Here is a 137,095-nt window from a genome sequence, read left to right on the forward strand (position 1 = left end):
CCTTAAGCGATATCATATTAAGGAGTCAATATGAAAAGGTTTGTCGTTATATAAAGAAGTCGATGTCAGGAAGGGTCCTCATCCCTGAAAGGCCGTGATAGTGGGCGTAAACCCTGTTAAGTAAATAGATAAAAGTGAAGATTGTTGTTATAATATGATACACACCGTACATACGTTCATGACACGATATAAAAAGGTGTGTCGTTATAAAGGGGGTGTCGATTGATGTTAAACACGTGAGTTGCGTTTAAGGCTAGAAAATTACAAATACAAAAAGTGTCGTTATACAGAGCATCTTTGTGTAAGGGGATAATATATCGAGATGTCAAAATAGGGGACGATAATTTTGTATAATAATTTGTTTGTGATGTTACTGTAATCTAAGAACGGGAAAGTATATAGCAGTGAAAGAACATGTAAAAACCATTGCTGACCAGTGTCCTGACAGGACTCGAACTCAGATCTCCGACACAATACTGATGCCTGTTCCATCAGCAGTGAGATACAATACTTCGCACGCAGAAACTTACAAATGAAGATCATCTGCTACATTGGGTTCGTTCTGGACAGGGCGCTTTGTAAGTAGCTTGGTCTTTTTTATATGTACATAAACGAATCACGTTTCTAAACGTGTTTTATCTTACGTGTATAATATTGCCTCGAGTTACAATCGGTCGCCATCGTTACAAACACGTTAGGTAAATAAACATGTCAAACATCCGAAAGCAACAAGATTAAATGAAACGAGCAAAAACATACATAACGTTCATAACATATATAAAGCTTTATGAACACCACAATGATTACATTCGCCCTCTGTGTAGCATCTGCAGCGTACGTCTGAGTCCTCTGTGCGTTTTAGGTTTAGTTCGCGTACGCGCTTCGGTGCTTCGTTTTCTTTGGTCAGTTCCCGTGTATATATTATAGGTAGGTAATGCACGCAAGTTCAGCGATTTGTACCAGTAACCTATCACTGTGTACATGATAATGCACCTAGTACAACACGGACATCATTAACGGACCCGTAATTCAAGATATCAAATCGTCTTGTTTATTACTGTGTACCGAGTACAGGAATACGCCATATATCGACCCGAAAAGAGTTGCGCGTGTGGCGTAGTGACGTCATTAGAACTGAAATGGGACTTGTTAGGGCGGACAAAGGTGTCGTGAATATTGGAACATCTGTTGTTTATCCAAGATCTGAGAACCTTGTTATCCGACTGACTTTAAACTCGATAGTGTTTCCATACCAAACCTACGATGATATTTAATCACGAGCTGGCAACTGCTTATAGATACAACAAATCGTCTTCGCTTTCGTTAGATATACAAATGCGCCACGTTGGACTTCAATTTTTTGAATGGTGAAGAAAAATGAACGTGAAGCAACAGAAACCAGACCTGCTGAAAAATGTATACGTCGGTTGATATTTGTTCTAGTAATGAATGAATGCAAGAACGAACGGACGAATGAATTCAAGAATGAATGAATTCAAGAGTGGATGCACGAACGAATGAATGAATGTATGGTATTTAAAGAATAACTCTAAAGAGACAATCCTACCTATTGAAAATTATGTTATGACATCTCACGTGAAAGGTTTATGAAATATACATAGACATAGTTATGACATTGCAGATGATGCAACACCACGTGACCTATAAACAATTTCACGCTCTGTTGATATTCTATATAACACGTGTCGGCATCACTGAAAAATCTGTAAGCATCTGACTTTTTTTCGTAATGGATGTTAAAAACATTTCAATCCTCACATTTACATAAAAAAAACAAAAGTCAATGGTTTTTGCTGCACTAACTCGTTCTTCGCTGGGAACATACCGTATATCGGGAATTTTTTGCGCGTATCGTTTTTCGCAAATCTAACGACCCTTTATGTATGTTTTACTCTTTTTATTGTAAACACGTGAGTTATACATCTAAAGAGCTGACGTACCCACGTGTCCCTAGACACCTTCTAGCCGGGAATACTCCTACAATACAGGATAGTCGGTGTGGAAATATCTTGTCTAGTAGGACTGGATAATTCGATCTCAAGTTGTAGTTAGAATATTTACAGGTAAATAAGTAAGTTTTGTCATTCTAAAGGTTTTCAAAAGAGGCCTTTCAAAATTCTGAAACGATGAAATCGAAAAAAAGGGAATATGTAAAAGTTGTAAAAAGGATTATTATTGGGTTTTTCTCAAAACAATTCAAAGTGAAAAAATATCCTGATATACGGTAACATTAGAATGTTCCGGAAATGCGTTCTCGTGCAAGGATCAAACATCTCAAACAGACATTCAGGAGTGAAAACATGCCGCGGAAGGATATGGGACACTTTCTCGTCATTCGCGATAAATGATATACGTATGACAACCTTTCTTGTCTTTCGCATAGAAGAGAATCGGTGTGTGAATATCAATATTACTCCGCGCTCGAACACAGCCATCTTAGGAAATTTTGTGGTAATTTCCGCTAGACTTCGAATTTAAACGATTTGATTGGTCTCCGATTTCTTTCTAGCATTGTGTGACGGAAAGACCCGAGCAATTTCGTTCGTTTTTTTATGTTTCTATAACAACCGTGTACTTAAGTTGATATTTTTATTAAGAGATCGGAGACGGAAACACATATAAGATGACGAGTATGGGTTAATTTTCTTGAAACAAAATATATTGTCAATGCCAACATATCTCACTCGAAAACCGGCGACCCATAAATACGTCATGTTGATACAGTTGTACATAATTCAAACTGTGTGTTTATCTGTGGATTAAAAAAAGAATGGGCATGACTCCAAAAACTTGATATTTTATTTATCTTTTGTTACGTCATTCCCAAAAACATCCATCAGAAAAATCTCCAGAACTGGCCTGTTTGTAATAAGATTAGGATATAAATAGACGTTTGGGTTACTTTAACAAAAGAACATATCATAAACACATCTGGAAACGTTCAAGTGGACAAATATACTTTGCAATACAAACGGAAGTCTCTTTAGATACCGCGTGGCTTGTTCGACGAAGGTTAGCTATCCTATGTAACTAATGATAAACGTGTCAACGGATCAAATTTATGATGATTTAAATGAGCCACGCGTGGAGCAGGAAATTACATTGCGTAACGATCAGGAAGTGACGGCATTAGACAGAAAAGGATTAAATCTACCCATCATGTGACACGTCTCCCACTAATAAAATAATTACTATTACTGGTGATTATCAAACCTGGTCTGACAAACCTTAGTCGATGAAGGTTTGTCCTCTCAATAACAGATAATAATCAAATTTAGTGTACCGGCCCAAACGTGTCATACAAAGCACGGGATGTGATAAACATGGACAAGTTGTGAGTTTAGGCATGTGGACAGTGTATCACCTGTTTCGCTTACATGGAGAAGGAGCAGATGCATGATCTACATATATACAAAGTGTTCCAAACATATAACGTTCGTGTTATTCACGCCCCCCACCCCACTCTCTCTCTCTCTCTGTCTGTCTGTCTGTCTCTCCCTCACCCTCCCCCACCTCTCTCTCTCCCCGCTTGTTATTATATCATACTGCCACCTTGTAAATATAATGTGTTTGTATTAATATGTTTGGAAAGGACTTTATATAAGCTCGTGCCCTGTGCTATTGCTACTTATGTGCAATAACATATGTTTAAATCAAACTTCTTTCGTTCTTTTCTCTTGTCTACAAGCCTGTAAACTTCCGCTTTCGCTCACCACATACAGAAAATCTATCACTGGTTCTAATTTCAACTTAAACCAAGGAATGAATGGATTTCCACTTAAGATGAAAAAAATGAATTGTACCGTTTCTGTATTTACGAGTATTACTCCGAAATCACGTATAAATTGAAACAAATATAAAACAGCGGAGCAGTTTGAAGTTTATCCGTAATTGCTATCGACTTCTGTACTATTGCGTGTTTTCCTATACAATATCCCCAACCCTAGTGGCAGTGTAGTACAATGTATAGCCTTGGTGTGTGTGTTTTTGGGTTTTTTCCGTTTTTCTAACGTAGAGTTAAAATTAGCGTTAACATTCTCTTTGATGTTTTTATCGTAAAATATTTCCTACTGGTATCAGTTATAACGCCAACAGGAAATTTTCGGTCTTAAAGTTGATATAAGTTAAGGGGTAAAGTGACAGGAAATGATGGCATGACTGTTTTACACATTAACACCTCGTAAACGGCTTTGTATTCAATGCATGATAAAGCTTTGAAGAAATGAAAGAAGCTTACAAATTATGAAAAATAAGGAAAACTTATTGAAACAAGTGATATCAAAAATGATTTTCATCTCAATACAAAAATAACTTAATTAACAGTATTCAAATTTAAATTGAAACTCACGAAATCAATTGATGGCAAAAACTTTGAGGGAAAATATCGTCATTTTATTGTTTACTGAAAAGTTAACAATGCGTTAATGTTTTAAGCCTGGATGTAATCGCCAATTATAGCTAGTTTATGACTTTGATATTGATCAGTTTCATAAATATTGAAAACGAAAACAAAAACTGGACAAGTGAGGATACAAAATGGCTGACAAGACACACTCCCGTGGTTATTAAAACGTCGTATTTGACAGTCAATTAATCTTATTTTGAACTTCGTTGATTTTACTATAATAAAGGTTTGTTAAACTAACATCAAAGTTCATTGGAAGTTTTAATGCCAAAAACAGGAGCGCGGATATATTAGCTTAAAATTTGTTTCATATTCCCAGTAGTTACAAGTATCGCCTCCTGTTTCGAGCTATGTATATATATATAATATCAATTATTATAAGTAATATCGACGGTATGGTCCAATATTGGTGCTGGATCCCAACAAACAAATGTCCGTTGGATGCGTATTACTGGGATAGATATATGATCAATGAAATAATAGCAATAGTCAATTTTTCGAGGCAACCTGCCCCTTTATCTAGACACAGATTTTACATAAATGACATAAAACATAAAACAAATACAAAGTTATAAATCTAATTCGAGAGCGGTGGTGTAAATTTAGGTGTCTCGATAATCCCTTCGAAGATGGCGATTAAAATATTTTATATAAATCTAAGAATGTAATGCACTCTCATATTCACCAAAAGCGACAAAAAGGTGATGAAGTGTTAGCACTTGACATTCTTTTTCCGTATTACTGCACAGAGTACCTTTATTATATTTGCATTTAGCACATAGCTCACTTTTTTCGTAATATATATCACTAAAGTCAAACTTCATTATCTCGAAATCGGTGCGACCACAGGGAAAACTCGAGATATCCGAGAATTCGATTTAAGTGAATTAAAATGTTTAGTGTGAAATTTGAGCGGAACCGACGGAATACTTCGAATAAAACAGGGTCTTCGAGTTATACGACTTCGAGATAACGTGGCTTGACTGTATAAAAATATATATGACGTCATTATTAAGTGACGTCATGCGAGTAGTTTTGTGATCAATAGAACCATATTGTCGAGGCCATATTGAACTATTAAAGTATGGTGTCTCAGATATATATCACTTTGGTAGTTTTATAAATCATCCTCTTCACCTGCAAACAGTTCTATAGATCTATATATATGTAAAATGATTGAACTTCAGTATATATATATAATAATGGATACTCATGTAAGATTCTCGTTCACTGAAAGACTGAAAGGTCGTAATAGCGGACGTAAAACCTGTTAATTAGAAAGCAACCATGTAAAATCTATCAATCCTGTTGACACTCCGATTGACCTTTGCCTTCTATTAACAATTTCAGAGATCCGGAAATATTTGGACATACAACAGTGAATACGATTTGTGTTCAGCTTTACAGCATACATGGCTTTTGAACTTGAACTTTGATCAATATCTCGACGCTTTCAAAAACTATGGCATATTTGTAGATTTAATATAATACAAACATTATTACGCATGCGCGGACACGCGCATATGATATCAACGGGAGACGACGACTCGGGTCGAGGAATAAACACGGGTTTTCATGTGACCGAATTGTCTTTGTGGTGTCAAAACCCCTATAAAAATCTTTAAAAAACTTATATTCTTAATGAACAAAAGTATTTTTGGGAATATTTTAATTGATACACTTTTCAGTTCACAAGCTATAAATTACCCGTCAACGGCCTTGAAGCTTCCACGAAACAAAATAATTGATGATAAATTATAGCAAAACGGAAGTCAGATTGATAGTTCGGGGAAAATCAATTTCGAGAATTCTTCGCAAGTGATAAAAAATACTCCATCATCACTTCTTTATTATTGATGTTATAATGAGAGGACGCGCATTACTAACATTTCAAAAACAGAAAGTTTCCCCATAATTATTAATTCCAAAACGAGAAACTTGTCAATAAAGTTTGCCATTTTTTCTGTTTTTTCCCCAAATGTTGATTGAATAATGTTATTTAGAAAATCGTACGGAATCGTATCAGAAGTAGTTAAAATGTCTCCCGAACATCATAAGATAGGCATCACACAAGGTGCCGTCTTTCTCCCCTCACTGTCAGGTGAATCGCTCCGCGATCATAGTACAGAGAAATACGCGAAAATTCGGTGTGAAATTATGTTTATCTTATCATTTTCCTCAGATAGTAAGAAAGCAGCAGTTTGGTGAGTAAGAGTTGCACTTATTACATATGTCATAATTTAACTTTTTGTGCTTATTTACAAATGTATCGTTCATATCATACATTAACTACGCGATTTGCATAATAATTTTCGAACTTAAACCAACAAGTTTTCTCTCTAAGATGTGTACCCTCTGCACAGACTTAGATTCTAAGTCCACGGTGGTATTCACTCGACCAACAAAATGCTATATTGTGTAGACTTAACATTTATCTTCTAATGAAATTATCTCGGGTTTTGAATTCTGAATGCAGAAAGAACCAAGAAAGAAACAGAATGAACCGATACGAATATGCATAAGGACAAGGACGAACCAGGAAGCAAACAAACAAATAAAACACAGCGACGAAATTTCATGGTGTCGATAAACATTAATAGGGTTTATGTGGATCGTTATTAAAATTTTGGATATATCAGTTGATTTGGATTGAACTTTTCTATTTATTTTTAATAATGTTTTCAATTATTAAGAATGGTTAACCAACTGTATTGATAAGTGATCAATTTATTGATTAATCTACCATATTGAAAACAGATAATTTTATTAGTTACCCAACTACACAGAAAGTGATAGACTAATTGGTTAACCAACCACATTAGAATGTGATCATTTTATTAGTTAACCAACTTTATACTACAATGTGATTAAAATGCTTAACCATTACATTTAATTGCAGTGACTGTCAAATAATATATAGATTTGTTATTTGTGTAATTGTGAACTTACAGATTTCTCTGCTAATGATAACCCAACCGCTGCTTCGGTTAGGCACTGATGACATGGAGCTCTGGAGCCTTCTCTTGTCAGCATCGTCAGGTGGACTCCAACCATCAACGGCCGTTTCGACCCCTATTCCACTACGTCCTCTGGTTGGCGGGTCAGCAGTGGTGATCAATCACTGCTTGCTGTTGTCTGGGCTCCAGTTTGGCTCATCTCGTCTACACCATAGCCAGCATGATGCTCTCTCAGCCCTTTCAGCCAAGGTCTTAATAGCTGCTTTCCTCTTTGCTCCTGTCAGTCCCAATTTCTGGAACATCTTCCATACTGACTGTGCAGGGAAATCTCTGGCACCGACCTCTACTGGAAACAGTCATGTGTTCCATCCCTTATGTCTGCACAGCTCTGCAAGCTCTTGGTATTTGCCAGCTTTCTTCTCATGTGCCTCATCACACCCTTCTTCCCATGGAACCGTCAGCTCCACCAAGATGACCTTCTGGCGCTGTTGTGACCATATCACAATGTCTGGTCTCAGAGTGGTTTGCACTACATCAGGAAAGACGAGACGCTTGTTGAGGTCTACTCTCATTTCCCAGGATGGTGCTTGGCTGAGTACATTTACATGATATGCAGTAATAGTTGGTGGTTCCTTCTCTCCAGCTCTCACAAACTGTATGTGAGGTTTATGAGGTTCTATCAGTGACATCTTCTGACGCCGCTCCTTTTCCTGAATATCTGCTAGGGCAGCTAGAACCTGGTAATGACGCCATCTGTACCGTCCCTGCTGGAGGGCTACTCTACAGCCTGATAGGATATGTGCAAGTGTGCCTCTTCCACCGCACAAGGAACAAGCTGGAACTTCCAGAAGACCCCACCTACACAAGTTGCTTGGAGTTGGCAGTGTGTCATACACAGACCTGAGCATGAAGGATATCCTGAGAGGTTCCATTTTCCACAAGTCTGTCCATGTAATCTTGCGTTCCGGAAGATTCCACCGCGTCCATGATCCTTGCTGTCCTGACTCAACTGCTCTACTTTTGCGCTGCTGTTCCTCCTCTGATTTCACTACAGATACAATTCTGTCTCTCTTTTCCTTTCCTTCTGCTTTGCTCCACTGCTGGAAGTGATCGACTCCCAATCCTCGTCTACCAACACAGATGTTTCCCACGATGTCTTGTAACTTCAGCGTATTTTCAGCTTTGCTAACTGTAGCACCAGCTGACCATTTCCGGCCTGTCCTTGTGACCACTCCAGCTTTCTGTACCTTGATGTCTTTGGAGTCCTTCAGGGTCATAACCAATCTACACTTGGCCGCCTTGAATTCTTCCACCATGGAGGACAATGGTAACTGCAGCTGAGATGTCTTGCTGTACAGGCCAACTGCCGTGAAACTAGGTGGTACTCCCAGCCATGATCGTAACTTCCTGCTGGTACATCTCACCAAGGTTTCAACTGCTCAGTGGTAGCTCATACAGCATCAGGTTCCAGGACAGTCTAGGAAGAACACCATGTTGATATAACCAAGCCTTGAATTTCCCTGGTAGTCCTGACTCTTCAGCCATTCAGTTACTCGCTCCTCCACCTTTCTCACATCCTTCTTGTCAGACAGGGTGTCGTCGTACCATCTCCCTAGACATTTCACTGGGTTGTCAATGATTGATGGTATCTCCTCCCCCTGGACCCGAAGGATGAACTGCTTTGTCAACCGGCCATCCTTGATGATCATACACTGGGATTTCTTCGGTTTAAATCTCATACGGGCCCAGTTGACCACTTCGTCTAGTGCCGACAGTGTCCAACGTGCCTGAACATGGGTTGTTGTTGTGATCGTCAGGTCATCCATAAACCCTCTGTTTGATGGTTGATAAATTCCTGAGTTCATTTTCGACCCTCTAGTCTCTCTCTCAGCAGCTTTCATGATGATGTTCATTCCCATCACAAACAGGATGGGTGATATTGTGCACCCGGTCACTATTCCCTTCTCCAAGTCCTGCCGGGTTGTGGTGAAGTTGTTTGTGGTAAACCTAAGCTGCACACCATCAAAATACTTCTTCAGGATACTGATGACATGTTCTGGTATGTGATAGCGATGCAAAGCTACCTCAATCAGCTTGTGGGGGATACCTCCATAGGCATTTGCCAAGTCAAGCCAAACCACTGTCAAGTCGCTCTTGTCAGCCTTTGCCTCGCGAATCATCTGACTCAGAACGCTGGTGTGTTCTACGCATCCCGAGAAACCAGGTATCGCTCCCTTCTGGGATGACGTTAAATTTGATATGAATCTCGAACCCTAGTCAGATACACAAAATAGAGCGAAACCGAAAAAGAAAATGAGATTTTATTTAGTAGTTTATTTGTTATGAGAGTCGTGATAGATTCGTCTCAAATGAAGATCTATGACCTATGTGGTTCAAAAGTTTGTGTTACTGTCACAGTAGCCCGGATGTCTCTAGGCAAGACGATGTACTCCATACTGTCCCTGGGAAGTATGTGTCGGACCTTCCGCGTGTTTTTCAGTTAGGTAGTCATCAGCCACTTCATTGACACCTCGCATCATACTTACAAACTGTTGTAGTTTAAGGTGAATGAAGCTATAGCTAGACATTGACATCCGATATAACAGAAGATTTAAGTTTTCCAGATAACTAATATGAATGTTTCCGTAAATATATATTATTTGCAGGACAACCTATAGATGAGCTGTTCATTTCATATACATCATGCGGCTGTTAAAATGCTAGCTTCAAATTTCTTGCCAGCTCGCGATCATAAACTGCAATTGAAATCATGAAACAAAATTAGAAATCTATGTGCAGATGGGAAATAAGTGTAGGATAGACTTGGATCTAGTTGGTCGATTATTAGGATTTTCGTCTCCGCGACTCATCCTATGTCCGGTAACGTCGGTGTTCTGGCGACATGACCTGTGCACATCGAAATGTTGTACACATATACATGTGGATATGCAGTAAAAATATATTTATATACAAACGTGTAATAGTAAAAATAAGACATGTTCATGGCCATCTTCATATTTCTCAAATTACTCAAGATTATATCGTGACGTCATTTCTAAAATATTCTGGTGGCAGCTATTGAATCACACGAGTTGACAGGAACAGAAACAACATCCTGGTTATGTTATTAATTCACGAAGGAAAACGCATTAATATAACGATCTGGATGTGGATGACAACACCGAGCATTAAATACAAATGTGCTAATAAATTTGAACAGAATTGAAATTTTATATTCACTAACCTGAGCGAAAACCCATTAACACATGTACACAATACAGCACCATTAACTTCTACATGTTGATAATAACCTTTACAATATATGTAATATATATCATGGTCTGCAGATTAAACATTCTCTTCTTAAAAGTGATCAAAATGTTTAGTGTTTGCCAATTGTGTTCCTAGAACAATGAGACATAAACCGTGATTTAGTGGCAAAAACAGCTTGGAAAATTGCCTAGCATTATTTATTGTTTTTCACATTGTAATAATCACAAATATTAGACATATTTTCAAAGAAAGTTAAGGATATTTTCTAGATGCAACCAATGTTGTAAAATGTACATTTATTATTTAGTTAACGGTTTCTAGTGTTTCTAAGAATATATATATATACCTATTCTTTTGTCCTTTCATTATATTCTCATATACATAATAGTCCCACTAGGGTTTATATGATAATACTACACCTTCCTTTCTCACAGCCTGTTTATCTTGTGTGAAAATATACAGGTAAATAACATGGACATGGGACACGAGAAATACACATGTGTCGAGGTGTTCGTTCAAGTAAGACATGACAGGGATATCATCACGCACTTCAATTAGCGTCTCTTTCATTGAACGGTAAGGCAGATAAGGAAGAATCGTCTCATTGACGTGTTTCTCGTTGTCATCTCGGATCTGATCGGTTCCGCAAACTTTCCACGTCATTTTGTACTTAAGTCTCATGAGACTTCTCTACTTTAATAAACCCCCTGGACAACATAATGTACTGCCACTGTTGAAATAGTATCAATTGTAAAAATGACATATCATAAAAGACTTTCATTGTGATGACACCAGCCGGCAGTAGCAGATATGACGTCACAGCTTTTGGATACCGGAGATTCTCGAACTTGACCGGGGAATATCGAAGCATCGAGAGGAAATCAAATCCACCTGTAGCCGAATACACTTGTCTACAACCACATGCAGAGATGAATATCGATTCGTGGTACTATCAGGTGGTATCTATGTCAAAATATACAGACCTGCAAAATGTTGTTGTCGGTGATAACTAAATATCACCGGCAATGAAAGTAAACAGTTTTTTTTTCTTGGAAAATTATTAGATAATGTCTTAAAAAGTGATCGGTGTATTGGACAATGTACAGGTCGCACTATTTCTGCCTATAAAAAAACCGAGGCAGTTGAAATATATAGAGTTATTTCCCTTCTGAAAATCAAGGATTCTCATTGGCTGATAATTTTGGACATCAATTCCCACCAGATCCTTATTCATTAGTAGTGTTTATGAAGACTGTAGAAATTAAATCGACTTTGTTTGATTAAATAAGCATATCCAGCACCTTAAAACGACCGAGAAGTAAGTTTGTTATGAGACCATAACAGCTGAGCTTTAAGTAGCTAAAATACAAAGACAATATCATTCTATATTTTGTACGTTTTGCCAGGGATGTACAATAATGTATTATACGTCCCTGGTTTTGCTATTTTCGTCTTGTAATCACTTCAGTGATTGGAACAGTTTTTTTTCATATGTTTTAAAAAGAAAAATCTTTGTAATCTACACAAAAAGTGTTTATTAAATGAAATATTCAAGACATTATTCCTCGCAGGTAATTATCATGTGCCCTGGGTTATCTAAGTTCACATCTACCCGTCCTCGGAATCCTGTCAGTTGGAGGGGATTAGCGGTCTCGACAGGAGACTTATTCTGTGAATTCACCTTAACAAGAAAGCAGGACGGTCAGTTTTACCTGTATTACATCAGAAATGAACTCTCGGTTCACTTTTGATAAGACATATAAAAATAAAAGTGTTTCTTTTTCTCCAAAATTCTCCAAACTCACTATTTTATCGCCGGTTATATTTTATCCAAAACATGTGCGATATATTGTGTTATTTTGCAACATGTTTTACTTTTTCTTTTGTTTACTGGCGAATATTGTGGTTACATAAGTTTATTGCTATTTCAGCTTACGGTTTGCTTTCATCATTCCACTGTATATATAACTACTTTTGTGTGTCAGTAAATACATAGTGAATAGCTGTTTTGATTTGCTTTTGTATTCTTAACCATGCTTGGTTGTTCCATTTGTGTTATACAGGTTTGCTGGTAAATTAGCTCTACAGAGCCAATGTTTTTTTATCTGCACATAAAATATTTTCAAAAAGTAAATATGATATTTTGTACTCATCGTGCCTGCTGCTGCCCCTTTCCGAACAGGAAATACAGAACGAATTTCACAGTCATATAGTCAGGCATGCTATACGAATACAATCTTCTCCTATCCTAATGGTGTGACAGAGAAATCTCCAACCTGAGGAGTGATTTTTTGTCAGAGTGTTGTCTCATCCGAGGATCTGCCGAGATTTGGACTACAAAAAAAATCAACCCGAGGGTTGAAGATTTTTCTGTCACACCCTCTGAGGGTAGGGGGAGATTATTTTCGCCACGACGTAAAAAAAGAGGTAAAAGTGTCGGAATAGCGCATATCACCATTCACGTTTCATGACGTCACGGTTTACATGTAAATCATAACGCAACATAATATAGATCTAAAAAAATCAATTATATCTATTAATTAATCATTTACGATATAGTATTTCATATATATCAATGAAATGGATCAACATTACGATACATACTACATTCATAATTATCTAAACAGTCGTTTTTCTCTCGCTGTCACTTCAAAGCATACAATTGCCGACATGACATGAAATATGTTCCTATGGGGCGAAAAGCGTCAACTATTTTCCCCATCTTACCAATTGCACTTACTCTCACCACATTTCCTACTTTGAAGTCCATGATTAATACCAATTCTGTTATGTAAAGTTTGGATTTGCTTCAGGATGCCGATAGCTAGCAGACGATGTTTGTTTACAGCCAGAAGTAGTTCCGGTCGAACTTCCAGTTTAGCACGTGCTAATCAGGACGAGGCTATCTCCCCCAAGAGGTTGACAAGCTGATCTTTCCCGGCTGAAATGGGACACACGGCTGTGAATAGTGGGAGAAGACATCATCCACTTCAAGTCTTCCACACGTGGGACAATAAACGTTCAAATATTTACGTATCATATAATTAACATTCGGTGTTTGCCAATTGTTATCCTAGAACATGGCGACTTAGATCAACGGCAAAAAAAAACGTATTTTTTGTACATTTATATTTTTGTATATAACTTAGGAAACTTCGTAAATGTAACCAATGAGAAGAGATTGACGTATACGTATTATCCGTCCCTGCAATAAGTAAACTTTTGATAATATACTACAACAATGAAATAGGTAAGTGTGTATTGGCAAGAATATTTGCATAAAAGCTAGCATTATGATGTATATTAGTTTTACAACAATATCCACTCTTTGAGTCTGCTAAGCCTGTATGAAAATATACAGGTAAATAAAACGTATTGGGACAGGTAGTGATCATGTGTAAAGGTGTATCAAGGTGTTCACCCAGGTATATTTTTAACATGATAGTGGTGTCAGGTGAATTTGAATTGTGTCTTCCAATTAACATGTTGGGCAGATATTGAAGAGTTCGCCCGATTGATTCGTTACTTATTGTTCATCTCAACTGTGTTAGGTTTCTCATTTTTCACATATCATTTTGTATTAGAAAGTTTGCATAAAAATTATGATTTGTCACTGGTTTTATAATACCTCTTCACAACACCGTGTACCATCACTGATGAAATAAAACCACTTATAAAACTGCCATATTATATGATACTCCCACTGTCACTACCATCTTGCGGAATGGACAGATTTTGGGTGCTGAAGATTTCCGAAAGTTACCGGAGAAAGCCGAACCGCTGACAGACAATCAAACTCGCATGTAGCCGAACGCTACAACTGTATCGAGAAGTGAAAATCGATTCAGTATACTACCTAGGTAAGACCTATGTCAAAATTTAGATATCTACAAAATATGTTTGCCGATGATCGTTAAAACCGTTCAAAATGTCACTTTTCTGAATTACCAGTTTTCTTTCATGGAATGCGAGACAATCTGTTAAAATGTAATTTTTTATTTATGTATTTATTTATTTTCTATTCTTTTTTTTTTTTTTCTAGCCTTTGCGATCAATAATTAAAACTTCGGGACGAGACAGATGCCCACTCATTTAAGATCCTATATCTACATGTATCATATGACCAGCGTCATTCAGCGAATAAACCAACTGTATTATAAATTATGAAATGACGTCACAAACTGTAGCAGACTATTTCATGACGTCACAATAGATACCAGCGATATAAAACCAATACAAATCAATATTTGCCACAGAAAGGAATAATGATACAATTGTTTTGTCTAAAATAATGTCAGTGATAAAGCGGATCTGTTTCATTTGTGATTTATGAAACTTGTCATATTCTTAATCCGATAAGCCACGCATAGCCCTTCATCCGCCTCGACTTTTGTCACGTCACGTGGCTGCGCCCCTAATCTCCAACGTATACGTGGACATACTTCCTGCTAGAATGTAAATGGAGATATTTTCCTATCTATTCTTAAAAAAATATAACTAAAAGTTATCTATTCATATGGAATATCTCTGTCAAAAAATTACCAAACAGAGCTCGTGATTATTTTTTTAAACTTTAATCTAATAGTCATAACTTACATGTATTTTTGTCTGCTGATATTTACTGTATCTAAAAATAGCCACGAAATGACGAAATATTGACCAGAATTACATTATACATTAAACAATCTTAACTGTATGACACGTAAACAGTTCAATTTCAAAACGGAAAATAAAATGGAAACAAAAGGAACCTATTATCATCACATACTATACACATTATTAATCTTTTGTCTTTAGTTTCGTATTCAAATAAGGCTTTGGTGTTTAACGAGCCATATTGACAAGCCGATAGAGATCGATACCCGGATTTCACTTTTAAGGTGTGTTAACCTATATACGTACACGTGTAAGTTCACATACTGAATGTACATGTGTGCGATACCGGATTCATCATTGACGTTCACGGTCATTAGCATATCTCGGTAACATTTGACGTCAATATCACTGAATAACTTAATCCTAAATTAAAGGATTTCTACATTCAGGGTTAACAGAACTTGACATTTTAATTCTTCTTGTTGAATAATATCTATGAATCTAACATTCATCATTTTATTTTTTGTAAACAATGCTTCCACGTCGTTATTTAATGTTTTAAATTACACCTGTACCTTCCTTTTTCAATATTTTAACAATAAGTATTAATGAACAAACATAAATTATTTATAAAGAAAAATATAGCGAATAAAAATCACTCATGTAGACATACCTCTGAAACAAATATATATAGTTCTTTGTTTTTTTCCTTAAAAATCACAGCAAAATGCTGATACGGAATCAGATTACAAACTGAACCCTTAAATGTCTGGCTAGACCCTAAGATTTATTTACAAACAGTAACTGTGTGCGGAGACCCACTGAAGACGTATCGAGAGTGACCTTCATACGTTACTTTTCCACCGCAGAAATTGTTTTATCTACAACGTGTAAACCATAAGAAGAACCAAATAAATTATAAGATATCGTAAATTTTGCATATAGGAATAGGTCTATCGGGTCTTCACGTAGATAAATGTCATAAAACATACATTGTGTTGTCATGCACAATCTCGTTTGAGATATATTTTTCTTTTGGTGAATTTTTATTTGTAGTGTCGGCCATCATCGTTTCAGGTCCCTTCTATCGTTTTAGGACGTACTTAAACTTATAACTTGATTCCAAAATACATAGCCCGACAACAGTAAAAAAACTTAAACTCAAGCATATTCTATTGCCATATCGCAATGTCTAAAGCATTGGTCAGTAAGATTTACCAACTTATAAGTGAACTTCTCCCTCCATACAGAATTATGATTACAATTATGAAATAAAAATAGTCACATGATTAAACATTAGAATGTGAAGTACGACGAGATTAGAAACTAATCTATCATGTTTAGTACTACATATAGCTTAATTAACCACAGAATACAAAATTTTGAAGAGGATGAATTTCGTCACAAGAATTTTATTTCAACTCATTACTAATCTAAATTGTAATATCCCAACGGACCAATTTATAATTATCAATTTAAACACCAAAATAAATATGAAAGTAAATAAATAAATAAAAATAAATAAGACTAGATATACTCAGCGGATACTCGAATTTAATATTGGTTAACCATTTCAAACAATGATGTAATAGCAACAACACGGTAACGATGACATATATTAACATGCGTGTTTGATGACATACTTATTGACAACAAAAGTTGGAGACGAATAAAGAAATCTATGTTAGTTTTATCGTATTATACAATACACACATCATCTACCGTAAACTGCCGGAACATGTAGATGAATGACACTGGTAGATCTCATACGATAGAAAAGTTCTCTGTCATCCGATTTGATATTGACGGAAAATTGTAAATCTTTATATAAAATTTCTGAACACCCCACATGTTAAAACTGATAGTTAGATTTGGTTTCAAGTTTAATTTTTATTTTCATCATCATTTTCATTTCCCCCCCCCCCCCCGAGATTGAGTAGTTTACAATAGAATATCCTCTATATGCTTTGATTGTTCACACCCGAAAAGAATGACAACATTCTACATCAGTGGTTAACCATCAAAATATCATGTAAAATGTCAACTGGATGATGACGTATTCGAATATCAGTCATGGCTATATTTTCAAAATTCGCGTGTTAGATAAGGGTAGTACACACGTGTATCAGATACGTGTAATAAAATCATTGAATGAATAAAAATATCGATGATGAATTCAGCCATCGCACGGTGTAGTGATTTTCGCTAACAATATTTAGACAACCCGTTCCCACTTGGAAGTCCAACGATAAAACCATATGCTTTCACTGCGGTACCCAGGTACACATCTGTTTGCTGTGTGTACCGTTATAAAATTTGTTATAAGGCCATGTGCTGGTCTTAAAATAGTAACATAACGGTGCTACCCTATGACGTAGGCAAAGCACAGGGAGTAACATTATCCAACCGAGGAATACTAGCCAATCAAAACACTACACATTTAGTTTAGCCGTGAATAAAGCATATGGGCCAACCTATTCCGGATTACCGGTCATTGTCTTAAAAAATTAAAGTAAGGAATAAAATTCGTCGCAGGGATAATTTTAATCTGTTTCTGTAGAAAAGGGATATAGTTGTGTAAGAAATATATTGAAATAATCAGACTTTCTACATCTCAAACACATGCTATTTTTAGCAGTCCGTATCTGACCTCCCCTGCAAAGTCGATTCGTCCACTGTACCTTACACGGTGATCTGCTTGGAGCGCTTGTCGAGGTGAAGTGGTTTACCCGAACACCTAAGAAAATCAAGCTAGAAATTGTATGTTTCTGGCTTGAATTTTCGTTTCTTTCACCAACCTTTCATTTTGGGATATATTTGGGGTCAAGGGTCCATTCACAGGAATATTATTTTATGAAGTGAAGGTGATTTTCGTTAAATTTAACCATAAACATTCGGTGCAATGGAATATGCACATACAAAATCGACGGAGGAAGTGCTTGAATACTTCAATGTCGATGTGAGCGGTTTATCGGAGGAACAAGTTAGGGTAAATACAGAGAAATACGGGCCGAATGGTGAGTACAAATTTGAAATAAGGAGTCTCAAATCGATTTTAAAGGGAGAGAAACTGCAACATGCTTTCGCGTGTCGATCACGTTGACTGCGTGTAAGAATCGCCATATTTGATATGTTCAGATAAAAGCAGTCGATAAATAAAGATGAGTTAGTATGAATTCCTTATATGATTATAATAAATCATTAGCAGCACGAACATATAAAATGTTTATGTTGATTTATAATATATTAATGTAAGTTTTCTGTTTTCTTTACAGAATTACCGACGGAAGAGGGTAAGTAAAGAATGGAATTTTTATCGGTGGATTTACTCTTGTGAAATGTCACTCGTGCTAAAGTCAAAGGAGATTTCGTTATCCGTTGTTTATTCAGAGGGCCTTCATTGTTTTCTCCAGGTAAACCACTATGGGAATTGATCCTAGAACAGTTCGACGATCTTTTAGTGAAGATTCTCTTGCTAGCAGCTATAATCTCATTTGTAAGTATGCCTTACGTATGTTAAAATTTTGTACGACAACACGACACGTGGACCGGTTCTTGAGTGTATCAAAATATTCACCATGTGATGTTATGCAAATATGTATGTATAGAGAGAGGCGTCACTAATCAAGCTATAGGGAAATTGAAACAACTATCCATTTCGAAGGCGGTTACATTACCAATTCTGTACCAGGAAATTAATTAAAGTGTTAATAACTCATCAGCACAACTTAATATATAACATTTTAATTATAAGTTTGCAGTCAGAATCCCTGCTCCACACCTTAATTTGGATAAATGCATTTCATGGCAAACCGAGAATCCCTGCTCCACACCTTAACTTGGATAAATGCATTTCCTGGCAAACTGAGACAGAGGATTACTAAATTGTGATTATTGATATATTGACCAAAGTTTGTCTGGGGTGGTTTGGCAACAAGACTAGGTCTAGTGGGCTGGAATCAATGAGTTTGGATAAATTTGTATTCATGAAAGTGATTATGGATAAATGCGGTGTTCATGACAACTTGACTATTTATATAATTGCATGGAATATCAGAATCAGGAATTGCTTTGTGTAGACAAATATTTGCCCTGATCCTGTTGGAAATGATCATCTTGCTTGAGAAGATGCACCAGCACTCAATACATCCTCTCAAGATAGAGGACAAAAAGTCCCTCGTGATAGAATGTCATTGTTGGTCATTCTTCTTTCAAGAATTTACATTCTCAGTTCCATAATTGACAGAAGCCTTTACTTCCATTTCATTGAATCAAGATAAATTCTCAATAAATGTAAATAAGACCAATGGATATTATAATAAGAGTGCAAATTAAAGGCTTTGACCCAAAGTAAACACATTTTTGAATCTGTTTTGGTTTTTACAATCGACATGACTAAATTACATCTTTGGTAGCTACATGTACATTTGTTTGGCCATTTTAAAGAAAATGTCATTCAAATCCAATTGCTTTGAATTTGCCTCTAAGGTACAGATCTGTAATCCAAGTTAAAATATTAGACAAATTCTTTTCCCAACTGGCCATTTTCCAAACTGGACCATCTCCTTTCCTCTGGCATATTCTTAACTAATAGAGAATGTTTTCAGTGTTAGGTTGTGTATTCATAATTCTTTCCTTACATCAATACAGTATTTTCTTGGTTATAGAAAGAAAGTATCCCGTGTTGAAAATTTTCCTACATGTGCAAGTATATTTATATAACTACACATGGACTCTGAACATAAGGATACTGTTGTATTGTCCATTACAGACTATCTGTAGCTCTATACACATACTTACATTCTACCATGCTATTTGTAAGCTTCATGACTCATCATATAAAGACTGATTGATCTTCATCAATTACAGACAGGATACACTTGTGTACTTTATGTTGGTGTCGTTCACCTTTTCCAGACTTCATGATTTTGTAGTAAGAGGTCATGAAATGAACAACAATATATTCATAATTGGGTCAGATGTCTTATATGTATGTCATTCAATATGTAGTATAAAACACTGATTCTGTGATGGTGTCTGGTGTGAACATGTAAGTTTGTATTTCAATTCTTTATGTAGAGTGTTTGTGATACATGGTTTTATTTTTCTTAAATTTTCTTGATACATATTTTTTTCAGTTTTAATAGTTTTTAATATCTTAAAATATATTGTTTTACTCAAACTTGTAAACATCTTTTTTATCAAATTTATATGCAGGAGTCTGTTGTGCACTATTGAAGTATTCAGGATGTATCAAGAAATTAAAGTGTGTCATCAAATCATTTGACTCTATCATGGGATAGATTATTACCGGTATTAAAATTGATAAAATCTGAGTTTTTAAGTCATGGATAGGTAGATATTTTAGGTGAAATGTATTTCTCTGTTTCTGTCAGATTTATTCTGTTTTGAAGAACATGGTTTTCGTTGATCCAAGAAGGAAGAAATTGAATTTATTATCACTTCCATTAAAAAGATGGTAGATCTCAATAGAATATGTGCTGTCCCCAAAACACTAGCCAGATTTTTTGGTAGTGAATATAATTGGGCTACACTAGATAAGTGTGTTGAGTTAAAAAGGGGAGGTAACTTTTCAAAGTGTAACTTTAGTGATAGGATCGTCAGGACTCTGCAGTCATTGTAAGTATTTCTTTCATGGCAATAGCATAGATATTTTTGCATACATGGTGCAAATAATTTTTATCATTTATTGTGTTTTTTCGCATACAATGTAAAAAGGAAAAAAAAGTGTGAAGTCGATAAATGGTAGAAAATATATCAGCATGGTTTGATGTATGAAACAGTTGTGTGCCATTTTCATTTTAGATTAAATGTTGTTATGTATATTCATTGTCTAGTATAAAAACTTGATTGTAAAAGACACAAAGGATGAACAGTATGTTTTAGTAAGTAATTTTGCAGAGTTGGAAAATTGATGAGTGAAAAAGTTTTCTAAAATGGTTGATATTGACTTTAAACAGGTTGGACATGAAAAATATCCTGACAAAGGCCCATGCAAACTTGTAGTTTAGGTAGTTGTAATTGTTGAGAATTATTTGTAATTTTAGTAGGTTGCACCCGGATGCAGGTCACAACAATAATGAAAAAGTTAAACAAATTACACCCACTTACATACTTCCTTCAAGTATTACGTAATGTTCTACCATTTTTGCTAGTATAGGGGGTAAAATGAATTGTATTCCGTGGAAATAGCTTAAGAAACGCATTGAGAATGATTTATGAAATGAGAAAGATATAAAAGAAATAAGGCCATTAATAAATGAGAAATAATTAAAGTCACATATACAGTACAACTACAAGTATATAAAATACATTTTCGGTCATATCGGACATGATTTAATACATCAAAAGGGAAAAAGAGTCCTTGTCATTACAATGTTTTGTGTAGGTGACTATCGCAAGCATTGGGCCCATATATATCCTCATCTACTTTATCGAATGATAATAATTGTATAATATACAACAACCTTTTAGATTCCTTTTGCTTGCAATCTTGATAATACTTCAGTGGAATGTGCAAGATGTGTATGTTTAAGTAAACGTGTATATATATATATATATATATATATATGTATATATACATACTATACATGTGTACCATTCCTATCAACCTTGTGTTATGTTATATAAGCAAGTTCCACTTCTACCAAAAATACAACACACCTCAAGGCGTTGACCTTTCCATTCTTTTACCAAGCCTACACATCTATGATAACTAGATGCAGCTGAATTTGTCTCCTGACTGACAGAACTGCTGGTTGGGATCTGAAGAAGCAAGCTAACAGATTTTGTTTGATGGAAAACAGCCAGTATAAAGGGGAGCATTAATTAGCTGGCAGATGAAGATGTCAGATTGTGTCTTACATAGAAAAGTAACCTAGCAAGTGTATAAAATAAAAGGTCTGGGTAGAGTGAACCCTTCAGTTTCCCTGTGGAGTAAGACCTTGGTTAGGATCAGAGAATGTTTTCTTGAAAAACAGGAAATTAATGTACCTATTTTCTGTATTTGATGATATATTTATGATGTTCATGCCGTTTCTTCATGTTGGCAATATGGAATAATTTAAATATGATTGCAGAAAAATTGATACAAAATGGGCAATGATCACAGCATGTCATGTATATATATATATATAGATATACATGAACATTTGTACAGCCCTACTTAATTACATGTACTTGTGTTAGGGGGCCCTAAGATTTAGAAATTGAATGAAGAATGTCTTGGGAAATGCTTTGTTGGCAGTCACACAGCCAGGCTGTTGTTAAAAAGGTTTACATGTATATTACATGGAACCTGTAGTGTGGACTTTTAAAAAAATAATGTAAAACTATGTCACTGTCTTTCAAGTAGCAAGGGTAGCAATGGTAGCTTAGAATATTATTTTAACACATTGTTCAGGTTTGTCACAGTATTTCATTCTGAAGAAAAAAAATATGGTAGACAGGGGAAACATCTTTTGCTGCAATAGGACCAACAAAATACTGCTATTTCAGCAATATCAATACTTCGATTTTGAAATTATAGTCAGTATTACATATGTAGATGTAAATTTATTGTTGCCGAGAAGTAATTAATCACCAGGATTGTTGATAGGTTTAGTTATTGTTTCTGAACCATATATAAAACTATACCTGTCCAACTACCAAACCAACAAATGCCCTAGCCACCCACCAACCTCAAACGTTCTACCCCTCCCAGTTCTCAGGTTTAGTTACCGTTTCTGAACCATATACGAAACTATACCTGTCCAACTACCTACACAACAAATGCCCTAGCCATCCACCAACCTCATTCTACCCCTCCCAGTTCTCAACCCCACTACCACCTCCTCATGCATCCTTTCATGATCATGATCACTGCCCTGTAAAATGCTTTATGTCATTTTCCTTCTACTATCTTAAAACAAACCACTATTATGCCACCACCATCGCCTCCACCACCACCATCACAACCAACACCTCAGTCCCCAGCAGACATCATTTAAAACCTTAAAACCTCCATTGAAGGTACTTGTAGTTTGAGAAATCCATATATTTTATAGTGTCAAACTTGCATGTACATGTGCTTCCAGGAGTTCTAGCTTTTGTGCCTATAAGAACTGGTTTTGATAGCAAATATATATGTTAAAAGGAACAATCATTGAATGTGGATAGGCAATACTCAAGTGTGTCTTCTGATGGTCTGATTTAAGAAAATTTACGAGAACAACTGTTCTGTTAGTCTGAGTCAAGAGATTTATTAGAACAACTTACTGCAAGCCTTGCTTATGATGGAAGGTATAGCCTCCAAGTTTGAACAAAAATTCCAAAAGTATTGATCAAGTCTGGGCAGCTGATCCTGGCACAATATAATGTAACTGTTACGTAATGCTGTGGAAATATGGAAAGATTTGTTGTAATTAAGGCCATTGATATTTGTACCTTGAGAAAAATCTTCCCATCTGGAACATGCTGAAGAACAAATGGATTCATTTGAAGAGTAATTTGTAGAAGAATCTGTACATTTGTGTTTTAGAAAGTTCCTGTGCTTTCCATGAATGTTTACATTTTGCTGCAGTAAAAATTTATGTTTATTGATAAAGTTTTCATGTACATAATACTGACACCCTCTGAATCATTTGGGAGAGGAAACAATTTCAGACGCTTTGAAAGACCATGAAAAATTTATAGTGCAGTGTGTTCTAAAATTCACCTTTATTAGGGATGGGGAAAAGCTAGGAAAATACCTTGAAATTGAAATTGATAAAGAGAGACATAATATTTTATTGCTTTCTTTGAAAAATATATCATTTTAACCAAAGTTTTAGAGCAGCAGTGAAAGTTTTAATGTTAAGAGATAAGAAAAGTATTTATACTTAATAGTTTTTAGTGCATGCTCTCAAAGTACTGATTGGAAATTGAAAGAAAAACTTTTGGCCTAAATTGTACATCATATATATGATAAAGAATGAATGTTATACATATACACTGTAACACTACCTTAGTTATTTACATCACAGTAGTCCAGATGAAAGTGATATGCTTACATATTTGAAAAAAGAAAGATTGTTATGTATGCAATGTATGCCAACTTTTGCGTCACACATTTGATATTATCAGGGTCATGACGTTGAAAATAAAATTTCTAATTAGATAATAAAAATTCATGATTCCTACCATTGGGCTCCGCCTGTGTGTACGTCATACATGAGAAGTATATTCAAAATATCGCATAAATATAGGTATACATTTCATCAAAATCATGTTTGTGTACAAAGCCATCTCATTGTGCAGCCAGGCTTCCATGTCACTAGGATATTAAGATTCACACTATACTGGTGTTAAAACGATGCGTGTGTGAATATAGCTGATAGGTCGTTGAAAGGTCAATGTTTAAGAATTAGGACTTGAAACATATATGAATGTTGTAGGTGGGTTTATTTGTTGTTGTGTGTATATATATATGTATATATGTATACTTGTATATATGTACAGGTCAGTAGATTTAAAGTTCTTTGTATAATGTAGATGTTAGATCTAGTTGACCTTTTGAGATATTTTTCATAACACTACTTACAAAAAAATCTATTAACAGTTCATTGTGTATTTATTTGTTCTACGTGATGTTCTTTGATATTTTTCATTAAGTAACTGAAAAAGCTATGCTAATATATCATTATGTATTAAGTAATGCCACTAAGGTTTTGTAAAAATTACTGTGTTGTACATGTATTTACATGTATATAATAAAAATGGTGTACAAGCATGTATTTCGATAATATAGGAGGTCTCCTGCAGGGTGAAGTTATGCAACCTTGCAATGTTGGTAGAGACTATTACATAATACTTTTTTCTGGTATTGCAAATTTCTTGTAGATATCTGCCAAAAAAAAATCAATATTGCTATTAGTAATTCTATATAAGATATTATATAAAATGAAATGAACTACCTGTGCTTTCTCTGTCAAACTTTCTCTACTTAATTGCCACATCAGCCTGATTATTGCCATTTGACAAGTAAATACCAACATTCTTAGTCAATATATAATCGTCTTTACATATAAATCTATCACTTAATCAACTTAAACACAAAGGAGACAGAAGGACGATGTTGTGATTGATCACTCGTGGCTACACCTGTTACATTTGGATCTGATATAATTATCTCGGCTTAACAAATGATGATCTCTTACTTACTGTGTGATATAGATACGTAAAGTACAGGTAGATTATTTCAAAATAGTTGCCACTGAGTACATCTACACACAGGCTCCTGTCAAATCAATCACATTGTATGAATCATGACAATTTGAGTAACATACACATATATACTAACACAGGAGTTCAAATTTTTCCTGCAACACTACAGAAATTACCTCACAAGTGACTAGTGTTTTTAAAGGAGCAATTTATGTTACATGTTTATGACATACATACACCTAAAATATTTGTACTTCTATTTGTATTATAACTTGGTTGGAATCAGTGAAAGCAATGCAAAGAAACCGAGTCCCTACATACCAAGATAAAAGAAAAAATCACATGTAAACAATATAGAGTAGATCAAAATATCAACTTATAAATAATTTCTCCTGATAGTGTACATGTATTGAAGACTGATAACAGAATTGTATAGACTATCTTAAGCCTGTACTGTCGCTGTTGACGATAGATCTAGACATGTGGATTAGAAAAGAACCCTGACTGACATTTACCAGTTGCAAAAGACAACATGTCAAATGTAACTTAGAGCTGCTAGAATAAATGTATCACGAAGACTATCCATTTTATTTCAAACTGTAGAATGTTGTGGAAAGGAAATATCAATAAAAACGCAATCAATAATAAGAGAGTGGCAAGCTCTATCTATCATATGCAGAACAATGCTAGCTACAATGTCCCTTAGCTGATGGAAAAGCTCCAGGCTTGTTCAATCAAATATTCTTGGATTGCAATTTATTTAATGAATTCTGCTTTTGTTGCATTCATATGACGATGAAGGCAATTTGTTGATTCTACAGTGGATGCAGATTTCAATTTATGCCATTGCCATAGCTGTTTGTTAAAGTTGAGTCCACATATTTAAGTAATTGAGAAAGAAAATTTGTTAATTTGTCATGCCAAGAATGTGTACAATTCAAACATGGAGATAATTATTCATAACACTTCATAAAATTGCCATCTCCATATAGTTTGTGTAATGAAGACAAATTGCTGATATCATTGTTGAAAGAATCAATATAAGGCATGCTTCTTGACTGAAATCAATTATCTTCATTATGAACTGAAATGAGCTGAATCCTTCATTTGCATATTGTTGATCAGTCCTTGTTCTTGGGAAAATCATTAAGTGGAATGCTTATACTGTCATACTGTAGATAAATTTCAAATTATACAATACTCACTACTTGTCTTTTTATTTTGTTTTTCCATGCTGAATTTTGTGACCTCACATGCTTAACACCATTTTTCCAAACTTGAAAGCAATACAGACTAATTTTCGTGCACCAACTGACGCAGAGAACAATTTGCTTTTCACTTGGTTCATACATGCATATCTTAAATTATTCATGCTTAGTATGTATATACCTAGAATAGTCGACAGCTTCATTGATTGAATTCATGATAGATTCAAACTGGGTATTTTTAATCAAGAGACTGAGATACCCTGTTCTGTCTCATCATCTTTTCTGCTTCATTATTTGATACATTTTCTTTTTGTTATTGAAGATAGTTTAGAGGGCTGGCATTTTAATTCTTTGGTCACAATGTTGTATAATTTATTAAGTGGTGAAGCTTCTGGCATTGGATATTTTTAGCTCACTTGGCTCGAAAACTTATCTTTTGAACAGTGCATTAGTCTCCCTTGTGGCAGAATCAAGATTATGGCTGAATGAGGAAAGAGAAACTAAATCTTGAAAATACTATTCCTTGGTTGTTTGATCATCCAGTTAAATGGGGGAATGATACAAGTCCTATATGCCTCTTGTTTGAATCTCCTGTTGGCAAAATCTGCAAGAAAATACCCACAGTCATTGAATTCTTTATTTCAACTCAAAAGCAGTTGATAAAAGGCAAAATATGAGTTAAAAAAGATTTACACACAGATCTTTAAAAAATTACAAAGATAATAAAACCAGGAGTTCAGGAAGGATAAGCATTGTTTGTATAAATTTCTTCAATCCATACAAGTAATGTTTCATTCCCTAAATGAGAACACAGTCAACTTAACAGAACCACCAGACTTACATTCTGTGATTATATTATATTTGAAAGGTGAAAATGATTTCTGATTTTCTCTTTAACATTGTAAATCTGTGTATATTTCTATTTGACGTTTACACATTGTAAATAAAACAGCAAAAAATGGGCTTGATCACCACTAGTATAGTGGTATTTTATATCATTTAGACGTTTTAGAGTTTTAACTCTCTCTAGGGGTCAGGTGTTATCTGAGGGAATTACTATCTAATTTATTGGCTTGCGAAGAAATGGTGTTCTAACATTGAAGTATCTCTCGACAAATGTCTGCATGCTTCATGCAGGCAGAAGCTTTCAAATGAATGCAATTATCGCATAATACTTACCATCAAGGAGTGAACACTGCAAATTTTTTCAAAATGTGTTATCACAAATTGATCTTGAGGTATGATTTGGTAGATAATTAGTGAAGAATTGTTCTCCCAGTTTGTTTACCAGAAGTCTACAGTAAGTCTCAGATGTTGATTTTTGTAATATCTTGAAACAAAGGGAGATCGTAACAATCTAATTATGTAGTGTTTTTTTACATTAGAGAATATTGCATAGAGTTCCTTATTAACTTGTTTGATGTTTTTTCTGTATTATTTCTTTAGTACTCAGCTTATGCAAGATTGCCACAGATCCTATAACCTTACAAACAACTACATATCTATAGAAAGTGCATTTGTATAGAATAAATGTTACGCTTATTTCTGTGAAACATTTTAATGAAAACTTGACAACAATTTGGGTTGAAAAATGTTCAGAATTTGACAGTGGTTGTATTAATGATAGTTTTGCAGAAAGATTGGTGTAACACATTGTGCTGGAAATATATTAATGAGCATATCAATTTATATGAAGCTTGTGCAGCACCATCAAAGAGTAAATGACATGCACTTTCTGACTGGTTAACCAGCAGTTGACTAGAGGCCATTCTACATCATACATCTACTGACTGTTGTGGGGGGTAACTTAATAGAGTTGTACACTTTGTTCTGAAATTGATTTTATGTATAATTTTGACATATGTTACATTCACGTTCTTGCATATATACAATATTTACGCCTGCAGCGATACGCCTGATATTTATATATATATGATACAGAACTGGTCGTTGCCAACAAAATGGTGACAAGATATATTATTTGATCAATACAAGCATCATTTCATGGGACTATATTAACAGAGACTCAATACATTGTCTGTTTAAAAGAATGTGAAAGGAGTGGTGACACCCTGGAACATCACAGGTTTGCTATGTGAGTTCATATGAAATTGAAAAAAAAAACTTGTGTCAATTGATTAATTGATTAGACACTGCTTTTGTGCAGTACAGCTCATAAAACAAAACCAGAAGTGTTGTTATAAAGTCATTGTTTCTTAACCATATTTAACACACACTATAACTGTGCAATCACCCATCTAACACATGCCCTAGCCTCCCCCACCACCCAAAATCTCACATCTTTAGTCCCCCACCCACTACTCCCCAAGTCTCACATCCCCAGTCTCCCCTCATCCCCCCCACCCTACCTTAGTCCACATGATCATTTTCCATGACTTCATAGACTTAATCTTTCAACGTTACAAAAGCTTTCCCATTCAGTTGTTTTCTATAAAAACGTGACATTTGCACACATTATAGTATAACCCTAGACCAGTCTTCCTTGTGGTGGTAGATTTTACAATCTGACGTGTCAACTCGTGGGTGTACAAAGGTACACTATCTATATATGTGCAAACAAACAGTCGCTGTCACTATCTTAAATTGACAGCCATGTCTTTGTAGATCCACCCACGTTATCTCCTTTGTGGAAAGTTTTAATGTGTAAATCAAACTCTGAGGTTATATTTCTTAGATAACAGATCCAAGGGAACAAGTTTTCATGTGAAATATTGATTTCATTTTGATAATCTTTGCTAAGATTTGATTTAAGTTTTTTGAATATGAATGAACAAATATTTATAGTTTGCATATGATATTTGGAATGCATTTTAAACTTGATTTTGATCCGAATCAACAGAAGTTGAGAGAATTTTTTTGCTGAATATAATATATCCTCTTTAATCAGATGTATCTGGCATTGCTGGGGAGATATACATAGAAATTATAGTATACATTAATTTTTAGCTTCAGTGATGCCATTTCAATGCTATTCATATCCACTAGAGCAGATACATGTAATTTCTGCTAGCTATAGGGGACTGAAAATTAGAATCCATGCAATGCTTGACATTTAGAATTAAGTTCAATTAACGGTCCTTGCGGTTTATATCCTACGGTATAATACTCACAGTTTCTGTAGTACATTAATTCTATACATTGTTTGGTGACTGACATCGTTATTAGGTCTGCTTACATGTGAAGGATATTGCATGTCAATGGAGATCACAGTAAACAGACAAACCTGGCTGAAAGGCCATATGTATGTGATAAAAACCTGTCTATAAAGGTCACCAGTATGTTACAAAAACGTGTTTGTAAAGGTCACTAGTTTGAGGTCCCAATGTAATTCAGTTCACAGTAAATGAACCTCCATATAAAGGCCACCTGTATATAAAGGATGCTTTTCTTAGCTCCCATGAGTGGTCTTTATAGACAGGTTTGAATGTATTCCAATCCTTTTGTCTGCTGGTGAAAACAAGAAAATCATCAACAAGTCAAGATAATTAAAGGCATTGAATGAAATGAAGTTATTTCCAGAAATCTGCATTTATTCTGGTGAAAAAAACTTAATACCAAGTAAGAATGGATATTATGTAGATGAATAATTACCTGAACATCTTTCATATTTAGATTTGAGTGTTAAATGGGTGCGAGGCAAAATCTTCTGACAGAATCGTCTGACAGAATCTTTAGTCACTGCTCAGTACTGTGTGTATTAGTGACACTGTATAGAGGCGAGATCTCGCTGTAACTCCTATTATCATCTCCTGTGGGAAATAGTACCATGTTAATATAGTAAGGGAAAGAGGATTAATGACACTAATTACCATAGATAGAGAAAAGAGAATGGTTTAGACTTGTTTTTTTCTAGTCTGTTGAAAAAAGACGAGAAGAAAATAGGACCACTATTTGAAGTTCCTATAGTGTTTTTACGACAGTCGGCTGATGATATATTCTGTCTGCTCAAAATTGAGTCGTTTGTAATATTAGAAATTAGAAATATAAGTATCTGACTCCAAATGAGATGGCAACGATTGTAATCTTGGAGTATTTTTCCATTATTGAATTAGTAATGATATAGTTGATTCTTTTTAAATTGATTTGTTTGTAATGATAAGGATTACTTCTTGTGCAAAAGGTTGTTTTAATGGGGTATAATTGAGTCAATTGTCTAGTGTCTGCTAGCATGCAAAAATTCATCTAGATATACTCTTAGCTAGGTTTGTACTGTTTATGTACTTGTTTTTGAGTAAGGGTAATTGACAATGAATTCTTTTCAGTGTATTTTCTCGCCTTCTTATTGTATGTATTGAAGGTGATATTTAGGCACCTAACCATGTTGATTATTTTCTAAATATGGTAATGAAATTCCCAAAATTAGTAAATCAGACAAGAACTTGAAATCACGGAATGGATATCCTCTCCTTCCCCATTACCCCCTCCACTCACCCCCACCCCATTCAATGGCAATTTCCAATTTCCTAAAAATGGCCAGGACTGGGAGGAGGGGAGAATGACATCAAATTAGGTATTTGGAAAGCAGTCAGAAAGCAAGAAAAAAAATAACTCTGAAAAAACGGTTTGCTAAAATGAGCTAGGCCATTAGAAAGATTGACTAACATGAGACCTCTATACCCAATTTCTGTTGGGAGAGTTTTATACAGGTCAGGCCAATCAATCAGATTCAATAGCGTATAATCTAGTTGTCCCCTCTAACTCAAGCAAATAGAGACAGATTCACTGTTTTTTTATTCCAAATAAAAGTGACAGTAATTTGACCATCCCAGCAATGTAATCCCTTTTTTTCCTTGAGACTAAAATTGTGTCTGAATTACCAAAGCTCTGCTGTATACATGCATAAGAGTTGATCTGGTCATAGATCGGAATGAAATGTTGGTCTACGGCTCCACATGAAACCCGATGAGCTTCCTGCTAAAGTTCAACTAAAGAAGTATGATTAAAGCAAAACCAACATAGATGAATGGATTGTTTGATTAACCGAACAATGATTATTTCTTTTCTTACAGGTATTAGCTTGGTTTGAGGAGAGTGAGGAACAAGTGACAGCCTTTGTAGAGCCTTTTGTAATTCTGACGATTTTAATATGTAACGCCGTTGTAGGAGTATGGCAGGTAAGTGAAAGAGTTATCTCCCTTGAATGAAAAAAAAAGGTGAAAATTTGAAAAAGTGGTTCTAAAATAAGAATCAATGAACACTCTTTGATTTGGCTGTTCAAGTATTGGAGCAAAGCTTGCTTTGGCATAATTTAACTATTTTGTGACTTTATGTGATCGCCAATAGATATGTAGGGGAAAATTCTTAATTAAAATTCTAATTCTAAAATCATATTGGGTAAATCTATGCAAGTTTCATGCTGTAATAAATATGACATTACTGATTATCATTGAGTCATTTTTCATAAGTCATGGTATGATTGGTTTTGTTATTAAAGATCAATGGAAGTCATGTTATACTTAACACATATATAGTAAAAACATTGCAATAGTGGGTGTTGTCCATGATTACCATGGTTACCAGTGTCAGGCCTGACAAAGCTCTTGTTATAGGTGTAAATCCTCGGATAACAATCAACATGTGTTCTAACCAGAAATATTTGACCTTTGGGCTCTACATCAGGATCATTTGTAGTTGTCACCAAGTCAAGGATAAGTGGACAAGTTCACATCTGTTACACACATTTTCATCAATTATATGCTGAAATTTTGATGGAAACTCGTTAATATTTTTTCCGAGAATCTTTTGCTGCCTTAAAAATTTTCTTGTTAATTTAGATGATTAAGTAAACAACAATTAAGTGAATAGCATCTTTGATATGATTAAGAGTTTGATAAAGTAGATCAAAATATTGATTTAAACTTCATCATATGGCCACTTCGAGCTTATCAGTGATGCAAGGGGCCTTGATTTTGAAACCTAGGCGAATGAAACTTGATTGAATCAAATGTCAAAATCTAGATTAGGGAGATGCACCATAGCCCCATAATTTTATCACAATTTTAATTTATTTAATAATTTCAACTTAAAAATTTTGTTTATGGTGCAACAAATACAACTGACAATAAACAACCAGGATTACAGTTTTTTCAGTAAGCCAAATGTCTTTGTAGACAAAATAACTGATAACATGCAAAAATATTTTCCATTTTTAATGAGTGTCTTTTACTTGTATAATGATATGATCCCTATATCTCTATATATAATATGTGTGCTAAGCTTTAACAGTTTGAGAGCGCAAATAAACCACTGCCAGAATTTGGAAGATTCATTTTGAATATGTGCTCCGAAATCATTAGTTGCTTCTGTTTCATCTTTTTTCGGGCTGTTCCAGGAGCTAGTGAAATAATAATATCTCTTGACTGCTAATATGTGTTTAAGCTTAAACCGTTATACATATTGATATTTTACAGGAAAAGAATGCTGAAGATGCTATTGAGGCTTTGAAAGAGTATGAACCAGAAATCGCAAAAGTAGTGCGTAAAGGTCATAGAGGAATCCAGAAAGTGCGAGCCAGTTTGTTAGTCCCTGGAGATATTGTTGAAGTCTCAGGTAGGTCAGCTGAATCACTAAAACACTACTTGGCTATTCTTGTGGTTAGAAACATTACATAGCTATTCCTGTGGATAGAAACATTATAGAGCTATTCTTGTCACCAGAAACATTGTGGGGCTATTCTTGTCACTAGAAACATTGTGGGGCTATTCTGGTCACTAGAAACATTGTGGGGCTATTCTGGTCACTAGAAACATTATAGAGCTATTCTTGTCACCAGAAACATTGTGGGGCTATTCTTGTCACTAGAAACATTGTGGGGCTATTCTTGTCACTAGAAACATTGTGGGGCTATTCTTGTCACTAGAAACATTGTGGGGCTATTCTTGTCACTAGAAACATTGTGGGGCTATTCTTGTCACTAGAAACATTACTGTACTATTCTTGTCACTATAACCAATACTGTACTATTCTTGTAACAATAAACAGTACTGTACTTATCTGGTCACTATGAACATGGGGCTAATCTAGTCATTTCTCACTAGAAACATTACTGAAGTTACAGGGCCTTTCTGGTTTTCCTGTGATACAGATTAGATAGCTTGCAGTGTAAAATATTATCAATACCTCAATACTTGTAGTCCAGTAACTTGGCTTGTAGTGAAGGTGGCAGGAATATTGAGGCTTCATAGTGTATAATATGGTGCCAATTCATGATCAATTTGTCCAGTGAGGTCCTTGTAATTTCTGGTCTTAATAAGAAATGTACTGTGATCTGTTTTAGATGCTTAGAGATTGTAAGTAGTGTTAACAGTGTTGAACAGAGTGTACAGGTTGTTTCTGCCTTCTACAGATATTTGTGATCTAAGAATACTTATGATCCTTAATTACCATTAAAACTTGCTAACCATTTACTGATGTAAAAAACATATTTTGTAAAACCTGTTTTACAGATCACCTCTATGATAAGACCATTTCTGTAAGGAAACCACCATGATAATGTGTTTTTTCTGTTTAAAAAAATGGAAGTGACCTTTTTTTTTTCTCTTGCAGTCGGAGACAAAATTCCAGCTGATATTCGTATTCTCCAAATTTATTCCACAACTCTTAGGATAGACCAGTCCATTTTGACAGGTATGTAAGGCACCAGATCAGTCCATTGTAATAATCAGGTATGCTTGAATACATTGTAGCACTTTAATTAGTTAAAGTATTAAAGTACAATGCCAAAAAAAAAAAAAAAAAAACAAGTAAAAAGAAAGAAATTATTCAAAGTTTTCTAATTTGGAGAGCAGCCAGCTCTGATACAACAAAAATCATTACATGATAAGGCTTTGAAATACTCAGATGTATTGTTGCTCTTGATTTTGTCAGTAAATTCAGATGGGATCAATCAAGAACATATTTTGAGAATACATCAATGTTTGTACGAGTTGAAACATATGTTTTGAGAAAACCCATGTATTTGTACCAGTTGCAAAAAAAAAAGATATTGAGAACACCCCTATGTTTGTTTCTACAGGAGAAAGTGTCAGTGTCATCAAACACACAGATCCCATCCCCGATCCTCGTGCTGTCAACCAGGACAAGAAAAACATTCTATTCTCTGTAAGTACTGTCGCATAATTTAAAGTTCAATAAATTTACTTTGTGAGGCTTTGATGTGGGTTACAATTTAGCTGCACCTGTGAATTTGTGTTTTGCTTTCAAAACTGGAAATTTCAGACAAAACTCTCTAAAATTCACTTTATTTTGATTCAGGGTACAAACATCTCAGCAGGAAAATGCAAGGGAATCGCTATAGGAACTGGTCTCAACACTGCCATTGGTGAGTAGAATTCAATGTTCATCCTGCGTTTATGGATCGGATGTCTAAATTTTTGCATTCATTGGTGTGTAGCATAATTATAATAGGTTACCTATATATTTAGTTACATCATTGATCATGTGCACGGTAACCAAGATTTCTGAAATTACACCCAAAAATTGCTCTAAATTTTCATGGTTTTGCGCGTGTTCTGAAATTTGCGATCGGGTATGGTGATGAAATTTTCAGTTGTCTGTCTTCACTACCTGTCACCAGTAAATCTCCATTTGCAAGAGTATAACCTCAATGTACCACTGTAAACTTTAAAACAGTAGATATATAGGGTTACCATCTCATTATTTAAGAGATAGAAATAAGAATTTTGAATTACACTTTAGAAGAATGCTTCAAAGAGGAAGGCAAACACTGTCATTTGGTGAGGTATTCTCCTAAAAATTGCTGGTTATTGATTCTTCCTTGGGAATGAAGAATTATGGGAGGTTGATACTTTCTGACACTAGAGGTAATCAGTTTCTATATCCATCTCTGCAGGGAGGTACTTCAATGTTTATTAACTTAAATACACTGATCTAGGTTCATAGTCCAACACATACCAAGGAATCAAAAAGTGTCTTCCTGTAATAAAAAGAAAGAGACCAAGAAAATATGTAGAAACATTTAGTGTGATGTTTTGTTAATGAGAAAACCAGGGGGCCTAGTCATATAAGCTGGAGATGAAACGGGAACTAGGTTTATGATCTAATTAACAGTTCAGGGCTGTCTGGTATGACCAGCATCCTTTGTGCGGTGTTACATTGGAGTTGCTTGGTCATTAGGTTAAGCATTGTTGACAGCTTTTGAACATCATTGTATTATCAAGGATGCTTATTTGACTCCAGGAAGCCGCAGCATATTTTTATCCGAAATGTAAACAGAAGGTTGAAATAAGCAATTGTTCTCTGGGTAATCATGGTATCTGTATATATTATTGATGTCTAATTCACTTGTAATAAGCCAATGTCTGGTAATAAGCCCACCCATAGAGTACAGGATACTAATTGAATCTTGTAGAAAAGCAATATTATTCATTGCCTTTTAATAACTCTAAGACTTTGAGCCTAAGATTATATGTTGGGTGTAGGAGATCAATGTGGGATAAATAAAGTTAATGGAACACTGATGGGGAGATAACTCTAGGTAGACCATGGTGACTTTGAACAGACCTTTACAACCTGTTTGATTAACTAAGAAGGATTTATTAACTATAAAGATAAAACAAGGAACCAGTCACAAAAAGGGAGAATCATAACAATGTTTTGTAGTGCTGGAACGCATTACGAAGGTTATTACTATGACCTGGCTGACCTCACCCAAAGGTCACAGTTTTCGTCACAGTGACCAGACAGCACTGGTGAAATATGACAAGGGGCCAATAAAAACACCATACAGTTATACACTGTTTATTGACAGGGAATTTACTATGAAGTTCCATTGGGACTTTGTTTATTGAAATACACAGACTACCAGCTACATCTGAGATTGGCGTTGTTCTATTTGTAGAAGTTTCAACTTGTGGCACACATAGAGTAGGATTTTGTTTTATCCCTTTTGGACACATTTCACTGTAGAATTAACCATGCCAAGAATAATAAAATCTAAGACTTGGATGAAATGTTTTTTCTAAAGGTTACTGCCACCTAAATTAGGAAAGCCCATTGATGAAACTTAATCTTATGCATAGTTAGCTTGATGGACTGCCAAGATTGATTGGCGGAGCATGTTAAATGATAACAACAGAACTTCAAAACTCTTTTCAAGTAATAGTGATGTTAATTTACACCCTCTGCCTGAATAATTAAATTGCAGTGATGGGATTCAACTCTTTCTTTGTGTTATGGTAGTTTGATGTTCTAAAAAGCTTGCATTTAAAATTAATCATGTGTTGAACATATTCTTGTATGTTTTTCTTGGATATGATCTGAAAGAAAACATCATTGATATTTATTTTGGTCTGGAAGATTAAACTAATCAAAAACACTTAATTTATTAATAGGAAACTACAAAATTATTAATTGACTGTACTGTGTAAAAAATGTTGGTTGATGAATTGATAAAATTCAAGTGGGAAATAATTTATTTTTGAAAAATCAGCCTGTTGGGAGTAACTGGCCTTGAAAATTTGCCCAATTTCTAATTAAATTATAATATTTACCTCCATGTATCAACATTAAAATTCCAGTATGATTAAGTAAAACGAGAAACTAGTCAATTTGTGATACACAACCAGTTTCCTTACATATTGATGTTAATATTATACTATACGTTGTATGGATAAAGCAAATGAATGTAGAAAAATATGTATAAAGAAATGCTGGCAATTTGGCCTGTTTTATCTTCAAATTAACCCTCCACAACCCCATTCCTCTCTCCCAAAGTGTAACATTTTAATCTTCAATTTTTAGGAGAATCTTGTGTTTGGTTACCATTTTAAAATTGATGATGCTGCAAATAACTGGGCTTATCTTTGGGAAGGGCTTACTTTTGGATTAATATGACATTATCTTAAATTCTTATTTTATGAATTATCAGAAGATATTGTTTATTTGTGTAGATTGAATTATAATTTATATCTATTAAAGCAAGTTTATTCTCTAGTGTACATTGTTTTAAAAATAAGATGTGTCTGTTTCCCGTGTTTGATATCTGGATTAAAATGAAAACCCCAAACATTTGAATATTTAAAGCTAATTTTACTTTTGTATCTTGATTTCAACAACATCAAGTACATTAAATGTTATGATGATATGATAGACATTTTCTGAATGGATATGCAATTCTCAAAATGACAAAATGTATTCGTTAATTTTTGGCTCCATTTCATATGAGAAAGTAAATTTTGACTGCGTTGATTTAATATTCAGCATCTGCATCAATAAATCAGTGGAGAACATACAGTAAATGACGTTGGAGTTTTCTTATTAAGTAAACATGCCATTAAGCTGCAACAGGTGAAAATAAGAGAACTCCTGGTTGTCATGGTGATAGGTAAACAGATCCCTGCCACTCTGTCATACCTGCTCAAAGGTTGTCATGGAGATATTCTCAGTACATTATTATCTGCTGGCTGGTTAGAAGATATTGAATAGAACTATGTGTTGTTGATCAGCTGATCTCCAACACAAACTTATGTTTATACTGGAGTATTTATGTATTTTACTTCTGGTTTAAATATATTTCTACCAAAGTTTGGAAAAAAAGTGGGGATGAGGGAATAGGGAGGTTTGTTAATGGTAATAATAATGGAAATGACGAGGGGTTTATACTGAGACAGACAGACAGACAGACACAGACATACAGACAGACAGAAATGGATGAGAAGAAAAAATGAATGAGAAGGAAATCAAAGGGTGTTGAAGCCCATAGCAGTATTGCAGGTCTCACTGTAATTGAATTTAAATGAAAGACACAATGTGTATAGGGTGCAGTTCAAAATGGACAATTTTGTCTTGTAAACTAGGACAACAAATCAGAAAAGTTGAAATAGGCAGTAAGATTTTGAAATTTTTCGAATAAGGAAATTTTTTATATAAAATAAACTTGTGTTTAGGAAGAAATATTGATATGTTTGAGAAAGAATTAAGGGAAAATCCCAGTGATTTGTTTTGGTATAAGATTTAAGGGGTAGAAGAAAGGTAGTGGTCTTAAAGTGAGATGAATGGTAAGATATTATAAAGAGAGATGAATGACTGGTACAGAGGCTGTAGAGATAGACATAGCCTATCTGTTCCATCATTTGGAGGTTTACATGTTTATTTTTAGTGAGACAGCTATCTTAGCCATTTCCACTCCTACACCTGATGGTGAACTAGTCTGGTGCTGAAACTATCACTGTGGCCTGTGAAAAGCTGAAAAGTTATAACCATAAATTACATTGAGCTTAGAAGGAGTTCTATTGTAAATCCATCAGAACCCCCAGTGCATCCTGGTACCAGATTTTATTGCTATTTCCAGTGATATGTATATATATACACCCCATCACAGGAATTTAGTATTGGCAGTAAATAGTGTAAATGTTTGTTTTCAGTGTGTATATACATACACCTAAGTACGTCATCATCCACATCACTCTGTCATTAAACCTAGGCAAGGGGACTAGTTTTTAAATTTTCAAGTATATTAGTTAAAACAACATTATATAACGTGCTGCTCAAGGTATTTTGGTGCAATATATGTAGTTTCTCATTGTTTCTGGAGGTAGTGAAAAGTGACAGACTTTAAGCTTGTGATTTTTCAGTATGGAGTATTTTAAAAAATATAAATCAAAATGAAACTGGGACATGTTTTTAGACAGCAAGAACAAGTTAATGTTTACATCATATTTGATCTGTTGATCTTATTTATTACCCTCTCACTCACCCCTTCATTTATAAACCCCAACCCCCATTCACCCCTTCCTGCCCTTTTGCTCCTTACATACTAGCTACCTATGTACACACTCATGCAGCCCCCTGAGCTCCGTGACTGGCCCCCTTAGGCCCCTCTTCTGACATGCAACACAGAGTAAGACTTTTCTAAATTGGGCGATCAGACACTAGAGTTGTGCCTGGCTTGGCAGTGGCTGCTGTAGCTTCGGGGCTCTCCACGGGGAAACTATCAGTGCATAGACCAATTGAACGATCAAGTTGGATACAGTTTTGCCAAGCCTAGTTACCTTGTTACATCATTTCATAGAAACACAATAAATGAGATGTGTTGAGATTTGACTTCAATGGTTCATATGCCTCCATGCCGGGGTACCCCTCCGCTAAAACATACCTTACCTCCTTCCCTCACTCTAGGGCCCCCTTTGTGTGTATAGATTGGTAGCACTTTGCTACAGGTGATCTGTTCCCTCCATATTTAGCCAAGCTTGCGATTCTCTCTGATACACATGTGTGTTATCATGGTTACGAGCAGTCGATGATAAAACTTTGACTTTTGCCATTTTGTATATACCTTGGTATACGCTGGAAAACAGTGCACCTGTCAATTCTCAATCTGGTCTACATAGAAATTTTTAGTCTTGCTCAAGTCCTCTGTTTCTGTACTTGTTGGAATTTTTCCATTATCATAAAGTGAACCCCTTTTATGTTTCTATCAGCAGACGTCTGCTGTTGGATTGATGGGAATTATGAAAAGTGATTCTTCTATAGTGTTTTTGATATAGAAATCAGGAATCTTCCACCTGTTTTAAAAAAAACTTATGGAAATTTAAATAGAAAACTTGTGAGAAAATAATATTGATACTTTTTTTGAATTATTAGATTATGAACAGATTAAAAATCTCTTTCATAGAATGTGTTGAATCTTTTCTGCTATGTAAGATGTTGGTTTACACAGGATTTTAAATTTACCTTAATTACTTAAATGGAAAGCAAAAAATTAATGTCCTGGTATTGGAAAATAGGGGAATGTACACAAAAATACATGTATAATTAAATAAATGTTTAAAAAAAAGTTTTTAAAAAAAATTTCCCAGCTGTCAGTTACACTAATGAATCTTGTTACAACTGAATAGACCCAGATATTCTAACTTAATTTTGTCTAATTATCCAACTGTTTGATCTCAAACTTTGCTTATATTAGCTCTTAATTAGCAGTATCAGTTTATTAACCACAAACATATTTTTAGCTGTAGGGCTACTTTTTTAAATCAATACCATTCTTGTTTACATTTCAAATGCTTGCTTCAGGTTTTTCACTAAAATTCTGATTCAATTATGCTGAAGTTTATGTTCTCATGATACCAAGCTAATGTCCTTCATCAGTGGTAGAGGTCAGTAGGATAGAGATTCTGCCCTAGGGCTGGTGTAGCTACACAGCTGGTATTAGTATGTGTACTTTACCATGCTAGCGAGGTATACACCACTTCTATAGTGGTAAAGGGGGATGTCTTGGATCTGGAGAGCTTCTCAGTAATATCTTCACAGAAATTCCTGATAATACACCAGGATTACATAACCGAGCGCTGATCTGAGAAAAGTGCCGGTAACAACGACCTTGAGAGCAGGGCTGTGACCCTGACAAAAAATGAAGATGTTTCCAGCAGATTTTTTGGAGAGTATCAAGCTTTACTCTGTGTTAGTGTTGGATTAGTGTTCCTTTTGGTCAAACTCAGTCTCATTAAACAGAGGTTGATTGATAGTGGCCTGCAAAGGCCAAACAAATGGAAATCTTTTGATTCAGTGTCGTTTCCTGAATACTGTTCTAGTAAACCCTGCAAAGGCCAAACAAATGAAAAGATTTTTATTCTATCCCCATCATGAACACAAGGAAAAACTGTGAAGGCCAAGGAAATTAATTTTGTTCTGTTAATTTTCTAAATACAAGTATTTGTAAAGCCTACAAAGGCCAAACAAATAAATCAATGGTATTCAGCATAGTCATTCTCTACAAAAGATTTGTCTTTGTGATATCTCAGATTATCTGTGAATGATAATGTTGAATGTATGATTGGTCACTAGGATACTTACAAGAAGATAACAATGACCTAGGGCTGTGTAGAATAGCTCCCCCTTTCCCCAGCCCTGCAGTCCCACTTATACCCAGACCCTTATTCAGAAAATCAGTACACAGCTATAGTATGAACATGATAATTTTGAATTCTCACCATAACAAAATTCCTAAAAACAGTTTTAGTCTGTCCCATATCAAGTATTTATCTTGAGGATATAAGGTGTGGTAACAAATAATTTGTTTGTAGATCAAAGCAATCATAGTGAGTAAGCCATAAGACCCCATGTTGAAAGCTCATATACTGGAAGAAGAAAAGAAAAAAAAAAAGATTTTTTTTCCCCAGTTTATATATATGATTATATCATAAAGATGTATTTTCTTTTGAAAATTTTATGTACTCCACAGGTTTTTGGCATTTACAATTTTAACCCCAAAACTTGAGAAGTCATTCAGATTCTAAGGACATGTATGACTCCTGTGTAAAGTACATTATGTGATGAGTTAAGGTATAAACAGAGTTTGAACATGAAATGTTTAAAATCTACAGGAAAATTAAAGAATTTGTTGATGATGCTGACCACTGTTTTGTTGTTGTATCTTATAGGCAAGATCAGAGACGAGATGATGGAGACAGAATCAGAAAAGACACCACTTCAACAGAAATTGGATGAATTCGGAACTCAACTTTCTAAGGTAACAATTCTAATTAAATTACAAACTATTTTACATTCAAATTTGTGATTTATGTAATAGCTTTCTCTGAGAATTTGAATTCTCATTTTCCAAAACATTTTTCTGTACAATTTTCTGTTTGTACTTGTTCTTTGTTTTTTCGATAACATTTATGTTCTTGCTGACCATCATTGACCATTACTAGACCCAACTGACAATTACATCATCATTGCTGACCATAACGTATGTGTCATTACTGATTATTTAACCTTGATCGTTACATGCGCCACTTTCCCCCACTCCTAACTTTCTGACCATCACTGGCCGATACTTATAACCGACCATCACTGCCCAATACTGATGATAACTGACCAATACTGACCATTGCTATTATTCTTTTACAGGTTATTACTATTATCTGTATCTGTGTATGGGCCATCAACATTGGACATTTCAACGATCCTGCCCACGGAGGATCATGGATGAAGGTAAATGAGAATTGATTTAAGTAGATAAGATTTCTGAAGTGTTGACTTTCTAAGTTTTCCTTCTTGTTACATTTAGACTGTAGTTGAGACTACCAATTAAAAATAGGAAGTTAATTATGACCTGAAAAAATTTTCACTGAATTTTGTATCAGTGCATTTCGAGAAAATTAAAACAGATAAACATATCTTCTATTGCTAATGTCTGGTAATTCCATGTGCAAAAATGCTACACAGCTTCATTTGAATGAATATAAACAAAAAGAAAATTGTTAATCTGTGAGTTTTGGTGTTTATTGTGTTTTATGAACATAGTTTTGTCTTTGAAACTTTGATATTGTTAGTTTTATGTATAAGAATATTTTTCACTGTTTTTGTACAGGGTGCCATCTACTACTTCAAGATTGCTGTAGCTTTAGCTGTAGCTGCTATTCCTGAGGGTCTGCCCGCTGTCATCACTACCTGTCTGGCTCTTGGTATGTAAACTAGTGATGGATGTATCAACCGCACAAGGGCATGGACTAATTATAATTTGGGGAATACTACCGATTGTGGAATAAGGGTAACTTTTGGTCTATTTTGAGAAATGGGCAGTCCTTTTCATCGGTTAAAATAAAATAAAAAAAATTGTAAAATATACTAATAAGCTTTGTTTTGAGAGAAAATATTCCTTCTTTTGGAAAAATTTTCATGTTATCATTATATTTTCCTGTTGGGAAATTTGTTTATATTCAGAGGAGAAAACATTTGGGGAATACAACCCTATAATGGTAGAAGAAGTTGTCTAGATTAATCCCTGAATGGTTTCCATGTAATGACTGGACCTCCTAAGGCCCTATCAAACACAAATATGCTTACTTAGATCATTGTTGGCTATCACAAGTTAATCCTCTCCTGAAGTCCCATGTTATCATACAGTGTTTCCTTATAATGCCTGTAGTAATTTAGTTTCCATACCTGAAGGAAATTATCAAGGTCACTGTTTCTAGAAATATAAAATCAGTTGCCGTACATCAAACTGATACAGCATAATCAAGTTTCATCTGTGGCTCCTTCTAGAAATGTTTGCTAAGGCCTGAAGGTCAAAGATTACTGTTACTATCAATAGAAGTTGATTTCCTAATCAATATGTTGTGTCCCTTGGAGCCAATCAAATAATAACTTCATACAATGCCACATTGCTGAAAATGTCAGTTTTGGATTACTGTTGGCTACACAAACATCTCATTAAATCTCTTTCATCTGATTCTGTGTTTCTAGCGAAAGTTTTTTGTATGACATCAGCAAGGTTCAAATTTTAATATAATCATGTATTTGATTTCTAGCTATCTTAAACAAGTAAACAGACTTTGTTATGATAAAGAGTGACTAAACAAGTTTGTAGTAGAATGAACTGATCTCTGTTACAGGTACAAGAAGGATGGCTAAGAAGAATGCCATTGTCAGGAGTCTGCCCTCCGTAGAGACCCTTGGCTGTACCTCTGTCATCTGCTCTGATAAAACTGGTACACTGACCACCAACCAGATGTCTGTCTGCAAGGTAATTCAGCCAATCATATCAGAACAACGATCCATCCAATTACAACATGACTTATATTGACTCATCCAATTGGATAAAGCAAAGCTAGTATTGATCAGGCCAATCAAAGCTCCTCCAGTCAGTTAACGAATGCAGGGTTGATAATCAGATCAGGGTTAATTTCAATCATTCAAGTCGGGAACTTAACACAATCAGATAAGAACTGATATCTTATCAGTGGTATCCAGGAAATGTAGGTGAGCAACAAATATTGGTAGTATTTGAGGAAGACCAGAGTTTCCTGCTATTTCTGTAAGTGTTACGTGTAACAATGCTTGTGTTGGTTGTTTCAGATGTTTGTGTTCAGCAAGGTTGAGGGTAATGATATTCAGACCCAGCAGTTCGAGATCACCGGCTCTACCTATGCTCCAGAGGGTGACGTGTAAGTAGCACGATCAGTGTCATAAATTTAGGCGTTGCCAGTTATAGTAACGAAAAAAAGTTAAATATAATTGTGTCAATGTAAAGAAAGTAAGATAGCCTTTGTTAGCAGTGATGAGATTAGAAATTTATACTTACTTGTTTTAGTGTATTGTATACAGTGTTGATTTGTAGCTACATGTATTGTGTTTTCACAGACCAATGAATTGGGAAATATTAATTCTTCATGAACTAGAAAAATAATATCACAGCCAGTTCAATAGATACGCATAAAGATTGTATCTTATACCAACAAAAAGTAACCGTATTTAAATGAGAATATGAATATTGATGATAAAATGCCCTGTTAATTCATTGATGTTGAGACCAAGTATATGAGGATGTAATTCTAATGTTACAGGTACATGGGAGGTAAGAAGGTGAAAGCCTCTGATTACGAGGGTCTTGAGGAGATGGCTACAATCTGCGCAATGTGTAACGACTCCAGCGTAGACTACAATGATGTGAGTAAAGCGTTACAATTTGTATCTAAATCTCTGCTGATTTTTGATGACCACAAAATTTTGTGTTAGTGGTCATCATCTAACTTTTGTTGATGTAATTTTAATGAAAAGCAGCAGAAGAAACACTTTTCTAGTAACTTCTTCTTATCAGTCTTTAAAATGCCATAGTTTACTTTTTGCTACTTCAGATATCATGATAACAAAAAATTTCTTGTAAACTAAAACAGAATCATGGATATATTTATTGAAGAATCAAAAGGTCAACTTATATCACATTAAAAAGATCAGGGAAAGATACGTAAAGGTCTGTCTTAACATTATTCAACTAGTTCCTGTTTTGTACTGCTGCAGAGTTTGTTAAAAGAAATGACCTTGACCTAGTGTATGTTGTATCCTTGCAAATGGATATTCTCCCTTTGTGTGATGTACTCAAGTTTTACTGTCATGGCTATTTGATGATATGCGTTGCCTACCTTACAGACCAAGGGAGTATATGAGAAGGTTGGTGAGGCCACAGAGACTGCCCTGACTGTTCTGTGTGAGAAGATGAATTACTACAATACCAACCGTGCTGGTCTGAGTCTGAGAGAACAGGGTACTGTCTGTAACCATGTCATCCAGCAGATGTGGTCAAAGGAATTCACACTGGAATTCTCTCGTGACAGGAAGTCCATGAGCGTTTTCTGTACACCAAACAAACCAGCAAAAATACCCGGTGGCTCCAGGATGTATGCCAAGGTAAATTACACACAAGTTGATCAGTACAAATAAAGTGATAATACATATAAAGTTGATGACAAAGAATGGTTAAATTTATACGTTAGCAATTATGTCACTATGACAAAGGTACATACAAGCAGATGACATTCGTAGTATCTACACATATTGTATTGATTCTGCAGCTGGAAGTTTATGATTTATGACTAAGTAATGACTACCACACTTGAATCCAATCTACACAGAATCAGATGACAATTATCACACATTTGAATCCTAGGTACACAGAAATTGATGACAACTTCCTCATTGGAATCCTAGATTCATAGAAACTGATAATTGCTTCAAAAATGCCAGATACACAGTAATTGATGAGATTTTCAACACAATTGAATGCCAGATACACAGAAATTGATGAGATTTTCAACACAATTGAATGCCAGATACACAGTAATTGATGAGATTTTCAACACAATTGAATGCCAGATACACAGAAATTGATGACAACTTCTACACATTTTTTCCTAGATACTCAGGATCTAGTAATTGCGTAAACTCTATTCAATTAAAACGAAGGTCTTGTGTCCATAACTTGACAAACTGTGACCTATGTTGTAGGGTGCCCCTGAGGGTCTCCTTGACAGATGCACACACGTACGTGTTGGAAAGGACAAGGTCCCCATGTCACCTGCCATCAAGAATGAAATCATGAAACACACCAAGGCCTATGGAACTGGTAAAGTCCTGTATTGTTATTACACAGTTTAAACAGTTGTAGGTAGAACCAAATAAAACTTTGATGAGGATATGTATTCTTCATTTCACATTGGACTGCCACTGTCCAGGCAGCAATTTGGGTATTTTAAAGAGGTTTGATCAGATGCAAGTGACAAGAGACTTCAAAGGAATTAAAGCAAAGACATCTGAAAATTACTCTAACTATGAGAATGGTATCAGATGTAATGGTTTTATAACAGTTATACTATCTTGGTTTAATTGTGCTATGTAGGTTTAAATTAATTTTGAACGTTATTTTAACAAATTCATGGAATGTGATTTAAAGTAATATTGACGAAAGTTGGACTGAAATGCAGAGTTTTTGACATGATTATAGAAATACACAATAAGTATATTTTTCAGGACGTGATACCCTTCGTTGTCTCGCCTTGGCTACTATTGATGCTCCACCACGCCGTGAGGACATGGACCTTGAAGACTCCCGCAAATTCATTCAGTATGAGGTAGGTCATCACTTTTACTTCAATGTAGAATTTTCTACAGATGAAGTTCTTGTGTTCTGAAGGTAGATAAGTTACAGGTTCTTTCTTACAATAGACTGTCACAAAATCTTGATCAGTAACTTTGGATATTTAAATGTTGACAACTTCAGTATATTGGTATTAAAGAGCATGCACTTTACTAAATATGGTAATTTCATCCAAATATATAAGATATACCTTAGGGTAATGTCAAAAAAAATCTGCCATATCCGAGATATAGAAAACAGATTTTCAGTTGAATAGCATTTAATATACTCTACAATGTATCATAATTGAAAATCACATGAAATTTTCATTTTGTCGTTAACTTTTGTACACAAGGGGAATAAATTTTTTTGGATTAGTGTGTCACTTATTTTTTTCATGAATTCAAAAATGTAAATGCTACATGCATTAAACCTCACACAATTATACTGTACACAACCATTTGTTCCTTCATGTGAATCTCGATTATTTGATTGCAGACCAATATGACATTCGTCGGAGTCGTTGGAATGTTGGACCCCCCACGTATGGAAGTATTCGATTCAGTCAAGAACTGCCGAAAGGCTGGTATCCGTGTCATTGTCATCACCGGCGACAACAAGGTATAATATCCAGTCCTGATTTAAGGAAAAAAACATTTTGGAATCTGAACACTTTATGATTTAGAAACAACATTTGACTGTCATTTAAATTTACACCAAATCTTCACTGCATACTACTATTCTATGATCATTTGATATGGACTTCAAAAATGACACAGTATAGTGAATAAGACTCAAAGTATTGAAATCTGGGCAATGACTCCAGAAAAACTATAACTGGTCCAAATATGTTAGAATATTAATGAGCAGGTGCACTTACTTATAATTACATAAATTTTGTAGTTTTCCATTTTGGATGGTCTCAAAAGAATGCGTTTATTAATGGGTTTTTTGATGCCTATAATAAAGTGTATCTGACAGTTCACATTTATGTTGACATAAGTTTAATACCTTGTATCTTTATATTTTATTTATTAGGCCACTGCTGAAGCCATCTGCCGCAGGATTGGTGTGTTTGGTGAGAATGAATCCACTGAAGGTATGTCCTTCACTGGCCGTGAGTTTGACGACTTGTCCCCCGAAGAGCAGAGATTGGCTGTAACTAAGAGTCGTCTGTTTGCCCGTGTAGAGCCCGCCCATAAGAGTAAGATTGTTGAGTACTTGCAAGGAGAAGGAGAAATCTCTGCCATGGTAAGTTTCCTCTGTAGGATACTCTAGTTTTTTTTTAGCGTAATGGATAACTTAGATGTGTTACATTATCGGTATCAATTGATATGTAGTTAGATGATTAGTGAATTTTTATTTTTATTTGCATGAATAGGTACATCTGTTTATTGATAATAAAAAAGTTTCCAACATTTTGGCTGATTTCTGTCTATTTCCAAATTTCATCAAATTGGAAAAGGTAATGGTTTCCAATAATAAGATCTCAAAAATTGTCAATTTTTGTCTCTGATATATTGATTTCATGAATTGTTTGTTATTGTCAATGTTAAAATACTGACTGTTTTTGATTCTCTAACAGACAGGAGATGGTGTGAATGACGCCCCCGCTCTGAAGAAAGCTGAGATTGGTATTGCTATGGGATCTGGAACTGCTGTAGCCAAGTCTGCCTCCGATATCCTTTCTATTCATACTTCAATACAGAGCAATTTCACCCTTACCCATAAGCTGATTATAAGGGATCTTTAATGAGTGTTCATGCCATAACTGGCAACTGAAATGTTATGAGTTTTGATATGGTGTATAAGATTGAAGATGTGTAAAGTATTTAAGTATGTAAGCCTTAACACAAACTTTTAAATGTTGAAATAAATACAATATGCAGATGATATGCCAACAATTGACTTACAGATAATATGGTGTAAGATTTCATGAAAATCTAATGGTGGTCACCATTGAAAAAAATGTCCATTTTTCGCCAGAATTGAAACAGAGAGCAAATTTCAGTTTAGTTTTATATCCCAAATTGAGTATTGCTATGTTCCACTGACTTACAAATATTCCTTTCTACATAACTAATGAAAGAAATCCATATACGATTGAACTTATCAGACTGACTAGCAAAAATGGAATTTAGGCAATCCCATTGAGGCTTTGATCCCCATATTGGTTTTTACATAGCACATGTAATGATAAAAAAATCGGCTGAAAAAAACACATGCTGAAGAAAACTGCCACATAGAAGAGAGAACTAGACCTGTTTTGCATGATATAAAAAATTTTGTTCCCCCAAATCAACCTAGTAGATTTATACTTTAAAAGAATTGTCTGGCTGTCATTCTCTGTAATAGGTATTTATGTTGAAAATTTAAACAAATTATGTCACTATACAATACTGTTCCATAATTTGTCACACTCTTTTGTTGTGCTGATGTAGCCTCTAAATAAAGCTTGATATTGAGCTATTTTTAGGAAAGTTGCTTCTGGTCAAGATGGACACTTAGCTGTCCAATGCTGTTACGAAAACAGAAACAAACAGCTTAGAGCAGTGCCTATTTATGTGGGAAAATTGAAAGTGCCCTGATATTTTATTGGTAGGGTGATGAACACTTTTAATCGTTGATAAGTTATGCAATGTAATATTATTCTGTCTTCAAAACATTTGCTGTCCTTGACTGCATTGTACAGATGGTATTGGCTGACGACAACTTCGCAACAATTGTGGCCGCTGTGGAAGAAGGTCGTGCCATCTACAACAACATGAAACAGTTCATCAGATATCTGATTTCCTCCAACATTGGAGAGGTTGTATGGTAAGGGCAGACAACTCTGTGTTATATGTTTATAGGACTTCTCATGAGGATGAAGTAGACAGAGGTCTTGAGGTTCAAACATGGGTAGATAACTCTAATAAGACTGTTATAGAGGCATTTTACTGTTAGATTATTTGGTATTTCCATTGTATGTTAGAGGACAGATAACTGATGACTTCTTTCAGCAGTTTGTGCCTTCAAAATTTGGAGAGGTATTATGGTTGAGGTAAAATAGTTGAGAAATCTATTTCCTTTAGCAGATAAAGAGTAGATGAGAACTTTCTGTATGTCTTCTTACAGTATTTTCTTGACCGCTGCTCTTGGTATCCCTGAGGCACTTATCCCCGTACAGCTTCTGTGGGTAAACTTGGTAACTGACGGACTTCCTGCCACTGCTCTTGGCTTCAATCCCCCAGACATGGACATCATGAAGAAACCCCCAAGGAGCGCAAAGGAAGGTCTCATCACTGGCTGGTTGTTCTTTAGATACATGGCTATTGGAGGTAAGGATTTTAAAAATCCAGGTCACTTAACATTTTCATTTTTCTGTCATAATAGTATCTTAGTAAGATTGTGCACTGCATCTATTTTTATTCTTGGTCTTGAAATTTCTGACATTTTTACCAACCATGTCAGACATTTTGACAACTGGCGCACACTGTTTTCAGAATGAAAGTGTCATTCTCTTGTTGAAGTGGAAGAAAAGATTTCCATTTTGCAATGTTTAGAAATCAAGCTGCTTTTGTTAAACTTGACAGGTTATGTTGGATGTGCGACTGTTGGTGCTGCCGCCTGGTGGTTCATGGTCTACGATAAGGGGCCAAAACTCAACTACTACCAGTTGGTAAGTAATTATATAGAGTTGGGTGGCAGAGTATATGGGCTTAAAAATTACAATCCTTTGAAGGTATTAATGTGATTTAAAAATCAAAGAAAGGTAACAGAATATTAGAAATAAGGACATGTAATTTAGAACAGAAAGTAAAAGCAGGTTTCATACTATACGGACATTAGGATTTGATAGTGTACTTTTTGAAACAAGAATTTCCAACAAGTTTTCGGGGAATTGGAGTTAAAATATTGGTTTTGGAGAGCAAGAAGCATGATTTCTTTTGGAAAGGAAGGAGAGAGATTTCTTTTATCATCATAATAGTATATAATTGAGGATCTTACAGAAGGGAAGTGATTTTTTTCAATGGGAAAATTATGATGTACATTTTATGATGGAAAGAGCGATACTTAATGAAATATTTCAGCCTAAGTGTCATAACCATGGCAACATAATCATTAGTTTGGGTGTTAACTGGTGCTTATCTGTCAGCCCAGAGTTTGAAGAACCAAAGCTTTTTGGTCCTATGCCAAAAATAGGTAAGTTACACTGTACACCAGGAACGGAGATAACTTTCAGTTCATAGATACTGAACATGTTTAGAATTCGGTTGCTGACTTCGAATTGCAGACTCATCACATGCAGTGCCCTGCTGAGCCAAAGATGTTCCCCGGAATCGACTGTAAGGTGTTCGGTGCTCCTGAGCCTATGACGATGGCTCTCTCTGTTCTTGTCACCATTGAAATGCTTAATGCCCTAAACAGGTATTACCCCTATTGGTCACTGTTTGACGCCATGTGTTGATCAATGGTCAAGTCCGGTTTGGTAAGAGACCCTAAAGGTCAGATGGTCCATTCCCCCAACTTAATTTAATTATCTGTTCATTTTACTTGAAATGAGACAAGATGAATGAAATATTGTTATTAAAGTAAAACCATTATGTGAAGTACATAAACATTCTAACCATGAATACTCAGTAATGTGTAAATTTTCAGTCAGTTGAAGTTAATTCAGATTTGAAATGGACTGTAGACCATAGACCACTAGTCAGCTCTGGTCTGAACTGATCTTGACCATGATCACAGCATGGTTGGATGGAGCATGAAGAGGGGAGTCATTAGACTCGCATTGGGTTAGCTCTGACACACAAACACAGGAACACTGAATCTTGAATACTTACCAGTACCTGGTTAGTTTTAATTTCAACTTTAAAAACCGCTTTTACCAAAATTCTTGACTGATATCTTGACTCTGGTTTTCCTGTGCTTGTGATGTCTTCCCAGAATTCTCCCTGGCCAGGCATATGCTTCATTGTGGTGCCCCCTGTTGGTGTACAGATGGTATTTCAGACATATGCCCTGTGTCAGTGTAATTCTGGAGCGACGGTGAGGGTATTGTGTGGTAACGGTTGATATTTCTTCAATAGACCCATCACTCACAGTGTCTGGCTCAGGATGAGCGTTTCCTTGGCGTCGACTGCAAGGTTTTCGACCACCCTGCACCCATGACGATGGCACTGTCCGTCCTGGTCGTCATTGAAATGCTTAATGCTCTCAACAGGTAAGGGTCTGACTGGAAAGGGGGCACAACCCAAAGTCTCTCACCTCAGCAGGAAAATCTCACCAATATTTCTTTTCCTTGCCACAAAAATACACTTTGCATTGAAAGACGCAATTAAATAAAATCTGTGAAATGAATTCAGAGCATTAAAAAAGTGTATAGACTTTCATTTTAAGAGTTTCCTTTGGGCAGTTAAATGTGACATCATAGGAATTTGAGGATGAGAGAAGTTTCAGGTGTTTTTGTGCCCTCTACAACAGGTATAGGTATTACTTTGTCCATAGCCTTAGTTGTGGCTTTCTGCCTACATTTCTTTTCGAGTTCTGATTTATCAAATTTTGACAATGGAAACCAATTGTGAAATTGTCCATGACAGATTTCATGATTAGTTTTTGGAATTTTTGTTTCCATTTTTTTTTTCAAAATAATAATTAATGGTTAAAACAGAGAATTTGTTTCAATTTTGAAATATTTTTTTTATCATTAAAAAATAATTCAAGTTAAAACTTCTTCAAAAAGCAAAAGTGATCTGTTCAGACTGTGGACAAAGTTGTACTGCTGGTGTGTTAGCAAATTTGCATCACAAAGGGAAAAAACCAAATCTTCTGAGCCGAGTGTACCTAGTCTGCACTTCTCCGACTCTGGATTTCTCTTTGTCCGTCAAAATTTTAGCGTTGTAGAAAACGATTATAAAATTCTGATAGTTTTGATTTTCCCATTCTTCTGTTTAACATTAGTGTTTTTTGTTTTGGCATTTTATACATTTTAATTCGGTGATGAGTCGGAGGGCAGAATCCAGTTTACACTGTTGTACTACAGAGGGAAATTCTGCTTGGACATCGTCTGTATACTAGATCTATAACTGAGTGTAAATAACAATGAAATTGAACTCTTGCATCAACGAGAAAGATGTTGCTACTAAAATATTTGGACGATTAGATATGTTTGTAAGGTTATAGATTCACTGTAGTTGGTGATTTGTCTATTTAAAAATTTTCAGATGAAATATTTGAGATTTTTACGATGAAGATGAAACCTGTAGATTGGGTTTTGGTTTGCATGTCCAGTTGTTTCCCTTTGTGGTACAAATTACTCGCACATATTCCTGTCGGGTGTCTACTCCTTGCAAACATCGATGAGCTTTGCTTGTCTTGATAAATAAGCATATTTTGGTGAGCTAAGCTCATCTGTCAGTTAGACTCATCTTGATAGCTTATATGAGACAGGTAAGCTCTTTTCTGGGTAAGCTTTGCATAATTTTATGAGCTAGGCTTATCTGGGTGAGCAGAGCTTGTCGTTTCTGTCAGTTGGGCTCATCTTGGTAAGTTTGGTGTAACTTGGTTAACTTGTCTTGGTGAGTTGTGCTTGATTTGATGTACTTGATGAGCTGTTGAGCAAGCCAAGTTTTTCTCCCTTCAAGCATGGAACATCTCACCTTTATATATTGCCTACAAACTATGTTTATAATGAGTAGACACCCCAGTCGGACCCTGGTGAAAAAAATGCATGCTGGCCCTGAGTTTTAAAAGTTTTTTTATCTGTTTTTTATTATATATTGAAAATATCTGAATATTAAAAAGAGAAGTGGTTTAGAACTTGGTGCATGCTTTTCTTGGGGGATGTACAATATCAAAGGCCAAGCATTTTGTGACTAGTAGATTTTCAATATAAATGACTATTGAAATTTCAAATAAAAAGTTTTGTTGGGCTGATGAAAGTTTGAAGATTTTTTCTGACGTCATTAGAAAGGATGAAACATAAAGGATCAATAAATTGTCATAAGTCTATGAAGCAAAACAGACGTTTTCATATGATGATAAAATTTGAAAGCAAAATATGAAATAAGGTTTGTTAAAGTGAGATTTGGAGAAATTTTCATGTGGGCAGGTTTTTGCATGTGATGGAAGTTATGAAATATGAATATAGCAGAAAAAATTTATTTATTGGAGGATGTTGAGCTGGAAAAGGTTTGTGAAGTAAATCATGAAAATGGTAGGAAGATGTCATTTAGCAGTCACAGGTCTGCAAAAAAATAAGAATATGGATTTATGGGGAGATATTAACAAAATTATGTAGTGTAATTGATGTACAGATGGAAGGATTTTGCCTTTGCAGCTTGTCTGAGAACCAGTCCCTCATGGTGATGCCACCCTGGTGTAACAAATGGTTGTTAGGAGCCATGGCCCTGTCCATGGGACTCCACTTCTTCATCCTCTACGTTAACGTCATGTCGGTAAGTTATTCACCTTTTAAGGTCATGATAGCAACCATGTTGGAAATTTCATAACCATGTCAGTGTTCTTGTGAAAAGCCTGTTGCTGGCAATAGTAGCCTGCTGTTAATCCACTCTAAACCAGATATATTGTGGGCAAATATATAGAGCAGGCCAGCTGCTTCAAATATTAATGGGAATATTACATTTAGAGAATATCTAGATCCCCATACCTGTGTGTAGGATATCTGTATCCTCTTAGCTGTGTGCAGGATATCTCTTATTTTCCATACCTGTGTAGTATATCTGCATTTCCCATACCTGTTAATAGGAGATCTGTTTCTTCCATCTCTATGTGGAGGATATTTTTAATTTGTGAATCATTTACAATGTATATGAATCTGACACTGCTTTTATTTCTTTCAGACCATCTTCCAAATCACGCCTCTTGGGCTTGAGGAATGGTTTGCGGTACTCAAGATCTCATTCCCTGTGATACTTATAGACGAAACGTTGAAGTTCTGTGCTCGCAAATTCACTGACGGTAAAAACCCATTTCTAGAAATTCATTGGATTTTGATTGTTTGGGTTGCTTACTCGACTTACTTGTACATGACTTTTCTACATTGAACAGTGTGTGTATCCCCAAGTCACCCATAGTTGTCTCCCTTGTTCCATTCCAAAGTCTGTAGCAAATTAACTGTCTTGTTTGTAGATTTTTTCACACTAATTTAATAGGCTTATCGTCATGGGAACTGTTGTAGTTCTTTTTTTTTTGTTTCTCTTACTCTCAAAAATCAACAGAGATTATTCCTGTCTCATGGTAGATTTTTTTTTCTGAAACAAAAATTAAAAAAAACAAAAAAACAAAAACAAAAAAATTAAACTTTGATCTCATTAAAATATTTAGAGAGTTTTCAAACAACTTTTATTCTGAAAGTAACTCAATAATTGGATGAAGTTTGGGAGGTTTTTTGGTGGGTGGGGTGTGGGCGGAGGAAAAGTATTAGTGGATGTGAAGGTTAAGAAAATTTAAAGAGATAAATTTCTTGTGTAGTGTGGACATTGTTGATAGATAAACCTTATCTGTTTTAAGGAGCTCTGTATATTTCAGCAGTATCACCTGAGCTGTAAAATTTATATCATTTTCCCTGTTATAAAAGTTTCAACTGAGGCAGAGATCAACATTTCTATAAAACATGGACCCAGATTTTCCATTTTTCCCCCCTACAAAGCTGTATATACGTTAGGGTTCCTTAACTGGCCACTGATTTTGGGCCTTTTTCATGTCGAACAGGGGATGACTTTCAAGTGTTAGATGTAACTGTATAGAAATGCATTTATAAATTCATCAAGATTTAGCCCATTTATAGATTTGAACAAAAATTAGCTATGATACTAGAGCTTTACATTTGATTTAAAACTTGAATAGAGCACAATTAAACAGAAAGTATTGGGGAGTCTATTTATGGTCAACTGAATTTGGGTGATATTTTGTGTTGAATATCTCGCATAGAAATGTGAACATTTTTTGTCAAATGAATTGGAAATGGTTAACGTGACCTACTTACTTACTTATCAAAAGAGAAAACCAACAAACTACTTGTTTTTGTCTATTTCTTAGGGAAACTTGTTCCAGAGTTGTTGCCCTTTGTGTAACTCTTCATTGTGATTTTACATGGGTAAAATGAAGTCATTTGAGTGATATTTGTACATGAAATCTCACTGTGATGTCATAGTTCACTTATGTATCCCATAATATTTTATATGCATATTTATTTGGAACAAGTTTCTCTAACTGGGTAGAGTGTAAGTTAATAGAAAAAATAAACAAATATACAAATCAGTTTCTGGTCACGAATACAGTGTTTATTGGATAGTAACAGGTATGTTGAAGAGTGTTATTGTTTATTTATTTGTCTAAATTGTTTGTTGGTCTTCTCTGATAATTGTTCGGGTTATTGCTAAAAACCAAGCTTGTCCTTCTATAGTAAAGTGCTTTCAGGTTTTCTTCACCTGAGGACACTTCAGCATCAACTAAAAATGATTTTTATGAAGCGAACAGATTACTGACAGTTACCTCCCTTTGGGGTTGTTTGTTTTTATGTATCATCCTTGTCTGTTGAAGTTTAGATAACTGTTTTACTCCCAGCATGTTGCCTTTTCCCATAAAAGCAGAAATTCGTAACAATTTTGCTTTTCAGTCGACACAAGTTTTTCGTTATTTTATTTTTGTATATAGCTGCTGGAATGATGAGATTTGTTTATTTCCTAGTTGGCAAAGCTTGGTTTTTCAGTAGTGCCCTAGCCCTTCCTTTTTACAGTACGAATGTGTATGTGCGTATCTGTATGCAGATGTGTGTGCATTGTGTGTGTGCGTGACTGATTCAGTGTTTATTTATATCACACTCAAGAACCATAGTGACATATATATATAAATATATTATCATTCAGTTTTAAATCTTGTACATCTTGATACCAGTTTTCACAGATATTTCATATTTTTCTGAAAAAAATATGAAATGGCTAATTTTTCACTTGAGGCACAAAACCATTCTCTCGGCTCCTGTCATGTCTACTGCCTTATTTACATTTGTTTCTTTCTTTAAAATAACAATTTTTTTTTGAAAAAATTCATTTAAGTATTTTATTCTCAGGAATAGCAATATATAATGCATTAATTTAACACATTTGGGAAATGCAATATTTTAATTGGATAGTATTAATGGAGTTCACTTTAATGTACTGTCCTGACTGTCCTTGTCCTGACAAGTTTTGGGGTAGCATTATACAGAGAGGTTATTTATTTATAAAACTGATTGGAAAGAATGGCAATATAAGGAGGTGTTTTTAGTTAGTTTTATTATTTTGATATATCTAAGTAAATGTCATTAAATTGTTGGCTCTTGTCAGTTTAATGGGATAGCTTAAAAGAAATTCCATTAATTTTTTCGTGTTAATTGGTATGGTGTTAATCTGTTAACTTATATTACTTTAACCAGGTGGCTTTATATTGGAGTGTTACATATTTTGTTTACTGGGATGGAATATTATAGTGACTTGTTGTCAGTGTTGTGTTGTAATGAGGAAATGTTACTGTAGAAGGGTCATTTTACCTGGTATAGAATCATTGTAATTGAATGGCATTATAAGGGATGACATTACGAGGACCCGAGAGCGTGGCGCCGTGAACAGTAAGACAGGGTAGCCGATTAACAGTGATGGGTTGGGATTTTTTTTCACTTTCAGTGGAGGCCTAGATAAGAGGTAATGATTTTGACAAACTTCCGCTATCTGGGACTATAACTTTAAACTTAAACACTGCATGGAGCTAGCATTCTTGTACCACCAAGGTTTCATATAGACATTTGGAAATATTGTATTTAGAATAAAAATGAAACAATGAAAACGCATCATTTTCAAATCTTGGTGGTATTCCTGTGCAATAAGATATAGATTCTATATAATTCCCTAGAACTCTCAAGTGTACCAATAGATATATATATATATATAGCTTATATTATCTCTGCAATATCAATAACGTATAGCAGTTCTATCTTAACCTCTGCTAAAGTCGGCCACACTCCCCATGGGGCCAGGATACCTGGCTTCATGTTGACATCCTTAGGGCTGGAGTTCCACCCTTCTGGGCCACTATGGCCCCAGGAGGCTGGGCTTTCATGCCCAAGGGTTACCTTTAAGTTCCACTGGGCCGCTTTCCATCTTCACAATCTTTCTCGGCTGTCCTGGCTTGTTGTTCCACTGAACAGGCAACGGTACTGCATTTCTTACTAATTGTTTTTCAATGTTACTAACTTCACAGTGTATTTATGATGTGTGAGTTATCTTCCTTGGAGTGTGTTCTCTCCCATGGATCAATGTTTTCACCTCTCAATTTTGTACAGTGAACATTTTGTGAACAATATTAGCATTTTTCATACTTCCTGGTTTTGTATCCTAGCCTGCGTTTGTACTTTTTTTTCCATTTCTCCACCCCATATCAACATTGAGATGACCAGTATTTGTGTGAGATTGTTTGAGATGAAAGGGTGCCATTGTGTGAGGTTATTTTTAGATAGAAACAAACCCCCTGTGTGATGTGACTTTAGATAGAAAAAAAAATCACCTGTTTGAGGCAATTTTAGATAGAGGCATGCCTCTGACCTATATTCATGGATTTTCCTGAAAAAGAGACAGATCTTAATAACTTTTAATAGTAATCGGGGCATGCCTTTTGTTGACTCTGTAAGGTGACAGACCAGATATAAATATCAACTTTATCATCATATGGTTGATTAGAACCAAGTCTGTCAATTTTTCAGTGCTAAGAAATGCAGTACTAGCCAAAATTTGCCTGTTGCTAAAGCGTAATAGAAGTCCACCTGGACACGCCCCGCTTTGTCGGAAAGTGTTCTTCTGTGTAAAAGAATGCTCACAACTCATTCCGCGGGTGCTGATTTCATTTTTTTTTCTCTTATTCAAATTTTTTCTTTGTGTTTAAGAATAAAATTGTATGACAAGAATTCTTATTTCTTTTTCATGAAAACAACCCAGAATTTGTATTGACAAAGATTCCCATTTTTATTAAAACATGGAAAAATTCTGCATGGTGTGTTTAGTTATGATTTGTAAATAAAAATGATTCAGAGAGAAAAAGAAAATAACTGAATGTTTTTCTCTATTTCTTGTTATTCAAACTTGTTTGCCTCTGTCGTTTCTGTATGTTTTGAAGAAAGCCAGCAACTTTCTGCTTCCTGTTAGAACTAGCCTCGGTACTGTATTAATGCATGGTGTGATATATCATTGATTTGTATGCTTGGCTTCATTGTTACTTTTGGAAATTCAAATTTCAGCAGAGATTCATTTTAAAAGCTGGTTATTCTCTGCCCAAATTCTTCCGAAGCCATGGTGATGTTTCTGTGGTATAGGTTGTTGTTTTGTCTCCAGGTTTCGTTAAAAATGAACGTATTCTTTCCCAGTGCTGTAAAGTGTCTGTATGGTGGAACCTCGTTACTGTGGTCATGCCCAACTTTCAACAGACAAAATCGTTTTTCAGAAGTGTGAAGAAAATTTTATAAAATTTAAAAAGTCATCCAGTTCATAAAAGACAACCACCCAAAAATCCAGAGTACATCGGTTCCACTATTTTAACACATCATCAATGCTCTGTTTTATGATGGCACTTTTTAAAAATGCACACACAACTTTTAACACCTTAACATAAGTGTTACAAAACGTAAAGGTAAGGAATCTGTAGGCAGGTCTGTAAATTAACTGTTCAGTAGACCAAAGATACACATTTTATGACAAAAAGTATTATAGTAACAAAAGGGAAAAGTCTGAATTCTGTTTCATGAAACACATATATGCATACTCAAACTGGGAATATTACTTAGTGTAAAATTGCTGAAGCAATTATATATGTACACCATCCCATTGTTTAAACCAAATTTTCCCCAAATATTTGCAAAATTTGAAAAAATCTGGTGCTTGAGTTAATGAAGATGTTGAATGAATACAAGTAACACCTTATCTTTGGAATCATTAAAAGCCGTCTGTATAAACGAGATGATCCTACGCAAGACAAAATATCCAAAACATTATAGAATTATTCTCTGATATTTATAAAGTGTACATCCTATACTTCCAAATAAATTTCCACCATGCTACATCCCATAATATTACATATTCAAGGTATGTAAATATATGTACTGCCTAAACCAGAAAACTATATCAGTGGGATTACTAATTAATATGCACATAATTTTTAATACACCATTACTAATGCAAAACAATTAGAGGTCAAATACTATTGCCTTAGCTATTTAGTGACTAATCAGTTAATGGAAGGCAATTTCAAAGAAGCAGTGTTACCTGTGTTATAGGTTTGTCCTGCAGGAAACTTAGATTAGGGGAACAGTATACTTGTGTCTCAAAGTCGGAGAGTATATAATATACAGTATAATATATATTATATATATATATATATATGGGTGGGGGTTATTGCCCATGGAATAGGGTACCTGCATACAGTCGAACCTTGTCATCTCGAACTCCTGTAACTCAAAGTCCCTGTTTAATTTGAAGCATTTTGCCAGTCCCTGTCTAACTTAATCAAATACATGGCTATCTCGAATTTTTCCAGTGATCCTGTTGAGTTTGATACAATAAGGTTCAACTGTACAACATAAATTTTGATGAAAATACAGCATAGTGTTATCACCTGGTGCACTGATAAATCGTAATCCCCAGTCTCACTGATGTAATCAACCATGTTGTAAATTTACAGAATGCAAATACTGATTTATTTTTGTTTGCTCTACAGTGTAAATGTTTCGACACTATATACAACAGACAGGTAAAGAGAGTGACATGTTTTACCTGGATTTGTGTGACGCTTATGTCCACCAAACAAGACCCAAGTCCAGTTACTTTTTTAAATCTGTCCAGTGTTGCGCTTTACCCCTCAGTTGGAACAAGTTTTTAAGATAAGATTTGTTACTGTTTGAAAAAAAATCCTTTTTAATCCCAAGCATCTTTTTTCTTTCCAAAAAACAAAACCCTCAGGCAGTTCTTCTCCTCTCAGTTCATGCTGCTGATGAATATGTTTTTTCCTTGGCAAAACTTTTTTTATCAATTGTTACCTTGCAACCACAGGTACTTGACACAATGTATAAAAACACAATAAATATCATTATTGTTGTGTCAGACTCCTGTGCTCTTATATTTTTTTTATTTGTCATCCTTCCATTCATTTTCCTTGTTTAGTTCCACGTAGTTGCCTTTTTATGCTGATGTCTTCCACATTTTACTGGGACAAACCCAAGTTTAAAAATGCAAATCCTTGACTACCAAGCTTTTTGAACCAGTTTTATCGCTATTTTTCCCAAAAGGACATAATTTTTTCTTTTTTCATTTTTTGTTTTATGCGAATGAGTTAATTCGACTTTGTGTCTTGCCTATCTCGTCATAGTTGCAAATATGTTTGCCTATTTGAGCAATCTCGGACAAAAAAATGCTGGTATAACTTCGCACATTGACCTGGTGTCCCTCGTAAGGTAGTAAAATTAGGAAAAATCGTGATCACGTTGATGTTCACTAAATTATACCATTACAAGCCCTCTTGAAGTTGACACCGTTCTGGCTACGCATAGGTATATAGCTCAGATCTTGGTCATACACGCGCTTGCAAGTTATTTGAAACTGAGAAGACATCGATCGTTATCCAAAGCGTGTTTGGAATTTTAGAGATTTTCTATACGGAATGGAAATGATGCCTGAAAAGAGATGGAACTTTTCGCTGAAAACCTAATCACGTGACTTGATGATGGTGAAATCAACCGTGTCGAAAGGATATTAATGTGGACAGTTGCCAATATAAATCTTTTTGTTCTACGTGTGTTTAAAATGCACAATTCATCTGGTATTTCTGAAAGGGTGCTGCGTAAGATAAGAGTTGGTTACAAATGCCTTTGAGATAACATTGAAGCTGGAGTTTCCAAACATTTTGTACCGACCAAAAAGACACGTCAATGTTTTAGGTTGGAACTACCACTTAAATATTTCTGGGCCGAGTCATTATCAGTACAACAACACAACTTTTCTGTCCTCTAAACGTATCTGGAAACACATCTTAAACACCTTTTTAGAATGGGTTCTGATGATTTCAAGTCAATAGTCAATATAGCATGATGTGGACAATTTCATTTTGTTACTAACCATGTACAACTTATTACATAGGGAAACACTACGTAGACGTTTAAACTTATTGTGTTGTTGAAGTGATAGTGTTTTAAATATATATATGAAACACTTGGCCTTGAAGGTTATTGTTTTGTTTAATGCTGCTGATGCAGTTTTACGGTTGATGGAGGATAAGAGAGGTGAGAATCACGATGCTTTGTTGTTTTTATGATGATAAGGCTTAGAACTCTCTAGAAAGCATGCCAATGGTATATATATATATATATGCATGTCATGCCGAGTTATGTTGTCTGTCTCTTTTCTTTCTTTTTAAAGGAATTTTGGATTTTTCATCTATTTTGCTTTCACAATATATTAGACGTAGCAGGTATATAGATATTGATACGGGTAAAGAATAAGAGATATATTGATTGATCAAACGTTTTTGTTGCCATTCAAAAGAGTATTTGAATAAGACGTATTTCACTGAAGCATTAAATATTTTTTATCCCGCGTTAATTGTAATTGGCAGAAGATTTAAGTATAAAGGATTTTTTTCAGTAAAAACATCCTGGGTAAATATACTCATATAAAAATTAATCTAAATTATTCAGTATTCATATATTTGAAATTGCCAAAATTTACATATTTGTCCGTGAACTGTGGTTTTCCGTTAACGGAGTAGATATACAAAGTGAATTGTGATCCTCGACTCGCATGTAGAGCTCATCATTCCTCGTTATTTTCTCATCTGGTAATGGATTTCCTTCATTTTCAGTCACTTTCATTTGTTAGCACGAAGTGTTATTTTGATGTAAAACTGAAACCAAAGTTTAACTTGAATGATTTTAAATTCTCTGATTTAAATTGGAATTATTTAAAAAAGATGTTTTAGGTAGAATGATTCCTACGAAAGTGATTCTTTATCAATGTAAAAAAAAATTCTTGTACTAAAACCTTTATAAATAAATGTTCATTCTTTCTAACTGTCATAATTTGAATAACTGACCATTGCACCCGTCCTCACATCTTTCTTCAAAACGTACTAATAGTCATCACCAGCTATCGCCACTTTCCTAACAAATTGTGAAAAATCATCAGCTTAAGAAACTGCATTGCATTCAGCTTTTGTGCTCAATGAGCGATTTAATAAGTTGTGACAAAACGGCCAATTTTACCAATGGTACATGTACATTCCGTCAATTTTTAAATAAGTATACAAACATAATGAATGGCATTTGTGATATTATAATGGCCTTTTGCCTAATCGTGAATATTATCGGCCGAAACTAACATTATCGCACCATTTTTTCTTAAACCAGAAAAAGCTTGGAACAATTTTCAAGTCTAGAAAGCAAGCATGCACAAAGTTGACATACAAAATGGATTTTCATAATACTAAAGAATGATGGAATAAGGGATTCGTTCTTTGCAAACAAAAGCTTTGCTGTTCGATTTTTCCCGAGCAAAAACATTCCTCTCATTTTACTTAAATGTGGAAATTCTCGCCATTCTTTTATTTCGTTTTAAAATCACATATTTTGGATAAATTTCTATGTTTAATAAAAAAAATGTTCATAAATTGATTACACACTTATTTCAATATCGGATACTTATCATTCTCCTGTTCCAAATTTAGTTAACTACCAGAATTCACTTTCAAACCACTCTTTCTGTTGTGATGTCACTCTACCGTCTTGTGATATTATTAAGGGCATTTCATGTCACATGATTGCTCAAAAAGTCTACATCCTCACCAAAAGGTTTGTTGCGCAATGCTATCGATTCCCAAACCTTTCGGATCTGAATCTACTTCCTGTTTTGTGATCTACTCTTCATAATAACAGCTTGAACCTACACATTTGCGCGCGTAATAGTATCACGCCAAATCTGTTGCCTTACCATGTGTGACGTCATCGCATTTGACACGCCTCTCGTCTGCCCTGTGTGAAGACGTTTCCACTAATAGCACGAGGTTACTATCATTTATAGTTTATTTTTGCCTCACACGTTTCCTTGGTGATATTTCAGACAAGGACAAGTTGTGAGGCCCAATGAAGAAGGCAGCCATTTTGGTAAAGTAGTCCAAGACAATTCTCTTTTCCCTACTGATAATACGTAATAATTCACAATCCAAGATACGCATGCGCGACATGGCTAGCAACAATGTTTCAAACGAGACGCTCCAATCTAAAATCCGAAATCTACTTACAACAGTAATAACTCCTAGCAATGTACTGCGTAACTGGCTTTACTCGTAATAATCTCTCCTAGACGATTGATAATAAATTTCGTACCTGGCTAACTCACGATGCCAATGTTCTAGGTTAGACGCACCATCTAATTCTCTCAGATATTGGTATTTCTGCTTCTCCTAGAAGACGTGCTAGTCTTTATGTGCGTTTCGTCATCACTTTTGGTGTTGGATTAATTGGTGTTGATAACGTAACCGTTTTTAGTTAATCGGTATGGAATTAAGTGTTTATTATTATGAGAACTGGTGTAGGCCATTGAATATTTATTTATATCTATATCTCGTGCATATTTTTATTTACAATTTTAACATGGTTTGAAATACGTCAAAAACTTTAGTTGCATCATTATATTTTTGCACAATTTATTATTATTTTATATACAAATTATATGCATGATTAGTCGTTGCAATCGTATGCGTATAGATATATCCCTTTGTTGCTAAGTCAGTTATCTCCCTTTTTGACGCCAGTGCTTTAGTTAGTTACGTATTGATTCGTGCAGACATTAAGTTATCTTCGAAATAGTAATCTTATTCGAAAATAAATTTTATAGATCGGAACCTCTTTTAGTTTTGAACACTTTCTTCGCTTCTGAAATGATTAATGTATATATATATAAATTATCCCCCCCCCCCTCTGTTTAACGGCCATTCTCACGACGTACTTTAGTTAGTTTTGTTAGTGTGGAGTTTGGTCTTTTGGAAGTTAATATGTTTAAAGCACAGATTTCTAGGTCAAACATACAGTATGAGTAGCCTAGAGAAATATCTTGAACCATGAAAGTGTCCGGACTAAAGAGGTTCCGATGTAGACAGGATTCGCAAAACGTTATTTAAACACCACAAGACAAGCTTACCGTAGAAGCAAAATGATATATATGCACATAGGCAATGTTGTGGACCGTGTATTGTCTAACAAACTACATGTTGTTTATAGTTACCTAGGTGATCGTATTGTTGTCTAGCCAACAAAGTGTTGTCTAATCGATAAGGTGTTGTTCCATCAACCATGTGTAATCTAGTAAAATATATTGTTTAGTCTAGTGAGTTTCGTGTCGTGAAGTCAATTTATCAGGTGTAGTATAGTCGATTTTGCAACAACCATGCGTAGTCCTGTCGACCATTCGTCGTCTATGCTACCACGTGTTGTCAAGTCGACCTGCCGTTGTCTAGGCTACCACGTGTAGCCTTGTCGACCATGTGATATCTTCCAGCCATGTAAAGTTACATTGACATGATGTTTTCCAACCCACCATGTTTAATAGTTTTTGTCAAAGGTTGTTAGCAACGACGTGTAATCTTTTCACCATGGGTACCACGTGGCCTGGTGTTGCTTGATAATCACTTGGTGTTCTGGACAACTCGTTTCGACTATTCAATTCTGTGTTGGCTATTCGACCTTTTGATCAAGCCCCGACAAATTTTATCGACCAGTACTGGCCCTGCTTGCACCACTAACGTAGGTTTAATGTTGACCTCGCCTACTGTATTTCAGTACAACCCGCTGGGCTCGAGACACACAAGAAACATCGGTAATTGAGGAACGCCGGTGGTGCTGGTACAACAGATTCGTGTGAATTAGTGATTTTAACCAATCGGTGTGGATGAAATAGGACCATATGGCTGCATCACAGTTTAAAAAGAAACAGTTGTTGATGGTTGCCCTATATGGTCGTGTGTATTAGTTTCTTAAACCTGAACCACCAGAGTGGATGCTATATTTAGATAGAAGCTTTCAGAATCTACCAACCCAGGAGACACATAACTAATCTTATGTGTGGTTGTCCCTCATTTTGTTCCAAATTTTACTCCTTACCCAAAATTTTCCAGGAATGAGGAAATAAAAAAAAATGTATGTGACTTATCAGCCTCATAGACTTTGTGTAGCAAAAGAGCAAACGTGACTATAACCCGCCGGAAGTGTGATACCGGAAATGATTCCTCGTGTGATGTATAGTACAAAGTTCCGGACTCTCTTTACTTGTATATTTATGCAAATCTAAGCTAATTTATGACAAGTCATCGAATTAATGATGTCCGTGCTGGAAAAAAGTATAAATTTGGCATTATTTAAATAATTAGTAGTTCCATGGATATTCCTTGTAGATATTTATTTTTATGATTGGACTCTTATGATCCCCTGACCTTTGACCTCTTCAGTTCAAAAATTAAAAACAAGGGGGCATACCTTTAACTTCTTACTTTCTTTGTCATGACGTGATATGAAGCGATTGGAAGATGAATACTGTACACTTTGCTTTAATCTTGCTCTTGGAAATCTGTAAAATCATTAATTTGTCAAAATCTTGACTCGAAAAAAAAACTAGGTCATCAAGGTCATTCACTCTGGAACGTGAACATTCCAGAAAGCAGTGTCACAAGTCATCAGACAGTGCTTGAAACCTGTTCGAAGAGGTCAAAGGTCGTGTTATCCCCAATATTTCCTCAAATACTAATATCGGGAAGTTTTTTTCGTTACGTGAACGGTCAAATTATGTGTATCGAGATCATAGACTATAAAACTGTGTATTTTTATGCAAGTCTGTAGCGAAACTTAGGTGTTTGTGTGTATCAACATGTGTTTTAAGTAAAGAACAAATTAGAGAAAAATATCTGATAGTCATATTCCACCAAATGTTTTTAATTAATGTCACATGTATAACAATAAATTGAAGCGTTCTGAAAACTTGATGACCATGCTGAGTGGAGGAGTTCAGAAAACAATCAAACATATTTTTCAAGTTTTCACGTACCATTTCATTCGTTTTTCATAGTTATCATATGTGATTTGTGAAATTAAGGAAATTGGAGACCCCAAACCCCATTTTACCTCTTTCCTGCCAATTCTTCGGGTAGAATGTGTTCCGCCATTCATAATAGTTCATACTCGGCCAGTCACACGGCGTCATTACCAAGCTATATAAGATTACTGTACAAATCGTATTTGGAAATAGCCGTAGTATAGGATTATCGCTAAGACGTAAATCACGTGACTTAGTAATGGTCATAAAAGAAATAGTTATACTAGAAAATAGTTTGATTAGAAATTGCATTACATGAAGTAGGTAGAGATTAGAAATAGTTATATATGTATAAGTGACTGTAAACAACACGCCAAGGACTATTACTTGGTTGTGTATTTTGATCAGTTTCATTGTATGATGTGTTATCTAAAATTTACACAACTGTGTGATAGTTTGTTTACGGTCATCGCTTAATAGACACAAGGCTCGATTAGTGCTTAGTGGGTTACGTCATTCCGAGTGACGTCACGTGGTAGGCCCTGATATGGCGAACGAGTGCTAAAAATTTCCAAAGAATTCCACTTAATGTTCATTTTAAATATTAAAAGATATTTCTCAAATAAACCAAAAATAAACTACAAGCAAGAATATTCATCAAAATGACGTAATTCACGTAAATGTGACGTCATTCGCATCTTACTGACGTCAGTGGCTCTATCTCAGTGGATGTTATAACGTATCGTCAAAAAAGAGTGCACAAAAAAACCTTTTGTATGTAGCTTTGTGACGTACCTTTCGTCCAATGATTTGACGCCATTGTGGTCACGTGGTGTGACATCATATGTACATATCATTATTTCCATTTGTCTTTGTTACTTTGTTGTCCCTCTACTCGTTGAAATGGCAGCATATCTGTAGTAACTGCCGGATTTGTAAATTTCCTATAGAAATAAAGATTATTTTGTTTGTAACCACGAATTTGTATTTATTTTACTCAAAATATTTATAGAAGTACAGGAATAATTTATGGATCAGACAAAGATTCGAACTAGGATCCTACAAATTATACAGGTGGTCCATCCAACTGGCTTTAGGAAAGTTCAATTTTTGATTTAATTTATTATTTGGGGACTAAATGTTCATCCAAAAGTTTCAAACGATGTTAACACCAGAGCAAGCATTTGCCACTATTTATTTACTGTATATTATTATTATTGTTACTACGCTCTCCCTCCTCTCTCCCTCACCTAAAAAAAAAACCAAAAAAACAAAAAACAAAAAGAAAACAAATGTATGATAAGTTAGATATATTACTATAGTGACATGGCATTCGGATCTGCAATATATGCCGATGGCTGAGATGTACTACGCGATGATTTCCTTGTGTCTAATGTACACAGTTTAGATTGATAAATTCACAGAAACAGAAATCTTCATGATCAGTATACTTCTAATACAAAATTAACTTGAAATGAAATTAAAAACATACTGCCAGAAGAAATCAACTTTAAAGTATTTTATACACAATGTTATATTTTTCATCTGTTATATACACAATGTTATATTTTTCATATGTTAACTCATTAGAATATTTGGTAAAATACAAATTAAAATCATGGTTTTATTTTTGTGATGAGAGATACATTTATCTCTTAATATTGACAACACCAGATAAAAATGCGGTTGCTTTTGTGTCAGTTAAAGACCTAACTGCAATTCGAATTATGCATCCTTTTCGATAATAATATGGTTTAAGTCGATGACCCCATTTCCAAAAAACATGAAAACAAATCACAAAGTTGACAAGACTTTTGTAGTATTTAAATATGTGTGACCTTTAAGCCAGTTACAAGAATGATACAGGTAAAAATCACGTGCATTTCAAGCTGCCTTTGTTGCCTTGGGCCATTCTTGTTGGTTTTGTATTATTTTGTGATATATCCAACGGTACACGTCGTCAGCCTGGACAACTCATGTTTTTACCAACTACTTTTACCACGATATTCGCTACACTTACCGTCAGGGAATATAGGTAAGTGAGAGATATTTTTTAACTATTTGTAACTCTCAAAACTGGTAAACGTGTGCTTATTATCTCTGCTGAAACGGGATTTTATAAAAAAAATAAAAGCAGCGGTGAAGGCAATGAGTCGAGATGGAAATATGATCAAAGGAATGATCAGGAGACTAAGTGTTTCTGAAGAGTAAGCGTTTTCTGCTTAATCGGCGACAAATGTCTCATAAATCTTGGTCAATTCAAGTAAGTGTTATTCCCAAATAAGAACATGGTTGACAGCAATTCGTCAATAAATTACCCCCCCACCCCCAACCCCCCCCCCCCCCCCCCCCCCCCCCCCCCCCCCCCCCAAAAAAAAAAAAAAAAAAAAAACACACACACACAAAAAATGAGAGTGGCGCAGTTTCTTAACCTTGTTACAGATTGGTATTCCAATAGAATAATCTGTAGTCTAGACTACAAAATTGTCTGGAAAGTCTTACCACGAAGAGATCATCAACCATAAATTCGATCATTTCTTATTGAGTTTTAACACCTACTTCAATATACTTGTACTACCTTTCAGTTTTTCGAAAGGAAAGATGTCGTAACCGGAGAATGAAGGGGTTACTTTGAAGGAGGAAGTGATAGAGGATGTTCATTACTGGTCATAAACGTTTCCAAAGTTAACATTCCATCTGTTCCAATTGTCAGACGAAGCGTATCACAAAAAGACTATACCCATGATTTGATAGTAGTAAGAACGGTTATTGAAAACTTTGGATAAAAATCTGGTTGACGTGCCTGTAATAAATTATTCCTCTATAAACGAGGAAGGTCCGTATCCTGATCATAAACATCATTAACTGGCACTCTGAATGAATGTACAATTAAAGCATGTACATTAATTGATTTAAGCATATTTGTAATTAAACAAATGCGATCAGACACAAATTATAGAATTCATAATCTGTCTCCCGTAAAAATGAGACTGCAAATTACAATAGAAAAAAGGAACTGATGAAAAACGGCACTATCAATATGGATTATAAGAAATAAGGTATAAACATATAGAGAGAGTATATGGTCAGTGTCTTTTAGATATAAGGCGAGGATGGAGAAAGACCAAAGAGGCGAACCCTGTCCCGAGCAAAAATGTAGTTTATATTTTAAGATACTGACCTTGTATTCTATTTATCCTGCAAACCAACATAACGAAGCTCACTCTTTCACGCTCAACACGTGTAACTCCGTAAAGAAAAAGGTAACGAGGGAATAGAGGAAGAAAACAGTTACAAACTGTTGAAAAGCGAACACAAGTCAAATTTCTAATTTTACATATAGTTGCCTCTTGTGACAGAAATGTTTCATATATTCTATCCTTAACACACTACCATACCATCGCAACATCAAAATATTATCTGATGAGGTTGTCAGTGGATAATGCCCTACTGACGGAGCCTGTTATAGCGTTATCATACTGAAATGTCAAGGGATGCTTGGGTAGTGTAAACACCACACAACACGATATAATCTAATGGCTAGTTTATTGATCCTGTAATATATATGTGACAATTAGTAACAACAGTTTTAATTTGATTAAATCTTAACATAAATCTTCCTGTAAAATGAGAAAAAATGTTTTCTTTTTTTTATATTTTAATGTCTGATTAAGTTGATTCAGAAGAGACCTTAAAAATAGTGACACCAGTAAAGAAATATTGGAAGTAAATCACTGCATATATATTCGCGAGAAGAATGTTTTTCATGGTATTCGACGTGTGAAAACTTTGAATTTTGTAACAACATTCAATCGAATTTCTTTAACATGACATCTAAACATAACTTCCGAAAAAATCATCCTTACAGTGTTTAATCAGTGAAGGAAAAACATAGGTCAACATATTTGATGATTAGAATCTCGCCTGCAAATGAGACATTATTACATTAAACACAAACCATGACAGAGCGTTATTACAGATAGAAAATCTAAGCTCCACAGAGACAATTATTTAAAAAATAATGTCAATAGATTCTTATTCTAAACTCAATATCGATTAAACTAAAGCAAAGCATGAACAAAAGAGAGGTTTATGCGGAAACCCCAGACAAAGATAATAAGACCACGTGTTCTGGAATTGTAAGCGGCTTCATGTAAACTTTTGTTAATGTCACGTTCTCGAATGAGAGCAATGTCAACAACAACACTTACCATACTGAACTTATTTTACTTATTTCATCTATGGAAACAAGGTACAGTTCAGGTTCGAAATATTGAGAACCACACCAAATTAATAAAATATGAAAATGTTTTTTTGAGACGCAGTGTTCGAAAATTAAGGAAAGCAAAGAAAACATTTGATGGAGAATACTTATCACATTCTGTATGATAATATAAAAAACGAACAATCAGAACACTGAAACATATACTGATACATACAATGGGTTCTCTGTAAAAGTCTTCGTGACCACATTATACACTTTATAAAGTTACGAAAATATCAAATTAATTATGAAAAATGTAATATTCTAAAAATATAAAAGCTATGAAATAAATGAAATCAAAAGCGATATCAATTAATACAGAATTCAGTAATAACGTAACATGATATCAATCACGCGGGTCGTTACGCTTTATCCGCCATTAACAGCTGACGCCACACGAGCTCGTGCGCGGCATCAATGACGTCACAAAGCTATCATAAATGGAATCACTGATATATTTATCAATATAAGTAGTGTTTATTCGTCGAATTTAATTTCCCTTTATATCACAACAAACGAATCACATTTGTTTCCTCAGGGTGATGACAAATTGATACACGCATAGTATTTTCCATAGAAATCAATGTATCAAAAATGTAAGTTAACGCAAACACACAAACTGCGCGAAAACCTGAATACCGCGAAAACCTGAACACCGCGAAAACCTGTATGCTAACAATATGTTTATCAGTTAGAACACAGACAAATATCCATGAAGGACAAAAGTTGTGAGCTTCATTCCCGGCTCCTGCCATCAGACAAAACTATCGTTGAAACCCTGACGAAACATTTTTTTAAGTATCTACAATCACCAGAATCTTGTTGTAAGATCAAAACTAGTACGAGTCACCATCTCGAATAGATTTACCCGTTTTCTAGGTACATTTCACAAAAATTAATATATATATATATTACCACCACAATTTTTTTTCGTTCTTAATTAGAAATGTGGGCAGCTTGAGTTGAAAGTGTCGACCCGTTTTCATGAACAGCTGAATACAACGTTTTAACACTCCATGCGAATACCTTTTAGAATACACACTCTGTTCGTGGTGCGGTCGTTGGGCGACATAAAAAAGTAATTTTATGTTGCCTTTCTTGCAACCAAAGCGAATACTAAAACTTGTTCAAGACTAAATATTTTCGAAAACAAATGTGAATGAATGTTAATACATTCACTTTGTAAATCAAATATCACTTTGATGCATATCTTTTAAGTATGTTTTGCTGTCATGTCTTAATGTCAGTTGAAAGGACAAGGATTGCTCAACATCAAATTCTTTCTGTGTTTGTAGCTATTAATTTGTTTCGTTTGTCGTCGCCAAAATCTATTCATAGGACATTTTCTGGCATTTATAGGACATATAATGACCAATCAATGCCTCCAACAGTCTGTTTCTTGGTTGGTAAGAAACCACAAAGAAGATTTCACTGCGCATGTCTGGGACGTTACATCAATGGCTTCCGGGTATGCATGACTTGTGAGTAGACTAAGAAAAAATCTTCGTACACAATTGGGAATTCACAAATTCTGAAACAATAAAATTAAAAAAAATCATAACCAAAACTAAAATTCAATAAACAAAAGGAAATTTACATGGGGAATCCTGAATAGTACGAGGAGGATTATACCAGGTGTTCCTGAAGAGTAAGCGTCTTCTGCTTTATCGACATCATCCGTCAAATAAATTCATGGCCAATTCAAGTAAGTAATGTAACGTTCCCAAATGAAAATAACAATGGAATCAACAAGTATGCTAACAAGAATAAAAATACCCTCCTTCATAAATTTCCAAATGTTATCATTATGATGAGCGTTTAACTTCCCACCATTTTCATCTACCTACATCCCTGTGTTGTGATGATATCTGTTAGTTTTCGACTCTTGCAGAAAAATCAAAAGAAAAATAAAGATTGAATGCATCGAAATATCAGTGTTTTCGTTTAAAAAGCGAAGATACATGCCGACTTTTCTCTGCTAAAGGATTTTGGAAAGAAAAACATTTGTTCCTAGTCCTAGTACAGAAAATGAAAATTAATTTGATACGACAATGCAAATCCAAATCAAGTAAAAAAAAAAAAGAGACTAAAATAAATGAATAAATATAAACCAAACAAAGAAACTGATTTTTCACTCCGAAATTAACTCACCCGTGTAGTCTATCTGCCCATCGTCATTAACGTCAGCATCCTGAATGAACTGCTCCACGTCCATCTGGTTTTCGGGCGGGGATTTAAATGTAAGCGCCGACCTGAGCTCGTCCCGACTTAAGAATCCATCTTTGTCTTTGTCTATGACACGAAATGCTGCAAGCAGTCTCTCCTTCTCAATGTCTATTTCAATATAGTTGTGTCTCATCATGTTCTTGTATTCCTCAAAGTCGATGAAACCGTCGCCTTTCAGTTGGACCATTAAAAAAAAAGAACTTTTAATTAACTTCGAAACTACATTAATTACTGCTAAGAATACATAGTCAGTGTCTTAAAATGTTAGCTATGTTTCTGGCGAGTTCAGTTTCATTGTCGTTAAGCAAAAGGATTGGGCACTAGTTACAATAACAACCTTGGCGAGGGTGAAGACAGACAGAATTGACGAGCCTTGGCGTGCCTCGTTCGTCTTTCTGTGTTCTATTTATCCTCCAACACATACTGAATATTCAGATTATCGAAATTTCAAAAGTGTGCTAGGTCTGTTCAACCTTTGTTTACATGAAGTTGACGTTACACTGAATTGTGACTGGTGACGAACGTCAAAATAATTACTCCGCGCAGAAATATAGTTCTACACTTCAATGGATATCAAAGGCAGTTTTATGAATTTGCGTTAATAACTTGTTTGTTACAACAAATAAAATCGCTTACTTAAATATATTTTTAATGAAATATCTTAATAAATCAGAAAGTAATTCTGCATAAATTAATGCACGTGCTAAAATACCGCTGTTTCCGTCACTGCCGAAAAGAAAATTATATGTGGCAGGTGTATTCCGACAATGGCAGCGCAGTTGCTGGATGATAAATCTCTGTTTCTCTTATTAGACCTTATTTACCTCTGCAAAGATTGCTGTACTTCAATCTGAAACACCTGGTTTGTGATTATCTTCTGGGGGCGAAGACTTAAGAAATGACAATGTAGTCTAGAATGAGATAGCATTTGTCGTCCTACTTGTTCAAAACTAGTGGCAAATTTTCTTTAAATAGTCAAGCGGTAAAATGTCGGCTTCGAATTCGAAAAGCAGCTCGTGCGAGACCATTGACATTTTTTCATGTCCTTCCATTTAAAAAGTGATATGACACAAGAATTTTTTGAAAATTGCCTCTGATCTTCCATATATGTTAACATACATAAGCATGACCTAATGACCTTTCCATTCCATTACGCTTACCGTCAAGGTCAGCTAGTCTCATCATGTTTTTAGCATCCTCCTCAGTTGGGTTCATCCCCAACAGTGCTGCAGCCTTAATCAGTTCACCTTTCGATATCCGACCATCACTGTTTAGGTCTATCAGTTCGAACGAGGCTATTATCTCTGAAATGACAACGGATCATAGCTCTTAATATCTTGCTTCTTTTTGGCTTTCTGTTTTCCCATCAAGTATCTAAATATATATTTTACTTTTATTTTCCTATTCGATAAAGGTTTTATTAATTCTGGCATCTCAGACGAGTCTCCAGACGAAACAGCTGTAGGATGCAGTTTAGTTCACAACTTTGTATTTAAAAATGTTATCCACCTCAGTATCTTTTATTAAAATCATCCTACTATTTTCTCACAGATGATAATGTAATTTAGTATAAGTCTTAACAGCTGATAAAGGATTCTGAATGGTTCCCTTGTGGAATGGTTTCGAGATGTTCCCCTGTGCAATGATTTCGAGAGGTGCCCCTGTTACTATGTACGGATTATCGTAACTGAGGTAATTGCTGACATTGTGGTTAATTCTTGCACTGATAATTGTAATGATCTTCCATCGTAAATATCCTGTATAAAACCAATCCTATGATAAACAAAACGGATGTGTTGAGAATTTACTGCCATTAAATAATATCTTGTGAATTTAATTGGAACTATGGATTAAACATACTACATCCATGCGAATTACAATTGACATTTTGTAATAGACACAGTATATCTATAAATGGTAAAACCTGAATGAATTTAAAGCCCCAATACAGACAACTTTCATTCAGAAATCGATAAGAAAATATATTTTCTATTTATATCGACATACTTAAAACTGACTTATCAGAGAGAAATACTTAAGACGATATCGTGCGTTTGTATTAATGTAAAAAGTTTTGATATTCACTTTTTGTAAACATGCCTCTATGAACGATCTTTTAAACGTTTCCGTGGGAGGTCGATATTACTAAAAACACGTAAACTTTCTATTCAAACGTAGACCTGGCATGACTATTTATCGGTATTCTGTGGTATGACGTCACGAAAGCGACCAGCACGTGCGACATCGTCTACTACACCTATGCATTAGAGTTTGCAGATTGGTCATCTAGTTTTTTTGAGTCGACTTTCTGAACTTCGTATGACATCGGCGTGTGGAACTCTCTTTAATCACTTTTTTGTTTGGATTTTTCTACAAACATTTCTTAATGTACACTGTTTAACTGAGTGTGTTTTAATCTTATCTTTGCACGATTACCAAGTTGATGTTTTCTCTGAAATTTTCTGAATCTCGTAAATTTGCCAAATGATGATTGGGGATGATTCCAATAGAATGCAAAGCACCTGTATATATTCTGAATTGTGTCCTTATTCGTATGATTATCAGTGCGGCGTGCAGAGCTAAAGCTGAACACGGAAACGAAATCACCATGTAGGACAATTACAAAGGTTGTACAAAAGACACGCCAGTGAATACCAGTGAACACCAATTTTCATGATAAATTGACGAAAAGATAAAACATACGATAAACGTTGGTTTAAACTGGACCATGAAGCTATTTCGTCCCTGTCCGAACTTATCAGTGTAGAAGAAAGAATTAGGAAAATTAAAATTAGGCTTTTAATCAAATCGATATTAGATTCTACTTCTGATATGGGATGGGACATTGTTTTATATAAGGATCAAAAGGTATGGCTGAAGTATACAAAATAATGTAATCATTGTTTATCATACTGATGTATTGAGTTAATTGCCGACATCCATTTATAACTTAAAGGAAAATTTAATTACCCTCCATATGGGCATCTGTTAAATTCTTGTCTCGTATAACAAGGAATGGCAGGTTTTTGGACATGCGCCGTTCTACTGTCGGAGATTTGTTACCGGAAGTACTCTTTTTTGTTTCCTCTGTTATTTTTAGATTGCTTGGTCCTGGTTTAGACATGCGCCGTTGAGATATTGGTGTGGTTTTCTTGGTCGTTCCTTCTGATAGTGGTATGGTCAATTTACGGTAACTGTCGACCACTATCGTCCTGCTTTCTCGTCTTGCAGACGCCATCTTTGATCTGTTGGCTGAATTATCTTTAGATGATTCAATGTAGGATACCAATCATAATCCTACTTTCTTCACAACACCTGAAAAAATACGTAACAACTTGACAATCAAAATAACATTTTTCATGTCACAAATTATTCATAGTAACCTTCGAATGTCTTAGATATGCCAATCTTGTTTTCCAAATGTACCAGGTTGCTCTTAATTTTAAAAAAGAAAATTTGACTTATTTGCTTAAGTATTCGTAATCAAATGTTTCACAGGATTACAAATCTATGTGTTTTTTTCAATTTTTTTTCTACGCAAGTTGTCCAAATTCTCTTTAATTATAAGTAACGTTGAAACATTTCTTCAATCTTCATGTAAAAGTTGATAAAATTTATTACTGTTGAATTTGCAACTTTTATTTCTAAGAATGATTTGAAAATTTTCCAATATATCCGTGAATTACTTTTCATGTTGTGATTCTGAGCACACTGCAGATAAAATTTGAAAGAAGTGCTAGCTACGACAAACAGAACGAAACATTATTTCTAATTTCAGAATATACATATTTATTTGACGTTGTTCTAAAATAACCAGATATATAAAAATTACGAAATTTATTAAATTTGGGGGCTGGTGAACCTCCCCATCTAAATTTTAACTTTTTTTCCGGTCGCTTTGGATTTTCCTCGGTCACCATCTAGGCTCCAAAATTCAGGCCTAAACCATCATGGTCTGGTAAACTTCATATTCTGATATAACCGAAAATACATTTTTCTGACCTGGATCGTCACAAACGTGTCAGGAGATGGAGGCAAGAGCGGGTAAAAATTCTTCGTGTTCTGAAAACACCACACCATTGATTAATATGTAGGGCAAATGAAGTGAGTTTATAACTTCACTGCTATAACACTGCCGACAGGTATTGTATAAATTCTCGATAAGATCTAAGTTCACCTAAATTCTACATAATCCGTCTACTGGTTTTTAAGATCAATTACAACCCATAACCCGAACCAGTTAAAACAGTAACAGGTCAGCTTAAATCCATTTTTACCAATTCTCATCGACACGGTTGGATGTTTTGACAATTTTTGGTGTCAACCATTTCGTAGGTTCACAGATGGTTTATTTAATGACGAATAATGTATGATTGATCACAATTGTAAATGAGTTTTAGAACTAGTGCCTCACGTGAATAATACTGGTATCTTACCGTAATAGAACTGGTGTCTCACAAGAAGGATACAGCTGTTTCACCTTAATGGTACAGGTGTCTCACCTTAATAGTACCAGTTTCTTACCTTAGTGGAACTGGTGTCTCACCTTAATAGTACCGATGTCTCACGTGAATAGTACCAATGTCTCACGTGAATGCACCGGCGTCTCACCTTAATGGTACTGATGTCTCACCTTGAGGTCACTTGGACATCTCAAACTTTTTGTATCTTAGTGTCAAAATATGGATTTAGACACTATTTATCTCTATCCCTTCACTTATCATTTTGATATCATTCAAACTATCTGGGTTATCATATATAAAAATAAGTAAAGCAGGGGAAAAAAAACTAGGGTGACCTGATTATGGAAATAAATATTCTCTCACAAAAATCGGTATCCTAACGAGCGTCACAATCCAAAGAATTATGAAAAATAAACATATGAAGGTTAAAATTAAAAAGCAGTTGGAAAAATAAACATGTTGCAATTTGCTATGAAAGAGTTGACTTCTGACCTTAATGTCGGTTTCAGAAAAAGTCATATTGAAGTCGTTCTCCATGTCCACTGTTACCGTCATCAGTAAAAGTAAGGATGATGAACATATATATGACACAAAGAGAAATCTTTATTTTGAAGCCATCATGGATACTTCCTGATAGTGACTAACTGATATTTTTTAGAAAATGTATCAAGACTGGCTTTCATGTTCATGTTTTGTTACAAAATTTAATAATTCGTATTTTGTGTTTGACATGCTATTTTGATTCATTGATGAAAATTAAGCAAAAACAATAAAGCCTTATCATATTCAACATTCAGTTATTTTTGGATGAGTGTCTGAATGTTATGTATTTTGTATTGTCAAACTTCGTAAGAAATATTGACTTGCCGTAAACAAATGTAAAAGTCTATTTTTTTTTTAGATTTATGAAATGTTTATAAAGTTCAACATTACAAATGGCACTTGTAATCCAACAGAATTCTGGCTTAACTCAAAGGTTTGGTATTAAGATTGATGTAGAAAGCAGAAATAACTGTCACAAATAAATCCGATAAGACACATTTAACAACATTACTATAAAAAAGTATGATTTCAAGTATTTGCATCTAATATACAGTGTATTCAGTTCGATTATGGGTACTATAGTGATAAATAATTATAAATAAACACACACCTAAAAGTAACGATTTGAGTTAAGGGTTGTTTCTCGCGATGTAATTTTTCATAAAAACTATGCAATGTCATATGTTTATAAATCTCCTTAGATAATGACAATATTTACAGTTTAAGGACAGTAAAATGAATTTCTTAAATGTCTTTTTAATGAAAAAAGATATCGAAAAAAAAACCCAAACAAACAAACAACAAACCCCCTCACCCCCAACCCCCGAAAAAAAAATAATAATAATATATGTTACTTACCATTAAAGAAGAGTCACAGTGCTCTATTAATTCCCGCAGGACATATCACTTGTTTATACCGCGTTTGAACATTTTATGCTGATAAAGATCCAACTACGAATCAAACACTCAAGTCGTTTTCTTTTTCGTCTTTTTTTCTTTTATCTCTTTTTGTTAAAAAATCGTTCTCTATACCGTGAGTCCGGATTTATAAAGGCGGTAAACTGATGATTTCCAAACCTTAAAAAAATCGTTCTCTATACCGTGAGTCCGGATCTATAAAGGCGGTAAACTGCTGATTTCCAAACCTTAAAAAATCGTTCTCTATACCGTGAGTCCGGATCTATAAAGGCGGTAAACTGATGATTTCCAAACCTTAAAAAATCGTTCTCTATACCGTGAGTCCGGATCTATAAAGGCGGTAAACTGCTGATTTCCAAACCTTAAAAAAATCGAATATTATCTTTTATATCGCTAATTTCTAAATCTTCGTGAGCTTCTCGACATATTCGTTCATCTTTCTCCCTCTCGTTTGTAAGTCAGATTAAATCTTCGGTGTTGATATTTTCAAGTGCTTTCCAGGTCCTTTTTCTACAAACGAGATTCTCTCCGTGTGCACCGTCGAAAGGTCGATCTTCACGAACAATGTAACACTTGATATGGCGACGGTGGGTATTTGTATTGTAATGGATTAACGTGTATGTAAAGGTTGTGTATATGTTTTCTTATATTCAGTTTGAAATCCGGATCTAAATACCCGCTTATAAGATCCCACGAACTGCTTTCTTCTAAGTAAAACAATTTCAATTCGATCCCTACTCCGGTAACTGAATATGACATAAAATAGGCATTACGATATCTCCCCAACAGTCAAAACTGTTTTTTTTTTTGTTTTTTTTTGTTTTGAGAGCGTGACATTGATTTTGACAAAATTAATATGGCGGTTGTCGTCACTGAAGCGAACAAGATGCACTCGGTCTTACTCTCCTTAATTTATATGTTGCTGGTATACTCCATATGTAAGTATATTTTAGTGTACATGCGCTGATTAATTTCGTATACATTCTTCAACCGATCATGTATGTGACGTGCGTATCTGTCCGGTAGGAAGGGTTCGGTTTATAGAAGTGAACTCATTTGATCGGTCCGGACTCTGAACCGGTTCCGTTCTGTGTATTACATTAAGCATTCAGCATTTGCACTGCACATGTCCAACTGAATACAGAGAAAATAGTTGTATAGAGTAAATATATTTGTGAAATGTGAAAATGTAAGTGAAAACTCGACAGTGGAAAAACTTCGAGTTATCCGAGTATTCGATTAAAGCGATTTCGAATGTTTGGAATGATGTTTAGCCGGGACCGACGAAATTCTTCGAATAAAAGAGGTCTTCCAGTTATATGAGTACGAGATAACGAAGATCGACTGTATTTACTTTGGCACTATCATTGACATATTTAGATTAATCAGCCGTCAATCCATTAAAATTCATTTACTGGTATGTACAAAATTCTTTGTTTGCATGCGATAATTTCAACTATTTTTAAAAATAAATAAACAAACAAATTAAATAAATAAATAAAAACTTTAATGGCAAGGTTGATAATCAATGGAAGTATTTAATGAGTTTTTTTTTTTTTTTTGCAATTTTGTTTTAAGTGTTTTTAACACAGTAGAGTACACAACAGCACTGGGCAATATGTCTTCTTCAGAATAAAGACACACACAATGTAGATTCGATGAATTCTGAAATAAGTGGGAAAAAAACAGATGATATATTTCAAAAAGAGGAAAAAGTAAGGAAATGTAGAATTATATTATTTACTAAAATCAAGACATCATTTAAAGAAATTCATGAATACATTTAATTTTACTTTCACCGGAACGACATCCATTTTTTTATATTCTAAACGAAAATAAATTTTGATTGGGAGTATCAAATTGATTTTTTTGTTAAATTACTGATTTTTCTTACATCTATTTCCTGCCTATATATAATATGCTTTTCTTACATTAGAGTGTTCAAAAATCGATAACAATCTCATTACAATCCTGTCTGTAGCATAAATATAAATCTATTTTATTTTCTTTATTTTGTAATGATACAACATTTTGGAACATTATTGATAAAATGTTATTAACAAAAAACAAAAATTAAAAAAAAAAAAAGAAAGAAAAAAGCTGCTTGTCTTTCTTGCATGAAAATCAAAATTTTCACTGATTGTTAACTCACATTAAATAATTAAACGTATGCATTCACAATTATAAATGATTCTTTTAACAAAACTTAAAATAAAAAATAAAGTTGGAACTGTTTTAAAATCTTTTATTTTCGTAGGAGATATATTTTCGTCAAGTTTACGGGTTTTTCGAAATCACGGATAAATGTCTATAAATCTGAGAATCACTTAGTTGTTGAAATCAGTATAAGCAAATTTACTTAATAACATTTGTTTACGAAATCAAACTGTTCAACAAATAATCATTTGAGCAACCTCGACTTTTGAATCCCATGAAAATATCAACTGTTTACCTGTGTAATCGATCAGACCATCACCATTTTTGTCGGCATCCATGAAAAATATATCGATTTCGTCGTCAGTGATATCGGAGTTGAATTGTAGGGCTGTGCGGAGCTCATCTGTTGACAGAAAGCCGTCGCCATCTTTGTCTAAAGTCTGAAAGGCCTTCTGTAGAGCCTGTTTCTCCTGATCTTTTGTGGTATAATTCTGTGACATCATAGCACAGTATTCTTTACAGTTTATGAAACCATCACCTAGGAAAATAAATAAATAAATAAACAAATAAATTAATAAGATTTCTTTAGTTTTCTAATTGTATGATAACGAGACAACAAGGTGTAATTTCTTGTTTCATCATACGAATTTTTTTCACAGCAATATATTTTTATGTCCCCTTGTTGGTGTTGTCTGTTTGTCTGTTGTCAAATTTAACCTTGCTCATGACTATTGCACCGTAAGAGAAATTTGGCATGTGTGTTTCATGTAACAAGTCCTTTCCGGTGATACCAAATGTTTGACCACGTGACCTTGACCGTGACCTTTGATCTACATTTGAAGGGAAACAGCATCATTGCTACAATGAAGACATAAGTGTTTCACAAAGAGTGCATGCAATTCGCAAATGCTTTAAACAGTTTAGTTTAAATGCCCCATTTCAGAATGTGTTGTAACCGGAAGCATTATGGTTTCAAAACCACATCGTGTAATTTTAATAAGACAGAGATGAAAGTCAGCCTCACCGTCTGCGTCGGCCATTTTGATCATTGCGTCCGCGTCCTCTGACGTGGGATTAAATCCCAAAAGAGACGCTGCCTTCACCATTTCTTGTTTTGATATTCGTCCATCTCCGTCTTCATCTATAAGTTCAAATGTGTCTTCTATTTCTGTAAAATATTCAATACAAGATAATCAGCGAAACTGATGAATGCTTCCCAAAAGCAACTTTATTGAACACCAAATTTTAACAAAGGACCCTGAAGAAGGTATACACAGAATCATGATCATTGCTTATCTGTAGGCAAAGTTATGCTCCGGACATGAAATTTTAACAAAGGGCAATTACTCTGTACTTGAGGGGTCATTGGCACTGAATTTGGTAAACTACACTTCGTCTTAGTATGATCAATGTTAACGCAAAGTTTCGATATCCTAGTTATGCTCCGGACACGAAATTTTAACAAAGAACAATAACTCTGTAATTGAAGGGTTGCGGACACTGACTTTTTACACTGCTCATCCCCTTAGTATGAGCAATGTATACATCATGTTTCATGATCCTTACTTAAATGTGGACAAAGTTATACTCAGGAAACGAAAGGATGGACTGACTATATGATCCCCCGAAAATTCAAACATGGTTTACAAAAATATATTTCAAGGCGCGAATACGTGAAAAAGACAAAACTCTTAAACTTTTTTTTCTGCTGAAGTTGATCGAGACCAATGCGATTTCTAAATCTCTGTAACATGACAGAGAGTAAGACTGCCTTACGTATACGTCAATACCATAAACCGAACTCAAAACATGTGATGAAAATTGCTGATCAGGATTGGATGGCAAAGCAAAAGAAAATAAAACAATTCAATCCGAAATGACTGACTAGAAACCAATAGATGGCGAAAGGGATTGAGGTGAACCAGTCCCTCCTAGAGTTGTCGTTCCTTAACAGTTACAAGATACATTGATTGAGGTACAGCAATGCACCTTGGGAGAGATTTAGGTGCATTATAGATCGAACATGTATATTGATGTCACCAGTACGATATGTTTACATAGGGTCATTGTTTATTTACTATGTATGAAATATCTATTGATTTTCGTCGTATGACCTTGACCTTTGAGAAAGTGGTAGCAACCACGTGAACATAATCACCATGACAACTCAAATAACAGACAGCTTGGTACGCATATAAAGGACCTTGTATGACTTTCCATGCCACATGTGGTTTTATAGAGTCTAAATCCTTTTGACAAAAAAAAGCACAAAAAGAAGTGAAGAATTTCATGAAATCATTAATGGAATAAAAACAGATGTATGCTTCTTTTGATCACGTGATCGTTTATTCAGGCAAATATGGAAGGAAACTGACATTCCCACGTCAAGTCATTTTGGCTCTATATAGTTACGTAACCTGTAACGTGTATGACGTCGTTTCAAAAATCATGACAAAAAAAGCTAATTTTTACAAAAACCAAACAACACAGACTACATATTGCGCGTTTCCTTCTCAACCAATAAAAACTCCGCAAAGTTATATACCGTTAGTGGTATAGAACATATATTTGTCACGCCAGAACATTTACACAATGGTCTGGTGTAGTAGCACAATATTTTGTTACAGAAATGAAGCTTTTTACTGGTACAAGTAAAGTAATCAATGGAAAAAGTACCATTCCAAAAATCTAATCTACATTTCTCACCAGTGTGTCTTTACAGGGATCCAGGTCAACAATAGTGTGTATAGATTTGATATAAAGAATTCTAAAACGGATGAATTGAAATGATAATGTCACATACAGATAATATGTGTATTTTTCCTCAAAAACATCCCGGTATATGAATCGGAACACATATTATTAACGGTATATTTACTTTATTTTGGTATTTTGATATTAAGAAGGGATTATACACACTAATAGCTGTTAATCTACGGATAACGTAAAGGATCATTGACTTAGAAATAATAACAACAATTTATTGAATGTTACCAAATGGTTCTGTTATAGAATAAGACTTAGTGAACTCTAATATGCGCCAATTAATTGCCCACTTGATATTGTTCAAATTTCTATCGAGCTCCATCAGATTGTTAAAGAAATATCAACGTTTGTTTCTATTATGAATTAAATAAGACAATTGTGTTGCTAAAGATTTAATATGATATATCAGCTGTTCTTGATTATTTCAATTTTTTTATGTGAATTTTTATTTTTAATTGATTGTTTAGAAATTATTGTTTTTAATCAAGCTGATTAAACGACTTAGTGACTGAGTCCTCTTGTACTGCTAAACAGATTAAGGTTCACTAAAAGTACACAACAGTAATTTGCCGTAACAAAGTTCGCTAATTACAATTTGGACTCAATTTTAAAGTCTCTGTTACGTCATCACTTGCGTCATGTCCGGTGTAAGCGTGATTTTAGAAGTATATATGTGGTTTAAACATATTGTATTATCAGTAGCAGATAAATGGACCAGAAACAAATTCTAACAACACATGAACTCTTCTCCTTAAATGAAATTACAAATGATTAATATACTGCACGTGACACATATGTATACTATAAATATGAAGAAAAGTAATTCGTAGACGTACAATTGTAAGTTTAAATAATTTTGTCAAAAGGACGAAAAGGTGAGATGATAGGATAGAAAGAAAAGAAGAGAAAAAGAGATAGGATAGATTTAATATCAAATTTATATCAATTCTATATCAATTATATATTAACTATATATGTTCTAAACATACTTTATTTATATATATAATATGGCAAAAGAATTAGAAAGTATTTTTTCTAACTAAAAAATAACTTATTTGAATAATTGACATACAATATATTTACATTTGTAGTCATGTGATGACATGAGAATTAAATATGAATGACAGACAGACAGACAGACAGAGAGAGACAAGAGAGAGAGAGAGGGGGGATAGAGAGACAGAGACAGACAGACAGAGAGACAGAGAGTTACACACACACACACACACACACACACACACACACACACACACACACACACACACACACACACACACACACACACACACACACACACACACACACACACACACACACAGACAGACAGACACAGAGAGGGAGAGACAAGGATAGAGACACAGAGAGACAGAGACAGACAGAGAGAGACACAGAGAGAGAGACAGAGAGACAAACAGAGAGAGAGAGAGAGACAGAGAGAGAGAGAGAGAGAGAGAGAGAGAGAGAGAGAGAGAGAGAGAGAGAGAGAGAGAGAGAGAGAGAGAGAGAGAGAGAGAGAGAGAGAGAGAGAGAGACAGAGAGAGAGAGAGAGACAGAGACAGAGACAGAGACAGAGATTAGCATACTTAATCGGACTTACTCGGTTCCTTAGATGGCAATGAAGAATAATTAATATCCTAGATACATAATTAACATATTTGTCGTTTAGATCAATGTTTACCAACAGAGATATTTTTAACTGAATGCATTTAATAAATTAAATCCTAATATCGTTGTACAGATTGTTCCAAAGATTGGTTGGAGAAGGAAAGAATTGTGTGGTTAATGTAAACGGGACGTTTTGTTTGCTCAGCAAGTGACCTCCTTGTAAGTAATATGGGTTTATATTTCCAACCCAATCTGATAACAAGTCATTAATAAAATTTGGTAACATATTGTTAACAATAGCAAAAGTTTAGAAACATCTCTTTCTTTGCAAAAGTAACCTGTCATTTTCCTGATATTACGTTTTACGTAATGCTCAATCCATTGGCAATCTAAGCAAGTACTTTCCTATATATTCTTTGTGATATGGAGGCAGTTGTACCCCTATTTCTCCTTATTTCAAGTACTTATTCCAGAGATGGTCGAATATAAGTGAAGAATAACTTCCCTAACATGTCTGTGTTAAGTTTGAGCTGACGAAGGTTGTAAGTTTCATTATTTCGCCCACGTGGTCATGATGATTTGTTAACAGGCGTTGTACCATTGAAGTTTAACGAAAACCGGAAGCTGCAGATTTGGGCTCTAATTTGTAATTTTCTGGCTTTAGTCACAAATCACAATTTTTCTTTTCTCTGTCATCAATTGCAGAATAATTGTGTCAATTACAGAATAATTGTGTAAATTACAGAATAATTGTGTCAATTACAGAATATCGTGTCAATTAGAGAATAACCGTGTAAATTACAGAATAACCGTGTAAATTACAGAATGATCGCGTCATTTCAACCTTCCCATTTATGAATATGCTTATATCATTACTGCCGTCATACCGTGTTACAGTGTGATACCTAACATTGTAATAAAGATACACAAACCAATAGAACCTTTCAACATAAAAGTTAGATAAGGTTAAATAATAATAAACTGCATCATACGACTGTTTCATCTCTCTAGGACTTGTCAGTGATGACGAGAGCCTAAATTTGGACATTAAGGAGGTGAGTGAGGATTGTCAGAATTGATCGAAAAAAATGTCAAACTGAAGATAAGGAGATACATAAGCCCGGAAATTCAATAAATTTCGTATTTTCACATATATGATGCCTTCAGAAGAGTGTCAAGTATACATGTATTTGAATTCAAACGTGGCATATAGGCCACGGTAAACTTGGAAACAAAACGTCCAATAGCAGTGTCCACCACCTGCAATTTCGAGGATTATATAAAAAAACACCCACACAACTGTATGCTCTTATTGGCATAAATAGCGTACTTTGCAAACCAGGAAAATAAAGTATTGATTGAAACTGGCATTTATTGATACAGAAATAAGATATCTATTTGATTACTAATTTAATTGTAATTTTCTGTGATGAAATAATGTATCAGTATCATCTGAGTCAGCCTATTTTAACATCTATTAAACCCAGTCAGATATTCAGCTGTACTGACCAATGCCAAAACATAGTCAAATACCCAGTTTGTTTTGATAGACTTTATGGAGTAATAATAAGTTTTTAAAACAATTGTTCAAATTTTACATTTTTACAAAAAATTTAAACCAAGAAAAGTTTTTTTGGATGCCAAAATGGCGTTTTTTCGAATTAAAAAATCAGAACCTCCAGGTGATACAAAGATTCCAAGTATTAAATTGATACGAAAGCTATCTCATATACTATAACCTCTGTAGATTCAGATATCACTCAAATAGGATGTATTCCGTATTCTCTGTAACATAAATTACAATCCCTTAAGATATTAAGATACTACTATACACTTTTTAATGAGATCTTGCCTCACGATTTTCCTACTCCCCCGGATAATCAAGTGCCTGGGACTCGCTAAAGATGTCTAAGGTAAATGTTGGTACACACTTTAGCACCTCGGAATTATAATATTAGTATTTTCTGGTCATAGGGATTAACTTTGATAAGACTGACATCTCACTTGTCTGGTACACCTGATATCATACTTGTCTGACACACCTGATATCGTACTTGTCTGGTACACCTGATATCGTACTTGTCTGGTACACCTAATATCGTACTTGTCTGGTACACCTGATATCCTACTTGTCTGACACACCTGATATCGTATTTGTCTGGTACACCTGATATCGTATTTGTCTGGTACATCTGATATCGTACATGTCTGGTACACCTGATATCGTATTTTTCTGGTACACCTGATATCGTATTTGTCTGGTGCACCTGATATAATATTTGTCCGGTATACCTGATATCGTACTTGTCTGGTACACCTGATATCGTACTTGTCTGATACACCTGATATCGTACTTGTCTGATACACCTGATATCGTACTTGTCTGGTACACCTGATATCGTACTTGTCTGGTACGCCTGGTATCGTACCTATCTGATACACCTGATATCGTACTTGTCTGGTACACCTGATATCGTACTTGTCTGGTACACTTGATATCGTACTTGTCTGGTACACCTGATATCGTACTTGTCTGGTACACCTGATATCGTACTTGTTTGGTACACCTGATATCATACTTGTCTGGTACACCTGATATCGTTCTCACTCGTATGTCACACCTAATATAACACTTGTCTGGTACACCTGATATCGTACTTGTCTGGTACATCTGATATCATACTTGTCTGGTACACCTGATATCGTTCTCACTCGTATGTCACACCTAATATAACACTTGTCTGGTACACCTGATATCGTACTTGTCTGGTACATCTGATATCGTACTTGTCTGGTGCACCTGATATCGTTCTCACTCGTATGTCACACCTAATATAACACTTGTCTGGTACACCTGATATCGTACTTGTCTGGTACATATGATATCGTACTTGTCTGGTGCACCTGATATCGTACTTGTCTGGTGCACCTGATATCGTTCTCACTCGTCTGTCACACCTAATATAATACTTGTCTGGCACACCTGATATCGTCTTTGGGTTTTGTGAAGGGTCGTGATGTTTTCATCCCCAAACCAATTATTTCATGGCGACCGCTTTCTTTTCAGAGAAGTGTCAGTAGAATATTTGACATTCGTCTGTATAAATACATGCCAAGTGTCCATTGTATTTATCTCAGGGCACAAGTACTGTTGGGGATCGCCAGTAAACACAACATCAGCAAAACTAACATTTTTTTAGAGTAGGGCCGGAAGCGACAAAATGTTCGAAATATATATGCCCAATACCGCAATTGATTTCATGAATAAATTTTTCAAGGGAAAATACCTTAGTTTTTTTCAAATAAAAACTTTTATATAAGCGGATGTCGTGGGTGTTTTGAAACCTTTCTGGGATTATACTTTTTAATATACAGCACACCTTCCTTTCAAACATAAATTTTGCTCTCTATTCTATGGCAGTGAAATGTTTGTCATCAAAACATATTACATACAGTTTGATCGAGGTTAAGCCTCAGATTATAACGCTTAATTGACCAACTACACGTACGCATCCGTGCGAACTATGATTGGCTTATCGACGCACTACTTTCTTTGTTTTCGCTCGAAGTTGACCCTTAACGCGTCGATATCGTAACATTTGTATTTTGGTTACCAGATAACTGTCAGTGATTTGATTTAATAATTATTTTATTGCAAAACTTTGTACAATTGGATTGGGCACAAGTTTTTCCAACTTATTAAGCCCTCTCCATTACATGGATGGTAAAACAATACTTAACTACAAGCAATGTAACAATATATTGAATCATAATATTTTTCATTGAAACAAAAAAAAGAAGGATGTAAAGAAGAAAGGAGGATAGGTGAGGAAGGAAAAAGGGAATATATAGTACAAAGGAAGAAATGCAGAAACTAGCCAAATCGCCAAGAGGCATCAATAAATTTTTGAACAGCTCTAGCTAAAAGTGAGTTTTCAGCTGAACTTAGTCGTACGTCTCCATTTAAAAGTACATCTATCGAGATATCACCCTGATACCACGACAGTTCGGTGAACAGGGTGTTACGAATTTGAATGTAGTTCGAACAATGAATTAAATAATGAAAGGAATCTTCAGAGGGATGTCCGCAGGAGCAAGATGCTGAGTTCATGAGATTGGCTCTGAATAGGTCATAGTTGAGTGAGCTTGCCCTATTTCTTAAACGACATTGAAGAATATTCAGTTGACGGGGGCCATATGATAGGAAACACGATTTAAGCTTGTTGGAGTTTTTTGGACGTAGTTTGGTTTTAAACAATTTTAGTGAACCAGCCATTTTTAAAGATTCATCTAATCTATTCCAGAGCTCAGTTGTAGAAGGAAAAAAAGAGTTACACATAGATTGAAGACGATAAGTTGGTTGTCGTAACTGATCTGCATTTCGTAAGTGATACCTAGTGAGATTACCAATATGTTCAGGGATAAAGTCAGTGAGGAAAGATGGTGCGATCCCATTAATTATATTATAAAAAAGAGATAACTTGCGATGTTGACGTCGTAATTTAAGTTCTTCCCGACGTCAACATCGCAAGTTATCTCTTTTTTATAATATAATTAATGGGATCGCACCATCTTTCCTCACTGACTTTATCCCTGAACATATTGGTAATCTCACTAGGTATCACTTACGAAATGCAGATCAGTTACGACAACCAACTTATCGTCTTCAATCTATTCTATGGCAGTGAAATGTTTGTCATCAAAACATATTACATACAGTTTGATCGAGGTTAAGCCTCAGATTATAACGCTTAATTGACCAACTACACGTACGCATCCGTGCGAACTATGATTGGCTTATCGACGCACTACTTTCTTTGTTTTCGCTCGAAGTTGACCCTTAACGCGTCGATATCGTAACATTTGTATTTTGGTTACCAGATAACTGTCAGTGTGGTATCGGTTTCGGATAAAAACGGTATAATAAACTTTAACCTATTAAAAATCCCTTGTATCAAACTACAGGTAGGTGTTTAAAAGAGATCGCGTTTCTAAAATCACCATTTGAAATACACAATTTTCAGTATTAAGTTTAAGGCTATATGCCACGCTACTACCTGATGCATCGCCGTTCTTTTAAAAAATCATAAATGCACAAAAATGTTTATTTAAGTAGGTTTGAATCGACAGACGATTGAAACATATTGTAATTTAGTTTAATCACACTGAACACAAACCAGGTCTTTAGAAAACATTTTAAAAAATACATGCCTTCAATACCTAATTGAAAAACAAACAAAAAAAAAAAAAAAAAAAACGAAAAAGCTCCGTATCTTTTGCTCCTCAACAATGATTCATTCCGATGTAACGTTCACACATCACAAATCTCGAAAAAAGTCCATCTTTTATATCGACAAAACACTATTTATCCCACATTTCTAGAGTATGTTAGCCGTAGGCAGTATAAACGGATATCCACTTATGATTTACGGTTTATGATTATTTCCAATTCTTTTCAGTCAGAAGAAACGGCACTAAACGAACGCCCTTGTACGACACTTTCTCACAAGGTGGTTGGAGTTACTTCCCTTTATCATTATTGACGCCTTCAAAGCCAGCAAGGGAAGAATGAATAAGAATATCTTCATCAACCACATAGAGTGTATGGCTTTGTAAATATCCCGCCAGCGCAATACGTTAAAAATATTTACAAATTGATTTCTTGTATATCTATATGATATACATTCCAACATTTCTGTTTGTCATGGTTTGATGCAAATAAAATTGAGCACATAATCAAAACCTTAGGTATGCGTTTCCGGTCTACTAGACAGAAAATAAATTTGTACATATGAGTTGAATCTTGCAAAGTGATTATCATCAAAAAGTCATCTGTGACGTCATAAATGTTTTCATATTAATTGGTAAATATAGTGATAAATCGTTTGTTAAAGGGTATATAACATAAATTGATTAATGAAAAAAATGATAAAAACCTTTCAGAGTAACAAACGTAGATGTATACGAAAGGTGTTGAGATTGGTCGTTTAAATTTTACTTTTTTTGTGTCATTTATTTAATTATTATTTAGCTACCATTTCTCAGGTGAAATGTGTTTCTCTGAGCTGAACGGCTGATAAGTATATGACATTTATACTGAATAGTGTGACATAGTCTGACTTCATTCAAGCTTGGTACAAAAACGATCCGTTTCTCTCGGAATTTTAATTTCATACTCAAGGTATGTGTGCTTTCGTGGTGTTTTTCCCATCTTCGAAAACTTCGAAAAACGGGGCCCTCGAAAATAACGACTTTTACATCAATTATGCAAAATGTATGGCACATATGACCCGTAAGAAGCAAGGAAAACAAAACATCTTCTCAGTAACGGTCATTTCCATACATCAAAGACGACACCTGCAATTTAAGCCGAATAATTAAACTGAATCAATGCCATGTGCCCAAAAGTAGAACTGGGGAAATGATAATGATTCGGCTCGGCCCTTGTCTGTTCTAGGGCATATTAGAGATAACCAGTGGTTAATGAAAACACTTATTGGTCAAATATGTCAATAACATTTTTATCATCCACAGTGTTGAACATTTTTGAGACAGGTCAGTTTGATATAATTTGTCACTAGCTGCTGGTTATGTCTAGCTTGGCTTTGAGTAACCGGGACCGGAAGTCTCAGGAAAAACCTTACAAAATGTCTTCTTTATATTATACAAAGTAGAATATCACATATCTGTCTGACTGTGTCCGTCTGTCTGTCTGTCTGTCCGTCTCTCTAACTCTGTGTGTGTGTGTGTGTGTGTATGAGTGTGAGTGTGTGTGTGTGTGTGTGTCTCTCTCTCTGTCTCTCTATCGAAAAGAATCATTGCGTATGCGAGTAGTAAGTAAATTGTATCAAAGTTACATCAGAAAAAAAGACAAATCATTTACCGACTCTAGACGTTTTATGAGTGATGATTCAGAAAGAAATTTGTGTTTTTATGTAAACAACACAGTTTATGAACTTTGCTTACAAGTCGCCGTGTATAAATGACTTCGTTTTGAAGTGCCTTTGCGATAATAAAGACTTTATGCAAGTACTTGACCTGTGAATATATAAAAACGAACCGGTCCCGCCCCGAGATTACACGCCAATAAAATAATTCCGGATATTCTCTAAGCCGGATTATTTTTTTTTTAATTTATGGTGCCTCTATGACTGTAGATTACGTCACACAAGGCGCCCTCTCACCGACCCCCGCTTTACAGTATACTGTAAATGACGACATTCCTGTATTGGTACAACACGCACCATTTTGCTATTGAAATGGAAACGTTGAAGATGTTGTTTATCAAATTATTTAACCTGATGTCAAAGTGGCTAATTTTACGAGGCTATGAGGGATGGAAACATTTCTTTTACTCGTTTAACGAGGAAAAATAAGACTTTATCAACTTGAAGATCATTGTTAGCACTCTGAAAGTAACGATTTGAATTTCATATAAGTATTTTCTTAAATGTTTAAATAATGTTAATGAATATTTTATCGTAGATATCTTAAGTTACATGTATATGAAATATACACCAATTAACGGATTTACTGAATTGAGTCGATGAGGGCACCCTACCTCAAATCTGATTACATGATGAGAGATTATCGAAGAGTCGTATTGAATGACCCTCAAGGGGAAATCATGACGTCATTTTGATATACGCTCTTAAAATTCACAGGATCAAAACTACGACTTTTCAAATGTTAAATTGCACAATGATAAAGCTGACATAGTTATTTTCGGTGAATTCTTGGGTACACTAAATCCATGAATTTTATATGTCTACAAAATGAACAGATACAAACGAAGTTAATTATAGTACCAGCGGAGTTCTTATGCATCACTTAACAACAAAAGAAAATGCCAACACCAAAAATGGATATTTTTGAAAACACGAAATTTGAGCCTCACGAAAATATATCATTATACATTACCCAACAATTCTCGTTTTGAATTGGTTTAAACATATACTGTAGATACCGTTCATCCAAAAAACTAAAAAGGGAAATCGTATAATGATACAAATCAATTAATGACAGCGAGTTAAGGAAATAAATATATACTGAAACTATCATTAAAGCGTTGCTTAAAATTTCTCATAAAAACTTAAAAATATGAAAATGAATATTCAATTTACTGAATTAATATTAGATATAGAAAATTAATAAATTACTGGCAAAGTTCAAAATTAAACTTTACCCCGAATAAAATATTTACCATCTTCAATAACCTAATTATAAATGTAAACAAGATTGAAATGAGAAGAGACAAACAGCCATTTGGAAACAAGCTCTCATCGGTCCATAAATTGATAAAGGGGATGTTATTCAAATGAAGAATGCATGACGAATATATTGCAATTTATCATTTGACATAAAAAAATCGCGTTTGATGTTGAACAATATTTACATTGGACTATATAGGTTTAAATATACGTGGAAACAATATTTTGAAGGAATGGTCTAAATTTATTTTAAGTTTTGAACATATTTTTATAAGAAAAATATTTGCACAATCCATCAACTGCGTGTTTCTCAGCTGGACTAGGAATCTATTTTGAATACCACTAGTTATTTTCCATCCTGAACCATCCATATTAAGCATACATAACAGATAACTAGAAAACTTACCTTTCTCAATGTCCGGAATCAATTCCGAATGACCCTGTTTTGAATTCTTATTTTTCATTTCTCTCTTGATTCTAGAATGACGCCTTCGTTTGAGATTGGAAGCCATATTTTTCGCACTTTCCAACTTGGTATATGTCCAGATCAACTGACCACGGACAGGAGCTGTACTGACCACTCTGATAAAACCACCACTTTGGTAAAAGCGATGCCCACTGTCCTTCTGCTAGTTATATGTTTGGATTTTCTGCTGACCACGGTTTATCTGAAAGAATCCTGGGTCACTTTACAGGATTTTTACTGACCAATATATCCTCCGAAATAGTTCCTTATTTCAATATGTCCAGGAGAACTGTTGATCAGTTCAGGAGATCACATTTGGCTATTTGTTGTTTGCTATTTAAACTTTAGACTGACCATTAACGACTTATAGTATCACCAGATTACGGACGTAACACCTAACGATTAAGTTATTAGGCTAAACCTATGAAGTGTTGTGTTTCACGTTCAAATTTCTCGCTATCCTCAAACCATACCAGTCCTTCGGTACTAATTGCCAGTTTATCGCCCTGTAAATAGCCAGGATTATTTAAATGCGAGCCTCCTTTTAGTTATTGGTGTTTACATCATTGAACAACATACGGGAGGCCTATTGCATACCATTCAAAACAATTATACTAAGTGTCTTACCCAGGTGACAACCACAACACAGACAGGTCCGTTTCTCAGCTTTGAAAGACAAGCATTTAGGACAGGGTCGAACCATGTACCTCTGATCATCAAACGATACTTACGTTACCACGGAAACCAACATCAATTTCTGGTTAAGCCTATCATATTTAGTGGCTCGGAGGTAGGTTGAAAGTGCTGGTTTGTTACGGTAAGCTCGATTCATCGCCCAATGAACACAGAGTGGTCCATCATTTTCAGATGGGAACACCTTATCGTATCTTGGTTATCTCTATGATCACAATGCAGAAGACCCATTTCAGCAATAAAAGCGTGTTTTGCCAAAGGACGTGACAGTAGAGGAAGTCAATTATCTTAGCTTTCCGCTTGACTTGGCTTTGATAATACAGCGAACACTGTCTAGCGGAGAAAAGTTGTACTAAGGCAGATAATCCACTCTCAGCATCATCATGTGCGATCGGCACACCTCAGACCTTGATCTAAGAAGACCAATCGCGTAGAAAGACTGTCTATACCGACTATTTGTGTACCTGCCTAGAGAGACTATGTATATTTAAACTTGTCCACTGCAGCACACTAAAATATGTAATAATGGGACTACATTTATATTTTGCATAATTTGGATCGTGTTTTGTCTAGTATGAATTATCCCCCTTAGTCTAGGGGTCGGGAGAACCATGGGGTCAATCCTCCTTTAAAACTGATCAAGTCGAAAGACTTCGATGAAACAATGAAAGATGGCTGTGCTGACTCGACTAGCGGGAGTTGCTCTTCGGTAGGTCTACAGATTAAAAGGGCACTGGTTCGAGTCTGAGCGCTGGAAACCTAATTTTAAAAACATCATTCAACGACAGGGAACGTAGCCAAATGTTCGTGAACATTAAACACAAAACCAAAAAGGGCACGGTGTTAAAGGTTTATAGTTAATTAAACGTTTCGCCCAGTAGCGTACTAATCTGTACTTTAAGCATAATTTTAATCTGTTTTTTCTAACTAGTCAAGTATACAAGGAAAGTCATGAAAGCCATGCACATTCAACTTTGATCAAATCGCCTACATAGAGTGTAAATATTGCCTCTGTATAAAACAAACATTGCGACGGCTGTATCAATAGTGCGATTAGAAATGTTTAAATGGACATCGAGTAAAAATGTTAAAATAGTAAAACCACAATACATTGTAGGGATAACGATATATCAAAGTGACATTCCTCCACCCCGGCAAAAGAAAAAAAATATATATCTGGAGGAACATAGCTTCCAAACTTCAAAATCCTGAACTTCTAAATTTAGTTGCGAAATGAAATGAGTCCAAGGTTCTTTGTTATTTTTTTGAAACAATTATCTATGAAGAAGCTAAAAGTGAGAATTTTTGAACAACTGATTTACACCTTCAGATTCCGAATGAGTGAAAATTTCCTACCACGTGTCAAAAAAAATCAACAATTTGGTAAAATATACGATTTCACGTAGTAACATGTGAATGAATTCGTTACCAAGGAAATCGATTTCGATCCAGAATTTCATTATTATGTCTTTATATATATATTTTTTGTAAGTTATCGTATATAATCATATGGGTAAATTTATATAAAAGTGTAGTTTGATTAAATACATAATGAAATTACATTCATGAACACTGTTTCAGGAAAGAGAAGATTATTGATTGGAATGGTAAGTATTTATGAATCTATATAGAGAAATCAAACATTGACTGAAATCAGCTTTTCGACGTTGAACAGAGGAAAACTTGTGGACGCTTAGAGCAATAGGCCACTTTCAGTAATTTTCAGTCTAAGTCGAAAAGGAGGGACCCATTTTTTCTGATTTTTTACGGCCGTAAAAGATTTCGTTTACAGAATGAGCAATCATAAGCAACCAAATTTTAAAAATAAAATAATGATAAAAACTAAAAGATGGGTGAGGAATTTGTCTTCTATTTCGGTAAAATATGGAATATTTATACACAATGTTGTTTATCTAATTTCGACCACTTTTATTTGTTAAATTTTTGTCCTAATTAAACATTTGTACATAAAAAATACATCGATACTCGATCCTTATTTTATTTTCTTGACGATAAAATATCCTTTATGTAGAAAATGTCATTTTCGTCAAATGATCAGATATTTCAAGTAGAAAGTGATGAGACAGTACATACTAATGTACGGATAAAAACCGCGGATGTCTATCGATATGTACTAATGTCCGGATAATGATTCGGATGTTTTTTCCTCTTTTTAACACTTATCAATTAACTTATCGTGTAGGTTATCAGTATAGGTTTACCATAGTTTGTATAAAATCTGTCGAACAAACAATACACGCAGCTTTTCAAAATCTTTTTATTCGGAATTCGTTTCAGTAACAATATTTATTATTTATAAAAAACAACAATACAAACATGTACTTAAACCGCGATATAATACATCTCTATTTAACCAACATCAGCTGCTGTAAATATTTCATGATGATGTTCATCTCTTAAATTGAAATATTCATGTTAAAATATTTTGATGTGTATTTTGCTTGTCTCAGTTGACAACGCGGGACCCTTTTGCCATACCAGGGAATTTCCAATATCAAGTGGCAATTTGCAACAATAAAACCTTCAAACTTTGAATACATCATACCTTCCTCGACTTTCTGGTATTATGGTTCAATATTCGACATTGATAACAATATCTTCATACTCTCTCTTCCCCCTCCCCCTCCCCCCAAAGGGAAAAAAATCACCTACGAAAAAGTATTGAACCTTTTGTTTCCAATAGGAGGCGGCGGAGAGGTATGAAGAAGAATTTAGTCAGTCCGGTCACGCTGTGCCGGTGTATATGATCTCCTTTAAACAGATGTAAGTCCAAATACGTAAGGCAACTGTAATCACAGACACTTTTTAGGAAGGGAGATAACTCGAACATGTCGGTGTTATCGACGTCGGAGGAGGTATATGTTATTATATATTACAAATATTCAGGAGAAATGAAAATAATAATAACAGAAAAAAAACAGTAATAAAAAATAAATAAATAACGAGGAATGACAAGGACGCCAAATTTATATGAGGTCATATGTTTTGGATCACCATATTGACGTTACCCGATATGTATCGACGCGTAGACCTAACACATTTTGCATACAAAGAAATTGACGTCACATAAAATCTTCATCACCGAAATGACGTCCCTTTGCATAAGTCACATACATGCTCTATAGTCATGTTGATTAATCACTTACTGGTGATGCCATTTGCATCACATCACAGAATGACGCCATATATGCATATGAAATCTCCTGAATCCGGAAATCAAAATCTGTTGAGTAAATAAATGTACCACGAAAGATGTCTTCTCATTATCAAAATGCAGGGATGTCTTCCTGCACATCAAGATTTTTTTCTAGAAAAAAAAAGTGATATTCTAACGCACGTTTTTCGTATTAATATACTCTGCTATTTTGCGATGCTGACGACACATGAATGAAATACTCATATGGTTGGTTCCGATCCATTAAAATACCTTCGAACACAGTTTCGATGACACAAATTCTGAAAGGGATAAGGATAAAAGATGCCATTAAAATAACTTCAAATACAGTTTAGATGTCACAAATTCTGAAAAAAATTAAGATGAAATATGACATTATCACCGATTGGATCAAAACACCATTTCTTATCAAAAGCCTTGAGGAATAAGTTACAATTATTAAAGGGACCTAACTCTACCCGCAATAGCGCATGGTAATAGCTTTATCTATAACATCTATCAAAGGGAGGACTCCCTAGATAAATGTCTGCATAAGATTTTTAAAATAACATTCAAATGAAAAAAAGCAAGCAAGGCATATAGATATCAGTGTAATCCACACAAAACAGCAAGTAAGTTTACATGAACACGAATTTTCATCTTAACATCTATCATCGCTTGTTGTAGATACTTACCAACGTAGTCTATCATTCCGTCACCGTTTTCGTCGGCTTCTAAGAGTAGGGAGACCCATGCGTCATCGTCCTTGCCCGGATATAGTGTAGACGGGTCCTTGAACATAAGCGCCTTCTTGAGTTCGTCTATTGAGATAAAGCCATCTCCGTTCTTGTCAAGCGCCTGAAAGGCCGTGATCATACTCTCTTTTTCCATGTCAATGGAAATATAGTTGAACATCATTAAATTCTTGTATTCTTCGAAATCAATACAGCCATCACCTAAGGGATGTAGGAATTTTTGACAAATGATACTGACCAACCATTTCCGGCAGGAGCAAAATATATATAAATATGTTAGTTCACAGACTTATTTGGAAAGTTGAAATGTTGATAATATATTTACTATATGTATCAAGACGTATAAAGACATTCGATTCCTTCTATATTACCTACAATAAATAGAAATAAGTTGAAATAGATATGATTACACCCAAAACAAAATCAGCATTAGGAACTAAACCTAGAACTATTCATCTTCATATCCTAAATTTGTATTATAAATGTAGCATTTTTTATTCTCATTTTAATCGTTACGCAAAGGAGCAAGAATAACGCCATTGTGTAAAGGCAATGCGATAGGCAAACTTCACAAGCATAGATCTGAACATAGAAGTTTCGGTGCTACATGAATATCTCGCTGGTAAAAAGTGAAAGGCATAAAGCTGGAAAAAGTGTGAAAATATGTCGTAATGTTTATGGCAAATAATACGAAATGAAATTTAAACAACGGTAAAGAATCAAACTAAAAATTTATAATCTTCAGATTTTATGGGACTGAACCTAAAAGATGAATGGTATAGAATATGAAATATAATTGCAGTTCTGCAAAGTCTATAAAGAATCTGAAATAAAATGATAGCACTACAAAGTGTATAGATGCAAAACTTATCAAAAAGATCGAAATGAAATTGGAATCTCGTATATACATATTGTAATTTTCAATTGGAATAAGACAAGGCTGTCAATTTTTGCCCTTCTGTTTTGTTAAATTAAACTGAAATTCTTGAATTTGAATGATCTTAACTTTAGAACAAATGAGAGGATCTCACCAAATCATACCTGAACTGCATATTATTATAATACATGTTACTTTACAGTTACAAAAACTTTAATTAAAGAATAAATGAACAAAAAAAAATAAATATTAACCGAGGGAAACAATATATGTCTCAATCATTTCGTCGAAGGGCATAAAGAATTAAGCTACGTTTTCTCAAAAGATCCATGGTTAAATTTATCTGTATAGATATTAAGTATATTTACATAATTTTACTTGCTGGAAACTAAAACCACATTTTAAAGTTGTAAATAAATCTAAACATGAACCTTGTGACCAACAAAAATTATATGTACTATTTTTGTATATGCTAGTTAGCATTGTAATGATGTCGATGAAATAAAGTAAGAGTTATTTCCCTTTATATATTTATATGCAAATTTATATAATAAAGCATCACAATATGTGATTTATTTGAGATATCCTTAAAAAGATATAAATTCAATAATACCAACAGTAAAATAAACTGATGACACTTTCACTTTCTATTGTAAAACATGATGTACTAAGTGCAAAACTAAAGTTAGAATTCAAATGAAACCTTAAAATGTTTGACCATTTCTATATAAATACTGATGTTAAAATGTATTCGATGCAGAAAACTTCAATATCAGAAAAAAATATAATTAGATTTTTTTTGAAAGAGAGATCACTCTGACAAAAAAGATATAATGTAATATCAAACACTGAGTTAGTTACTCTAGTTAAGTAGGATTTTAACCTGTATGTTTGTTCAGGGAAATATTGTCGTTGTATATATTACGTAACATCCAGTAAAAAGTACGGCTTTTATGGTAAGAAACATAGACAAATTCTGCCAAATATGATCCTTCAAGTTATGTTATAATCTTCTAGTACGCCTAGGGTAGGTCACTTTAAATGTGTCTATCAGATCTCTTTGCTCCAATGACGATCTTGAAGGACGTAGACGAATCGGACAGACTTACCGTCCAGGTCAGCTTCTTCAAGCATTTCCCGCGCCTCTTCCTCCGTCGGGTTCATCCCCAGACAGTATGCGGCGTTCTGTAGTTCCTCCAGAGTTATCTTACCATCACCATTCTCGTCTATGATCGTAAACGATCGTCGGATTTCTAAAATATGCAAAACACACGACAAACCGTCGTGTTTAGATTCCGAAATGTTTTGGTCATGATTTTACGGTATTTATTGAAAATTTAATATTTCACCAATTTGAGTCATCAATCGGAAATATTTCATGCGGAAAGTGGCAACGCTTTCAAAATGGTAATTTTTTCTTCATGATTTACTATTGTGAAATGGAAATAAAACTTGTTTATGGTTGGTATGTTGATCTTTTATACAGTTTAACCGCCTCATAACAGCCATATCAGGACGGGTGTCAAGAGGGACGTCAGGAGAGGTAAAGAAAACACAGAAAGAAAGAGCATGATAAGAAAGAAATGAAATCAAGATTTCCAGTAATGGAGACATTATATCTTCTTTAGTGTATTCGGCGTTCTTTTGTACAGTGTAAAAGACACGGAAGAAATCACTGGATTCTACAGGGGAGAAGACAGCGGTGAAATCCCGATCTGCAAGGGTGGTTCTTCTATCAGAAATCTTTTACCACGTCAATTGAGATAAATATGAATATTCCTGCACAGGTCACCCACTATTCGATTACCCTCCGTACCTGCCAACTCCTCTTCGTTCAGGTTCCTTGATGGTTTTGCGCCATCTTCCGGCTTTAGACTGAATCTTTTCTTAGGTTTTGGCAAGGAAGAAATCTCGCTAGGAGGCAATGATTCCGGAACCTCGTCATCCTTGGCTACATCCGGGTCATTCAAAGTCGCCATGGCTGTTTCGTTGACGTCTCACTAAAAATATCAGGAATTTCATATTTTGACTATATCACCATCAGAGAAAATGCAATGCATGGATATTTTTCGATAAACAGTTGTTTCCTCTGGTTGGGTAGAATAAAAGTGTTTATCTGGAGTCTGCTTGTAGTTATGTGTTTTTCGGAATTCAACAAAAGTGAAAACTGCAAATACTTGTTTTTTTTCAACTAATAAGTTGCCGGATTTTTGTAAATTGCATCTAGACATGATGATTTAAGACACTTTCAGCTGATGGGCGATGCATGATTGAAAAAGGGCTTCTTGTGAGTGATGTGTGAACAGTACTCTCCACTAGGGGATACAGGGTTCGTTACTAGTTCTACATCATTAGAGCAGAACATTCAAAAGACAAGTTAAACTAGCTATTGTTAATTCTTCTTCACAATGTCGCGATGACTTGAATTATTTCATAGATTGTCGAGATTTTTTGGTTGTGTAGGACGCTTGATTCATCTAATAAGAAAAGCAAAAAGTATGCCAAGCAAATTAGTAGATATATTTGTTCAGCGTTGTTGATGAAGAAACCGATTAATTCTATCGAGATCTAGGTGAAAATGTTTATTATTTGTATGGATTTCAAGGCCTGCATTGTATTTGTGTCATGATTGTTAACAAATAATTTAGCATTCTGTTTGTAGGTGATTGTAGTTGTAACCATGAACAAACTATGAACACAACAAATATTTGGTAAGTAAGTTTTAAATCTCTAAATGATTCTACTTGATATGGTTTTATTGCCAGTTGAACTCCAGTAGGACTTCTAAGTATACTGATCTGTAATCACGCAGTCAAATTTGCCTATATTTTGTTAAGTCTATCATCGGCGTTCTATGTGAATATATACAGATCACATTCATATTGTCAGTGTGTTCTTAGATCACAGGAATCTACATAGATAAACCTAGGTTGATGCCCGGCTTAATCAGGGACTTGGATTTCTGTAGAACATATCAACGGTAAACACTGAATTTGACAGGGCGCTAAGCCTGCTAACATCTGACAGTAAGCATACCTAAATGGGAGGGCGTACACCAACGGGGAGCGCAAGAAAATGTAACTTAAAGGTGAAATTCATTTCTCAAAGGAAATTGTTCCCCTCCACCCCCACACACTCTTCCCCCAGTCCCTCGAGATATGTTTAAGAAACCATACAAAATTTTGCAGATTTGAAAACTGTGAAATCTCGGTCGATTGTTGATGAGAGATCTGCAATATTCATATTTGATAATAACTGTATATATGGAATTTCTGAGTGAAATATTTTTTTCGCTTCTCGGTTTGTTTATTAATGTATTTATGATTGAATAAACTGTGGTTTTATTATTTACTTAATTTCGATGAATATAAAACAAAACTCAAAAAGAGATCACACACGTTTCAAAAATATCCTCCCAAACAAAATACACGTGTAGTCAATTAATGTCAGGACTTGCTGATAATGTGCTGAGTACAACAACAGTAAATTCCCAATTAAAGCATATATTATAGGTAGAATAGGACAAGGGAAATAACCCATCCTTGACTAAACCCTGACGCAATAATGAATAACGTTGTTAGTATGTTGTTATCCTAAGGAATTACCCAATGTCACTGTAGGTCTAGTCGGATAGAAATGTTTTGTGATTTAAAGCATTTAGAATGGCATTACTTGTGCTTCTCTTATGACGTCATAATTGAGACTTCGAGGCGGCAACAGTACACCGAAACATTGTCTGTCGCGTCAGACGAATCTCTCTATTGGTAAGGAAATGGACAGGGAACCGTATCAGACAACACAATGTATAGAGAATTTAAAAGAAAGCATGGTTGTAAAAGTAATGTTACGCAAATAGTCTATATTATGTTTTCAGCTTTGTCATTCAATTGAAATCATTTATACTATATCTTTACAATTTAATGCTCAAATGAACTATTAGTACATTAATTAACCAACTGAAATGTTAGATACATGCAATGAGAATTTATGAAATTTTACTGAGCTAATTCATCAGATGTATTGCACGTTTGCTCGCAGTTTGTGAAAAAGAGACAAAAATTCGAGTGCGGTTTATAATCATAAACATTTACAAGTATACCTAGGACATTATGATACAAAATTTTTCATCATGTGCGTTATATCATTATCATATTTGATTAGAAACATGATGATGTACAACGAATATAAGTCATAGCTGTATACATGTATAAGTCTCCCTATTTTAAAATTAATCTAATCTAAAAACTATGTGAATTAATTAGACAAATGTTGAGATTTCTGACACCAGTTTCAGTATCCAAGGGAAGATGATTTAGTAAAAGATGTTGTCAATCACATACTGGTTTCGTCCTCTGTGTTAACGCCCGATGAAATGTACTATAGTCTATTACAATGATAGCACTCACCTAACAATAGGTCACCGACTCAAGTTTTTCCACATTCCTTTCGAAAGGCTTTTGTTGTGATAAAATCCTCCTCGACATTTTAAAGGTAGTTGTACATTATTTTTGTCTTATCTAATGGTGTTCTCTGGTTCTAATCTATATTATAACGAGTACTATTTCTTGTCTGACAACATGAATCGTCCATTTATCCCGAATTAAAGATCCCGGCTTTTGACCTTTAACCTATTGACGCTTGAATAGCTACAATTATAAGACGTAAAATAATCATATTTGTTCTGACGCATGGTAATATGACAGCTCTATCTCGAGAAATGACTTCAGAATATATAAAAAATACCAACGGTATTCAAAAGTCAAACATGCGCTGTCAAAAATGCGAGATCGTGTAATCCCTGGATAAAGGACATACAGATAAATATGTTTATCTTTGATATTGTTAAATGTTTTAATATTTACTTTTCAGAATTGACGTTTAAAGACTTTTAAATAAACAAAATAATGGCAAGCAATATAAACCATATGAAAAATAGAAAATATATCACATATTTATTCCTATTCAACTGTTCTTTTATTAAAAGTTATTGCTCCTGAAAATACATACCAGGCGACTGTAGAGGACAATTTTGTAAGGTGTATGTATATAATGAGTTGGCGATAAGGTTGGGTGATTGTTAATATGACTTCTGATAGACACACGATTTTTTCCATTAAACATCACCTGTCATCATAATGATTTCTGTAGGAAATATTCTATTTCATTTCGCATAGGAAATGATATATTTATGTATTTATTGGTTTCATTAATAATGCTTACCACAACTACTGTAAAATGAAATATTTTCGTGGATATTTTTTTTCGTTTTAGCAGATAAGCTTTTACGTTCATATTTGATTTTGTGGATAAATATAGCTGAAAGCCTACTTATAATTATTTTTTGTAGTTTGTGGACATACGAACTCGTGGATAAAGAATACCAACGAAATTGACAAAAATCAATACACCGCGAAAATGACTGATTTTCCAGTATAGAGAAGTAAATGGAAGTACTTATAGTTAGATCTTATGAGACTATGGAGGTGTTTTAGTGGATTACTTATCAATTACTAAACTAAAAACAAACGAAACAAATATGAAATATCCTATTAGAACTTTTATATACTAAAGGTCAGCAGATATTGTCAAGGAATTTTTAGTCTGGTGTTTACGTGAAAACGAGGTTGCTGAACTGAAGTGGGATTAATTTTTCTAAAGAGTATAATCAATGCCGCGGGGTCAGTTATATACAGTGAAAGCAAAACAACTATTTACAAAGCGTACAGGTTTTGATATAAATCGAAATCAAAAGTACATGGTCAATTTAAAGATAAATGGCATTTTAAATTAGCTGAAATAGATGGTAGAGCTAAAGAAAAAGAAAAGAAAATATTGGTTGAGAGAGGTAGCTTACTAAATGAAGTAAATAAAGATTTTGTTTGCTAGGAAAGGTGGTTCGAGGTAGCTGAGCCGGGATACATCCTCGATACTCCAAGGGTTAAATCACTTTCGCTCTCTGAGCCCCTTGAACATGTCTAACCTTTTTAATTCATCAATTTAATATCAACTTAAAGTTATCTAGACGTGTTGACTAAATATACATTAATTCATTTTCTCTTTGTGACAACGTCGGGACGTGCAATGCATCATCACGAGTCGAAAATGTTATTCACGCACTTTTGGGAAGTATGATGTCATGGCAAAATTGAAGATTCTGTGTGCAACACCATGTGGACAAGACGAAAGCACTAAAACGATCCTTTGATGTATATCAACGAATCTCGAGGTCGCATGATAATATATTGTAAGGGCGTTGAAGTGGGATTTCGCTGCATTGAAATCTTAAAAAGGAAGGTATCAGCCTGTGATTGGCCAGTTTTTGTCTCATGGAACCAGTCAAATTACTTTGCCTTCATGACATGTCCCAAGGGTGCAGAGAGTGAAAGCGACCGTGACCCCTGGAGTATCGAGGACGGTCGAGATACAGTCTATTGTTATTGTATCTTATGTTTAGGTGAAATATGTGTGTTGTGATACATTCTTCTAAAATACGGAGGGAGGGGGGGTGTTAAATAATATTATGTTTTTGGTATTGTAAACCATAATAAAACGGTAGTTTTATTGGACGGAAGAGTTATATAAATAGAACGAAAATGTCTTTCATTCACAATATTACACACAGGTGCCTTCTATAAACTACATCAAATGTTAAACATTTATGTTTCTCTTCTGTAACCTGAAAATTTTTAAATCTCCATGGCCTCTTGTAACACATTTTCGCTGTCGCTGAATACAAAATTAATAAATTTAGAGATCAAATCTGTTTTTCACGACCACTTTATGCCCGCTTGTGAACTCGATGAAATTTTTAGAAGTGATATCGGTCAACATCTAGTCTAGTTAATTTGCATCATCGCCGATATCATTTACTCATGTAATAACAGATTTGATTGGCTCATAATGATCACATGACTTTCAGATAAAAAGAAAATGTCGTGTTCCTTTTTACGCTTGAATCCAATTATATCGTTTGGTTATTAAGCAACATTATCGATAGAGAAACTCGATTGAATGAATATTTCGATTTCCCTCAAACAAGGACAATAAATGAATTATGTCCAGAAAGCAACATTAAAAGGAGTTGCCGATATGTTGTTGAGCAGTTTCCCCGTTCACCTCTCTTTGATAAAGAAATTGTCATAAGACATGATAGTAATTAGAAAATAGAAATGAATCGGATTTCAAATACGTTGATGTAATACATTTATACCGCATTAGTTAACGTAGGAAAATGGCAATTTTTAATGCATCTGAAACGTTTGCCCAAGCAATATCATTTTCAACACGTTTACAAAAATATAATGTCCGTTATAGTATTGAAGTACGATTCACGATATACAATTATTGAAAAATTGTTACATTACAATATGTTTGTGTATAGGTTTGTCTTACAAACAAGTAAAAGCATACATACCATGCTATGTTGAGATGCTAACTTCAGTGGTCAGTTTGTCTACCGACGTTTTCGATCGGCTCCCATCTGCCGGACATTTAAGTCCACTGCGTCAATATCCTCACGGTTGTCTAAATAAGGACTTTTGACTGGTCAAACTTATTGGTCAAAACATTAGGTATATATCTCCGATTACAATAACTAGGCTTTAATCGATCCTCTTCAAACTTACATTAAATCCTAACTGACATTACACTTAACCTATACACCCCTAACCCACAGACATGGACTATAGTTGCCTATTGCTGTAAGTCGGACTTATTTCGAATTGAAGGGTAGAAAGGATTAATCAATGATCCCTACTCTAAAGCTGGTCATATTTAAAGTGTGTCAAAATGTTACCCGTATGCGTTTAAGTACATATTCACTAAAATCCCTGGTGTCGGACCAGGAGAGAGGGAAAGGAAGTTTTAAATCGACTGACCAAATACATTAATGAAAACTAATTAGTTCATCTGGCTTCTATTAACAGATCAATCTTACATTTCGTTGAAGTGAAATTATAAGAAAATCATTTTGGACTTTTCTATGTAAAGAACATTCAGTGCATTTTAATCATTTAGGAAGAATGAACGAACTAATCGGTTTAAATTGAAATTGGCCCGTCTACCTGGTTGATCTCTATAGTGAATTTACACTAGAGAACACACATTATCCTTTATTCACCTGTACATTACACCTGTACGAAAATACATAAAAAGGTTTAAGGCTTATCAAGGCACCTATGACATTTACCTCCTTTATAAAGAGTTCCAAACATAGAAACCCAGCAGCACATATCCGCTATGTAATCATTCAATTATCAATTACTAGTTTACCATATATATAAAAATTGAACAGTTGTCGTCTCAATATGAACGTAAATGAATTGCACTCATTTCTCTCATTGCTTGCAGTTGCATTCACGTAGCAAGTATGTATTTGATTGAGTATTCCACAAAAAAAACCGTTCTTTTATGTTTTCGCTTGTAGCCAACAATTGAGCTATTCAAGTCAATCTGCCAAGCTTATTTAGTATGTTCTTCACAGAAACTTTTTCAGAGCAATGTGACATGATATCATTTTATTTCATAACCCTATGACCCCAATTTTTATATAAAAATGATCATGTAAAGTATACCATTACTACACCTTTAGATATAAATTCCTTGATTTCTTGACAGAAAATTACCAACAAATTCGAACTCAAATTTAACAAAATGAGAGAAAGATATGAACCGAAAAAAGGAGACTCCTGATCAATTACAAGAAGAATCAAACCAGATATTCCTGAAGAGCAAGCGTCTTTACGACAATTTTCAGATCAAATAATACTAGATAACACATGATTTATTATAAACATGAAACAATATCTTGTATATTGTAAACGCGCTCTCGTAGTAGCCAGACTGTGTTCTTTGACGGATGGTGGCTGGTTGTCCGTGTGTGTCGCCTACATGGTTAGCTGTCATTCCAGAGACGATAGCAATTGTTATATCGATATAACATTGATAACAGTTTCTCATAACATTAACAAATTTAACCCTCCTTTTCCTCTGTCATCGTGTCATGTAGCGCTACAAGAATCGCGTAGAAGTAAATTTTCACTTTATTAATTAGTAAAACAGAAGTATGTTTTCTCATATTCTCAGAAGTTGAGAATTTTAAAATCAATGATGTCTTTATTTCGTTTTCCGTTTTGAAGATTATGGAATTATCAACCGGGGTGTTCGTCTGTCAATTTTAAGATTGTACTACTTAAAGCTATTTTAACCCCATGCTGTCAAATTCAATAACCGATATTAAACATACTGATAAGGATGTGTTGACATTAACCTGTATCTCTGCGCACTGACCCATTCAGATGATAGTATCCAACATTTTCTAAATTACTTTGAAACCAGCGACATTTAATACAGTATTTCTCGTTTGAGTTGACATTTAAAAGCCTTATCAAACATTAAACTTTACCATAAAAAGCCTTATATGATTACCAGAGTGACGGGCACTGATAAAGCGGCTATGATCGGTCTTACTTATATGTATATAGCAATTATTACGTGGCTTAATGGGAATATGACCTGAAGCCAGTGATATTATTCTGGCCATGATATCTTGGTCGGTGGAATATTGGACCTTTGGGTGAAGGTCCACGGTGTGTAGTCAATCCATACTGGGGCGGTCGGATTTTTTTCAGTAGACTGCGGTAACCAGACCGTACTGAGCTGTCGTGGTACAGGAATATTTCATTTATGTCTAGCCTTTCTACATATAAAAACACAGCTCATAAACACGTTATCAGATAAAGGAAGGCATCCAAATTTGATCGTATATGACCCCAACTCCAGTACATTTCACACAACTAGATAAGTCCTAAAAATGTAGGATCTGAAAACAGAGAACAACATAACCTAAGAGACAGACAGTAGCAGAATAATACATATATATTGACAAATTAAGTTTCAGTGTCTCTTTAAAATTTAGGGGTTGACACTACATTCATATTTTTTTTATTTTTTATTTTTTTTTTTAGACAGAACACAACGTAACGTCTTATCATGAGAGTATAATATGAATTCATTATCAATATTAATTAATTTATGAAGTAACATTCTGTTTGATATCCAGGTACACTAGGTATGTGATCTGGACATAATGGACAAGTTCTCTCATTCTACTAAAAGTAATGGTTTTATTTCGGTTATAAATTAAGCAAGTTAGCGTCGCCGCTACAAAATGCTCACACCTAACCGAATCTTTCATTAGCTTGTTTCCTCCTGTAATATGTTAACCTACAGAATGACATATAGCATGCTGCAAGCTATCTTACACTAACACACAAGCGAACAATTTAGTTTTATGTTGTTTGTTTTATTGTTTAACGTCCTACCAACAGTCATAGTCATTGAAGGGTGGTCTTGCTATGTATGTGAGGTGAGTGAATGTGCTGACTGTATGCGTTTGCCAGAGGCAGCAATATGCTCACGTAAGCCTCCTTGTGATACTGCGGAATTGACGCTGAATTTATAGTGTATCACACTGAAGTATATCGAAAGCTCTGAGAGAGGCACCCATACGGTAACATTATTCTGAAACCTAGTAAACCAGTCATTACACCACCACACTGCTGAGCGTGTCTACGGACGTAGCCAAAAGCAGTGTGGTCTATCTACCTTTTTCATTTGTTTTCTGTCTTAAATATCACCTTACAGAGAAAGTTCACAATTGATTTATTATCAAGATGTTCACCCACAACTCCTAGTAATCATTACAGAATAAAGAAACGACTGTACAATGTAATACAATAATTGTTTCGGTCATACCTGAAGTTATTTTCCACAGTTATTTTTGAGCAATGGTTATTGATTGAATTTAAATAAAAAATCTACGGAAGGACCTTTTTCTTTCTTCAGTCTTTTTTTATCTCCAGAGATGGAAGGCTATATATACACGTCGTGTTGTTATAAATATAACAGTAGGCGTTGTATCTACATTAGTAATAACTTCTGTCTGTTGGGATAGATTCTTTCAGTTTCTTCCACGAGTTAAGAATGTCCTTCCCGAATAAATTGTTATTTTTAACAAAGGGTTAAAATGTATTCGATTCAATAATAGTAAAAATTATATTGTCAACAGAGGAAAGCATGAAACGCACCTACCTCAAAGTCACAGCATACTCATACAAGACGGCGACTCTCACTCTACGAACGTGACATAATTTAATATCCGTTCATTTATTGGGTTGAGTCAGTGAACTGTTGTGTGGTATATAGTTATTTAGTCATAAGATACACTTAGATTGGAAAACAGCAGTCAGTCTACTAGGTCCACTATATCATCCAACTATTCGGGTAGTTCTCTTCATTCAGACCTCTGAAAAAATACTTTTAAAATTTAGAGTTGTCGGTGGTGTCGAAGTAACTAAATGTTTTGAACAGACCAAATGAAGAAGGCATATTAAATAAGGTTATTTTCATAGCAGATACATTTTCTCTTCACAAAATGTGTAAAGATATTGTTGTAGATGTAGTATCTCAATATCTAATTCTAAGTTTATGGTTCTGCATTCCATATGGCGAAAAATGCATTCGTTATCATTGCATCTTTCACGGGTGTTCTTTTCGTAGCGTAATTGATCAATTTAACAAATGGAATATCATTTTATTTTTACTGAAATGTATATTCACGGTCGCAGGTACGAACGTTGATAAAACAAATGACTAAACCTCTCACCTTTATCAATGCTTTGCGTTATGTCGACTCCAGGATACAACACGGTTATGTCGACTCCAGAATACAACACGGTTATGTCGACTCCAGGATACAACACGGTTATGTCGACTCCAGGATACAACACGGTTATGTCGACTCCAGGATACAACACGGTATTTTGATACTCTATTAGTGATTATCTCATTTCTGCAGAAATAATTGTCTGCAAATTGGAAAATGACTGAAATTTGGCCATTTTATCTTTTTTATATAGAAAACTTCACCTTAAGATACAGAGAATCGCGGTGAATATTGCACATATTTCTATTCACTTATTTCACAAGAAAACCGTCGTTGTTACTTTTTTAGTACATTTTATTTCGTTGAAAAATACATTTTTACTGAAATGTTATTTTAATGCAGAATTTATTTTTTTTATTTTGCTGTTTGATTCTGAAATTTGGATTGTGCTGCAATAAACAACGTATTTTCAAAACATGTTTTTGGCCTTCTTTCTTTAACTTGAAATTTGGCTCTGACGCTGATAGTTGGATACAACTAGAGTTATCTGCCTTACAAGAGCTCTTTCCTGGTGTGATGGCGGCAAATATGTATGTCAAAACGCCTTCGAGATTTAAAAAGCGTATTTACCGATATTAGAGAATGACAGTTTGTCTTGATGACTTAATATCAAAGATAGGAAGACAGGTAACAATGTAGAATTACCTTTTAATTTTTTGTATTGTAATATGTACAACTCACCGATTGATATATATTTAGTTTATGGTTATTAGTGCACAACCCATATCAGTTCGGGAAAACTCGTGGTTTCGGCAACGTTGTTGAATTCAGCAATATCCGAGAAATCGGCGCGAGTTTGCGAATTTTATAACGTTGCGAATTCTGATATGGGCAAATATAACGAAATTAATACCAGTTTTTAAACATTTATCGTATGAAGAGCGCTTAGAGAGACTGGACCTACCTACCTTAAAACATCGCAGGATGAGGGGAGACATGATTAACATCTTCAAAGTCATAAACAATAAATATGATACAAGAGTGACGAAAAACCTATTCCAGATGGCATTTACCACTACAACAAGGGGACACTCCAAGAAATTGTATAAGAAACATTCTCGATTAGACGTCAGAAAACATTTCTTTAGTCAAAGAACTATAAATGTATGGAACAGTTTACTTCAACATGTCGTTGGTGCTAATACAGTTAAACAGTTCGAAATTTTATTTGATGAACACTGGAAAGAAAATCGATATTTTATTTTGAAGTCATGAAATAACACCAGAAGTATTTATCTTTAAGAATATTATTTATTGTAAATTCTTTTACAGATATGGACACAGAGGCTTATTCCCAGTCTGCATCCATCATATATCCTAATAAAATCCTAATAATTTTCTTATAAATGAAAACATTGTAAATATTACCCCTTCCCATAGTTACTGCTTTGAGTAAATTAGTTAATCAAATGCAGGATCGTTTTGAAATAGAAGCACGTGAAGCTCTTTCAAACATTTGCCATGAAAAAGGACGTCAGTATTTTTGTATTTTTATAAATGAAAACATTGTAAATATTACCCCTTCCCATAGTTACTGCTTTGAGTAAATTAGTTAATCAAATGCAGGATCGTTTTGAAATAGAAGCAAGTGAAGCTCTTTCAAACATTTGCCATGAAAAAGGACGTCAGTATTTTTGTCATGGCTCAGTAACCATCGTAACATTCTAGATGTTTAAACAAAATTGAATAATTTAGTTGTTTCCACTTCGTAAGAGTCGCAAACTTTTCACATATCCATCGCATATCAACTGCTTATAGTGTTGCTAAAAATAGAGGGTAATCTCTGTATCACTATCATCAACAGATTGGAACAATCATATTTGTGTGGATGCATTGGAAGTCTAACTCATTACACAGAGAATAAAAAATGTAAACTGTGACCCATTAGTGTACAAGTCATGGTTTTTTTTAAATAACCAGACAAGATGGAATTTTCTCATTCAAAGGCAGAGAAATTTATATGAAATTCTACATTAATTTGCAAACAAAAAATTCGAATATATTTGGGGTGTATAATACAGGCTGATAACAAAATAGGCCCATTGGAGGATCCTCTGGTATTAGCTTTTGTGTTTGTTCACTAAGCGTGAAGTCACAGAAGCCTGCTCTCATGACAGATTGCAATTGTTTTGATATACCTGTGCCCAATTCACTTCTAAGCTGTAGTTAGTGTGAACTCCACACTGACTGACTTGACCACAGTCATTTTGTTGTCCAGTGAGAAATGAATCTCATTTTCATAACAAAAACAACACTTACAAATAAAAAAGACGTGCAGTAAAAATTACATGAATCAGATGGAAAATTATTAAGATTTTTAATGCTTTTGATTGAAGAATGTTCTTCACATTTCTGGCTGAAAGTGGTCTACAATATTGGATGTTATTTCCATTGTAAACAGCTACTGTTTTATTTGTCACAAATGTTTTCAAGATCAATGAAATTTATCAAGCTTTTTACCAATATTTATTTCTAAAAGATTATGTACCTTTGCAGGAGACTGGTGTATAAACACAACATAGCTAATTAAATTGAATCTCTGTGCTCTAGCTTTACAAAGAGATATCTATGCATGTAGGTATGTTCCCTATCCCTATATCATACATCCTAGAATAAATATTGTTACATGGTTTGTGGATAGATAAATCTGTCAGACTAGCATGGAAAATACACTTGTGTAAAATGGAATTAGAACTCTGAAATTGTGTATTGTTACTACATGTATTCTGTTTTACTCAGTTCACTGATATTTTTTTGTATGAAAACATTGATGTTAAGTAAAAATTTAAAGATATTGACCTTCAATTTTGTGACGTGATTCCTGTGGAAAAAATTGAGTAAATAATTTTTCTTAGATTTAGGAATATTATTGAATGAAATGAAAACCAGACTTTCTAACTGAAGTACTGTAACAATTTATTAATTTTTTACTACAGCTGTGATATCCAGATGTTGATCATATAAGCTTCATCCACTGTCAAACAAAATGACCAGCTGGCCTAATCAGGAAGTAACTATGACGAAAAATGAAACTTCCACTACTGAAATAGCAAAGGACGAATTGAGCAAAACATCAGAAGATTTCTTCCCAACAAGTACCTGGGGCTTAGATTACTATTTCATGATTTATAACAAGATGTACATAGCAGATGTTGTACAAATGAAGGAGAATATCGTGTTTCCAGGTGAGACTGCAGTGTTCCCACTGGAAAGCAGATTTAGGAGTATATTTGATGGATTTACTTACTCTTGTTGGATATGCAAACAAATAACATTTATTTGCTTCCCAATTTCCAAGGATGTTTTACATATGTAGTTTAGATATACGCTCACATTGGCATGATTGTAAGAGGTGATGAAACATCAAAACAATTTACTTGGATCCTTTTTATTGAAATTGATTCAATCTTGATTGAACATTACCATTTTTTTTATTCTTTTTTGTGCCTGCCTTTGTCCATCCATCCATTATAAATATATTTATACAAAGATTTTCTCTCATAGTTTCCAACTGATTCCTATAAAACAATTTTCGTGAGAAACATTTTTAGATGACTTTGTTTCATAGTTATTTGCCCTTTGTTCTTTTTCTGTACATCCTCTCCCTCAGTATTTCAGTAATGGATTTCAAGATTACTAGGCGTTAGAATAATGACATGTTGTTAGTTCCTCACTGAACATTTTTTAGTTGCTTATTCAATGATTAGTGATGCTGATGTAATTGCTCCAGTGTTGACCTTGGTATTGGTGGCATCCTACCTTAAAATGTTGATATTTTTAACAAGTGTTTTCTAGCAGTACTGGATCATCACTATTCAGAGATGTTGGTTAATTGAAATTACTATCAATATGCCCAGCCCTATTTTAACATGAATTGTGGTGAATTAGATGTGCATGTTTTGATTATCGTTTGGTATTGATGTGAAATTGAAGACAACATCTAAAGGCAAGCTATACTGCTCTCAAACACTTCTTGTTATATTTTGATCATTTTTGATTTATGAATTTTATGAGATTTGATAAAGAATGTTATTTACTTTTTTCTGTGGCTAGCACATATTGATGCACCTGGTAGTACCCTGGATTTATTACTGTATGACTGGCCATCCAATCTAATATAGAAATAAACCACAGTACCAGATCAGGATGTTTTTTCCTGGTTCTAGGATTTCATTGTGTCGCTACTCTTTTGACAGGGACCTACCTGTATCGGGATCATCCCCTGTTCAAGGTAGACATCATAGGTGTGGTCGTTAAAGTGGAACAGAATCACACCTGTTTTACCTATACAGGTAAGGTAGCTTGTCAGTAACTCAACAGGTTAAGTAACTTGTCGGTAACTAGACATGTAGGGAAGCTTGTCAGTGACTAGACAGGTAAAGTAACTTGTCAGTAACTGGACAGGTAAGATAACTTACCAATAACTAAACAGGTAATGTAACTTGTCAGCAGGTAAAGTGACTTGCCAGTAACTTGACAGGTAAGGTAACTCGTCAATAACTAAACGGGTAAAATAACTTTTCAGTAACTTTGCAGGTAAAGTGACTCATCAGTTCCTCAACAGGTAAAGTGACTCATCAGTTCCTCAATGGGTAAAGTGACTCATCAGTTCCTCAACGGGTAAAGTGACTCATCAGTTCCTCAACAGGTTAAGTGACTCATCAGTTCTTCAGCAGGTAAAGTAACTCATCAGTTCCTCAACAGGTAAAGTGACTCATCAGTTCCTCAACAGGTAAAGTAACTCATCAGTTCCTCAACATGTAAAGTAACTCATCAGTTCCTCAACAGGTAAATTGACTCATCAGAACCTCACCAGGTGAAGTGACTTGCAGTAACTTGACAGATAAAGTAACTTGTCTGTAACTTTCAAGGTAAAGTTAACTCGTCAGTAACTTGACAGGTAAGATAACTTGTCAATAACTAAACAGGTAAAATGACTTGTCAGTAACTAAACAGGTAAAATGACTTGCAGTAACTTGATAGATAAAGTAATGTGTCAATTACTGGACAGGTAAGGTAGCTTGTCATTATGTGGACAGGTAAGTTACTTGTTAGTAATTTTACAGGTCAGATAACTTGTCGGTTACTGGACAGGTGAAGCAATTCATTATACTGGCCAACCCTCCCTATTTGTAAGGGAGACTAAGACTTTTGACTCTTAATCATAATATATTCATCAAGTGAATTTACTAATCTATTCTTATATTTCAATATCATTAACAGGTGTTATTTCTTTACTGGAGGGTATATATGTACACATTTTAATTGTGCTTCCATTTTTGAGCACAGAAAATGTCCCCCATGAAATTATAAAAGGTGTGCTTTAGCTTGCTTTGTTTGCCATGAAACAGGTCAATTATTGAAGAGTTATTACTCTTTGTTTTAATTTTTTTTACCTATTTGTTAAATCTTTATTGGCATTTGTGGCATGTAATTGTAGTTTTTAAATAGGATTGAGATAGAAAATTGTTGTGTTATTTTGAAAATTTATAAAGTTTGATACAACCATGTTCGTCGCTCTTGCATGTGATGAATAAAGGGTGTATATATTTTTTTTTTAATTTTCAGTTTTGATATAATAATTTGTAATCTGATTGTACTTGTTTTTCAGTTGATGATGGGACTGGTGTAATTCCATGTTGCTGCTGGAAAAAAGATCTATTCAATATGTCAGGTGTGTACAGAACACTGAGGACACTTAACACATGTTTTGATGGAAAGATGGAAGAAACGGTTTGAGAGTAGTAATGATTTTTAACCATGTCTTAAGATGAAAAGAAAAGTATTTCCTTACCCTGGACAGATAAATTCACGCTTTTTACTGGTATGAGATTTCCTTGTCTCATCCTAGGTCTGAGACAGGGGGAATCCTGTTTCAGGACAATAAGATGTCACAGTAACAATTCATTGATCATGCTAATGATGGAAAGCATTCCAACAACAAAACCACAAGTATGTAATAAAATCAGCAGGGTAAGAGAAAAACAATCCTTCACCTCCTTGACCTTGACCTCTTAATAATGAAAGTAAAATTGACCTTCATACTATTGTCTTTTTTCAGAGCCTGGGTCTGATTGGTCAGAACTTCCATCTGATCTGCAAGGGCTGGCATCTCGAATTACTGACAATAAAATACACGAGGGTTACGCACTCGGAGATCTGATACAAGTACGAGGGAAGGTGAAGGTGTTTAGAGATCAGCGAGAGGTAGTCGCCCTGTACCACAGTATCCTTACAACAAGTAAAATTCTGTAATATTCCGGTTCAAAATTACATGAAAAATATTGATAGCCAACTTAAATATTTTTAAGCTGGCTATCTGGAGGAAACCGGAGTACCTGGGGAAAACCAATCTCCATACATTTTCACTTTTGTGCAATAAAACAAAGCATGGACACTTATGTAAAATGCACATCCTTTACCACTGTCAGCAGAATCAAAAGACTTCCTTCTTACTTACCTTGACTGGCTGTGTAGCACGACTTGATGATCCCATGGAAGAAGTAAGGCGATTGGCTGAATTGCCTAAACTCTATCAACAAAATTATGACCAACCTTTCCAACTCCCAAGCCAAGTGGCCCAGGTGATAAATTGCAACCTACAGGAAACAGCCACTGGAACTTTGTCAAAGGTAATTACTTGATAAACAAGAAGAAAAGAAAATGCAAAATTTTTACTGAGAAGATTTGTTAGGAAAAAATATCACAGATTTTAGAAATACCTATTGTTGTTTTCAAATTTAGTCACATAGTTTGAAAGCCTGCAGTGATTATTGAATGTGTCCATGTGTGTAGACTTGTTATTAACAGTAACTGTGTTAATTAAACTCTAAGCTATAACCACTAATAACCAAATCAATCGTAACAGTTATGTACCAGTAAATGATATTTAACCCACCTTCTGTCTTCGTATTGGATCTGTTAAACTCTTCTTCATAAAACGTTTGATCTCTTGTAATTTTACTGCAATTTATCTGTGATAATTTCATTTATCACATAATCTGCCTTTTATTCAGTAAATTTGTCCATGTAGTATTTTGTATGTGTCTCTAGTGTTATTTACCCTAGAGCAGTTTTCATTGGCTGGCCCAGTCAGAAATCGATTGTGATGTCTTAATATTGACTAGGATGCTATGCTAGGAATTGAAAATTGACACAATATTGTTATCTTTAACTTTTGACTGAAAACTTTTAAAAATGTGTATTTGCCAAGTTAGGTGAAAAAAAATGTATATTAGATTTGTTTTCATTTCATGTGAGATTTTATGAAACTTATCTCAAAGTTGTAACTTTTGTTAACATTGGCTTACAAAAATAAGAAATTATCAGGCTTTTAATGCCAATTCTGGGATTCAAACCTTGGACGGAGAGGTGAAAGGGGAGGGCATTACCACTGGGCCACCCCACCCACCAAATAGCTATACATGTAATGGCCTACTGGACACCTATATATTCAGGATGTGACATGAACTAGAGTTACATCCCAGTCAGTTATTTCCTTTTGTGCAAGTGGTGTTAAACCTAGGGGATGAAGTAACTAGTGTTCTGAAGTTGTACAGATGGAATTATATCTTAATGCAGGAAAGCCTGGTGCTGAAAGCCAAGAAGGTGATCACAGAATTTTTTCAGGAGAATCAGACAAGGGAGATAACTGTTGATGTTCTGCTCAAGGAACTTGAGTCCAAGGTTAGTTATGTTATGTTTGTTGTTGTTAACAATATCTTAAGTCATCAGCACTTAGATTTACTGGGAACATGTTATATCCAAAGCAATCAATTACTTTTTCCTGCGCATCTAAAATAAAAACACATAAACGGAAATATCTTCTGACCTCATACTATTGACCAACACGATTGGTACACAATGTATTTGGTGATAGAATACAGTACATTTATATTTGTTGATAAAGTCATATTTTACTTTGATATGTTGAAAAATATTATACACTTTCCTGATATCATTCATAAAACATATAAGAAAAAGAAACAACATCTGTTTCAGGAAAAAAAAAAAATCTTCATTCAGAATTTCAGGTATTCAAAATATGCTTGAAATTTGAAGAATGAAAATAGCAATGAAATGTTGAATTATTTCAAAATTTGTACAATTTTTGTTTAAGTAATATATCAAAAAAATATATGTAGTTTTTTTGGAAGTTTTGATCAGGGATCATTAAGCATTAAGGACAAAACAGAAACCTGCTGTGATTATAATAAGAAGAAAATGATGATTCCATGCTCTAAACTAAATTAACATGTAAATATTGATAATTAATGGTATTTTCTGCAGGTATTTTATTGAGCAGTTGCATGATATTTCGCTTCTTAACATTGTAATATGAAAATATCATAATTGAAATTACTATAGAATTAACAACATTATTTCCAAAGGACTGCATTTTGTACATGGAATTTTGATATGGTAAAAGGTAGATACTTTAGAGACAAACCTATTCACTATCAAAAAGCAGATATTTCATCAATGTGAACTATTTTTTCAAGACAGTAGTGTGACGTGCTTATAGTACTTTAGTGATCTGGTTGTTGCCTCCTGTGGGCTGTACAAAGGTTCGTAGCCAAGGAGTCGTCTCCCCTTGCTACCGTTAAAGTACAGGTCCATGTTTATGTAGCGTACGCTACAGGAGGGCGTCGGGAGATTGATCTTGATAAGAGGGGACAGTAAATGTAGCACCAACTCCATTAGGTACAAACTATAGTACACGGGGCCACATGGCAAGCGATACGATGTCAGACTGTAGTTACGACTTTTCAAATATGGCTGCATAAACAGGAAAGAGTTTTGTACTGGAGTGTCATCCGGTATGTAGAAAATCTCCCCGCCCAAGTTGTGGTTTAATCTCAAGGCCCGGTCACCACATATAAATGCCCAGGCAGTGTTTCCTACATAGACCTGCTGGAACTTGGACTGACCGTTCCCAACCTGGACAAGCCGGCCTCTGTTTGAAGCAGCTGACCGTAAGCCACTAGTAACATAGAAAGGGTCTTCCTCCCCATACATAACATTAGCTCGGAGTGACATTGTCCACAGGATCTTACCTAAAATGTAAAACATATCTTTATATTTTTAATATCTTCACAAAACGTAAGGTCACACAGTTTAATTTTAATTTTCTTGTGTAGTTCTATTGATATCCTATATTAACTGATACATTTTCACCTGTCAGGTGAGGGCAAGTTGAGGTTTTTGGATTCGATATGTATTTTAAAACCGTATAATGTTGAATTTCATTCCCAAAATCATTATTTTGATATCTATCACACTAGGATGTGCCTTGATGTGTTTACATAGCTATTGTAGTGACACTGTTCTACATTAGAGCATTTCAATTTTTTGTACAAAATCATATGTAAAGTTAAATTTATCAACTTATCTACTATAATGTATTTGAAATAGATAACAGCAGAACTTTCATTTTCTTTTCATTGTTCATTTCTGCAATCTAATTTGATCACAATTGACATCTCCAAAGTAGGCCAAGACAAATTAATTCATTGTGAATAATTCCCTCTGTGTATCCAGAAAAATATGTGATATGAGCGTGTGAATGACCTGTGGTCAAGTGAATTAAAACCACAATTAGTAAAGTTAGATTATTCAACATTGGGTCAAACAAATTAACCAAATCCTAGGTAAAGAAAGTTTGCTCAGTTGAATCAACCTCTGATAAAGACAGTATGAACAACATATCATAAGCTCTGTTAGAAATATACCATTTTCACATTTCTTGGCATTGGCTTTGAGAACCAGACATTCTGCCTCATACTTTGTGGCGGGGTAACCTGGGAATAGAAACTGTTTTGGCACATGCGTGGTTGTCTCCCTTCCGTCCCGAATGTCATCAAAACCCACTACCACATCAACTGTGCTACAGAAGATCAACCTCTCTACTCCATTGATTAGACAACTCTCCACTATGTTTTGGGTACCTGTAATAGTGACACCTCTCTAAAAGGACCACCTTTATATTAACAGGAATTTCATAGAAAGGTTTTCTTTCATATTACCAGAAATTTGATATGTATGGTGGCATTATATTAACAAGAATTTTATAAAGAAAAAAAACATTTATAGCACTAGTAATTTTATATTATCAGGAAATATAATGACATTGTATTGAACATTATAGAAAAGATATGTTTTCACAGAGCAACAACAATACGTTGAAGTTTCTTTCCCATTGAATTTCTTCGTAGAATTTGATTATTCCAACAGAAATTGAGTTAAAATGAACAACAAAATTTTACTTTTATAGAGTACATATTTTACCTTGAACATTAATCTTCTGCATACCATCAATGTCTGGAAATGTTCCGTAACTGACCATTCCAGCCACATGAAGGACAGTGTTCACTCCACGACAAGCCTGCTGGACGGTCTGCAAGTCACAGATATTTCCTAGTATACTGGTCAGAGGTTTTAGCTCCTTATGACCTAGAGCAACACAAATTATAACATAAAGTGTTAACAACAGATCAAGGTCAGCACAAGTGTACTTGTTTAATTTAAATTTCATTGCTTAGAAAGTTTAAAAAGTTTTCTCCACCATGATGTTTTAATGCTGTAACACATTTATATTGTAATAACCCATGGCCAACCAATGAAAATTTTGACTCATAGTCAGGGGTGGGCTTATTACTGCTTCTGCTGGACAATGAAATAGCAATACAGTGAAACTCTGTTAATATCATGGTCTATTTGTCCCTGGGGTTGATAATAAGTGGAACATGACATTTACAGTTGACATGTTGTTTCCGTATGTCAAAACCAGGAAGTTAAGTTTCTGATGTGCTAAACTGATTTGTTTCTAACAGAAATTGTTTTAAAACAAGAAATGTGTAATTTGATTCGTTTCCCCATAAGAACAGATTTTTCTTAACTTTTATTTGTTTATTCTTTGAAATATGTAAACTGCAGTTAGAAATCCACTGAACAATGGTAAATATGGGTGGTCTTATTACTGGTAAACGACAAATATTGAACAATAACAAAATGTACAAAAATTAATGTTAGATCCCTCAATTGTCCCCTGCAGTGTACATAATTCTCAAAATCATTATGGTACCCTGAGATATATTTTAAGGTGTGTACAATATACATGAATTAATTTTGGTTCCGTAAGGTTTATTTGCTTGGTTTTTCACCCCAGGAATAACAAGAGTCATTTTGATTTGTGGACTCCTTGATAGTAGGTGATGGTTATTTAACTGAACAACATAGGGGAGGCCCATCACATCCCATCCAGATCAATTAAAGTAAAGTGTCTTTCCACTGGAAACAACCATGACAACACAATCCATCTGTTTCTTGGCTTCCTAGAAAACAAAACCTGTTGTGGGAAGGGAGAGTCCAACCACACGCCTGGGATCATCACCTGATATTACATAGGTCAACACTCTACAGAATGGGCTATTGTGACCCCTGGTCACTCTGGTGTCTTTAATAAACTTGTTTTATCTGTCAGTTTTTAGGAAATTCCTGAATTACCTAGCTTGTTGGAGTATGGACGTATGTCCAATACTCGGATTTCTGAGACGTGGTCTGCCTTCTCCTGTAAATGGCCTATTATATGTTGTCCCAGGAACCCTGCTCCTCCAGTAACCATGACAACATCTCCTGTAGATGATCTTTGGACATCTGTAGGTGTGGTCATGCTGATGTGGTGTTCTGGCGATTTCTGTCTGTTGTATAAAGCCCTGAATTTATAAGAAATGTTGATGTCGAAAAAAGGACTTGTTCCTCAAATGTATGCATTTTTTACATTAAAATATGCTTTTGTTTATGAGTAAGATTTTTGGAATTTTACTGACAGCATGAACGAAAAAAAATATCATTTTTCTTAGAGGTCAAGAAAACAGATTGAGGTTTTAATTGGCCTTTATTATTTTTGAAGTATTCTATTTTCTTCTATAGCAAGATGAAAATACAACTCCTCAAAAAATAAGAATATTTGCAGTATTAATCAGCAGTGAATACTGATTGTTGTGATTTGAATTCTCCACAAAAAAATGCTACTGTGAAATATTTTATTTTGGTGGCATTCAAATTTTGTCATTTTACAAAAACATGTACAGTGTACTTTTATTGGCACTTTTTTCATCATAGAAATATCTTTCTAAATCCACTTATACTGTAGGTGGTATCAATATTTTTCTGGTTACCCGTTTGTGTTACCACAAATTCAGTGAAAACAACCCACTCTAAAAGTAAGGATTTCACAGTAGTTCCACAACTCCATTGTCTAAAACTATTTTCATGATAAGAAATCATGATGTTTCTCAAATGCAATTCACCGATAAATTTCAGACTAGAACAAACACAACACATATAATGTAAATATTTCTCCCTAAACTTTACTCATAAGCGTATCCCTGCCAAATATACATTGTTACAAATTCCTGAATTGATGAAGTCACAATGTTTACGACACAGCCTTTTTTCATGAACAGGTTGAAGAGAATCGCATTGTCGAATCTCAAGTCATTTTCATCAAAAAAGTGTGATAAACATATGAAAAAAGTTGAAAGTGTAGAATACTTACTCGAAAATACATATGTGTGCTATGTGTTTGACTTTTAACACCTTAACTGATGGAATTTCCTTTTGGAGAGACCAGCAGCTTGTCAGTCCTACATTCTGTTTATGACAGCAGTTTGATGTTGTATACTTGAATTTTTAACATATTTCTAGCATCCGAACAGCATCCCAAGCCTTTTGGAAACAAATTTCAGTAGATTTTTGTAACTGAAGACATTTTCTTACATGTTGCTATGGCCTTTGTCACAAATGCATATACAAGTAATACAAAAGAGTTCCAATCGTGTATAGGGAAATTAACATCAATGTCAAATTTTCAGAAGCGAACCATAAAGCCTATATCACTGTTGTGTACCCATTAAGGAATGGTCTTTTCAAGATGGTGGATGTAGGCAGCGACAAATGTAGGAGTTCATTTTAAGATAAAAATTCACTGGTTTATGGATACAATCTGACTGGGACCACGCGAAACTCAGAAATACTCGAAGTTTGTACTACACTATGTTTGGTTCAGTTATTTTCATAGATAATTGTTAGCCCTTTGCAAAGTTGAATGAACTCCAATAACCTCTGCTTGTAAGCGATATATTATTTAAGCTCATCGCCTTATGATTTTCACAAAAATGAAGGAAAACAATCTTGTTTAGAATATGGACTGGTCCTCAGAAATAAATAGCAACTTTGACAGAAAAGTTACGTATTAGTTCCAAAAACACGAGTAAATATATGACAGCGTCTTCCTCCCTATTGGATTTATTTCATAATATGGCCAAATTACCAAAATATAATTTACTCCTTAAAGATTCATTCCAAAATGATTAATTTTCTACCCAAAATGTGATTAAAAGGCTCTATCCTAAATAAGTGAAGAAAAAGCCCTGATAGAAAAGTTATCAGTTTAAAATTTTTTCTACAATTAACGTATGCTTGAAAGTAGGGCATTACATAGAGTCTCGACATTCTAAAAGGAAATGTTGTTTTATGTACAAAATAAGAACAAAGTCTTGATGCTTCATTTTACCAAATAAATTTTTTGTAAACTAAGTCGAAATTTTAAAATATTTTACCTCTTTGATATATTTTGATAAAAAAGATTTTGTAGATAGCCAAAAGTGAAAAAAATGTAGATTCATTTTTCATCTTTGTTTGAAATAGAAAGTAATTCAGGTAAATTATCATGAAATTTCATCAGTGAAGAAAATAATTGTGAAAAACAGATGTATTTTCACTTTAAATTCATCATAATTGTATGACTGAAGTCACCTCATGATGTCATGATGACATGCTTTTAGATTCAGCCTTGATTACACATGACATCATTTTTGACGTGGAGATACGACATGGTTGTATCTATATGGCATACAAGTCCAAAAATGTTTCTCTTCAATCATATAAGAACCAAACTCATTTAAGTTGCTTAATGAAAGAAAAGTCCACACAAACACAAAATTACCTGAGAAGTAAGCTGCGATGTTTTCCTCTCCCTGTCCAAGTAGTCAGTCTATTCCTCATCTTGTCTTCATTTAAGTTTGGCACTAGGGGGCACCACATGCATGTTTGTTCCAGATACTTAATGTGAGGCCAAATGTAGTGAAATATAAGGGAAATGTGTCCTAGTGTGGTCTGTATAGTTAAACCAGTGTCAAACAGACTTTAGACAACACCAGGCCAGATGAAGGTATTACGAGACCAAGTGTAGTTAATTGCTGGTCAATAGAGATTAATGCAAGATCATGTATGGTTACTAAGTTTGCAAGAATGTGAAATTTAAGAAACAACCCATTGATTTGTTTTAGCCTCAGAAATAATCCCCATGTTTCTTTTTTCTTCTTATGGAAACTGGCCTTTCCTATTTGGTATTCATTTTTTAGGAGATAAATGTAGTTAGATAAAATTTGATGTTTGTCTTTGCTATTTGGTTGAAAATTCAGGTTTGGAAATTGATAAAATATTTGTGTGGTCAAATTATATGTATTAAAGTTATGACAGTTTTTAAGTAACATTTTTTTAATAATTTAGTTCATTACCTTTTCGTTTCCTCTTAGGCAATGAATAATAGTTTGAAAATTTGTGTGTGTGTCATTTAAAATGTGTAGATTTGATCAGCTGATTAGGTTTAAATGTAATGTCAAATCTCTCCTGTGACACAGATGTTAACAACAACAGGAATTAGTCAAGGAGTAATCCCTTTCATGCTGTCTTTCCGATATCAACACCTGAGCCTAGAGTTACCATGGCAACACAGAGCAGTCAACACAAAGTATTGATAAAATCAATGTGATTATTAGGGATTTTGATGGCAACCATTTTAAATGATAGTGAATTTGTAACATGCATGTACATAAAATTTGTTCTTGATGCTCTTAGTTGGTGTTTTGTCTACTTTAAAATTGTAACAGCCAAAATTTTTGAATTTATTTTGCTGTAAGCCAAGAGGGTAGGGCGGCTTTCATCTTGTTTCCTACTCAAAATCAGGGGATGAACTAACAGAACAGAAATAAGCATTGGTTATTAATTTTTTGAACAGTTGCTGTCTGCTGGTGAGCAGAGGGCGCAGTGTGTAGAGGAGGCATTGACACGTTTACAGAATGAAGGAAAGGTGTGCGCTCGACGGGAGCCTCAACACTATGTGATAGAGGTCAGTGTATGCTCTGTCATTTATCCCTTGATGAAGCCCACCCTCCTTCTTTGAACTTTGGTGCATTAGAAGAATGTACCGTAAAAACCCACGTAATGTCCGCATCTGTGTAATGTCCGCACCCCTTTTTTGACACAAAAATCTGGGGAAAAAACCCACCTTCCATGTAATGTCCGCGGGTAAAAAATGCAAATTGAAGCTGCCGATTTCATTTCACGTACGCTAATGTCGTAATGGCCGAGAGCATGTCGCATTGTGTATAACTTACAGGTACCATTCAAGAATTCACTTAATTGTTTATACCAACAGTTATTCTCCATAATGGTACAGTAAGCGTACCAGTATGACGAGTCCTCATTTCGATAATTGGTGTTTTGATAAGGGTTAGCCCAGCAGTGTTGTAAACAGCTTGGGTCGTCTCCTCACCTCGAGTGTGAGTGAGTGACAGCGTGTGATTAGCCAATTAACGATAACTATACAGTAACATGACCCGCCCATGACCCACGGCGCCACTGACCCTACTGACACACCATCAGACGACGAGAACGCCATTTATTACAACGACCAGACAGAGGAAGACAACTTCAACGCCGAGGAGTTCTTCCACGGTGACGACGACGACTTCTGGGGTTTCGAGAAACGCTATTAAACCGGCCTGCTATGTATTAAGACTTTCTGATAAACGATCCATAATCAATAAAACGTCTGATTATTTATTTTATGTAATATTCTTGTACATGTTATTTATTGTTATTTTGTAAATAAAATGTAGAATGAAAATGTTGTGTTATTTGGTATATGCTCATGGGTATGCTTTTTCAATGGGGAAAGGGGAATAACTCTAACTTTATTCATGTCAAACAAAATGGCTTCCTATTACGAAGGACGACACAATACGAACCTGTAACGAGAAATTGGAAGGAATTAAACATGGAAACTATAATAAATAATCATAAATAATCATGTTTGGTTGAGGAAACATAGGAAAAACCATAGAACAATAATATCAGGTATGCTTGGCTTGTGTATGTGTAGTTAAGCCCAACCCCCGTGTTTGGCCCCCTATAACTGTTCCAGGTCGGGAGCATATCTTCTATGGGAGAAAATTGACCAAGGAATTGTTACAATCATCAAATAAAGCCGTTGTCTTGGTTATGATATTAAAAAATAATTTCAGGCAGTTAGATGATAAAAATATAATTTAAATATCATTTGAATTTATAAAGAATATCATTGAAATGTATACAAATTCAGACATACTATGAAATAGAAATAATTTTAAGACCTTTACACCTCATGTTTCTTTAAAATCCCAGGCTTTTTGGCCTTATTTTTTCAGAAACAAAATTTATTTTGCAGGTTGAAATGAATAGTCAGTGTTTAAACTTTATTCCTTGAGAGTTTCCCAATATAATCTCTTGATGTGCATCAGACCAAAGTTGACAGGATTGAGGTGATGGTATAGTTTCTAGGTCACTTGGTCTGAAGGTTAAGCCATTGTTGGGTGTCTGTTAACTTTTCAATAAAAATTGTTACTAGTCATGAATGACCATATTTGATCAGAAACATCCTTCGGGGGAATGTACTACAATGCAAATCTGTATAAATGGTGGGTCTCAACCTCTGGGACAGGGTGCAATGGGGAAATGAAGCAAATTCTTGAAAATCCTAAAGGACTGGATTTTTGACCAAATTTGGTCTGAAGCATTCTTGGGTGAAGAGGAATCAATTTTGTAAAAATCAATAGGTTTTGGCCCCCTTGGATGGGAGGGGCCAGGCCCAACAGAGGAAATAAAGCAAATTCTTAGAAATCCTACTCCTCCTGTAAAAATGAATGAATTTTGTCGAAATTTTGTCTGAGGCATTCTTGGGTTTAGGGAAATCAATGTTGTATGACGTCTCAGCTCCCTGGGGCCTGAGGGGCAAGGACCAATAGGGAAAATAGAATAAATTCTTTAAAATCCTTCTCCTCCTGAAGAAATGATTAGATTTTGCTTAAATTTGTTCTGAAGTTGGGTGGAGTCAATTTTACGTAAAAAAAATTGGTCTTGTCCCCTAGGGGAGGGAGGGACTTGGCTCAATAGGGGATGTAGCGTGAAATTAAAGAAAAATTCTTTTTCTTCTGTAGAAATGCTTGAATTTTATCCCATTTTGGTCTGAAACAAGCTTGGCTGTATGAAAATCAACTGTATAAATAGTTGATCTTAAATCCAAGGGGAAACAGTGTGGGGTTTGGTCAGGAAGGGGTATTAGGAGAAGTGGAAAAAAAAATTTAAAAAATATTCTTCCTTTCAAGAAATATCTGGGTTCTGCCCTAATTTGGTCTGAAGCATACTTGAATGAATTGGAATAAATTTGGTATAATCAGTGAGACTTAGGTCTCTGGGGCGGAAATAGCTGAAATAGAAGAAACTCTCTAAAATCCTCCTTTTGTGGAAATGTCTAGATTCTGTCTCATTTCAGTCTGAAGCATAACTAGTTGAAACGAACCTAATACTGTATCAACCAGGAGTCTGACATCAGAGATGTGGGCCCCAATAGGGGAAAATATATGTTTTTAAAAATCCTTTCTTCTGTGCAAGGATATTGTCCAAGGTTGGTCTGAAGCAATTTCTATGAGTGATGAATCTGACTTCTATTTGGCCCCAATTCACAGAAATTCTTTGTGAAATGACCAAATAGCTGAATAATCCAGGTGAGCAATGCAAGGCCCTTTTGGCCTCTTGTTTAACCAATATTTGCATGAGTGATCGTCTGACCTTTCTTCTCTTTTATTTCTGTCACAGGTACTCACCAACTCTCAATCAGCATTAGAAAAGACTTTGTTACAAATTCTAGCCAAGAAATGTTCAATTGCAAAACGTAAGTACAAAACCATGGCATCTATTTATTGGTTATACTTCACAACTGTTGATTGAATTTGGTGGCGTTGGGATTTGTTTTATTTTAATTTGTTTTTAAACTTTGTATTGTTTTCATTTTTTCTCTGATTTTGTGGATTTTTTAAAGGATGAAACCAATGATTTAACAATAGAAATAACATAACAATATATAAATTGTATGTAAATATAATTTTTGGAATCTATATACATGTAGATTCTATACATATTTCAACATTAAAATTGGAAAAGAGATGTATGAAAATTTTTACAATTGCGTTTTTGTTGTCTCATTGTAGATGCTGATAAAGGTTGTCATTTTCTAAATTTACATAAAGAAGCTTGTCAAACTTTCCAGTATGGTAAGGTCAAGGTCAATGCTGTTCGTTACTGTCTTACACGACTGGAAGAGTGCAGTGATATCATCAGGACGACTGAAGATAGATATAGGACAATGTTCACTTAAGGTCATTTTTCAAATTCATCATTGCTGCCCTTGTAGTCGTCAAATTCAAACATGACAAGCATTTTTGCCATGGTCAGCTTCTGATTAATGTTATCTTGTAACTTATCAAAATCTATTGTTGTCATTCATCGAAATGGTCAGATCTTCCCAAAAGAAATTCAAATTTCCTCCACAGCCTGTTAAATAATTGTAGTTGTACAGTTTTTAGTCCCAAGCTTCCTCTCCCTCTTTGTCTTCAGATGTGTTTGGGATAAATACAGATGTATCGAAAGAGTCCTCACATAGAGGCAGGGCCACCTTCAGCATTTCTGTAGCTTGGTCTAAGGCTGGCCCTCCAGCAATAAGTTGCTGTGCTGAAACTATATGGACCTTGACAAAGTCCAGGTGTGCTTTGGTGAGGGCTTTGAAAGATTAGATTGTGTTGTAGCCTCCTTTCTTGTATTATCAGCTGTGACGTAAGGCTTTATGGTGTAATTTGGGTGTTTATTCTTTTCTGTCTCAAGTAGTCGTTGTTTCTACTGTAAGATCGTTTGAGTTTTACCCTGGTACCATGTCTTAAAAACTCATTGAATGGTATAGGCACGTCTGAGTATATTTTTGATGTTAGCATAAATCTTCCTGCAAGGTATACACAGTATAGTATTTATGGCGTCTTCTTCATCTTCACCATTATATTGTTATGTTGAGTCCCACTGGTTCTCTTCCGAATGTAGCCTGTTGCTGATGTTGTGTACATCTGTTGTCAGGGCGTTGATGATGATATCATCGATACTATGACCCGACATGATGAAATGTCCGGTGGCAGATTTGTCCACTTCCAGTATGTATTTCTTGTTGTGGGTGTTTGTCTAACATACAAGTATTTGTGTTAGCTCTCTGACAAGTAATGCTGCTACTTATACTGTGTTTCTTTTGTTGATTGGCCAGTTAAGTTTTTGGTGCATTTCATACGTTGACAAATTCTGCAGTTCTTTCTGTACAGGGCACTACCACTTATAGTGTCCACACCCAGGTTTATGTCACTAACTGAAATATCCTCGATAGGTTCGGGCTTGGTGCAGACCACTGACACAGTGTTACAAAGAAGCTGTTTATTACTGCAGCCTTGTCTGAGATTGTGTTTGTACTAATTAAAAAGTTCCTATCAGTAGATAAAGTTAGTTAAACCATGAGGTTTGTGCCATCGTTTGTTGGTTATAGCAGAGCATATCTTTGTGCGTTTCGTACTTCCTCAATGTCTTCCATATCACCTGTACAGGATACCGTTTGTATCGTTAATTTGATATCTGTACTAATGATAGGAAAATTACAAACATCCAGAGGTACCTTTGACCTTTGTACTCACAAAGACATTGAGGTGATGTATTGGTAAACTGAACATAGATTTAGGATATACATATTTCTTGTGGTGCAAATATGATGTTTTTGTTTATGAATAAGGACTGATGAAATAAAATTGTTTTATTCAATCTGAAATGTCATTCCGTTATTTATTTCTATCATCAATTTAACATCCATTGCTTCAGTACGTCTTTTTTAAGGAAACTTGCTTGGTCCAAGTTGGAAGAAAGCTTAATTAGTATTAGGAAAACTAATATCCAAGTGCTAAGAAAAATGGTGCAGCACTGAGAAAACTCTTTGTTACAGGTAAATCCTTAGAAAATAGTGTAGTTTTGTTCTCTATGACCTCATGGTTAAGGCCTTTGAGTTCAGAGTTGGGTCTAGAAAAAGCCCAGTCTTTAACTGACTCTTGGTCTTCTGAGTTGTCGTAAGTACCGTTACAGTCTAGTCCTGGAAAAACTCAGTCTAGTCATAAGGAATGTCAATTTAGTCCTAAGAACACTGATGGTCTGTGCCAAAACTCATTGTCAAGTGGATAGAAAATGGAAAATAGCTGATAAAAATCTCTAAGTCCTTAGAAAGCTCATGGTTTAGTCTTAAGAATGCTCATAGTCCTAAGAAAAATTAAAATTTATTCCTAAGAAAATGTGAAATCTAGTCCGAACAAAAATTCATGGTCTGGTCCTAAAAAAATATCACAGACTTGTCCCAAGAAAGCTTACAGTGCAGGCCTATGTAAGCAGAAAGTCTAATTCAAAGAAGGTTCACAAGTCTAGTTCTCAAAAAAAGCTCACGACTACATTACAAAAAATCCTCACAGTCTAGTCCTGAAAAACCTCATGGTGTAGACCTAAAAAAGCTCCTGGTCTAGTCATTTTCACCGTCTAGTCTTACATTTACATGTGTAGCTTTAAGTTAAATCCTTAGAAAGCTTATTCTAGTCCTTAAAAACATCAGTCTATTCCTAATAAACTTCAGTCTACATCCAGCCCAGTCCTAAAACAGTTAACACTTCAGTCTACAGCCAGCCCAGTCCTAAAACACTTGTCTACAGCCAGCCCAGTCCTATAGCACTTAAGTCTACAGCCAGCCGTCCTAAAACACTTCAGTCTACAGCCAGCCCAGTCCTAAAACACTTGTCTACAGCCAGCCCAGTCCTAAAACACTTGTCTACAGCCAGTCCAGTCCTAAAACACTTCAGTCTACATCCAGCCCAGTCCTAAAACAGTTAACACTTCAGTCTACAGCCAGCCCAGTCCTAAAACACTTCAGTCTACAGCCAGCCCAGTCCTAAAACACTTCAGTCCACAGCCAGCCCAGTCCTAAAACACTTCAGTCTACAGCCAGCCCAGTCCTAAAACACTTGTCTACAGCCAGACCAGTCCTAAAACACTTCAGTCTACAGCCAGCCCAGTCCTAAAACACTTCAGTCTACAGCCAGACCAGTCCTAAAACACTTCAGTCTACAGCCAGACCAGTCCTAAAACACTTCAGTCTACAGCCAGCCCAGTCCTAAAACAGTTAACACTTCAGTCTACAGCCAGCCCAGTCCTAAAATACTTCAGTCTACAGCCAGCCCAGTCCTATAATACTTCAGTGTACAGCCAGCCCAGTCCTAAAACAGTTAACACTTCAGTCTATAGCCAGCCCAGTCCTAAAATACTTCAGTCTACAGCCAGCCCAGTCCTAAAACACTTGTCTACAGCCAGTCCAGTCCTAAAACACTTCAGTCTACAGCCAGCCCAGTCCTAAAACAGTTAACACTTCAGTCTACAGTCAGCCCAGTCCTAAAACACTTGTCTACAGCCAGTCCAGTCCTAAAACACTTCAGTCTACAGCCAGCCCAGTCCTAAAACAGTTAACACTTCAGTCTACAGCCAGCCCAGTCCTAAAACACTTGTCTACAGCCAGCCCAGTCCTAAATCACTCCAGTCTACAGCCAGCCCAGTCCTATATCATGAATAATTTGGGTTTACGGTACTTCATATTCACACCATAGTGTTACTCCATAAGATGGTCACTGGATTAAAGATAGTCATTGTTTAGCAAAGTTAAAGGGTAAAAGTCACTCTTGAAAACGTTAAAAATAAAAAGCAAGTGTACAAGATATCTCATGAACCCCATAATAGATTAACTTCTCAATAATTTTAGATCAGAAGTGAATGCAAGTTTTTATGCCCCAGATCAAAAGATTGTGGTCATTGTGTGCAGTATGTTTGTTGTAAACCTTTTACCATGTCCAAAACTATTGTACTTTAAGAGGTAGGACTTTCATATTTTACATATGTGTTAATTGCGACAATCTGTCAATTTTATGAAGCATGTGTTGATGAGGATCTGTTGCTGGATTGTCTGGTTGAAAAAAGTCTTGAAATAAATCAAAACTTTATGTCATGAACTCAGTTGCAGTTCATCTCCTAACAAAACAAAACTAAATAAACAATTACCATCACCCAACTCTGGCCTTCCGTGCAATCCAAAACCTGCTAAAAACTGGTCTTAGTTTTGTAAGCAGGTTTTGGCGGGGTCTTGCGGATGTTACCTAGTGGAAGAAAATAATCGCATTTGTTTCGACTGTATTTTAAATACTCAAGATATGTTAAATATATGTTGCAAAACTGCTGAAAGGAAGCAGTAACTATTATAATCAGTTATATTTTCTATTCGGTAACCACAATATGCTGACGAAATTCAATAACACTCATAACTTCTTCATATTTATGGATTTTGTCTATCAATTCTACCTACGTCAGCAATCAAGAGAAAGTGTCATAAGTTATTCAGCTAGTAACAAATACAGTGGATAACAGTGACATATTTGCATGTAACAAACTTTTGTAAGAATTTTTATCAAATGTTTCAATTTGTTGTGTTTCACTTGTTCAATATTCATGTTTTATCAAATGTCCTGTAATTATGCAACAAATATATTATACATGTCTCAATATTTTTTTATCTATATGCTTCAACTACAAAACCTTTTGGCAGGGAGAAGGGTTATTTGTTCTACTTTGAAAGAAATCTTACTAAGAAGCTGTTTTCCATGATGCAGATGGTAGATTTGGTGAGGAGTAGGTAACTGTAACAAGTGTTGCCTATTTTTGACAGTAAAGTTGGAGCTCAATCCAACTCGTGAAACTTGAGAAGTTTGAAATAGGTGTTGCATAGGAGAACCATGATTGCACAATCACGTTTTAAAATGGCCTCCCTGGCTGCTGTCTTGAAGTTTGGACAAGGTAGAAAAATAACACTTTGTTGACTATTCCGCAATATTCTCATAAATATTTAACTCAATGGCACCAGTGGAACTTGAGAGGAAGTTTTTAATTTTTTTTTCAAAATGGCGGCCACCTTGGATTTGAGACATACCTGAAAAATAAAAACACTTAGTCAGTACCATCTCAGGATCACTTCATGCAAGTTTGAGCTCAATCCCTTGGTGGAACTTGAGAAGTTTGAAATGTCAAAAGTAAATGCATGGCGGATGACAACTTAGTGACGAAACATGATAGCATTAGGTCATCTGACAATAAGAAATTTTACTTCTCCAGCATACATTAATCAAATAGAGCCTAATTTAGAATCATACTAAGCCTACATCTTATTCACACTAGCCAGACATAATTGATATGCTGAATGATAATATATAAGAATGCACAGACTTCATTTAAACAAATGCGGCATGCCTCAGGATCCCACAGATTATCAACATAAAAGAAACAATGTTTAAAAAAAACTAATTAAACATATTTCAGTATTTACTGTAGTTTTTCTCCAACATTTAAGTTGTCCTGTGTAGAAAATTTTCAATTAAAACAATACTGTATTATACTGAAGCATGAATCTTGGTATCATTTGCAGGGTGAAAAGTCAATACTTGACAGGTTTGTATGTGTCTATACATGCATAAAGAATTCAGTTAAGCCTTTTAGAAATTTTCTTGAGGTTTTTGTGTACGTCATGAGATGAAATTGTTTTATTCTATTTAATGTGAAGCAGAATTTTGTAAGTAAATTGTGAAGTAAATGTTTCCAGAATGTAATTATTATTGATATGATTGCAAGTTAACTTGATTTCATGGAAAATTAATCGGAAGGGAATCTTACTATGTTAATGACTATAGTTATATTCAGAAAATACTTAATAATTCATATTCACATCACCGACCAATTTTTGAGCAATAATTAAGTATTAGCCAGATTCTACTGACAATTCTCATCTTTTACTATGGCATCAGTCCAGTTAAAACTGGGAATGGCTGTCAAAAAGCATTGTGACATCACAATAAAGAATTACCCTTTGCAATTATACAGTCGCCATATAAATTTGACTTTGTTGTGCCATTGTAATGGAAGGGCAGTGCACAACCAATAGAATTTAATGATCTATAATGTGATGTGATACAATTTACAAAATATTTGCTTTGTACCAAAATATATATATCATTAGTTGTATGAACAGTTAGTAAATCAATGAACGTGCTATTTCACAAAACAAAAATATAAGATTCTCTCCATAGGCCCTCCAACATTAGGTAGTGGGATGTTCAAAGAATTGATACTTCAAAACTTAATGTGTTGGTTTTGCTCTGTGCCTATTTAATTTTGAGACCGATCAGTGAAACATTTCATGCAATACACAGTGTTGTCTTACCAAGGGTGCAGTAACAGAGACATCATTTGTCTCCGTGTGTTGAAAGTCAGATGTCTGCAGGCAAATCTTTTAAGACTGTACATTAAGTATAAACTTCCAGATATTAACTGAACTACTGATGTTTAAGTTTAAAGAAACCTCTACTGAAGAAATTTGATAGGTTTAATTGTTTCCAGATTATTTTCAAATTCAAAACATAAATATTGGACTTGAGCTTGGTTAGATAAAGATTATGATAATACTAAGGTAGCTTTATATATGTGTTGGCCCTTTTTACAAATAGATTTTCTATTGCAATAGAACATGTATATGGTCCAAATCATCCACCTGTCCACCCATCTAAAGTCAGAGGAGCAGGGACCAATACTTTAGGGACAGTAAATGTAAACCTTTTCAAAATTTCTCTTCTGTTTGCAAAGCATACAAATGTTCACAAAAAATTGATGTGAGCAAGTCCTATAGACTCTCTGTATAACCTCATGATGTTAACACCTGTTGTCAGTCATATGGAAGGATGTGTATACGTTATTATTAATTCAATACATGGATTGTATAAGATTGCT

General features: G+C 34.8%; 6 protein-coding genes across 8 annotated transcripts; 2 read left to right on the forward strand and 4 right to left on the reverse strand.

Annotated features, from left to right (window-relative positions):
• Positions 1 to 17,952: 17,952 nt before the first annotated feature.
• On the forward strand, positions 17,953 to 68,131 carry LOC132550909 (calcium-transporting ATPase sarcoplasmic/endoplasmic reticulum type-like). Of its 3 annotated transcripts, XR_009554234.1 has the most exons (29): positions 17,953 to 18,269; positions 18,528 to 18,545; positions 18,666 to 18,748; positions 31,694 to 31,798; positions 33,095 to 33,233; positions 34,230 to 34,310; positions 34,699 to 34,784; positions 34,938 to 35,004; positions 42,083 to 42,171; positions 42,555 to 42,638; positions 43,018 to 43,111; positions 44,045 to 44,175; positions 44,508 to 44,596; positions 44,996 to 45,098; positions 45,579 to 45,836; positions 46,434 to 46,551; positions 46,956 to 47,056; positions 47,560 to 47,682; positions 48,100 to 48,312; positions 48,647 to 48,740; positions 49,752 to 49,878; positions 50,179 to 50,381; positions 50,637 to 50,722; positions 51,338 to 51,471; positions 54,383 to 54,500; positions 54,906 to 55,023; positions 60,805 to 60,837; positions 64,194 to 64,237; positions 65,912 to 68,131. XR_009554234.1 is itself a non-coding variant. In XM_060215010.1 (28 exons), exons 1-27 carry the CDS (start codon positions 18,155 to 18,157, stop codon positions 60,807 to 60,809), a joined length of 2,982 nt encoding a protein of 993 aa, XP_060070993.1. In that variant the 5' UTR covers positions 17,953 to 18,154; the 3' UTR covers positions 60,810 to 60,837; positions 65,912 to 68,131. The 3 variants fall into 3 exon arrangements, 2 of the variants coding, with proteins under 2 accessions (XP_060070993.1, XP_060070994.1); XM_060215010.1 differs by lacking the exon at positions 64,194 to 64,237; XM_060215011.1 differs by lacking the exons at positions 51,338 to 51,471; positions 64,194 to 64,237 and adding an exon at positions 52,134 to 52,267.
• Positions 68,132 to 72,911: 4,780 nt separating this feature from the next.
• Positions 72,912 to 76,885, reverse strand: LOC132550905 (uncharacterized). The gene is made up of 4 exons (XM_060215003.1): positions 76,618 to 76,885; positions 74,808 to 74,951; positions 73,573 to 73,818; positions 72,912 to 72,952 (listed from the first exon to the last, which is right to left on the reverse strand). Exons 1-4 carry the CDS (start codon positions 76,883 to 76,885, stop codon positions 72,912 to 72,914), a joined length of 699 nt encoding a protein of 232 aa, XP_060070986.1.
• A 4,313-nt stretch (positions 76,886 to 81,198) lies between these two features.
• Positions 81,199 to 94,821, reverse strand: LOC132550931 (calmodulin-A-like). The gene is made up of 4 exons (XM_060215033.1): positions 94,716 to 94,821; positions 82,753 to 82,896; positions 82,024 to 82,266; positions 81,199 to 81,236 (listed from the first exon to the last, which is right to left on the reverse strand). Exons 1-4 carry the CDS (start codon positions 94,819 to 94,821, stop codon positions 81,199 to 81,201), a joined length of 531 nt encoding a protein of 176 aa, XP_060071016.1.
• Positions 94,822 to 98,907: 4,086 nt separating this feature from the next.
• On the reverse strand, positions 98,908 to 102,254 carry LOC132550910 (calmodulin-like). Its single transcript, XM_060215012.1, has 4 exons — positions 102,092 to 102,254; positions 101,385 to 101,528; positions 99,339 to 99,599; positions 98,908 to 98,945 (listed from the first exon to the last, which is right to left on the reverse strand). Exons 1-4 carry the CDS (start codon positions 102,252 to 102,254, stop codon positions 98,908 to 98,910), a joined length of 606 nt encoding a protein of 201 aa, XP_060070995.1.
• A 12,689-nt stretch (positions 102,255 to 114,943) lies between these two features.
• On the forward strand, positions 114,944 to 130,829 carry LOC132550921 (CST complex subunit STN1-like). The gene is made up of 9 exons (XM_060215023.1): positions 114,944 to 115,185; positions 116,197 to 116,292; positions 117,612 to 117,674; positions 118,062 to 118,226; positions 118,478 to 118,632; positions 119,582 to 119,686; positions 127,083 to 127,193; positions 129,980 to 130,055; positions 130,372 to 130,829. The coding sequence occupies exons 1-9, from the start codon at positions 114,987 to 114,989 to the stop codon at positions 130,536 to 130,538; spliced, it is 1,137 nt and encodes a 378-aa protein (XP_060071006.1). The 5' UTR covers positions 114,944 to 114,986; the 3' UTR covers positions 130,539 to 130,829.
• On the reverse strand, positions 120,497 to 126,067 carry LOC132550915 (3 beta-hydroxysteroid dehydrogenase/Delta 5-->4-isomerase-like). The gene is made up of 5 exons (XM_060215016.1): positions 126,009 to 126,067; positions 123,506 to 123,714; positions 122,288 to 122,452; positions 121,732 to 121,947; positions 120,497 to 121,056 (listed from the first exon to the last, which is right to left on the reverse strand). The coding sequence occupies exons 1-5, from the start codon at positions 126,065 to 126,067 to the stop codon at positions 120,497 to 120,499; spliced, it is 1,209 nt and encodes a 402-aa protein (XP_060070999.1).
• Positions 130,830 to 137,095: the final 6,266 nt, after the last annotated feature.

The sequence above is a fragment of the Ylistrum balloti genome, unplaced genomic scaffold (genome assembly GCF_031769215.1).
Source record: "Ylistrum balloti isolate Yb309-2 unplaced genomic scaffold, AGI_CSIRO_Ybal_v1 Utg370158, whole genome shotgun sequence".
Lineage (NCBI taxonomy): Eukaryota > Metazoa > Mollusca > Bivalvia > Pectinida > Pectinidae > Ylistrum > Ylistrum balloti.

Bases quoted from the DNA above. Each gene is read 5' to 3' on its own strand.
- LOC132550909 (XM_060215010.1), top strand. From the start codon at position 18,155: ATGGAATATGCACATACAAAATCGACGGAGGAAGTGCTTGAATACTTC. The intron at 45,099-45,578 runs GTGAGTAAAGCG...CCTACCTTACAG, and splicing joins CCAGCGTAGACTACAATGAT to ACCAAGGGAGTATATGAGAA. The intron at 51,472-54,382 runs GTATTACCCCTA...TTGCCTTTGCAG, and splicing joins ATGCTTAATGCCCTAAACAG to CTTGTCTGAGAACCAGTCCC.
- LOC132550905 (XM_060215003.1), bottom strand. From the start codon at position 76,885: ATGGCGTCTGCAAGACGAGAAAGCAGGACGATAGTGGTCGACAGTTAC. The intron at 73,819-74,807 runs GTAAGCGTAATG...TCCAACTGAAAG, and splicing joins GAGACTAGCTGACCTTGACG to GCGACGGTTTCATCGACTTT. The intron at 72,953-73,572 runs GTGAGTTAATTT...TTATTGTTTCAG, and splicing joins TGGGCAGATAGACTACACGG to AATTTGTGAATTCCCAATTG.
- LOC132550931 (XM_060215033.1), bottom strand. From the start codon at position 94,821: ATGGCTTCCAATCTCAAACGAAGGCGTCATTCTAGAATCAAGAGAGAA. The intron at 82,267-82,752 runs GTGAGGCTGACT...TTATTTTCCTAG, and splicing joins CAAAATGGCCGACGCAGACG to GTGATGGTTTCATAAACTGT. The intron at 81,237-82,023 runs GTAAACAGTTGA...CACTTATTTCAG, and splicing joins TGGTCTGATCGATTACACAG to AATTCATCGAATCTACATTG.
- LOC132550910 (XM_060215012.1), bottom strand. From the start codon at position 102,254: ATGGCGACTTTGAATGACCCGGATGTAGCCAAGGATGACGAGGTTCCG. The intron at 101,529-102,091 runs GTACGGAGGGTA...TGCATATTTTAG, and splicing joins GAACGAAGAGGAGTTGGCAG to AAATCCGACGATCGTTTACG. The intron at 98,946-99,338 runs GTAAGTATCTAC...TATCCCTTTCAG, and splicing joins CGGAATGATAGACTACGTTG to AATTTGTGTCATCGAAACTG.
- LOC132550921 (XM_060215023.1), top strand. From the start codon at position 114,987: ATGACCAGCTGGCCTAATCAGGAAGTAACTATGACGAAAAATGAAACT. The intron at 115,186-116,196 runs GTGAGACTGCAG...CTCTTTTGACAG, and splicing joins GGAGAATATCGTGTTTCCAG to GGACCTACCTGTATCGGGAT. The intron at 117,675-118,061 runs GTGTGTACAGAA...GTCTTTTTTCAG, and splicing joins AGATCTATTCAATATGTCAG to AGCCTGGGTCTGATTGGTCA.
- LOC132550915 (XM_060215016.1), bottom strand. From the start codon at position 126,067: ATGAGGAATAGACTGACTACTTGGACAGGGAGAGGAAAACATCGCAGC. The intron at 123,715-126,008 runs GTAATTTTGTGT...TTATAAATTCAG, and splicing joins CATCGCAGCTTACTTCTCAG to GGCTTTATACAACAGACAGA. The intron at 121,948-122,287 runs GTAAAATATGTA...TCACTATTACAG, and splicing joins GCAGAAGATTAATGTTCAAG to GTACCCAAAACATAGTGGAG.